A 144,179-nucleotide genomic window follows, 5' to 3' on the forward strand; every position below is an offset into this window, starting at 1 on the left:
TTTGACTCCTTTTTTACAAATGTTGCAACTTATGCAAGTGAATATGCAGAGCAGGATCAAGCTGCCCTTGTGATGGTGAAGGTGTGTATCTGACTTCTCTGTGATGTACTACTGGATTAGGAGCACTGAATTTCTGACCTGACATTGCTACAGAACCAACAAGAATCCATGATGTTTGTGGAAGCAGAGCAGAATTTGTGAGATGTTGGGACAAATTGACTTATGTAGATTTTTTTTTTTTTTTTTGAAAGACAGAGAATAATCTTGACATTTTGGCTGAGTAGTCCATTCTCCCAAGATCATGTTCTTTGGAAAGGTTCAGGACTTTCTTGCTCTTGTTCAGGTTTGGTTATCTACTGCAGCTACAAGGAACATTTGTTTCTTATGAGAAAGATATAAGAGAGATGGATAAAACTGCAGAAATATGATAAGAAATATGGTAGGGTAGTGTTAAATGGGATTGTTAAGTATTGTGAGATTGCGAGTAAATTTTTAGGTAAAACAAACTCATGTTGCTTTGGTGTGTTCGTTTATTCATAACAAAATGACAAATGAAAATAATAATTCTCTATATAGAAGACCACTCAAAATACATACATCTTTATTTAATGGTTCGATACCTTAGTTTTGTAGAGCACATTATAGATATATAAGGAAGTTCATTTCTACTTCAGTATATCTGTCCTACAGATAAATTCTGTTAACCTACATAAATAGAAATTAGATCATGATAAGATTTGTAACAACCTTGTGGTACGCTTTCAAGATAGTTAATATAAAATCTATAGAAGCACTTCTTTCTAACTGAACTTATTTTGTCTTAATATCTCCCTTGATTAATTTTGTTTGGTCTGTCTGCTGCACTTTATCTTGAATCATCTACCAACTGAATGTACAAATCAACCATCAAAAGATTTGTTAGATGTTATTTGTAATGACTACTTTAATGAAATTAGTGTGAGTTTCCATCACTGACAAATGGTAAGAGTTTTTTGTATCTGCGTGTGTAAAGTCCGGTTCCATTACTGATACTCCATTTTCAGTTTAACTTCTAATTACATCCATCACGCAGATTTTTTCAGTTCCCACCAAACTCTTCATTCAACTTGACCTCCAGAATGTCAATTTGTTAAGTCCTTTTTATTTTGAAGCACTGTAGTACCTCAACTTTTGCCCAAAACAAAAATTAGAAAAGTTGGGATACACTTTTTATAGATACTCAATTTCACTTCAGTTTCCATGCTTATAGTAAAAGATTCTTGTGTGAAGTCTGACCTTTTGTCTCTTTCAGGTTTCTATATTCTGTCTTTAATTTGGTAGCTAATTATTCCCCCAGGAAAAAAAAAAAAAAAAAAAAAAAATTTGCTGCCTTAAAATGGCAGAGCCAAACCCTGTATGGATGTTCTCATCCTGATGAGAGATTAGGCATCAGAAAGACATGAGAGACCCTACTGATTTAGTTGGTTCTGCCACCCAGCTTTTTATTGTAAAATAGTTTTTTAGATGCCACATTTAAATAGAATTTTGAGCAGCCCTTTTGTTGCTTGAACTCCTGTTGCTTTAACTTGGACTGATGAAATGGACTATAAAATCAGAAATCTACAAACATATAAAACCCTATCTTTTTCCACTGCCATGACTCATCCTTCCATCCTTCTTCCTCCCAAAACAAATTATCTTGCATTGAGAAGAACCCACCTGGTTTATAGATAGGACTGTAAGCAGATTTGAAGAGTCATTTGCATTGGCATATCCATTCCCATAATAACCTACCAGAAATACAAATTACAGAAATTTCATGAGTTTGCAGCTGGGAGACAGTCTCATGTGCAGACTGAGTCCAGGTTCAGGAGGAAATCTGAGAGTGTAGGTGGTGATAGTGACTGAGAATTAAATACTCTGCAGATATTAGCAGAAAGCATTTCATAGACATTTGGAAGTTTAGACCATCACTAGACAGCACAGTTTATTATAAACTTTGTCAGGTTAAAAAGCCCTAGTCATTTTGGAAGAGCAGATACCCTTTATGTTTTGCCCTTTATGTGTAGGGGTCAGATTTTAGCGGTTTTGTTTACCTTTATATTAATATATAATAATAATAATAATAATAATAATAATAATAATAATAATAATAATAATAATAATAATAATAATAATAATAATAATAATAATAATAATAATAAAGTGCCTAGAATGCCTTAAAGTGCATGCATGCTTCTACCCAGTGAATATAAAAGAAATCTGAAATGGAATTGGGATGTGGATATCCACACTACAGATGTCCAGAGTTATGTAGAATAATCCCAAACAAATTATATGAAAGAAATTTGAGTTGCTGTGTTTCCATTCAGTTCACACATCAGTCACACCTGCTTATTCTACAAGTTTCATTTATTTATTTATTTTAACTATGTAAATGTAATGTCAGAAACCTTTGCAAATTTGAATGCCATTTTCCTCTAGGGAAAGCTCATACATGTGTCTTTATATCAAAATTCAGAAGTTCTCTTTCCCATTTGTTCTTCTATCACATTCTTTAAAAAAAAAGATCTATTTGTCTCTTTGACAAGAACTAATTTTATGAGCATTTTTTTTGTTTTGGTTTTGTATCAAGAACTGGTTTAGATACTATCTTGCTCAAATTTATTAAAAAAAAAAAAATTATTAAAAAAGCTATACAAGTAGACATTGAATAATTTTTAATAGGCTTGCATATTAAATGCTTTTTACTGTTGTGCTTTGAGTAATTCTAAAGTAAGTTGATCAATTATTTTACAGTTCTGTGCATTTATATGCTTAAGGCACTATTTTGATAAAAAATCAATAGACTTTGTCAGAGACCATCAATGTGTGGGATGGATCTGAATTGTAAAGACATGATCTAAATTTCTTAGGCCTACTGTTAGGCCTGCAAGATTTACAGCTAATCATAATTAGTTGAAAGCAGCTTCCTTGGAGTTCATTGAGATAAGTTTTTTTTTTGTATGCATGTATACATATATATGTATTTAACAATATGAAGACAGAAACTCCCACCCATTCCACTACAAATACCTAGTTTATCTTACTGTTATGGATTTGGATTTTGGAGCAGCTGTTGACATAAGCAGAGAGTTACATTAGACACTTGGACAAAATAAATGTGAAAAAATGACTAGCAACTCCGTGAAAGACTTGTGGTTCAGGTGATATAAATGCTATATTGTACAAGAAATTCCTTGGTCATCTAAACCATCTCTATTCCATATCCACAGCAACTGTCTGAACACATTGGACACCGAGTTACGGTACTACCCCAAACTTTCCATACATTTCTATTTTATAGTCCTGAAGATGGGACATAATACTGTATTGTTTTTCTGGACACAGCTAAAAAACAAACAAACAAACAAACAGAGAAGAAGAAAAAAACTCTGAGTAGCTAGTAAAGTCCAGTCATAAAAGTATGACTGTTAAAATGGAATCGGTTAAATTAACTGAGTAGCTTCTTCTCTGTATAGGGAAAGATACCAGTGTCATACTGGCAACCTGCTGATTGAGCAAAGCAACCTGGCTCCTGGCCAGAGCACAATATACTATTTATAAGGGTAGTAATTAAAGAACGAAATGATGAATGGACTTGACAGAGTAAAGCAATCAAAATAGAGATTTAGCTTCTTATCACATTCCCTGGTAAAACAGCATTCAGAGAAACACATTCCCATCAAAGCTAAGAGCAGTAATTATTGTAAAGTAGATTTGAGGTTTAACTTACGTTTATTTAGTTTCATAAATACTGCAAGTTTGCCTTACTGAAGTTCTAAGTGAATGTAGGTGAGGGGTCAGCAACATCAATACAGGCTAGCAGTGAAGAGGAAACATTTAGCCATGGTATACAGATCCATACACAGACATTTTATACTGCCTAAGTCCTGCTTCTGAGAGGAAAAAGATGTAATGTCTACATTTAGCATTAAACTGAACATATTTACTCAGTGGCATAGAATCTTTTCTTACAGTTTGCATCTATACAGTGCTAAGTCAGAAATAAAATAAACAATCTCTAGAAGCACTGTACAATTGCCTCAAATTAAAATTTCCTTAGTTCAAGCAACACTTTAAAAAGTCCAAGGAAACCATGAATTATCAGGGAACAGAAAAGCAATTTGCCTTCTCCTGTGATAGACTAAGTTTCCACGACTACCAGTTGTACATTGCTAGGACTAATTCCTTAAAATTAACATTCTGTATAATGCACAATCCAACCATTTTTCTTCATTCAAATATTTTGTAAGCTTGATTTCACATAATGCAAAGAGTAATTCTATGTATACATAGAATCATAGAATCATAAAGTTTGGAAAAGACCTCCAAGATCATCTGGTCCAACTGTCCCCAAACCACCAATATTACTGTCCTGGTTTCAGCTAGAATGGGGTTAATTTTCCTCCTGGTAGCTAGTATGATTTTTTTCACCAGGAACTCGTTTGACAGAGCAGTCAACTGTTTCTTTAGCTTTGAGGATGCTGAAATGGTCCCTGGCTTGAAAAGAACCAGTTCCCAGCCTGTCTCTGACAATAGTTGCTTAGGGCTAAAATCTGAGTTTCCTTTCTGTTATGTGAACATCCAGAGAGACTCATCCTCCCTTCTCAGTTGACTTTGCTGCTGCCTAGTCTGAAGATTTTCAGTTCTCAGTCATGTACCCCAGACTCTCGTATTTTGAGAGGGATTGCACTCCCCTTACATAATATGGGAATCTTCTGTCTCGTGGTTGAGATAACATTAGACTCTTAACGATGAGGCCATCAGGAATATAAAAGAGTTTAGAGGGAACAAAGAAGAGTGATTCAGGAGACTCCATGCAGTCTCCAGTTTCTTGTTCTCCAGCTGGTTTCTTGTTCCCCAGCCATTAAGGCATGGAAGTTTCTGTGTGTTTGCTGTTGTTGTTATATGCAGAGTTGTTTGACCGATGAAAAGTTGTTTTGAAAAGAACTGCTGTGGGGAGAAGGGAATAAGAGGGGAGCCTGCCCTCAAGATAAAAACAAAAAACAAAAAACAAAAAACACAACGCGATGTGATGAAGTTTTATGTCATCAATAGAGAAGCAGAAAGAAGGAATGAAAAGGAACAGGCTAGCAGAACGGAGACCAGGACGGGAACAGGCACTTTGATTGCCTCATGAAGATGGGTTCGGCCAAACTCAGCAAACCGCTCAAAGAAGCTTGTACAGAAAGTCGCTGGAAACAGGCGCACCGGAGCTGCGAAGAAGCTCAAGCTGAGAGAAGTGGACCCGCGCACACAACTGCCCCTTGCTGGTAAGCAGTTGCGCATTATGGGGAATCATATGTCCTTAGGAACAAAGACTGTCCTGGTAACCTTAAAGCTTATTCTCCTCATTAACAATCGGACAGTTTATGATCCTGAAACATGGGACCAAATTGAGGTCAAGGTGTGGGACTCTGCAACTAAAAATGACAAGGTTGCAGTGGGATTGCTCGGCACCTGGCGAGCAGTCTCTGAGGCCTCAAAGAGCCCTGTGGGACCACAGTCAGAAACGTGTGGTTTACTAGCCAGTGAGGGAGCTGCGGGCTCCTTTACTGATCCGACTGCTACGCCATGGGCCCCTCTGCTGCTACAGCCATTGAAGGCTTTTGCTGTTCCACCCCCTGCTGACCTGGACGTGCCCTTTGACCCAGGCCTTACTGGCCTTGAAAAGGAGATGGATATGCTTTTCTTCGATCCATGAAGAACGGGATACGTAAGGCCTGAAGACTGAGTTGCTTGACAACTTAAAGCGAGGCATATTGTTCACACGACTAGCCCTGGAATTATGGAAAATGGAGACTGTTGTTTGTAATCAGGAAAATGGAGACTGTTAAGTCATGGAACTTAAAGGATTGTTTGTTACTTTTTCTGATTGTATAACCTAAAGGATTGTTTTTTACCTTTCATTATTGTATGTATGTATAGGCATACTCGGGTTTAGTATGTAAAAGAAATGATCTATATAGATCTATTTAGAATGTTTGATGTTCGTGTGTGCGTGTTGGTGAAACGTAGACTCCCTGCACACCCAGCACTGCTTACTTGCCTTTTATACCTTTTATAAATATTCCTTTTATAAACATTACTAAATGCAGATTGAGTTGAGACTTCATTTGTAACAATGTGGACCTAAAACAATGGGAAAGCCTTTGTATTTTATTTTAATTAAAGGAATTGGTGACATTCCATGTTCTGAGTTGCTATAGCAATACATGTTTTATAGAAAAAGGGTGGGGAAATTGGCAGAATAATATTTCGTGCCAATGTACTTGCCTACCTGGTGCTGTGTAATCACTGAAGTCAAAAGGAGCTGCGACTAGTCAGCAGTTTATAAATTATACCCTTTATCTTTTTCTCTGCTGTGGACAGTTTTTTTTTTTTTTTTTCTTTCTTTTTCTTTTTTTTTTTTTTTTTTCTTTCTTTCTTTCTATCTTCCTGAACAGCTCTCATAACGGGATTAGGTGCATCTGTTTACATGCCTGATAAATAATCAGCAGCTGCTGAGTTGAGGATACATTGATACATAAGCAAAGTTTATGTCTTTTCTCCTTCCATTTGATATTTATAATGTGAGTGGTCTGATATTACCCAATTTATCTTATGCAAGATACTTGGCACACATAAGGTTTAGCTGTAATTTACTAGGTTATAAGTATCTGTAGTCTCTGCGCTATCTGTATTTTGAAGCCATAAATTATTTGGTAGCAATTATTGCTTAAAATGCAACGAGTGCTTGTTTTCTGTGTCCTGAATTCAGAACAATTATGAAGCTGAGAACAAAAGTACTTGAGCAGTTTAGTGCTCTGTGGGCCTTTTCTCATAGGAAAATTACATTTGTGCATTTCAAACAAGTAATCACAAAAGTAAATATATATTTCATGTATAAAAGTAGTATAATTAAAGCAGCTAAAACAGACATATTTTACCTCTCTAAGCTGCCCACGGTCTCTGGTCAAGCTCATTTAAATAGATCAGAAGATTATCATTGACACCAATATGATTTGAACTGCTACCAATATTATTACAATTATTATTAGTGTTATTATTGTTATTTCTTAGCTCAAAGGAAGGTTTTCCAGTTGTTATACCAAATAAGATAGTACTGGTGAAAACTGAACCAGGCAGTAACTTGTCTGCTTAGAATAGAACCCCTGGCCTTAAAGCACACATATGTTTCTTGTAAAATGGAATAGTCATATTTTGGATGTATTTTGCTTCTCTCTTTTTTTCTGTTTTCTTTTTTTTTTTCCCCACAACCTTTTGATATTTCTCTTGAGACATACTATGATAATTCTAATACACCAGTCTTGGAAAAAGAATGTCTAAAAGAAAAAAAAAAAGTCACAAAGGAAAATATCAGATTCTGTGTATATTTGAATTGTGTGGTCACATTTCAGCTTCAAAATATCTCTCAAGAATTCAGACTGGAACCTGGACAGAAAGTGCAATAGTTTCTGATCCACATTCTTGATCTCCATCTTGCATCAGGAAAGCATAATGAATGTTGGGGTTTTACTTTGAAAGGGAATAGGACACATCAAGGGAACACACTTTGCTCCTGAAAAGTGGAGGAGCTCTTAAATCCTGCTGCATGTCATAAGTAACTCCTCGCAGCACAAAATAAACTACTCAAACATTTTACATAACAAGGAAAAAAAAAATACATTTTAGCACTTGTGTTTCTAGCCTCGTGGTTTCCAGAGAAGTATTATATGAGAAATTTGGACATTATATGAGAAATTTGGAACCAGTCATTTTCAGATTTGCTACAACACATATTATGGTCTGCCACTCCAGAAACAATTATGGATCATTAGTTTTAATATGGAAAAATGAGTTGGCATTGTGCACAAATGGCATCACCTACACAAATGGCTTTGGGGATCTGGAAATCACACTTTTTTTCCCATCTGTGCTTGCAGCACAAGCCTGGTACCCCCAAAAAATTAATTGCAAATTTGCAATTTACTTCAATGGGACTAAGATTTAATGTTTGACTTCTTGCTTTGCATTTGCTGTATTTTCTGTTGTCTTGCAGGTATGCATATACTTCAGTCCTTAATTTGTGTACTTTAGGTGTCCCGTGATACCTCACACCATTCAGAGAAATTCTTTTAAGGTGTATTTTGGAAACCATTTGGTAGCACTATTAAATACTTATTAAGTATTTAAAAAACACTATTTCCAAGTATTGGATATTCATTGCACATCTAACAGTAATATACCATTTCACAGACCTTTCTGGTGAACAGAAACCTTAGACATAATGCAAGGACACTAAGAATGAAAACTGGATAATGTTGTGCAGAGAGGGAATTCTGCACACAAAAATATTGGCTAACACTAGAGAATAAAGGTAATTTGCTACTTATGCTTCTTGTTTATAAAATTTCTGATTTTTAAAATGTGCAAAGCAATTAATGTAATTATTTTAGATTAAAATATGGTGACTGAGCCCTAGCAAAGATTGCTCAGAGGGGCTGTGGAGTATCTCTCCTTGGAGATATCCAAAAGCCATCTGGACATGGTCCTGGGCAACCTACTCTAGGTGTCCCTGCTTGAGTAGGGTGTTAGGACAAGATGACCTCCAGACATCCCCTCCAACCGCAAGCATTTTGTGACTATGTGATTTTGTGATCTAATTGGCTACAAATTATTTTCCAGAGTGTATGTTACAACTCAAAGTAAATAATAAAAAGGAGAAAAATATGATTGTCATACGAAATGCCAATGTGTAGAAAACAATATTGCAGAATTTGCAACTTACTTTGTGCCAATCAACAGCATTAATTACTTGATTCTTTTAGTAGGAAACTTCTAGTAGGTAACTAATCAAACCAGCTGGAAATATCAGAGTAATGTATGTTGAAGTAGAATTTAGAGTCTGAAATACGAGATGTGGACATACGGATCCTTGTTCCAATAGGGAACAAAAAATTATGTACAGAAAAAAGATTCCACATTCTGTACTGAGTTAAAGAGTTGGAGCCCTGCTGCTGATGAGTATTGTATGAAATACAGCCCCAATTTTGCTTCCCTACTTCAGATATAAAATTTGATATTTGTACAATAATATTTCAGATGTCGATAGCATTGTAGAATAAGATTCTCTCTTGTAATGTGTGGAGGAATGGTTAAGTGAAATAGGACATGTGGATGTTGGGCAGTTAGGAGGCAATGGGCTAGTGAAGTACCGTACTCAACTCACATGAGTCTGGGCACGTATGCAGCTGGCTGAGAGCCAATCAGGCTCAAGGACACGATGCCCTTGAGCGATTGGGAAAGTCCCTAAGGCGGGACGGTAGCTAAAAGAAGGAGGAACTAACTGAAAAGAGCGGGAAGTGTTAGCCAATCCTGAGCTTCGTTTTTGCAATATGTATGAGTTGATTATGTTCGAACTAGATAAAAGGCGACTGAGCTATCCATTAAAGTTGAAGTTCATTGTTCACTCATATTGAGCGTCAGTGTCTTCCTTCCGTCGACAACAGTAACGGCATTTGTTAGTATTCATTATTTATGGTTTGAGAAATTGAGACTATTGAGAAATATAGTCATGAATGGATGGGGTGGTCTGTGAACTTCTGAATCAACAACACAAGAAATAGGAAAGGATAATGTTAAAATAATTATGCAGGTAAATATTTTCCACAGAATTAGGGACTTTGTATAGCAAAACATCCACTTAATATTTTTTAATGATTGTCTGTGATGATGGCATACAACTTAACTAGACATTCAAGCATAATCTATTCTTTCTGTGTTGAGGGATGTCCTGATACCACCAACTTCTGTCACACAACTGGATTCACTGTGCATGTTCAGTACAATAAGTCTCGTTGTACACAAACTGAACACAGGCAGCTGGTCAAGCAGTATGTGGAAGTGTTATATTTGTTCCACATACATGTATTCCAGTGATCAAGCAGCAATTTCCCACATTAATATTTACAGCTGTTTTCTGCTCATGCCCATTTCCCACAGGCCTTAAAAATGTCTGGAAGAGCTACAAGTTTTCAGTATGCTTCCTCTCATTGTCTATTCTTCTTATGGATTTCTTTGTATGTGAAGATTCCCATGAGAAGATGGACAAGGACTTGTGAATTTTCAGGAATGAAACTGATGGAGTCCTAAAAATTGTTCCATTAGGTGAGAACCACAGAATGTGGTGGTAGAATAAATTAGAGTACACAAAGCAAAATGTAATAATGCCAAGATCTGAAACACTTGTTACCCTGAAGAAGTCATTCTTCCTTTGGTGTCCAAGTTGCAGCCATGATGAGGCTTTCTAAGAGCTGACAAAATACCAGTGGAATAATGCAGATGACTCTTCTCTAAAATAAATTTTGACAAATGCAGCTTGCTGTTTTCCTGAGGTCTTGGAAAACAACAGAGATAAGGAACAAACCAACAGAAAAAGGTTCTCCATTAAATGCACAAAAGGTAACTTGTAGACAGACATAATTTGTCTTTTAGGTGGCATTTGTAAAGGTGTAGTATGGGGGGTCACACAGCTGGGAAGTTGCACTACTGAGAAGTGTAATTGGTGGGATTTGAAGTAGCTCAGGTAGTGTGGAGATACAAAGTGGCTTTCATGATCCTACCTTTTGTTTCCAAGTGGGTCTTATATAACAGCCTTCCTGTATTTTGCAAATTTCTGCTTTTTTTTTTTTCTTTTTCTATCTCCAGGATATTATTTGCCAGTAAATGAACTGTACTTGATGTGGTTATTAGCAGGAGATTTTAAAAAGCCCTGTGGTAAAAAAAAAAAATAAAAAAATCTTGTTACTAATAATACTAATATTATTTTTATTTATAGAACACTGGCTATCCACCTCCTAATGTGCTTGGAGCATCAGTAAGGTATTCAAAGAATTCCAGGTACAGCCTGAATAAAATAGAAATAAAAAACTATTACCTTTATCACTGAAGATAGGTAAACTTCAAAACCAAGAACTCAGCTGTTCAATCATATGTTTATCTTGGATTTATTAAAATCTGCTGAGACACACAGACACACACACACACAGGAAAGTAAAAAGAAGGATGGACATATTATTTTATTGTTATTAAGTTTTCAGATACTTTCAACTCTGGTCAAGTTTGATATTATATAAAGTCACCTGTAAGTACAGGGAGAACTACCTTTCCTGGGATTTATTAGAACTTCTGATTCTGCTCCAAACCAAAGTTTTCTGTGCAGAAGCAGAAAGAAAAAATAAGAGGGGAAAAAATAATGGAAAAGAAAGAAAGAAAATAAATAAATAAATAAACCAACCTTATTGTTATAGTCTAGCCAAAGGGCTAGAGAAAGGGATGGAAAAATCAGAATCTGTATCTGTTCCAAATCTCACAGTGAAAGCTCATTTCTGGACTGGAGAGTAATAGTGTTTCAGCCACATTTAAGCCATTTCGGTGAGATATTTTTTATTAAAAGCCTCCAACGTTTTATTTTTAGCTTGTATGGCAACTGTCTAATGCTTAAGTATCAACTATCTGTATTGTTACTATCCCAGGATTCTTCCTTAAAGGAGGCTGTAGCGAGGTGGGGGTTGGTCTGTTCTCCCACGTGCCTGGTGACAGGACGAGGGGGAATGGGCTAAAGTTGCACCAGGGGAGTTTTAGGTTGGATGTTAGGAAGAACTTCTTTGCTGAAAGGGTTGTTAGGCATTGGAACGGGCTGCCCAGGGAAGTGGTGGAGTCGTGATCCCTGGAGGTCTTTAAAAGACGTTTAGATGTAGAGTTTAGGGATATGGTTTAGTGGAGGACTGTTAGCGTTAGATCAGAGGTTGGACTCGATGACCTTGAGGTCTCTTCCAACCTAGAAATTCTGTGATTCTGTGATTCCAGGGAACAGATAGTACCTATTTTCCCAGATACTTTTTCTTCTTTCTATTTTGAAAAAGAAATATTATGCATTTGCTTTTATGTCAACCTTCTAACTTTTAAACACATACTTTATTTCAATCTTCCTGTTTTTATTCAGTTTGTTCAATCATTCTTCAAATGTAATTGTGTTTGGACTTTTCCTGATTCCTACTGTAACCATGAGAAGGGAACACACATAAAATCATAGAATCCATTAGATTATTTTTGTTAATTCATTCATTCATTTATTTATTTATATTTTTTGGAAATTCAAAGTCTCAGACTAACTATAGCTTTTGAGTTAAAGTCTTAATATTTTTAGTGTCAAGAACAGTAGAATAGGAGAAATATTGCATGTGTCCCTTATGTACATATCTTGAGGGGGTGCCTTGCCTTGCCTTTCTTGCTTTTCCTTGTCTTTTCTTTCCTTTGCCTTGCCCTGACCCTTGCTTTTCCTTTATTTCCTTGTGTTGCCTTGCCTCGCCTCACCTTGCCTTGCCTCACCTTGCTGCACCTCGTCCAGCCTTGCATGCTGAAGCTGTACTGAGGGCTGTGACTTTCATAAAGATTTAGTCTATTGGTGTCTTTCCTTTTTCCTCAATAAGTTTCCCATCCCATTTTGTATATATTTTTATTACTTATTATTTATTTTTTTAATGTCAGAATGGGTTTATAGAATCTGTTAGAATTTATATAATTCATCTGCACTTCCTTATTAATGTTTCAACATCATCCTCAAATAATTTTAGCCCTCTACAAGGTTTCTGGAAAAGCAAACAGAGTCAAAGTTTAAAACTATTGCTTTTCCTCCCTGCCGAGGCCAAACATGTATACGATACATTGAATAGACCTCAGTTTGGATGTGTGACTTAATTCTCCCGTTCCCAAATCACTCAGTTGCACATGAGCTGATCATTATGATTGACATCCAGCCTAAATCAGGATAATCAGGATTACAGTCGTTGGACTATGCTTCTGAACAAATATAGAAATTCTTGCATTTCTACTACATAATGGCACATAGTCTATTTTTAACCTTGAACTAAATTTAAATAAATAAAGAAAGAAATGAAAATAAGAGAGTTCCTCTGGATCCAAGAGGTTACATTACTGATCCTGAACTTCAGTGAGTTGTTGCCAGCAACTTTTTCTGAAATGAGCATAGAACCAAAGAGCAAATAATACTGTGGAAAATCACTGGAAACACAAAACAGGGCATTCCAAGTCTCATACCATTACTTTTCGGGGATAATGAATCTCTGATAATGCAAACAAATTCTAGCTGGCAAATAATTCCCTTTCATGTTAATAATATATCAAGAAATCAGATAATGTAAACACAGAACAGTCAGCAGCATTAATCTGCAGGATGCCAGGTGTGAAATATAGGAAAAATTGCAGTCACAATACAAGTGAGCTTGGGGAAGAGTAATAAGCCACAAAAATTTCAAGTTTTTAAAAAATGTATCTGTGGGCTACTGCCATTTGCATCCTACTCAAACTGGGAATTAGATCTTGATGATGTATGGTAGCTATTAAATTGTGGATAGTAGGGCTATGCTCTGATACCTACAGAGCCACTAATTGAGTTGTTCCTATATTAATGGATAAATGTTGAATATAGCTGTGGAGACTAAAAAAAGATCTACAGTTCCCAATATGATGGGAAAAGCACAGACTCAGAGCAAATTTAGCATTCATTCACCATCTTATGGTTCCCATCCTCTGGTAACATTTCAACTACTTTTCTAAATGATGACAAATGCCTGAAGCCAAGATATCTGGAGAATGAAATTATTTTCTCAAAGTTAATTCCTCTAAAGAATCACCACCTTAAAGGTTGCTGTCAAAAGCAACTGGATTGAATTATGCTACATACTGAGGGAAAAGGAGAGAGGATTTGGGCAAGAGAAATATATGATTGATTCTAAATTTGTATTTATTTGTCTTTACAGTTAAGTACATTAGGTTTGACAATTTGCAGCAGGCAGTTTTGTGTTTTGCTAAGTAGGTCCATTTTTATAATAATTATTTTAATTATTTCTGCAGAAGTTATCACATTGTTAATAGATATGTAATTATTTTATCTGTAATTTTTTTAGGGTTCAAATTTGATGTTATAGAATTATAAAAAATGCTGCATGGAAATAACATACGAGAGGTCATCTAATTCAACATCCTGTTGAATTATGTATGGCTATGTATGAATGTAAGGCTATCTATGAGGTTTTGTCAGAGCATTGTGCAAGCAAGTCCACTCCAAAAACTGAGATTCCACAAACTCATTAGAGGCTGGAGTGTGTTTGATCACACTTATAGCAAAAATTCCCCTTCCTGGTGTCCACCTAGAATATCCCATGCTGCAACATGCAGCTGTTTCATGCTTTCACTGTTTGCCACTAAAATAGTCCTTGTGCACGAGACATAATCACTCCAGTAGTATGTCAATGACTCATGTTGAGCTTGTTGTGCACCAGGACCCTATGCCCTTTTCTATGGAGTTTCTACCTCACCAGTCAGGATCCAGTCCGTATGTCATGGGGCTGTTCCATCACATGCATTCTTTTATTACACTCCCTTTATTTAAATGTGTTTTCTGTTCTACATCAACATATTGGTGGAATTAAATATAATAGGGAACACCAGATAAACAAATCTTTCCATTCTGCAAAACGTAGTGAGTCTAGTTTGTGAATTTTACTGCATTTCAGTCAAGCAGTTCAAAACATGTAACAATTGTTTTGATTATCAATACAAGAACAATATGAAGACAATAATCCTTTACATTATTTTTGAGGGATATATTTTTTGTGCCAGATTTGTGCATATATAATATCCAGACTTTATTTTGTTTTCTTAGTTATACAGGTGTAAGTGACTGACTTCAGTGTTGTAATTCTACAAATAGAGAAATATTTTTCACAGAAGAACTGTATTGAAAAATTGAGTTGGGTCTAAAGTGATATCTCAGGAGCAGGGGTAGCATTCTTCTCACTACCTGCTGATATGTATACATGTTGATATGTTTATCACAAGAACATATATTACTGATGAGCTAATCTTAATACGAGCTTCTTTTTCCACATGCACAGTTGTTCTTCTCTAACATATTGCCCTTGTCAAGACTTCTTTCCTTGACCAATCAGTTTTGGTTCTTTCTTTTCAAGAGCAAATGAAAAATTTGTAATTTATCTGACAGAATATATATGTCTACATTTGAACAAACTTTTAGACTCACTTTATAGACAATGAAGGGCACTTTCAGGATAGGAATTATTCCATAGTAAACTAGATGCATAACTTCTGTCCTGGACAAGTTTTCTCTATTTTAATTTTAATTTTTAATTTTAATTTTTAATTTTAATTTTAATTTTTAAATAATAAATATAAAAATATAATATAAAACAATAAATATAAAAATAAAAACATTTTTATTTTATTTTATTTTATTTATTTTATTTATTTATTTATTTATTTTTAATTATTTTTTTTTTTCTCCCCCAGATAATTTAAACAGCTAGCTCAGATGATGAATTCCACAAAACTGTACCTCAAGCCTTCATGGACAGCCCTCATATATAAATAAGTAAGGCTTTTCACCTTTTCCACAAGAGATGACCAAAACTAGCATGAGGAAACAGACTCCATCTAGCTGGTGAAAAATCTGTTTTTTTTTTTTTTTTTTTTTTTTTTTTTTTTTTTTTTTTTTCCTGAAACGTTTTTATATCCTTTCCTAGAAGATCTCATTCTAAATTATGTTTCATTGCTAATCTATGTGCAGTATAAGAGTTTCTCCTTTAGGTCATGCATCTAGACCAATCAGTATTGTCCCAGTTCTTTTATCTTCTTCAAGTGTCTCTGCTTTAGCTGCTCTGTTTTCACCTATTGGAGTTAACTGGACATTGAAGATATATAAGAAGGAATAAAGGAAGTATGGTTTAAGTTGCCAATTTGTAAGTCATTATAGATAAGCAGTCTTGAGATATCATCAAAACTAATAGAGTCAATGACATACTTTAAAAAAAGGCCCTGAAAGTACTTCTGTAATCAGATAGATGAGAATGAAATAATAATTACAGGAATTTCACAGTGAATCTATTACTTCAACCAAATGCTAGCCACAGGAACAAAATGATACATGTATATAGGTCATGTCAATTTCAAAAGGAAATGCTTTATAAAAAGTGGAAAAGCATGATGGGTAACAGTATGAATTACCATGTCAGTAACCCAAATTAAATTTAGCCTAACTTACAATGTGGGATAGTGGCTGAAGGAAAAACTGTTACTTTATTTTGCCTGTCTTTTACAAGATATCTCAAACTCATAATTTCTCCCTTTCCTTGAATTCATTATTAGAGAGCTTGAGATATCTTCTGTAGTAATGAAAAGTCATAACTGAGTAAAACCATTGTATGAGACTTTCATATGAAAGACCAAAAAAAAACCAACATAGTTTTTTAACTTAAATAATCTTTAAAGCTGGCTTTGATCCTGACAACTGCTATATCCAGAGAAAAAAGGCAACCCTGGCATTTAAATAAATCATTGCCAATTTGAAACTGCTGTAAAATAACTTTAAGTGGGTTAAATAAAATTTAAGGTTTATTAAAACTAAAAGAATAGCAGGTTCCATCACATGCTCTCACTTGGCTTGACTCTGAGAGATATTTGCTTCCAAACAGAGTTCAATGGACAGGCCTTGTGTCTCACTGATCCAAATAAGGGTTAGACAATGAGGCTTTATCAATAAAATAAAAAATTCTCAGAAGGTGGATTTTGTTTTCATATTCCTCCTGTGAATGAGTTCAGTAGTCTTTAAAAGAAGAGACCACTAGGTGTAGAGCAATAGGTAAAATGTTGCAAGCCCTCACCTTAAGAATGATTTTCAGTCCTCCTTTACTTTGCAACAAAGGATTTTGCCTGCATTTTCCAACATTCATCTATATCCATATCAGCATGTGACCTTACTTTGTCCTATGAAAAATTTCCAGCCCAGCCTCCTCTGTTGCTTAGTGGTTGTTTAGCTGTAATGTTATCAAGATGCTCTCTTGTGCCATCTGCTAAGTCTGTGGACTCTTCTAACAGTTGAGTTAACTATAGTGGTTTTTTGTTTGTTTGTTTGTTTGTTTGTTTTTTCCCCAAACACATAGGCCTTTAATCACTGTTCCATAGTGATCTTGTCCTAGGTTGGTGTCAATGGTTTACCATTTTTCTGCATCCCATTTCCCCCCCAGTCATTTTTTTTTTTTTTTTCAGGTGGTGACCATGAGATGTCCATTTAATAAGAGGTTATCCTCTTATTCTGGAACAAGTTATATTTGTAGTCTGCATGGTGTGATGACAATTCCAGGTCATGATGAGTCATCTCTAGCCAGGCACAATGTGCATCATACAGACCTGGTGTCCAAATGTGGTACTGCCTGAAGTAGTCCATGGCTGTTCTTTAAGGTACTTCCCAGATTGCCTTCATGGATATACCAGAATGCAGGGAAGTCTGATGCATTGCCAAATATCATCCTGATATGGAGGTCATCCTGGGGCTTCTCATGTGACCTGAAAATGTCATTAGGCTAAACTCAACATACATTTCCTTTGTACATGAATCCCACAATCCAGAAACAGAATTACAATATTATGCATTGTCCTAGTCTTTATATGGGGGACAGTGGGAAAAAAAAAAAAAAAATGTAATAAGGTTTGAGTTTGCATTTCCAAAACAAAAAAACACTCCTAAGAGATTAGGTGTTTTCCTTTGAATTTCAGCTCTTGGTTGTATCAAATTAGGGACTCAATGCATTTTGATCATGTTTCCATAAAATAAGGAACAGGCACATTAATAGGTCTGATAAGGTATCGTTTTATACAGTTTTTCCAAGAAATATAATAACCCTTCCCCTCAATCAAATCCTTTCTGGTGATTAATCTGCATTTTTGAGTATGGACAAGTTTTATGAAAAGGAATTTAGCAAACAAAATCACATTCTGACCTGAAAATGTTGGGGTTGGTGCTGGTAAAACTGCATACATTTCTGAAAATCGACTAACCTTTAGCAGGCTAAACATGTCTGAATTAGACATAGTAAATTTAGTACAAAGACAAGAGTTCCATATTGATCTCTGTCACTAATATTTATAAAGAGTATTCTTATTAGTTAAGCTTCCTGTTAAAAACAAAACAAAACAAAACAAAAACAAGACAGCTAAAAAGACTCAGATATAGACTCAAGAATCATATAATCACTAAAGTTGGAAAAGAACTGCAAGATCATCTGGTCCAACCATACCCCTACCACCAATATTACCTACTAAACCATGTCCCACATGTATCACATCCAGCCTCTCCTTAAACACCCTCAGGAATACCACCACCATTTCCATTTCCAATACCTAACTACTCTTTCTGAGAAGAAATTTCTCCTAATTTCCAATCTAAACCTCCCCTGACACAACTTGAGGCCATTCCATTTTGTTCTAATCACTGGAATAATCACTAGAAAATAAAATCTTCCTTTCACATAAAAGAAGCAATTTTCATTCCACTCAGAAAAAAATGTTTGTTTGTTTGTTTGTTTGCTTTTAATGTTTCTTTGGGGGGAGGTGTGGAGGGGGTAAGGTGAGGGGAAGAAGCTAAAATCAAAACAATATAGTCTGAAAACCCAAAACAAAGAAACACAAAACAAATAGGCATTACAGAGTAACAAAAGAAGATTGTTGAGTACAACATTACTCAGGACAACCCAAAGAAATAAAAAAAAAATCAAATTCCTGTTTTTCAGGCTCCAAGGAAGAGGTTCAGTCTGGAACTTCTCCAGCAGTATTCATTGTCTATGTTGAAGACAGGTGTGCTATGGAAACAACTTTACTTCTTTTAGAGACCAAACATTCACTGGTCCAAACTGTATTTCACTCTACAATAAAGTGTTAAGAATGTTGTCTCAGATGTTAGGTAATTAATTATTAGTCTCTAACGCAAATCTGTTTATAAAGACACCTAAACTTGTGGTAATGTTGGTTGTTGGTAGTGGTAATGGTATTTGACTTCAAGTTATGTCACCTATCATGTCTGAGAAAACAATTCAATGCCATGTCTGAAGTCCCTTTCCGATTATTTTTAAACCATTTTTCTGCTTTTAAAATGTTTCATTTTCAACGATTTTTTTTTTCTATGAAGAAAAAATGTCCCATCATTTCCCAGTGTCCCAATCATTTCTATTTTGATGTATTTAAAATTGTTGTAAAGAAAAGCAAAGTTGGGAATTTGCTCTCGGGAATTGTTAAAATAGAAGAAAGAAAACAATCTAGGGGAACTTTTTATAAAGAATGGATATTAATTCCTTCATACATACCAGTACCAGTATTTATTCCCTGGGGAAATAAATTCTAATATCCACACAGTGGTGAAGGTATTGCTCAACACATTTGTATTTGTCACTGAGCAGATAATGTTGAAGTCATTGTTTCATGGTGCTTGGACATGTTGGATCTAAATTACCAAAAGGCTTTACATAAACAATGGATGACTTAGACAGAAAGCCTGTTACAATTTGCTGAAAAACATCCACATCTTCTGCAGTGGAAATGAAAAGTGTAAGGTGTCAATGAACTGGAAAGCACAGGATACATTTAAAGGAGACTTAATCAGTTGGGAAGCTGAATGGAAAATATGGAAGGCTTTGCTATGGAATAGCTAAAAATAGCAAAGCCTTTTGTAGTCTATAGATATTTAAGTATGCCTATGTTAGTACATCAGTATTTTTCAAGGTGTGTTTCTTTGCATCAATTTCCCAAATAGTTGCAAAGGTCCATTTCCCAAATGGATCCATTTCCCTATAGTCACACTTTTCTTCCTAATTAACTTTTTTCAATTTACATGTAGACTGATACAGCTATCCTGCTTCAGGCAAGGAGAACTCAGAACAGCCCCCTTAGCAATTCAAACAGACACCAAGTAGTTGAGCCCACATGGTTGTTTGAGTTGTGCATAGAATCAAAACACTACTTTTGTGCTTTCCAAAGGTGGAAACATTTGGCAGTACAGGTTTGCTGCTGTAAGGCACAGTTAAGGCGTGGCTGCTTTGCTCTCCTGAAATGGAAAGTCTGTTTGAAGTTCCTTCTGTAGGAAAGCATTGACCTATTCCTGCAGCTGCTTTCTAGAAACAGCATGAAAAAGACATAACTTGGATGACTTCTCTTTTTGTTAATGACATGTTAAAAATGTGAAATGTAATTATGAATGAAAAATGTGACTATCAATCATCAGCTCTTATTTTATGGATCCAAGCATGTTTTGTTCTGCATCTTTTGATGCTCTTTTACATATGTAAAATTTCTTCCCAACACTGTATGACCATAAAAAAACAGGTTTTAATTTCATAATGGAAAATTTATATTGGCTCAAGACATTGCAGAACCCAGTCTAATTAGATTATTTATTACAGGTGTTCTTGGTGAGCAGTGTTTCTCCACTTGTAAGCTATGAGTTTAAAATTAAAAAAAAAAAAAACAAAAAACAAAAAACAAAAAACAAAACAAAACAAAACAAAAACACAACATAATGTTATTAAGGAATTACAATAAAACAGCAACTTGGGAAAAATTTTAAAAAATATATCAGTAGGAGGTGTGATTATCAGATTTATTGTACTTTGCCAACATTCCTGAATGTAGTCATTCTGTGGATCTACCTGTGAGGTTGATGGAGTGCTATCTCCTGCCTTTCTCTGTTTTTATCTTTACTCCCTTTTATGCATTAATCTAGGCAATGTGTCTCCTTTTGCTTTCACCTGGAAATTATCTTGCTCTTCTCTACTAAACAAAGCTTCCTTTCCTTTCCTTTCCTTTCCTTTCCTTTCCTTTCCTTTCCTTTCCTTTCCTTTCCTTTCCTTTCCTTTCCTTTCCTTTCCTTTCCTTTCCTTTCCTTTCCTTTCCTTTCCTTTCCTTTCCTTTCCTTTCCTTTCCTTTCCTTTCCTTTCCTTTCCTTTCCTTTCCTTTCCTTTCCTTTCCTTTCCTTTCCTTTCCTTTCCTTTCCTTTCCTTTTCTATTTCATCTTATTTTATTTCATTATTTATTTATTTATTCATTTCATTTCATTTTAATTTCACATAGTGATTAGGAGACAGACCAGTTCATACACATAACAGAAAAAAACAGATAGAAATCATTACAGAACGTTTATCACTGAAGCTACAACAAGGCTGAAATTCCTGGACTGTCATTGGTCTGGGTGCTCTTGAAAGCCTTACAATGTCCATGAGAAACCAATTCAAACAATGTGAAAATTATGAACTCATTTACTCCTGACTAGCATATTAAGCTGTGTGTTTTGTAGGTTTAAGTGTGCATTTATCATCCTGTTTTTTAGAAAAATCAGAAGAAAGATTTCTTCTCATTAACTAATGAACACTGATTGAAATGTTCCCACTTAAAGAATGGTCATTTACCTTTGGCTAAACAAAAGGGGATCACAGAGATAAAGTTAAACTTTGGAACAAAATTAATGATGCTGAGCATAAGTTTTGCAGTTCTTTAATTACTGATGCCACAATACTGCTAGCCTTAAAGATTCAAGCATTTATAAACACATCTCTGTATATACAGGTACAAATCTCTCTGGGCTTTAGCAAGCTAGCTGAAATTTCTAATTTGACAAACATAAAATCAAAAAAAAAAAAAAATATTGTTTGTTTACACAGTTGTCTGAAAAAGTCACTTTTAGAATAGTGAAGATGAAAGACTTTATTTCCTTGAACAGTATGAATTTAAAGCGATGTCAGTGAAATTCCTCTCTATTTGCCGAACTCAGAAAACACATACTTTCTTTCAGTAAGCAGGTACAGCATGAGCAGAGGTGATCATCTAATAAGAATGAGAGTAAAAATCATGTTGCATCATTCAGTCGTCCTTTTGAAATTGATGGATTGATGGTCTCGTAGCACGTCTCTGGACAATTATATCCTATATTTCTGCAGTAGTAGCAATGATTTTCAGTAACATTGAACCTTTACATTTAAGCTGAATAAAACCCTGAAGAAGCAATTATTCATTTCATTGAAGAATTCCCCCACTTATTTCCAGAACTGACTGTTCTTTACCAGAGAATCTAATTGAAGAGTCCTCTAATGGGCTTTCATATTGTGTTCATTATTTTATCAACATTCCAAAAGCAGAATGTAAATGTACTGTCCTCATGTACCTCATATGTAAATATTCTGTGGATTAAGTCGCCATTAGTGAATGGCAATTCTGAATTATTTTTTTTTTTTTGGTTCTTATTGAACTTCTGCACAATTCCTCATCCATAGCTTTTAAATTTCTTTCCAAAGGTGAAACTCATCCCTCGCTTTTGCAAATGGGTATACCAGTGCACAGAAAGGAGCAATTAATCCTTAACTCTCTGTCAGTATCTACCTTCTAGATGCCAGCCATATAGCTCTTCAATAAAAGTAGAGCAACTCAACATGGAAGTTCATTTATTTTGAACTGCACACACAAAATATGGAAGTTCATCTGATGCATGTTCAAAATGGTCTACAGTATCTGCAACCCTCAGATGAAGTGTACAATTATATATGTGATAATTTGAGCAAATAATTTGGAATGTAAAGGTTAGCCTAACCATGAAATGTTTTGCTACATATTTGAGCATGGAAATAAAAATAACTTTTTTTTTTTTTTTTTTTTTTTTTTTTCTCAAGCCTCTGTGAGAAGCAGATCAATGATTGATTATAAGTATCTATATATAACAATAGCCAAACAAGTAGTGCTCACACATCTGTTTTGTGTATTTGGCATTTTTCCAATCCTTTGCTGATACATATTGCTTCTGGTATCAGTAATAGACAAGCGCAACATTCACTTTATGGTAATGTCATCAGTCAAAACATATGTCCCATTCCATATGTAACTACCTTTAAAAATCACTATTATGTTTCACACTTGATCTGGATTTATAACCTTTAATTTCCCTTTATGGCTCAGGACACTATTAATTTATACAGCTCTTTGTTACTGTATTTCCATTAATTTGTGGAATTGTACTTTTATAAGTGTCTTGAAATTGCTTGTTTAATGGAAAATGTAACTCCTGAAATAAGAGTTTGCATAAATTTCTTTAAGAGTAGATGGTTAACATTTTATTATTTTTTCCCAATTGCATAAACATGTGAGTTAATTTTCTGGCCCAAGATCTTGGTAATATCTACTAGGCTCTACAACAACAAAAAAGTAAAATACTGCTAAAACTACTGACTGCTTTCAAAGTTGCATTTATTTCATATATAAAGTTGACAAAATATGAACTTGTTATGGTAGGAACTAAGCAGAATCTGCAGGGCTTTTCTTAATTTCAGATGTTTCAAGTCCTTAAGTCTCTATTATCTTTTAAGAATGCTATTCTCATTTATCACAATCACAGAATTTCTAGGTTGGAAGAGACCTCAAGATCATCGAGTCCAACCTGTGACCTAACGCTAGCAGTCCCCACTAAACCATATCCCTAAGCTCTACATCTAAACGTCTTTTGAAGACTTCCAGGGATGGGGACTCCACCACTTCCCTGGGCAGCCTGTTCCAATGCCTCACAACCCTTTCAGTAAAGAAGTTCTTCCTAACATCTAACCTAAAACTCCCCTGGCTCAACTTAAGCCCATTCTCCCTCGTCCTGTCACCAGGCACGTGGGAGAACAGACCAACCCCCACCTCGCTACAGCCTCCCTTGAGGTACCCATAGAGAGCGATAAGGTCGCCCCTGAGCCTCCTCTTCTCCAGCCTGAACAAGCCCAGCTCCCTCAGCCGCTCCTCGTAGGACTTGTTCTCCAGGCCCCTCACCAGCTTTGTCGCCCTTCTCTGCACCCGCTCAAGCACCTCCATGTCCTTCTTGTAGCGAGGGGCCCAAAACTGAACACAGTACTCGAGGTGCGGCCTTACCAGAGCTGAGTACAGGGGGACGATCACCTCCCTAGCCCTGCTGGTCACACTGTTTCTGATACAAGCCAGGATGCTGTTGGCCTTCTTGGCCACCTGAGCACACTGCTGGCTCATATTCAGCCGACTATCCACCATCACTCCCAGGTCCTTCTCTGCCTGGCAGCTCTCCAACCATTCCTCTCCCAGCCTGTAGCTCTGCTTGGGGTTATTTAGGGACAGCACAGGCATGTTCAATCAGAGAAAAAATGTCTAAATGTTTTTACTAATAAGTTCTATACTACACAAGGCCTAAGATTTGAAACCCTGAGTTGAAAGTCTGAGAAAGGGGAAAGGAGGAAAAAAAGTCACTAAAATAGCTAAAAGAAATATTTTGTAAAGGGAAATAATAAGGTGAATGTGTTGAAAGACAGTTAGTAAATCTAACTGGAGCTACTGGGAAGATACATGGTTTATGTTGAGGTATTATGCAGATTTGGATTTCTACTCTTCTAGAGGGTATCATTTATACTGTGGAAAGTGAGTGTTAAAGATACCGAAAATGTTCAAAATCTGATTTGATTGCTCTGTTCTAACTTTGAGAGGCAGTTAATGACTGCTGATAGTGAAAGGCAATGAAACAGTTAGATACTTATATTTAAATAATTCATTTACATCCTGAAAAATAATTTTTCATCAACTTTACAAGCAGCATCTTAATCACTTGTTTTAACTTTTGTACACTACATTTTTCATTTTCCATTTTAACACAAAAAGAAAGTTGAGAGACAGTTTGATTTTGATCTGCACATTGCAAAATAATTAATAGTAGCTGACATATGTATTGGGAAGTTTGTGTGGAGAGGGAGTGGGGTGGGAGAAGGAAAAAAAACAGTTTTACAAGGAGAAGAGGAATGGAAATAATTTTTTTATTTTTTATTTTTTCCTGTGAAAAAAGATTCTTATTTTTTTTTTATGCTTCATGACAGAAGAAGAATTAATCATTCAAAACCTATAGGCTATGCTATTTCATTACTTTAGAAATATCTAGCCACACTGAAATTAAAATATTAATAAAATAACTGGACTTTAATGAGTTTTCAATAGTATTACAAATAGCAATAACTAAGGAGATATGTGCATTATACGATTTGGGAATATTGCTTATAGGACTTTTTTCCAAATTCTTGACGCTCTCATCTGAAAAAACAATAATGTATAACAGCAAATGGGGATTCCCTTTGCCTGTGTGCACCAGAAACACACTTGGGACATGTGAGGAAAGTCAGGAGTATGGATGAACCATGCTATCCTTCAACCAGCCTAGTGGCCCTTCAGAGACTGCTAAAACTTGTGAGCACTGGGAAAGAAGCAGTTCTGTGTGCAAGGCTACACACATATGCAGGGAATAGGGACTGGAAAAGGGGACATAAATGTGGTTTAGAGATAGGCTGAGGCTGGCTCACACAATACTGTTATGAGTGTATGATGATTCTTTCTTATGCTGATTTTGTCCCTCCAGATTTCACTTTTTTTTTTTTTTTTTTTAATTAATTAATTAATCTATTTATCTATTTATTTATTTATTTAAGGACTGAATTCACCAGGCAGGCAAGTACTTAAAGTTCTGATTTATGTATTCCATTTCTGATTTATGTGTTGAGATGCCTAAGCATTTGATACTTCTGATCATTTGTATCCTGACAGCAGCCACAAATCAACCAATGAGTGATGACTTTGACTGTAAGTTCGCTAATGGTAACAGCTCCAAAAAGAACTTTTGAAACATATTGCTAGTCTCCTTGTTCTTGAACTGCTGCTTGTTACACTTTTATATTCCATGATGCCTTAAGAATTATTATTATATTTTAGTCAATTTCAGTAACGGATTGATTGGGTAAAACATAGTATTCTAGAAGGTGGAAAATTGTTGCAGTTGGGTTAACTATTCTTCATGTGCAATTGAATGGATTAATTAAATATTTTTTACCTCTTCTCTTTCTTTTGAGGTGTACAGAAGTACATTGAGAATCTCTCATTTTTGTTATTCAGGAGGATAACTGGATTAAGCATCTAGAAAGAAGTAGAAAGGATTCTATAAGTAAAAACAAAAAAAAATTTTCTTGAATCATACTAAATATGAGGTAATGTATGTGCAAAGTTGACTTAATTCAACAAATTAGTAAACATTTTCTTCTGACAGCAAATCTGACTAAACCTCAAAGAAATTGCAGACAGTTGTTATCTCTCAAGATTGGTGTCTCTTAATACAGTGTTGGAGTTAGACCTTAGAAAATACCTCTAGGAAGGGAATGGCTGACAGATTTATTTATTTATTTATTTATTTATTTATCTATTTATTTATTTATTTGTTTTACTTTTTCTTGAGTAGTTCCTACTTTTATTTTGAATCATTTCCATATGAAGCAGATATATTGTAGAGGAATGACAAAGCAGCATGTGACAAAGGAAGACATGGAATAGTCGAGTGTCAGCAAAGCCAGAAATACAATGCTGCAAATGACCTGAAGGACAGGTGAACAAAGAAAATTTTGCAAGCTGATATCAGCAATAGAACGAGCTAAAGAGTTTAATCAGTATTATAGATGCGCGGTGGTAATAAGTTTAACAACATGGTACCCTGTTACTGTCAGAAGCAAATGTAAACTAGAAAGTCAGTAGAGAAACAATACTTTGCTGAATATTACTGATGCAGAAATGACAGATGGATCTCCTACGGGGGACAATTGGAGCCTGTCTTACCACTGATGTGCAGAAGCATAAGTGTTTAATCCATTGCTGCATCTAGCATGGCATCCAGCTGGGTATGGTTCATGTCTGGCCATGCTGAACCCAGGCAGAGAATCTCTGCCTGCAGCCACCAGTGATGACACAGGACAGATGCTGCTTCTGGTGGTGGATAGTGTTTCTGGTGCCAAGCACTTTAATTAAGATGCTTACTGGAATTGTTTCATATGGGCTTATTGGAAAGTTGAAAAGTGTCTAATAGGTTAAGCAGCGCAATCCAATGTTTACAGTACATACAGATCTTGATCCCATTTTATGGGACACACATCTTACTTGCTGTGTGACTTTCATCATAAAGCCCTCTGTGCCTAAATTTCATCTTATGTAAAACAATGATAATCACTGTCTTTCATATATTAGAAAAAAACAACTTTATTTTGTCTAGAAAATATTGCCATTTAGTTGTTTGAAGATACTGACTCCACCAAAAAGCTACTGTCTGTCTCTTTTGACCTTGAGATTCAGGGTTGCAGGCAGACCATCAGCTACCACACTCCATAAACATATAATTGTGGGTGGTTTTGTTTCATGGAAATGTTTTTCTAACAAAATGTGATACAATTGCAAGTTATTTAGGTAATGAAGATGACTAAGGTCAGAGCCAAAGAGAAGTAGAAGAAAGAAAAAGCTGCATTGTAAAAGTGGATGCTTCTATTAAGCAGTTTAGACAAATATTTTTGAAAGACTGTTTTGGCTTGAGAAACGAGTTCAGATGTCATAGAGTCATAGAATATTTGAGTTGGAGGGACCTACAAGGATTGCCGAATCCAAATCCTGGGTCCCCAAAGGACCACCCAAAAAATCAGACCACGTGGCTGAGAGCATCGCCCAAATACTTCTTGAACTCTGGCAGGCTTGATGCTGTGACCACTTCCCTGTGGATCTTGTTCCAGTACCTAGCCACATTCTCATTGAAGAAACTTTTCCTGATATCCAGTCTGAACCTTCCCTATTGCAGCTTCAAGACTTTCCTTCTCTGTAATGGATTTTAGAATTGTATTATTTAGCTCTAGTGAATAGAATTTAATGGTTAGATTTTAACTTCGGAAAGCAGCTGTTTCCTTCTAAACAAATGTGTCAAGTTTGCTTAGTAACTTATGGTTTTAGAAAAGCTGATATCTACTACAAAATTAAAACAATACAAAATGAACAAACAAACAAACAACACAATAAAATACAAACAAACAAACAAACAGAAAAAGACACCTCCTGATTCCCCTTTTCCTGATATCTTTCTAGGATGTAATCACATTTCAGTGTGCAAGGACACAAGACTTCTGATTAACAGTGCTATAACTTTTGCAGCTTGTATCACAGAACTGCCCCAAATATATGTAATAGTTTTTGCCTTGTCAACATACACTCTACTCAGGGCATGGGTATTTTTTATACTCTGTGGGTATTTATTATATTCTTCATAGAAGACTTGTATTCTGATACCTCAGTTATTGTTAATATATATTATTACATTCAGTAAAAATTATTAAGCTGAATAAAGTTGTGGTGTTGTTTTTCTGACAACACTAAATTCTTATTACTTGGGAATAGGAAGTAGAAATGATAGGATACACTGCTAAATTCTAGTAAATTAATCTGGATTGTTAATACTACTAAGAAAGGATCAAAACTAGTACCTTGTATCATCACTGTCATCAATAGCTTTTTATGGGGCTGTGTATGGCAGATCTGTTTTTCCACAGAAAAAATACCAAAGATAAAAGGATAAACAGTACAGGCTAAAGGACTTTATTGTGTAACCTTATGAAATCTTCTTTAAAATGCAGTAAGAGCACTTAGCTCATGCACAATCTTTCCACAAATTAATCCCTATGAATGTAGTTTAGGATATTTAGTGTAGAGGTGTTTTGGGGTGTGTTCAACACCTACATAGATACAACTAAAGTTAAAAACAAATGTAATTCATTCTCTTATTTAATCCCCTAGTTTTCAGTATGTTTAACTGTAACCATAAGTGGACCTTACGATTCATGTCACTTTATTTACATTGTTTGAAATGATTTACTTGTGATAGCATCCCTTAATATTACTACTTCTGATTTTGTTATAATTAAAAAATATATATTGTTAAGAATAATGGGTTCAACATTCAGTGATGAACAGTTCTTTGCCCTTTGAACAGTTCTAAGCCACTCTGTTTTTCGTTTTTAATCTTATCTAATTTATATAGTTGTGGTTAAAGTTTTGAGTCTCTTGGGAAAACAACTGATAATGACCAAGACAGATGCATTTGGATATTTTATTTCCAAAGTTCTGTCACATTTGATTATATGTTTATCTTGTTGATATTTTCTGAATTAGAGATGAGCTTGAATGATGAGCATGATCACTCTGAAATATTAGGATGTTTGGGATTTGGCCATATATCTGTCCAGCACTTAATGCCAGGGGTAAGGCTGGTTTTAATTTGCTGTACTGAAATTTCATAAAATTTTCCTCCTTTGTCTCTCTAGAATCTGCTGAACATCAGTTGAACAACAGAAAGGAGCCAAGTAAAAGAAAGCCATCCAGGCCCAAGGAAGTTTTCCTGCTCACTTCAAATTTAAGTGACTCAAGCTGAGTTTTAATTTACATGTTAGATTTAATACCACATTCATTGTATATTAATTAAATAGCAATGAATCATCCACCAGTCCATTTAATGAGGTGTAACAACAGATGCATATAAAATATACAGGTACTATTATTACATGGTCCTTAAACTTCAGTAAATCTGCTTGAATAATTATTAGTGCTTCAGCAATATATGGTAGGTAATGTATCTCTGCATCTCAATTCGTTGATGCAGTTGATAAAAATTGGTACCACCTCTCTAGAGCATGTTTTTCTGACCATCTATATAATCACAGAGATCACAAGGTTTGTCCCTCCTATTTTAAAATGTTTTAAACTGTGTCAAAACTTAATAATAAATGAAAAGGGTATGAATCAAAAGCTAAAAGCAGATATATTTAACTTGTTTAGAGTTCACATCAAAAGACTGAGTAACTGGTGTAATTTTTGTGCGTATTGATTATGTCATGACTTATCGTTACAGGCAGATGAATAGCAATAGTAAGTGCTGTAACACTATAAATTAGTCAGTCTGGAGGTGTCATGGATTGAGAATAACACTACAAATATTGGATGAGACTGGCTTGTATTATTTCTTGAATAGAGGTACCAATAAAATGATTTTTCTCTTCCTTTAATTTCTAGCAAGTGAGGTCTGAGCAGACAACTGACACAGAGAAAGTGACATCTTGATTGATGGCTATTTCTCACTTCATCAGGACCAGTGGCTGTCTCATGGCCATACTGTAAATACTTTTTTTTTTTTTTCTTCTGCCAGGTGAAGATTGTATTTAAAAACCCAATATTTTATCAGATATTTGTGGCTGGACCTTGGGGGCTTTCACCTATACACCACTTAAAAACTACCATTGTAGTTATAAGACTGCTTTATGTAAACCCCAATCCAATAACAATTTTCCTTTTTTTTTTTTTTTTTTTTTTTTCAGGTTTTCTTATAGCAGCACCAGCTCACTTGAGTCACTTTCAGCCAAGCAACAATGTGCTGCCTCAAGAGTTAATTCTGAGTCAGGGCTCAGACACACGCATGATCTGATTATGAGCAACTGACTTATTTACTCTGAAGGCTTTAAAAAAAGTATGAAGACTTTTCCACACCAATAGGTGGGAGGTCTGTAGAGAAAAATAGGATGAAATAGGCTGAAGGTGTTACCCTGCTGTTTCTGGTGTAATATAACGGTTAGACAATCTAAAGTTATAAATATTTGGGCATTTCAAAACTTTAGCTTATTCTTTTATTTAAGGAGCTGGGAAATGTTGTCTTCTTGACTGATGAAAACAATTCAAGTTTTCTTTCATGAGTTTAGGTATCTTTTTTGTTTGTTTTATTTTTTCTTTTTCATGTTCTTTTCAAATTGAATTTACTCATTGTTTCTAGAACTTGTGATCTTCATTTTCCAGAACATTACTTACCAGCAATGGGAAGGAAGAATTAATTTCCTTATATATGTCCTCACTGTGTGAAAGATCCCAAATTAAAACAAACAAACAAACAAATCCACCATCTTTATTTAGCTTAAAACACTTACTTAAAACACTTTAAAACAGTATTAATACTGTTGTTTGATTCATCTCTGTAGAGGATACTTTATTTCATTTTTTTTTTTCTTCTCAATTCACTGTTGAAAAATTGGGAGGGGGAAAGGAAAAGGGTTGAGGAAGTTTAGAGTGGTACCAGAAATACATCAGTCACTTATAGCTTAGCTTCTAAACACTTAATTATTTGTTAATTTGTCTTCATGCTCATAGTCATATACCAGAATGTAATTTTGTTTTGTAGGGCAATTAATATTAACATACTTAACAATTAACATAGTTAGTCAATTAACATAGTTAATTGAGCTATATTACTGTAACAAACAGAAAAAAAAAAAAAAAAAGTCAATTGACTTTCATGGAGTGACACCGATCATATATTAATGCAAGTCTAGGGACTTATCATTTGCAAGATGATGAAGATTTTCAAGACTATCTGCTGACTTGTTATATTTCAGTATAAGCTATGACAAAAGAACTGGCTGCACAAGCTTGTCTTATCTCTGACAGTAGCTAGTGCCACATATACAGAGAAAGAAGCAAACTGCAGAAAATCTAGTTATCTAAATCTAAATCTAATAACTAAATAATCTAAATAACTAAATCTAATAATCTAAATAACTAAAAAAGTTATTATTACAGGTTAGAATGTAATTTCTCCTCTGTCTCAGCTATATGATCAGTTTTTATGCCTGGATCTATGTCTAGGTTCATATGTTATAGATTTTTATCTGCAGTAGTCTAACAGTTTGCATTCATACAATTTTTCACATAAATATTCCTTGTCCTTCTTCTTTTGCACAAAGTAGGAACAATTTCTGAGTATTTGATTGAAGCACAAAAATCCCAGGTAATTTGGAGACAAGAAGATATTTTAATTAGAACTGGCTGACCTTCTCTCAGTCTTTGTGTCCCATCAGGAATGACCTTTCAATTTAAAACTTTTGGTTGGCCTTTTCAATTTGGAAAACCATTACACATGATCTGCTCTCTTTCAGCTTCACAGACAAACATTACCTATATAAATTGTCTGACGGAAGCTGGTATTTTGTCACTTTCTGACAGGCATGGGCTTGCTAACCATGGCATCACCTGTCATAACAAATGGGCTAGCTGACACAAAATGACAGTCCCAAAACTGTGTTTCAGTATGATAATACTCCAAACTCTCCTCACAGCTGTATCCAAAAATTTGATAGTCACTATCACTAGGCACACTGAAACTGTTGAGGTTGATGAACCTTGAATTTGAACTCATCTGTATGCCTAATTCTGTTGTTGCTTGTTTTATACATTAATGATATATATTTGGGAACAAGTAAGGTCTGAGTACAGTACTTAGCATGATGGGTCTTGTGCTCCTGAGGCACAGTCCCTGCCTCTATAAGGCAGTTACAGAATCACAGAATCACAGAATGGTTGAGGTTGGAAGGGACCTCCAGAGATCATCCAGTCCAACCCCCCTGCTCACACACTTTAAACAGTGCGTGACTGAAAACAGCCTTCACTTCTTATTTCAACTCATTTCACACTAGCTACAAAGAAAAAGAATAAATTTCAGGTAATTTTTTCACATTCAGTTAAATATTTTTGACTTAGCTGATTTAGATGAAACTGAAATTGCACTTGCACTTTAACGAAGAATTTGACATACAGTTAGTTCAATTTTTTCTCTCTCTCTCTTCCTCTCCTTTTTTTTTTTTTTTCTAGTAGATCATAATATTCTAGAAGTTTTTAAATTAATATTATTTTTATTATCAAATTATTGTTGTTTTCTTATTTGTTTTTGGTTGATTTTTTTTTCTTTTTCCAATTTTGGCTGCTTAGTCCATATGTACGTGTGGATACTTATGTAGGTATTTAATAGTGTGAGAAAGCATATGTGTGAGAGTTGTGATCTGAGTACAGAAACTTCCTTAGTTTATTATTATTATTATTATTATTATTATTTGTTTGCTTGTGTTTTTTTTTTTTTGCTTGTTTGTTTGTTTTGTTTTGTTTTTTGTTTCTTTTTCTGCAGGTGTTGATTTGTTTTCAAGTACAGGTAAATGAACGCAGCTTTGTGCACATGCATGTGGAAGTCAGAGAAAAAGTTGAAAAATACTTTTGCTTTCTTTGTGCTTTGTGATAATGTTTTTGCAGCTAGAAGTTGCTGTGTAGGCACTGAATGAAATAAAATAAGAACTACAAGATAGAAAATAAAAGAGAAACAGAGTGGGGAAAAAGCAACAGAGAGAAGATTACATAGAGAAATTTGTAAAATGGATGAAGTGATTGAGGCAGAGAACATAATTCCAGATGTCAGTAGCAGTAACGGAGAAGGTTCTTGCAAATTATGGCAATCAAATCATGTGAAAGTGATGGAAGTCAGAAATGCAGTAGGGAAGAGCATATCACAGTTAATTTTCAAAATTACCACCGCTGCAGTCTCTTACTTTAGTGGTTTCTTCTATGCAAGAACTGCATTACTGATGAGGGCCTTTCTGGGTGCAGTATCTGTAACATAGCAAATAGCTATGATACCACTGTAGTGATTAAGCATCAAGACTTTTTGGGTGTTTGGATCTTAGGGTCTCTGTGCCTTAGTTCCATTCTATAAAATTAATTTATTTTTTTTTTATTATTATTATTTAAATAAACTCCAGAAATAAATACATCCCTGAAATAAAAAACAATAATAATAATAATAAAAATCCTTCTTTCTTTGAAGCACTCAGAAAGTGATTAAAAAAGAAAAAGGCTTTTCTGTTGGATTTTGGGTAGTATGAAAGGATAAAAATGTCAAGAAAGGCAGACAAATAAGAATCACAGAATCACAGAAAGAAGATATCTTATCGTTAAATTATCACCAAAACACTTATGTAACAGCTTGTATAAAAGTTTCAGCTGGTGAAACTTTTTCACCATTTCCACTGGAAGAAGCTAAACAGACTAATAGGAATATTTAGAGATTCTCTGGAACGTCAGTAGGGAATATCTAAATTAACAAAGCAGTTGGTCTCTGAGACTCTGATTGGAGAGGTGTGCCTGAATCACTGTGGTACCCACTGCATTCATTCTCTATTTAAGAAGACTTCAACTTCCAGGTCTTGAAATTGTCAGCCTTTGCCAAGTAAATGAACTGAATAAGATCAAGGACACACACTTATAAATGCTCTCATATATGCTCTCATATATATATATATAAATGCTCTCATATATATATATGCACACATATAAATGCTCTCACATATGTAAGTGCTCTCTCTCAGCATTCTGGGACCTAGTGTGATTTACTTTGAGAGGAAAGACTAGACAAATGTATACTGATTTCTGACAATGTTGTTCTGTTAGTTTTAAATGAAACTTGTGACATTAAAAATAACAGCACTAAGCATGGCAAAAACTTATTGTGGTGCTAATAACTTTTCAAAGAATTAAGTTTATAGTCTTTCAAACAGCCTTTTACTAAGGCAGATGAACACCAGTCTCATTACATATCAGATAAGACCGTTATAAATCAAAAAAGCAAAATCCCATAGAGAGAGGAATCTGGAAAGATTTCTGTACAGTTCTCTTTTCAATGTATATTACCATATTAGATGGAGTTGTATCAGGTAGCTTTCTGGATCAGTAATGAGCAGGTGAGCTCATTACTCATGAATTACTGATAGATTCAGACCGTTCATGGATAATGAAAATTACCTGCTCTTCTTGAAACTCTACTTAATCTAAATCAGACATTTACTGCTGGATCAAAAAGGAATGATGTAAATATACTGAGTTTTGATGTAAATTTTACTTTGAAAATGAGTTGGTAAAAAAAAAAAAAAAAGTGGAAAATGTATTATGTAGAAAAAATTGGGATATCTGGTGTGAGAATGGACCATATTTTTTGTTGTTTGTGTGCATTTTACAAAACCTCCAGAGAATCTTGGGTACTAGAATGTTTCTCAGGGTTGAAGACGTCTGTCATTTATATACTGAAGTTTAGGGAATGAAGAATGGACACAATGGACTTTATGAGTGAAGGATACTGAAGTCAGAAAAGCTATAATTGCTATCAGTGACTCATGCTTGAGATCTGTAATTCTTAGAGTGTGGGTGGGAGCAATAGAGGGCAGTTAACTTGACTCTGCAAACATCTGGATAAAGCAAGGATTTCAGAAGTGAAGCTTTGCCCAGTGGGTGCATGTATATATTTACTCCACTATGATTTCATACCCCTTTGTTAATTAGCTGAAAAATATTATACTGCTTGGAAAAGAGTTGTATTCTTATCCCTATCCTGCTATTTCAAAGTATTTTTCAACCTGTGTGTTCTTACTGGATTGGACTTTAAGATCCTAATGAAATATGGGAAATTACAATAATTTTCTCTTCCCCTTTATTTTACTACCTGTGTTTTGAGTTCAGCATTTATTTAACCATGTTTGTGTCTGCTTACCTAAGTCCTTAGTTTATTTTTCCTGTTACTGATCAAAAGCTGTTGCTTATGTCACCAAATTCTCTCTCACACAGGCAACCAGGGTGAGCTTTGTCACCAGAGAATGTGTATACAGATATTTAACAAAATAGGACAGATATTTTTATGGCCACTAAAATATCAATAAGATATGAGGGGATGAGTATTTTCTAGTTTGTCTGGAACTGAATCTTTCTGATTTTAACACAACAACCATATACAGATGTGGGCAGCTTGCTGCAACTTCTGTTTGCAGTGTGTAGCCTACAAAAGACCTTTCTGTACTGTTAAATGAATTTCCTGAAGCTGGAAGATCTGGTCAGAAAAGTGCATACTATAACTAAATCTCTAATTACATTTGATAGAAGGCTGCAGAAGGAGCAATAAGCGCAGTGTGCTCACAAACCTAATCGCTTTCCAACTATGTATGTCTTTACTGTGCTTTTTTGTAAAACTGTGTAGTGACTCCTTCTTTGAACTCTGAGTATAGATGTTTGATAAATACAATAGTCATCAAGGAGTGGATTTAGAGAGGTTGAAATCACCCTGTATGTCATGCCACAATACTGTCTCCTACCCTTTTATTGTAGATGTAGGAACCGTAGAATCATAGCACAGTTTAGGTTGGAAGGGACCGTAAAGATCATCTAATTCCACCCACTCCCACCATGGACTGTGTATCTACACATGGAATGTGTATCTACACATTCTACTAGACCAGGTTGCTCAAAGCCTTGATGATCTTGATGGGCTAAAATGCAAATCAATTTTGCTTCTGTCAATTGATTATTCAATCAGCCTTCAGTCACTTTAAATAAAAGAAATTCAATATTAGCAGGTGGAAGACAATAATTTTACTGGACACTGGGTAACATAACTAACATCTAAACTGCATAAAAATGGGATTCATTGGAAACTAAACTTCACTACAGTATATCTAGAATTGTTTCTCTACGTTTCCAAGGTGATTTTTTAATTTACAAATATTTCTTAGGTATCAACAGCACAGACAGTGCATAATTATCCTATAGCTTACTGGGAACTAGATACTGAATAAGAATACTTAAAAATGTTAATGTAAATATAGATATATAGATATAAAGAATCACAGAGTTTCCACAAAATAAAATAAACAAATGATATAAGTAAAAAAAAAAAACAAAAAAAAACACAAAAACGGTTTAGATTCCCAAATAAGATCAGTCATGGGTGTATACAATTACTGTTAATATTATCTTCACTTGATGACATCACTTCATTTATAATTACAACCAGGGTAAACTGAAAAAGCAGGATAATGAACTCTCAGACATAACTGGACAAGCAGAAGGGTAGAGTTCCTCACTGTACTAATCCAAATTGTTCATTTCTGGGTCTATACCTCCTTTTCACTTGAATTCAGAACTTCCTTAGCATAGTTCATTTTGGCTTTGGTGTCTCATTTTTTATGACCAATTGATCTCTGGCGGACGAAATCCCTTTTCATCTGTGAGCTGTTTTCGCCCATTTGATCGGTGTAATTGTCAGCCTCACCAAGGTCAAGGGCCTACTGCTAGATAAAATCAGCATTTATATAGAATCCTTGGGAGGTCAGCTATCTTCATCTCTCAACAAAGGGGAAATAAGTCACAGAGTTTATTTATAGTCCTTTTTTTCTTTGCTTTTGTTAAACAGTAAATGGGCCAGATTCTTAAAAAGATTTGGTAATGAAAGAGAAGAACAGATGTCAAATACACAGCATTTTAAGAGTCTGCAGATCTGCTATGTTGTTTCAGATTGTTATAAAGATAGGAACTGCTCATAGCAAGATTAAACCAGCCCTTTTCTATTCTGTTCTGAGGTATTTGTGTTTTTGTCTTTTAATTTTTATTTTTGTATCTGAGAGCTTGTAGTATCTAAAAGGTGTATAAGTCATGATAAACTAATCTGTACATGGAAATAAGTTTTTGCTTTGGATTTAGCCTGGTATTACTTCATTTTAAGCTTCCTAAGTGAAGAGTACTGTATAACTATAATTTTTTGTTATTTCACTCAAGAACACCTCTTGTTTTTCTAGCATATCTATTCACCTTTACTACACAGAGGCAAGAACAATTTAATTAACTTTGCTTCATCCTTGGCATATGACTATCTAGTTTTATCCTTTAGATAAAGAGACAAACCTACAATTGGAAAGTTGTGGGAAGCTGACAGCAAAGTGATGACTGATGTGTTCTTAGGAAAGTTCCTCAAATGTGGGGCATATTGCTGGTTGGGCATACGTTTAATTTTTTTGGCATAATTCCTGTGATCTGCAGCACTGAACTTCTCCAGTGCATTTAGAGAGCAATTTATCACATTTCTTCCAGAGTAGGATACACATTACAGAAGGAAAGGATATTTTCTCTCTGAGAATTATTTGTATTCTACTTTATAGAGACCCATCAATGAAACTTTTGAGCATCTGTGTTACAAGTAGTTCTTTAATACTTTCCTAGACAGACAGCAGAATGAGCAGAGACATGATGTTAAAATTAAATAATATATTTCTTAGTTCTGAACAGAAAAACACCCCTTAAGAGCAGAGATTGTATTTTTAAGGGTGTAAATGTGATATCAATGTTTTATTTTACCTAATGTTGTCTTTTAAAGATATTTTAAAGATTACATTAACTTTGCTGGTAAATCTCCGTATGTGCAGACGTGTAGTGTTTGACTTTTATTTTCATTATAGCCTTGAACTGAACGTTCACATGGAGACAAGTAGCTAGATGAACCTTAACCCCTTTTTGATCTATCTTATTTTTTTTTCTCAAAATAGATCTCCCCCTCTTATGGGGAATGATAACGTACCTTCTCTTACCTCTTTTGCCTACATTCAGTAGGTCTTTGCCTATATTAAAATAAATATTTTTAAATGTAGTCTCTTTAAGCATTTTTTGATAAATTTAGGATTACATAAAACACAAAAATTTTTCTGCACTTTAAAATTGTGTTTATTATATTGATCAGAAAAAAAATAGTTAAAAGCATGGTTTGCAAATACAGGCAAAGCACTGAGGTGCATATAATGTATCTCACTGCAACTAGTCTTTAGACATTTTAAGTCTACTCATACATTGTATCACTCATGATCATACTTACAGCATGTTTTATCAGTCATGTCTTAACATATAACACTAAAGTTATTACCTTTTAAAAACTGCTTATCAGCAAAGGACATTTATTGGAGGCATATCTTTGCTGGTAAAAGTATTGCAGAGACTTCTTCAGGCTTCAGATTAACCCATTATCCACATTAAAAAAGCAAATTAGGTACTGAGTACTGTAGATAAAACACGTTACATTCTGAAGAAGGAATTTGGCAAGGGAAATCTTTCAGTCTGGACAGATTCTTGAGCAGTGGAAGAATTGACAGGTGTAATGTAAAACATGAAACTGAAACTGTTTTTGAAGTACCCATTGGTGGCTTCTCAGATGTTGTTATTTATTTATTTTTTCAGCATCTCTGCCCAGTAAATTTCATTTACTACCTCTCTCATTTCACATCTCCCTAATGATATCTGCCCACTATTGATAATTAATCCAGATAATGACACTCCTGGATATGATGCCACATCTCTGGACACTGAAGTGTGTCCAACATGCCATTAAGATCCCATTAAAGCTTTATTCACCAGTCCCAAATTAAAAATAAACACTGATGGTACATATGAGGGAAAACTGATTGCATTAACCTTGTAATGCACCTTCCAAAACTGTAGCAGGAAGGACTTTCATGTGGCAAACTGAGATGGTACTTTATTTTTATTTTTTGTTCTAGGGTTAACAAGAGTTCTTTTTCAGGTATCACACTTTGAGTCTGCCATTTTTAATCTGCTACCCAACAAAAGCAGAACATACAACATCAGGGTCAGTTCCTGTGGTATTTGATACATAGTCCTCTGTGGGTAACACTCACAAGAGTGAAGAACGCTAGTCCCTTCTTTCTGGTCAGAGGTAGGAGAAATTGGTCAGATATTAGAATAAGTTTTAGTTTATTTTAGGTGGAATAACAGCAGGCAGATAAAGAGAATCATCTAGGCCATGACTTGGTATGTCACTCTGATCTAGATATACCTGTCATGAAATTTCCCTTTTGCTTCTTCCTTGTTATAAGATTTAATACCACCTGTTTCAGCTCAGCAAGTAAAGGCATTTAGCCAGAGCTCTACCTCTTCTATCACTTACTACACTTGTTTCTGATGTTCGCAGATCTGGACTGAGATTTGGAATGCTCCAGGGCTGTGAAACTAGAAGACAGTAAGGAAGATGGATGGAGAAAATATTAATTAATCCATTTTGTCTTTTTGTGTGAATGTATAAACTGAACAAATATGTAGCCTGTTGATTTTCCATATTGTATGTTTTAACATATATATACATATTAAGTAAAATAGAGGAAAATCTGATTATTATTGACAGGTGGATATGGAATTAATTTTTTCTTAGAAACATTTATGACTGTAGCAGTATTACAGATAAATGTCTTCTTAGCTGCCTGTCTGTATCACAACACATTCAGTGAGTACACATTGTAATTTTAAACAACTTCTAAGGGAGCAGGTCCTTACTGTACAAGTATCCTTGTTAGTTTAAAAAAGTGAATAGGTATAAGTCAGTTCTGAAACTCTGACCCATGGTCAGGTTCATTTAATATTTATTTAATCTATATAAAATAATGACACATTTATATAAGTTTATAGCAATGTCATGTGTGACATCAAAAGTCCCCTTAAAAAGCACAGGAGTCTGTGCAAATGGATCTTGCTTATCAGAGTTGAAAGTAGATGGCCATTAAAAAGCTCAAATTAAATACAAATCACCATTAGAATGATACAGTAATCAGAATGCACTATATTAAAATAAGATGTTCTATTATATAGTGTAATTAATTCTAAATTTTCAAAATTTATGAGAGTTTTCTAAACTCTCATAAATAATAACAAATTAGTCTAATTAATAATCCTTGTAGATAACATAAGGAATATGATTTTACTTTTTAAAAAAGTGAACAATTTAGAAATACATCATTAATACGATTTTTATTCCTATGAGTTCATCTGTTTTCATGAATATATTGAGGTGAAATTGTAAAATCTCCAAGTGCATTCTAAACACTAATTCATGTTTTATTTTTTTCCTTAATTACCCAAATGATAATAATAAATATTATTAATATTAAATATAATATATAAATATATAAAATAATTAAAATATAAGATTTCTCAATAAATTCATCTGATATATCCTCTGAATAATTCATATTTATTCTTAGACTCTATTATGTCACTTCTGAATGGCAGACGATATTTTTTAGTGATTCACTGATCTCTAGTTGTGCAAATTACAGCACTGTAAGGATCTGAGTAAAAGTCCTTGAGTACCTATTAAAAAAAATTACATTTCAGGATGTCCAAAATACTGGGTTGAGGAATATTTTCTTACATGAAGAATGTTTATCATATACATTGCAATGTACATTGAAATGTATTTAATTTTGTCATAGTGCATTATTCTTTAAAATAAACTGCAGACTCTAAACTATGAAATATAGTATAATTATAATATAATACAAGGGGTAAATGACAAACCACATCAACTGCTTATTATATGGAAAATGTGAACCTATATATTATTCTTTTATTTCACAATTTATTGATTGTATTTTCTGTTTATTTATTTATTTATTTATGGAAAAGTATACCTATTCAGAGGCCAAAATAATATTGGATACTGGACAGAAAATAATTTTATGAGTAAAGTTATTTCTCTTAGTTTATCTGAAGACATAAGAAATCAGACTAGTGCCTGTACCTTTCTGTACCCTATATAGCAACTTGTAGCACTATTTCTTCCTTAAATGCTAAATAAAATACTAAATAAAGAGCCTTGAATCTATTAAAGCTTTATTAGTCAAAGTATGCCACTAAGGCAATACATTTCTACTCTTTCTAAATCTGGAGATTCTGAAGTTCAAATCCAAAGCTCTTCTATTTTTCAGTTCAAGAAAAAATTAATGACAAGGGGTTTTTTTGTTTATGTTTTTGTTTGTTTGTTTGTTTGTTTTGGTATGATTCTTAAAGATAACATCAATCAAGTAAAAATAATTCTACCAAGGCATGTCCCTCCAAGACTAAGCTGCAGCTGAATATATTTCTAAATTTGAATATAGGTTTTGGATGCAATCTCCTTAGACCCTCTTAATTTTTATTAAGAAAACAAAAAAAAACAAGTGTTGTTTAGAAATAAGGCCCTAATACTGTTGAAGAAAAAAGAGGACTATTATGAACATCTCTGGGGTTTGTAAGAACTGTAATAACAAGGTAATAGGTATGATTTTCCATTCTTTATAGTCATTGTGTAGTGTGACTTTATGGTCATGCACAGACAGATTTATAATTTTTATATATTTATTCATTTCTTATCTTTTCTAAAAAACACAGTCATCTTAGCCAATATTTCAATGTCTTGGTAATTGCTTCTTGACCTATGCTCATAATTCTTTCATTAAAATGACAGTATTTAATGTTTATACAGAAGTATTTATGGTGGAAACTTAGGGTGTGGGGGTGAATCTTGTATCAAACAAATATGTTAAAGTCATTAGTCTTTGACATAAAACAAAACAAACCAACCAAACAAAAAACAACAAGAACAACAACAACAAAACACAACTTTACAGAGAACCAACCTGATCATTGCCTCTTAGGGATGACCCAAAAATAAATGATAAATTTTAGTTGCAGTCTTGAATAATATTTAGTGAACAAATACGAAAAGAAGTTGCAGGTAATTTTCTTAAGGATGAGATTGTATTGTTAAGAAGAAAGTGCACATACTGATAGAATGTTTCTTCAAGTATGAAATGACAATACTGAAGGAAGAAGTAAAACAAGGATAATTTATCTTGTCACTAGGATCAATTTCATGGGAAGATCTCACCCTTATACACAGCTGTGAATCACAAGAAAATGAGAATATGGTAATAATTTTCTAAATTCATATTTCCTCAAAACACTGTATTTTAATTGAAGGGGAAAAAATCCTACTTCAAGCCTATGAACCAATTCATATGGCTACAAGAAACTATGGATTGTCTATAAATATTTGTATATGTAAGTTTCTATATCTTAAGTAGTTAACTTGGAGGAAATCAGCCTTGTGCCACAGACTTTGTAATCTACAAATTGATTTAGATCTATGCTGTTAAACTTTGGGTAGTGTTTGTTATTGTACAGTGAAAATAATTATATATTGTTATATTATTACATAATATAAGCTAGTTTCTTCACTTTCTCAATGAAGAAACACCTGTGTTTGTTCTAAGCATGTTGCAATTACCTTCAAAATTATGAATGTGAATATCAAGCTACAAGGGACAAGTCTTTTCAAGGCTGTGTTCTTCCTTATCTGCTGGAGTTTTCTGTGATGCATCACAGGGTCTTGGTATCCTACTTATTCAGATGAGGTACACAATAAAGCAAGCTTTTGCATCTCTAAGCTGTATACTTTGGCTTTCTTACTGGGATAGCAAGCCCTGACACTTCTGTATCAGGTCTTATCCTGCCAGGAGAAACCCACATAAGTGATCTTTGATTATAGGTAGCTTAGGTAGCTTAGCTGAAATCATCTATTTGCTCCGTGTGGTGCAGATTGCTCCATTTAAGAGGCAGTACACACTGTAACTGCTGGAGAAAGTGGTGGTCAAGAAGCATCAGCTAATTTATAACTAATATGTAACTTTGAATTTAGAAGCTTTGAATCAGGTGAGTGGAAACCTTATAGCAAGTTTACTTAATTTTCGTTTTACTTTGTGGAGGCCTTTGTATATCTTCGAAACAAAAATAAATAAATAATTTTTTAAAAATCTGCTAGTCTTTCCACACAAGACAATGTGAAAAACAAACAAACAACAACAACAAAAACACAAACCAAAGTGAAAAATAGACTGCCACTCTGCATTATTGTAACTTTGTAGATGAATAAGAACAAATCAGACAAGATAGCAAAACAAAACAAAACAAAACAAAATAAATACCAAAACAAAACAAAACAAACAAACAACAACAACAAAAAAACTGACTTCCACCACCAGCAAAAGCCAACTTATAAAGGAAATTGATTGGAATTAAATTAGCTGAAGTTCTTATAACATTCTTATTAGCTGAGATATTTATTTCTCCTACTTCAGAAGTCTAATCAGGAATGATGAACTCATAAGTGTCCCTATAAGAATGTTGGATGTAATTGGAAAGAGAGGAAAAATATCCTATAACCTTCTGTAATTGAGACCATACAAACAAAACAAAACAAAACAACAACAACAAAAAACAAACAAACAAACAAAAAAAACAACCAAACAAAAAACAATTCTTTTATTTTATTCCCATACTATTTGTGCCAATTAATACGTATGCAAAAGCTGAGTGAAATTTTTAGATGAAACGTTTAATTTTCTGCTCTAAATGCTAGACGGTCCAATTTAAAGTGAATCCTAATAATTATACCTCCATAATTCACCTTAGAACCTCCCATATTCTCCTGATGAACCATCGTACCAATATGACTTGTTGTACAAAATTTAGTAAGAAGGCAAAAAATGTTCATCTTTAATTCATATTCCTAATTGAAGCATGGAGATGGGTAAAATAAATATTTAAGAATACAATAATTGCTCATATTTCATGTTTCTTGGATTCTTTTTTTCACAGGCTAGTGATTACAGCAAAATATTACTGAAAAATAACCACTCAGGTGTTTACATTAAGTATTTTTATTTTATTTTATTTTATTTTATTTTATTTTATTTTATTTTATTTTATTTTATTTTATTTTATTTTATTTTATTTTTCATTTTTCCTACATTTTGTTTCCATTAACTTGCTAGACTGTAAGCTGGTAGGAAATGTTTCCAGAAATATCTTAAGTAGAAGTGAATATTGAAGAAAAAGAGTACTGTAATTCTAGAAACCGTGACTGTATCTGCATGCTAATCCAAATTACCCAATGGTGAAAGATATGTTGACCAAGAAATACATGGTAATGAATTTCAGATAAACCATTTATATTTATCAGAAGCCGCAATTAAATATTTAAGGAAATCAAATTCTTAGGGAAACATCTCAAACATCATGAAGCAATCTGTGACATTAATAGGTTGCTATAAAATATGCAAATGAAGCTTGAGAAAATTTTTGTGATGGGGCTGATACAACTGGAGCACTTTTGTGTGTGTGTGTGAGAGTTTTCACAGCATATGAGTGGAGATCCAAAGATTCAAGCCTAAAAAGCCTTCTTTGAATTAAGCCTAATTCAGAAGGGTAAAATAAAAGGTACAACAACAGGCAATAAGTAGCCAGTGCATTGAAGTGTAGCAAGGTGTTTTACTTCACCCTTGCTTCTGGTACAAGGAATTGCTGCAACTAATGTCTTTGTTTACCCCTTCTGCTCTATTCAGTTATTCATGTCCCAGCCAAAGAATTTATTTCTGCCAGTTTTTGTAGTTTCAGCTTTTAGCAAATGTCTACCCCAGGCAAACAGCTTTAAAAGTAAAAACAAAATTACCCTTTCCATTTTGTTTAAAGAAATATCTACTATGTTACATGTATGACTTTATATACAAGAACAGAGATTTAAAGTAGAAAGAGATGATTCTAAATAAAACATGAAACAGTAGTGCATCTGTGCTTGTTTACTTACAGTTACATATTTCAGGTGGTGGAAAAACTGCCTGTGAGAACAAAACCAAAGTCAAGTATGGAGCACAAGCTTCTCCATCTGGAGAGAAACGAATTCTTTTAAAAAAGATCAAGAACAAAGTGACAAAGACACTTAAAGATGCATCTGTTGGGACTGACAGCAGAAGAGGGCCAACAGATGAAAGAAAAGCCAAAGAATAAAGGTGTACTTCAGATAAACTTTTGGAAACGATGGAGGAAAAATATATATGAAAACGATTATGAAAAGTCCTCTAAAAATTATCTTGCTATTGGTTGCAGAGACAGCAGTACAGTGGGTTAAGGAGGTTAATCTGTACTGGCAAAAACTCTGAAAAGTAGCAGAAAGCCACCCAGGCACTTTCCTTGTTCACAGATCAACAAAGGTTATCCCAGGAAAACAGCATTACACATGGGTGTGATACACAGATCTGGGCCTCAGGTAATGGGAGGTGATCTCCTAGGCTGAGGAGTGCCACGTAAGCCTAGCTGGAGCAGTTTTGACCATCCTGCTGAACCTGCCATTGACAGGCAAAAACTGTCACCCCTGGGGTGGTGGCTGTGCAAGTCTAAGAGATAGCTGATTACAGTGGTTGAACAAGAGCTCAGGGATAAACAACTGGTTATCTGCTGTGGTTGTTCAGGGATTCTGCATAAATTGCTTTCTGCTGCTGTTGTGTTTAGAAGTTTAAAGATAGCATTGATTCTAGAACAATCTGTTTAATTTGCCCATAAATTGATAGGTAACAGGAAAAATAAAAGATTCTGAAAAGCACCAAAAATTGGGTTGTAACCAACATCTAATCAATTGTTTACAGCCCATTTTGTTTTTCCCTCTCTAGAGGAGTAGAATGGAAATAAAAATATATATTTTTTTTTTTTTTCAGAATAAATTTGCATGAACATGTAAAGACCTGTTTATTCTTGTGAGTGAAAATCAATATGAAGAGAACATCAATTCATGATTTTTCCTTGCATGAACCCCCTTCAAGGCTCTGTAAATTTTGTTTATTTATTTATTTATTTATTTTCCTTCAGAGAAGGAAGCTTGTGCCCTAAAGAAACTTTTATTATTGTTTTAATACTGAACCAAATAATGTTCCTGGAATAGAATGTAAAGTAACGGATTAAATTGAATGAAAAGTGCAGAAAATCTGTCTTGAGATTTCATCAAATAAATAGGTGTCAAGACTTCCCTGATGGCAAATTAGAATGGTGGACCATAAGACCATTTTTTCTGCTGAATTGCTTTTGTGTTGCGATAAGATTTTCTGACCTTATCAAAAATCTTGTCCTCTCTGGAGCTGCTAGGACACCTCACACTTGATTAATGAGGAAATTTTGGGGTGAAATTATATCTATTTTATAATTTCATTCTAAAAGATTAAGGAGTATCTGAGTGAGACTATATCTGTGTTGAAACTTCAGTAATACTGGGAAACTTGAAAAAATGTGAGATTTGTTTTTCAGTCCTTGTCACTGAGCTCCTGTTACCAGGGTCTTGAGGGTACCACCAGGACCGAGTGCTCCTGCCTGACCCTCTGGGACTCTCCAAATGCAACCCAAGGCCCAAGACCCCATGTCAGCCCCCGGGGCCATAAGCCCAGGCCCCATCGTGGCCATGGCAAGGCTAGTGTCCAGCTCCCCACCGCCCTGCCCTTCTTGGCCATGGGTCTTGCTGAGCTGGGCCCACCCTTGAGCCCCAGCATTGGCACAAGGAGGTGCCTGGCAGCTGCTTCAGTGTCTCTGGCTGCCCTGTTCGTGGCTGTGATGGTTGAACAGGGACAGGATGACTTCTGTAAAAAGCATCGAGTTGCCAAACTTTGAGTGGATCACTGAAACTATAAAAAGCTTCATGTAATTATTTACTGTATTTTTTCAATGAATTCCCAGTGACTGAATCAATTTTGAAACAAACAAACAAACAAATAAACACCCTCTCACACCTCAAAGTTCTGAATTTTCTTTCATATGAACTTCAAATCCAAAACCGTAGGTAAGATACTGAAATTCAATAGGAAGTTTATTTCTTCTAGTTATTTTTCACCATAGGTTAATAAAAATGCCATGGAATAGTCAAATTGGTCTGAGATCTGCCACATTACTCAAATAAGCAGAAAATTTTAGAAATTGTTTTTGTTCTTAATTCACAGAAACTTTAAGTTCATAGTTATGCATATCAAACCTGTTTCACATGTTTTTCAATTCAGGTAAAATGTGGCCACATAAAACACAAAAACCTGCATTTTATTATTTTAATTTTTGGCAAAAAGCAAACTAACTAAACATAGGTTCTGCTGCATAGATGAAGATATTAAGACTAGGTCAGCTAAGCAAAAAACATTGGAAAAATCTCTGGTAAATTGAACACCTTTTAATGTCTGACATATGAGTAGGGTAAGGAAACTTATTTAACATGTTATATGCTACTTTGCAATCTGTTAAATAACTAATATTGCAGGCATTGATAGCCTAAGTATTAGTTACTCACAGTGGCCAGTGTTAACTGTTTTACCAGTTAAGTGAACTCTCTCTCAGTTGTTTTTTTTTTTTTTTTTTTTTTTTTTTTTTTTGTAATTGTAGAGTTGTCTGCAGTTAAATTAATACAAAAAATAAAAATTAAATTAAAAAAAAATAAGAGAGAGACAGAGAGAAAACCCTACTTTCATAACACTGGGAGGAAGATTTTTATTTATTTATTTATTTATTTATTTATTTATTTATTTATTTATTTTCTGCATGCAGTCCAACACAGGACATAAGAGCTTAAGAAAAGAGTAACTGGTCAAGTTTGAAAACTTGAATTTATACAGGTTTTCCTCGTATTCGAAAGTAACTCAAATGTGTTTACAGAGAAAAAAAACAAACAAATACATTGTCTCTCTGTGTGGTGACTATAATAAGCAAAGTAAACAGCTAAAAGAGTATATTGATAAATAAGTAATTATAGCTCATTTTTGCTGCAGACATTAAGTTCTTTTTGTACAATATAGAAGGAGTACTGATCAAGATGATAATATTGGAAAATAGATCTCTCTAAGAATATTCTTGGGGATGTTTAACATCTTTCTGTAAAATATAAATAACAGAGAAGCGTTTTTTAGTCTTAAAACATCTGTCAGAAAGGATATAACATTGCAGTAATGTTATAAACGTATGTACTATATGTAGTAATGTACATATAGTTGAATGGGATACCTTTCCTAAGCAGGAACATGCAGAGCTAAATTCTCAGATTCTTCGAATAATGTCTTGGAAAGGGAGATAAGCCCATGATTTCCACTTTATAAAATTGTGTTATTTTCACCAAGTGATAAAAAAAAAAAAAAAAAAAAGAAAAAAAAAAAAGAAAAGTATGGGCATCTCTTTACAGATGGCCGAGTCATAATGAACCCCCTGGGGGTCTGGGCAAGTTTATCTTTATTAGATAAACTGATACTTTATGAAGTAAATCAAATTTATAAAGGATTCCTTATATGAGGAATACTATATACTATATAGTTATATACTATATAGTATACTATAACATACTATAAATACTATATAGTTATATATTATAACAAAGGATGTCAGACTGTGATTTTTGTATTCTCATATCTGTGTGCTATGCCGATGAACAGTATGAGTGACAGTTGGAGTACTGGACCAGATGGAGAATGAAATATCATTAGTCTAATCAATACTGCATACTGGAGAGATCCCTTGAGATGGTTGGTGGCCAAGCTAGACCCCCATATCTGTCAGGGATACATATTTGTTGTAGTTTGAAGGAATCCAGTAGTGATTTGTCACTCACAGATTATTGCTGCTCAAGTGAACAGTGCAACAGGGAACACAAATGGACAATGTAGACTTGTAGACTTCGATGAAAATGTATCTTTGTACTGGGAAGCAAAAAAGCTATTATTGCATGTAGGATATATGATTTACTGCTGGAATTTTTTCAGTCCTCTGTTGTGGTGCAGGACACCATACTGTGAACGAGGAGAGAATTGTGAGCAAAAACGTGGAAGAATTAGAAGTTTAGAAAGTATGCACTACACAGAAAAATGCAGTATCTGGACTTATTTGACCTGAGAATAGAAGACTCAGAAAAAACAGAAAAAATTATGGAATTACAAAGGATGAATGCAAAAGAGAAAAATAAATAATTAATTTTTTTTTTTTTTTTTTTTTTTTTTTTATGCTAAGAATCTTGGAGATCAGAGAGGGATGGTATAAATTTTGAAACAGTTAAACATGTAGAAGTCATGGAACCTCCCTTGGAGACTTTTATAAAATGCTTGGACAAATGTGTTTGGGATACAGCTGAGAGCTGAGAGTCTTGACTTTCTTAATACAAACATAACATAATATTATGGGTTAAAAAAATAAACACCAACAAACACCCAAGGAACTACTAAAAACCTACACAACTGTTTTTTATTTGTTTGTTTCTTACGGTGAGTAAAATTAAATCTAAATTTAGCAAATTTTTCCTCCAATTTAGTAGTATTTGCACAGTACGTTGTACTCAAATTGCCCATGATTGTGAGTTTCAAATGTACTGATCTCCTGGCAGTGTATTTATTGTATGTCACTTGTGCAAGCAGATGCTAGCTTTTTATCCAGTGTCAAGCCTATTTAGCCTTATTATGGATAACTTTTTTTTTTTTTTTTTTCTGAGAACTTTTCCTTTAACACACAATAACTTTAGGGACAAATAGACAGAGCACTGTATTAATATCTTCATATCTTCCTTTCTTCCTTCATCATATTAAATCTTTTTTTATTTTTTTATTGTTAGTACTATGGGTAGGAATTATGCAATTACACTATGTATCTATGAAACTTTAGGCAACTAATCCAATATAGAAATGTAGTTGTCATAGGTTAGAATAATGCTGCCTCCATTTTAACCTAAATTTCTAACTTTTTGTTGCTACCATCAGTTAACTTAAGATTTTGATTCCTGTTGATACAAATAGTGAAGGCTGAAACTAAAAAGATATTAGACTTCATTGCATTGTCATTTGCAAAACAAACTTCTATAGAAATTTCTTGTCAGCAGAGCAAAACTCTTTTCTCCATTGAGTGGAGGAAACATTTAGGTTTAATTTTAGTACTAATGTGCTTACAAAATGCACATTATGTTAGTTGTTTCAGAAATGATGTAGAGGAAAAGAGGAAAAGCTAGGATTAAAAAAACAAACAAACAAACAAAAAAAACAAACAAACAGAAACACACAGTTTCTTATTATTTTCTCAGGATCTGTCTTGTGCTATCTCAGGTAGGAGGTTTTCAGGTTTCTCTACTACATCTCTTAATCTGTCAGCTTCAGCTGTGTTTCTGTAGAGGTGAATGATAACCATGAGGTGATCTTTAACTTTCTGGAGACCCTGAGGAACTTGGACCAGCTGTCTCTGTCATATAATCTATGAAATATTCTGTGTTTTGCTCATGTGTGAAAAAAGCTCATAAAAATAATAATTAAAAAAAAAAAAAAAAGAAAAGAAAAAAAAAAAGAAGAAGAAACTGTTGCTCTTTTTTAGGGTCTAGTAAATTATACAGTGTTCCAGTGTAATCTTGACCTGTCAGGGACATTCTGTTAGGACTGTCTGATACCTCTATGTACTAATAAACGTGTAATTGTCAAGTACTTAGAATGACAGAATAGAATAAAGAAGATCTCAAACTCAATTAAATCCTTTTCTGAATGACCCACAAACTCTTTTGTTTTGCCATCATCCTTGCAAAACTGGAATAATTAGTTGTCAGTGGCGGTGTACAGGACTTTGGCAAATGAAATATCTTACATGAGAAGGTGAGTTCTGCAGGTTAAGAGAAATTGGAACTGGAGTTTGACACAGAAAAAAATAAAATAAAATAAAAAATTGAAATACATAGTAATCAAAGACTATGTGACAATTTCCTGTCTTTCCTGCTCCAGCACAAATCAAGAGCAATTTCACAGAAATGGACTAACTGGTGTTTGTTTGTTTGTTTGTACAAACCCATATGGCTCCTCCTGATGTTTGTGAGGACTTCTTACTGTAAACACAGCAAGCAGCCCCTCTTGCAGAATATTAATCCATTTATGGTTAGCTTTTCTCCTTACTGTTTTAGAATCAAGTACCAGCACTTAGAAGATATAAGAAAAATCTAATGCCTGTACCATATATCTTTTTTTTTTTTTTTTTTTTTTTAATTGTATGACCTGTTGTACACTGTATCTAGATTTCTCACATTTTTAATCTTTCTGTTAGCTTTTGTTAAGGGTGATCTCACCAGGAACATGTTTTGCAGCATAAGCCCAACTGAGCATTTCAGGAATCTTTGATCTATTCCAAGATTGGTATTTATTCAACAAGATAAAAATGAAATACTTGCCTAGGGTCAATCTCATACCAAGCCCTTTTTATTTTGGTTAGCAAACCTAGAATCAATCACTACAGTAAAACCTTCAGTTTACATTTTCCTTCTCTGTGTTGTTCCATTTACTACTGACTTGACTGCACATTTGCTACAGATCAACATTTAGGGACAAAGAGACAGAGCACTGAGCCATGGGCAAAGTATATCATGTTTGTTCTATTTCTTTTTTTCCCCCCCTTTCTTATAGTTGTTCATGTTGCCTCAGTGATGCAAACACTCTTTTCATTCTCTCTTATATCTCTTATATATTGGCACATAGGGATGGCTACCTTCTAATTTCTGAGTAGAGACAATTTAGGGTGAAATTTGTCAAAGTGGGGAAGAATTGAAAAAATCTGTATGGGATTAACAAATTTCCCTAGAAGCATTGCATGCTTCATAATGATCATTGCATGCTGCAATCATAGTTTGCCAAGAGTTTATTTCAGGGGGGTGGGGGGGTGGGGAGGGAGTGGGAGGAAGGAAGAAGAAGAAGAAGAAGAAGAAGAAGAAGGAGAAGAAGGAGAAGAAGGAGAAGAAGGAGAAGAAGAAGAAGAAGAAGAAGAAGAAGAAGAAGAAGAAGAAGAAGAAGAAGAAGAAGAAGAAGAAGAAGAAGAAGAAGAAGAAGAAGAAGAAGAAGAAGAAGAAGAAGAAGAAGAAGAAGAAGAAGAAGAAGAAGAAGAAGGAGGAGGAGGAGGAGGAGGAGGAGGAGGTATCATAGAGTAAAACTAACATTTCAGTGGGAAACACAGTGATACCAAAAGCAACTTCTATTATTAATGTCATTATCATTGTTATTATGCCAACATCTTACATTCACAGGAGGATTGTATATGTAAGGATTGTATATGTAAGGATTTCAAGGAAAGGTTGGACCTGGTGCTTAGGGCACTGGCTTAGTGGGTAACATAGGCAGTAGGATGATGGTTGGACAAGATGATCTTGAAGGTCTTTTCCAACCTTATTGATCGATTCTATGATTCTGTGATTTCAAGAACAATGACAGATCATAAGGTTATGGCCTTAAAATTTCTCACACATAAAGTCTGTAGATCTGTATTATCATAAAATGCTTTGGGTTGGAAAGTAACTTAAAGATTAATTACTGTTATGGTCCTTGAATAACCCCAGCTGAAATCAAGCAGGCAAAGAAAATAGGGAATAGGGAATAGGGAAAGAATTCATTCAGTAGAGGGAAATCAGTGCTCCAGCATATGGAAGATTTGACTTACCCACAGAAAGTATTTATCTTTTTTAAATGGCTAGCCAGAAATACACTTTAGGTAAAAGTTAAAGTTGAGAGTTTGAATTAAAACCAAAAAGTTTCCCTAAGACTGGTTGAATACTATTGATTTTTTAATTCAAAGGAAAAACAAAACAAAGAAAGCAAAACAAAACAAAAGTATCTATTTGTCTCAGTTTGGAATGGATGGGAAAGAAACCTTAACATTTTGAAGAGTAGTAGCCAAAAATGCATAAAAAAAAATGAAGGAGGGGTGTGGGGGAGGAGAGAAAGAGAGGAAGACGTTGTATACAAAAAGAGTAACACAAATCCATAAGCATTTTGTGAGTGCTTAGTTGTGAACACATTCATAATCAATCATATAAGGCCTCAAAAAAATAAAGGATGCTTTGAAGAAATATGTGTATTGATTTCACAGTATCAAACTATGAAAATTTATACTTTAGTCAGTTTAGAGAACTTTTCATCATATTTCCTATTTGTGCTGATTTTCTACTTCAGTGATACTTTTCTACTTCATTCTCTCTACTTTAAAGGAATTTAGGAGATCTACAAGGTGTAGATAGTCTGATTTTGGAAGACTGAAGTTTTGTAATTATCCAGGAAAAAAAGATCAAGACTGGATTCTCCTCAGTGATGGAGCAATGTACTGACTGCCCTTTCAAACTGAGAAGTAAAATTACTGCTCATTATGAGAACAGTAGCTAGATCCTGCATCAGTGACAATCTTTCTGCTACTTCTTGTATTACAGGAGATGAAACCACATAAATGGGATATGACACTAAGCATCCCCTCACACAAGGAGGAGTGGCTTTATGATTATGCCCATTTTCTGACCACAGTACCTCTCCATTCCTAACCCACTTTTCTGAAATGAGAGAAGCAAAATTAAAAATGACACTGAGAAGTGTGGGGCACATGACTGTTGGCAATCTAGTGTTGGCAATCTAGTGTGATTAGGGTCTCTATTTTTGAGCATAAGGTTACAAGTAGAAAGACAATGGGATTTTCAAACACAAGAAGTTCTTCACCTTGTCTGTAAATCTGAGGAAGTCATTCTATTATAGTCAAGACGAAACTACATCAAAGAATATTGTTCACAGGTAAGGCTTTTATAAATATGTGTGTCCATAAAAGAAATAGCCTTGTCTGTCCTGTATTGGCTTGATGACAATTTTGTGCTATGAAAATGTGTGAGAATTTTATGAGTGAAAGCCATAGGCTAGGCAGCGAAGTTGGCTTTGTTGTTGTTATTGTTGGTGTGTGTGAGTGTATTCTGGCTTCTTGCTAGAGTTGTTCCAGAGCAATAAAAGGGAAATTTGATCAATACCTTTGCTATTTTCTATGGCCTACTAATATCTGTGTGACACCAAATTTTAAAATATCAAATTAAAAATTAATTGTTACTACTTCCTGCTATGATTATTTTGTATCTATTGATGCAGAGGGCCCAGAATAGATTCCCAAAGTTAGGAATTACTGCATCAGAATCTTGACAGGTAAGACTGGTGAGGTATTACCGCACTAGAGGTGTGGCTTTATAAGAAAGATGGAGATAAATCCAGGGACATCTGGATCACTGAATTACATGGAAATGTATGAACAAAATCAGTTGTTAAAATTTGTGCAGAAGTTGTCATTAATAAGGCCTATTGTACAAATATAGAACTAAGATCATGAGCATTACACGGACTCACACAGTACTCCAAGGATTTAGCTTGGGAATATTAAAATGGGATAGCATTTTTTCCTCACCTTTGCTTGTGGAAAAACTCCATATCATGCTGGACACAAACCAGGCATAAACTGACATGAAGAGATCCTTCAGTAGCTGTACTTTCTCTAACACTATGAACATCGTAGGTTCTTTCACATTTACGCAATGCAGTTACTGTTATATCATCATCTTTCTTTCCCTCTACTATTCAAATCTTGCATCTTTCCAGGATCTTAGTGTTCTGCAAGTGTTTTTTGTACAGATGAAAGTACATCTCCTATATTCACTCATGTTCATTTTAGAGTTGCATGGGAGAATAACATAACTGCTCAAGAACCTGGCTGTCTTACTTATCCAAGTGTTAGCTGCAATCCCTCACCTGAAAAACTAATGACAGATCTGACAGTGTTTATTGTATAGCTTTGGCTTTGAAAGCAAAATCTACAAAATTCTGACAAGGTGAGTGGCTGTAATTTCACCCCATAACAAGTTTCTTAAGGGTATCTTATTGATACATACATATGGATATCTTATAGAACATAATAAATTCTAAAAATGTTATATTTTGAAGCACTTTGTAGAGAACAGGTGATAATGTGAGACCATCAGACCTCTCAAATGCAAATAGATTGTCTGTAAGCTAACACACAAAAGGTAATAACCACATATTTTGCAGGTAGAGGTACAAATGTATTTCTAAAGTATTGCTTACTGTAACATGTCGGATTTGTTTGTTTGTTTCTTTGTTTGTTTCACTGGAACAGATTGTCTTTTCTTTTGTTAAAACTAATAGGAGTATTTTCTCCATGTTAATTTATTTGATGCCAGGGGAAACTGCTACTTAATTTAGTTCTACTATATGTAATATGCCCCTAATTTTATTTATAAATCCACAAATGGTAGGCCAGAAATTTAGGGTCTCTTACAGGTAAGCAGTTAAAAAGTAAGTGCTTTGTTTACATCCACAGCCTCTCAAATGTTTGTTTCTAAAATGGTTTATAATTAACTGTCACTTTGGTATGTAAATTTTATGCCCACTTGAACTCTATTCTGCATGTCCCTGATTTTTTTCTGTGCTGATCTTTTCTATCTGCAGGAGGTACCTGACTTAAAAGTAAGTATATGAAGATTAATGACTTAATCCTGAAGACTTTTCTTTGCCCTCATACATTAAAGAATTTAAGTACACTCTTATTTATGCATGATATACTTCAGCTGGGTTTGAAGGAATGATGTTTTTGGGACTGGATTATTCTAATGTTATTTATTTTGTTTTGAAAAGACATGTCATGCAGTTCTGTCAGCAACACAAAACAAAAACTGATGTTTCCCAGATTTGCCAGAAGGGACTGAGAGAAACAAGAATTTGGTCATGTATTGCTAACAAACTGTCTCTAATATTTCTGTCAGAATTAAATGCAGAAAACCATCAAATTATATTAACATAATTTATAGAGTGAAGAATTTTCAGGAAAAAAAAAAAAAAGTGTCATGTGTTCATGTATGCACTAGAGGGCAATGCAACTATTACAATTTTGACAGGTGATATGGTGATATTCCAACATTTCTTTCTCTCTGTCCTCCTCTGGAAGGTTTTGGTAAATTTACCTGAGTGGGATTGTTTTAGAAGTACTTGGAATGCATGTATTTGTTAGTAGATATGAATTGGTGGCAGCTCTTATCTTGCTTCATGGAGTGTATTGTGTAATTAATTTTTCAGAAGAAAAAAGAGCATGGACTAACCTCTTTCATTTACTTCAACACCTTAGGGGGAAAGGAGAAAGAATTCAGAATCATTGTGAATAAGCTTGTAGGTATACTAGTTTACATTTAAATGAAAATACCTAGAATATGAGAATTAAAGATTCTTTCAAATTGTTGTAGACATCTAGCCTGAAATATCAAGCTGAGGTTACTAAGCTAATGTTAACTAAGGTAAATGGGTTGACAGGCCAATTTCTAGATGTTATTCACTTTTACAGTGCTCTCAGCATTTTGGTGCTTTGAGTCCACAGCACAACTACTAATACCTAAGCTAGTTACTGTTTGCACATGAGATCCTGAGGATGTACATGACTGAAGGGCGACAAGGTTCCTTGTGACTTTGAGCGATCTTCTAGGAAGATCAAGAGAACATGGAGAAGCATCAGAACTTGACTTTTCTCCACCCGGCCACTCTGCTTCCCACCCCCGGAAATCCACTTGTAAAGCTTAAAAGAATAAATTTATAAACATAAGTCACCAGAAATAAAAACATCCTTTCGTTATGTTTCCTACAGTGACAAGAGATATATATTCTAGATTGCAGACAAAGCTGCCTTGGAGATAAATAGTCTGATTTCAGCATCTCAGCAGTAGATAATAGATTCCCCTCAGAACCACATAATTAAAAAATGACGTTTCTGCTACAGTGTGCCAGCTCGGCACTGCCATTGCCCTAGGATTCTGGGGACAGAAAAACCCTGCAGGGCACAGCAAAATAAATCTTACATTATTCAGGGTGACAAAGTAAGGCCGTGTGAACAAAGATAAAGATTCTTTGGAGGAGTGTGATTCTTTGGGGGAACACAAAGGATGTTCCTCTTTCTTCTTCTATTTTGAAAGGGAAAAGACTGAGGAAACCTGTTTACTATAAAAAGTACACTGAATGAGAGCAAACAGATGTAGAGTGACAGTAGGAATTAAGACCTTAATTTCCATAACAGTTAGAGATAAAGGATCTGGCATAAATCAGAAGCACTCCTAAGTGAAGGACTTATTTTGATGGGGTTTTCCCCATATCACAATATTTTGTTCATGTACAGCGACCTCCTTTTCTGCCTTTTATTGAGCTTGTACTATATCTTGAGCTTTTATTGCTCAAGAAAGCAATAATTTTATTGTAGTTAAACTTACTTGCTTTTAACATTCATAATAAGAAAAATTCACCATGCATATGATCCATTGTGGTATATTAGTATTTCCAAACTGTAACTGGCCAAGCAGAGTGGAAGTTCTAGGCTTTGGGGCTGTATGGTAATAGGCTTTCTCAGATTCACGCTGCTTGCATGGGTTTCAGGAGTTAAAAATCTAGGAGCTGTGATTCTAACTTAGACAAGATGCTTAATCAGAAGGTGCCCATGGATGTTAAAAAGCTTACTGTATAGCAAGGTATACCCAATGAGTGGTCTGAGAGAGTGAATGCCACCCTGGGTGTACAGTGGGCTGGGGCTATAATTAGACTTGGGACCCTGAAGTTTCAAACTGAAGTCATAAGGCAAAACTCTCTTTGGCTAAAGCGTTTTGCTTGAGTAAGTTTGGAACAAAACAAATAAACAACAAGTCTAGGAGCTCCTTGTACACTCTAAAGTTTTCTAGCAAAGCCAGTTCTGCACCACTTGCATGGCATTAAATATGAAAATAAGCAAAGAACAAGGAAATATCTTCTGTGATTTTGTCACTGCTATTTCAAATGCTGGTAACATTTGGCATTCACTACTAAGCATATTGCTAGCATGAGCTGCTAAACTGTCATTGGTGTTATTATTGTTATTACTGACATCTGTCTAGAGCTTCTCATCTTGAGAAATTATACTAGGTAGATCTCTATAGCCTTACAAAAGGACAGACTGTGCTGTCCTATCTGCATGTGATGAACACTTGTGAGAATCCAATGGGGACTCCTTCTTGAGTGAAAGCACTGGAGCAGTGACAACTACAATGTAACCGGTCTATAGTGTACAGACTGTGAGCAACAGTCCATTTCCCTATGAAATATATCATTTGCTGGGCCTGAAATAAGCCATTACCAAGGCAAATAATAAAATGTTCCAGATTTTTAGGGCTGTTCTAAGTGAGTAGCCGTTTTAAACAGGTTAAATGTTAAGCCCATTGTTCAGAGCAAGGTATGGAGATTTGCATTATCCACTGGGAAATCAAATGAGTAATTTTAACTAAGCAGAAATTTTTTACTCCAAGTTGAGTAGAGACCAGGTTCTCTATTATTATGATATTTAGAAATTGGAATTTTGAGTGATAGAACACAAAGATGTCCTCCTAACAATGAAGGGAAAACTGCAGGTCTAACCATGACCATGATACATTCAGTGACAGGAATACTACTAAACCATTGCCCTGAAAGGCAGTTGCTGATGCTGAGGTAGCCAAGTGTATATATTTACACACACACATACATACATACATATGTATAAATATATATATAAACCTTGTCTGTGTAGGTAACATTGAACTTTAGGCCTTCCAGTCTTCTGTGACTCAATATTACTTGAGTCTGATGAGTTCTGTAACTGTTAAGAGAGAGAAGTATTAAATGGGAGAAGGAAAGGGAGAGGACTAAGGACAAATGTGAGCTGGTAAAATGTTTTGTCTAGGCCAGAAATGAATATAAATATTATTATTGTTGTTATTATTGTTATTATTGTTATTAATAATAATAACAACAATGAAATATTAATAATAGATGAGAAAATACAACTGTTGAGAAACAAAAAATTAGTGTGTGCTTAAAAGCTGTGGAGGTAGACAAAAAAGTGTTCCTGCACCTTGAAGCAGGGTGAAATTTAAGGTAGAGAACAGATCTGGACATTTTACAATGAAACAAGGCAAACTCACAAACACTGTGACTGAAGAAAACAAAGGGAGATAGTGAAAAGAAGACTGTAAGGAAGTCTGATAAATACTAGAACTACTTTTTTCCAGCTCTAGCATAGATAATAGAACTGTTCTGGGGTCTTAAGGAGCAGGAGACTGGTGAAAAAGACAAAGGAAAAAAAAAAAGAGGTGAAAAGAAAAAGAAAGGAAGGTTTCTAAAAGGCCAGAAGCTTTAATTAGTAATAGAAAATCTTAAGAGTTAACCGAGGAAACTCTTTACTCCCACACCTGCCACTTGTGATTTCTAACAGAGATAAGGGGAAAAAATATATATTTGCATATGAGGAAAAAAAGATGTGCTGGAACTGATCAGGAATGTGCCAGAAGAAGAAAGCTAATCAATTACAATTAATGACAGGGAGATAAAAGCTTTAAAGCCATGTGGGAGGTCTCTCAGGGTTGAAAGCATCAGAAAATAAGAACTTCCATCTAGATAGTAATGAAAGAAAACTTGCTGTCAACCTATAGGCTGCATCAGGATAAATCATAAATACTGAGAAGAGCTTAGAAAAGTCTGTTGCAGATCAGCTGACCTGTTGATTAGCATATCTTAGAGGTATGACACACCCAAAAAAGCATTTGTGTGCCCTGCTGCTACTCCTGTACTCACAGATGGATGACCAAACACAATTTAAAAAAGAATAATTCACCTCTTTTTTGTAGTTCTGCAAGCCCCCAATCTCCCACCCTTGTTTCTTTTCTCACAGAACAAATCCTCTGTCAAAAAGTCTCTGTAATATGAAGATGTAGTCTCTATTGTGATGTATGATGAAGTCTCTGGAATAGCTTAGCTTTGTCTGGTATTTTTGAAGGTTGAAATCCAGATGAAACTAATAGCTGTGACCAATGTAGCAGGTATTCTTTAAGAATACCCCCAATTTAAATAAAGCTATGATAGGACAGAGGATGGGGAAGCTAGTTCAGCAACATTTTAAGTCATAACAAATGAAATATAAAGCTTTTTCTGAAAAGTTACTTCAGAGTTACAACTTCTGTCAGATAACTCTTTTCAGTTCTGAAAACAAATGATTAGATTTAAAGTACAAGATATACAAGAGCTTTACTGTAAAGTAAATGCAAGGACCTCATCTTTGTGCATAGTCATTTTAGTTAGTCAAAGCAGTAATTCATGTATTTTAGGTATACAAATATACAGCTAATAAGCATGACCTATTACTGGATGCACTGAAACTCATAATGGCAGCCTTGATCTATTTGAATTCACTTGTGCTACTGGACAACAGCACCTCAAACTTCCTAACATTTCTGGGCACATTTTGAAGTACGCATCTCTTTCAGTTGCATTAACACTTAAAATCTTAAAAATGGGAGAATGTTGCTTCTGAAATCTGAAACTGTTTTGGTGCTGATCACTTTTGGATTTGTCTTTGCATAGCTGCTATGCATTTCTGACTTTTTTTTGGTATAAAACAATACGTTATCTACAGCTCTCAGCTAAGAGGCATTCACCAATTACTGATTTCTATCGTCTACTCTGTAGTAAGGCAAATCAGTAAGATTACCAGCTATCAATAAATAACAGTCCCATTTATAAATAGAAGTGACCATTACTACCATCTTTCAGTGTGAGTAGAAGAAATCATTTGTATATTGCCTTAGCAACAATTTGTTTTGAGATTGAAAGTAGTTTGAGCAATATTCCTTGAAGTAAATCACAGAAATATGAGAATACACTCTGAAATAGCAGCCACTTATTCTTAAGTTGCCTTTCTTTCACAGCAGACTACTAACAATGATGCTCACTCAGACCTCCCTCTGTCTCATTTATATGGACAGCTTTCCTCCAACAACAACCAAATTAAAAGGTTCTACCATATTATGCCTGCTCTACACATGGGTGAACCTTGCTAAAAAACCTTCACCTGTCCTTTCAGAGTACTGCACAGGACCATGTTTCCTGTTTCTTAGACTTTCTGTCAAGGGAAAAGACCTAATCACAGTCCATAGACATGGCTCAGCTCAATTCTATCAGTGTTAACACCCTACACTTTTAGATGAGAAACTACCTAGTAACTGCAGATGTTCTGCCAAGGGCACATGCATAAACATGTGCTTGATGGCATAAACAGTTGATCAGCAGCAAGCAACAGTAAGTGTGAAACTTATAAAAGCTGTATCACAAAGCATATGAATTGAGCTGGAAAAAGAAACAGAGAAGAACAAAGTACAACAGCATGTAGCTGAAGGAGAGATAAAACAATTCTTCCCACCTGAATGGTCTCAGCAGAGAAAAAGAATGTTGGGCAAAGGGAAGAAAAAAAGCTGATAGAAGGATGGATAGTGAACTGAATAGTAAAAACTATACAATAAATACTGGTAAAATAGGAGAAGAATGAGAAAAAAAGTGACAAATTTGAATGCTGAGAAAGAAGCCAGTGAAGTCATCTAAATTTTGCTCATAACATGCAATACGATATAAACAGAATATAAACAGAATCTGCTCTGTTATTTTTTTTTGTATCCTATAGTTTGAGACCATAATGCTTAACTCTATCATGTACCATGAAATGGCTAAAAAAAAAAAGATTTTTTTTTTTACTAATTTCTAGGAGTTGTTCTGACTGCCATCAGTATGCCACATATCCACAACACAGATCATCCTATGATTAATTAAAATTACAGGGTAATTTGATTCTCAAAATACACCTTGTAAATCCCTGTCCTATGTACCCTCTGTATTTCCCATAGCAGTGTGAACTCCAGTGTAGATGGCAATTAATCTATCAAATATTTGCTTTTGCTGGATCATAATTTCCCAGAATTTTCTGTCTTGGAGGCAATAGAAATTATTACTGAGTATCATCATATGTTAAGCTGATATAAACCAGGGAATAGAATACAAAGACAAGATAGCAGGGCCAGGCACTGACCTCTAGACAAAGCTTTATTTACTTATTTTTAATTTAAATTGTAAAAAAGCAAGTTCAGCTGCAACAAGAAAAGAAAAATACCTGCAGCCCTATGGCTAATTGCTAGTTGTAAAGTACAGTCTGCATCCCTCACTTTACTGAGAGGCACTTCAAATTTATTACTTGCTGTGTTGCTTTAGGGGCAGATTTGTGAAAGGGGGGTGAGAGCTTGAAATAATTCACTTAATGGGCCCTCAGTCATTTAACCAGCTAGTTGAAATGGAAGCAGTGCTCTGATTAAACAGGAGCTGCTGATAAAATGAGTGACTTCCATGAAAACCAAATGGAAATGGCTTTAGGGGAAGGGGAGGTGTGAGAGTGAAGAAGAAAGATGAAGGTAGGAGGGAAAATCACTGCAATGTAGGCTAGAAAAGATGACAGATGGGTATATCATGGCCTGCAAAGGTGGTAGGACTTGTGGAGAAGACTGTGAAGCAGTATTATGTGACTAACAAGACTACAACTATTCAGGTATTTATTCATTGAATGACATACGCAAATAATGTTATGGATAATTCCCCCAAGAGATGGCAGGTCTTCTGTATCAATAATAATACATACTATCATTATCTTACACTTTTTCTTTTGATAGACTAGGAAGATCCCTTTCTCGCATGTTTGAAATATTTGTACCTACATGAAAAAAAACAAAAAAAAAAAAAAACAAATAAACAAAAAACTTGAATGACAGGAAAACACTGCTTTGTCCTGTTTTCCAGATTCCAGATTAATCTTTTTCCCCTTTTCTGCTTTGTATGGTCTAACTCAATAAGAAGTTAGGGTAAGGACACCTCAGTGAATCTCCAGTGGGTGACTCAGAGTCTCTGCTTGCTGCTGCACAGCACGGCACAGCTCTTCAACATCACCTCCAACAAAAAATGTAGGGATGACATCTTCCCGCAACAGGAGCCTGCCTGACCACCTGGAGCATCACTGCTGAAGTTACTGGGTTTAGGACTGACAGTCAAACACTTTGGGTTTGACACCCCAATGATAATAATACTTAAACCTCTCACCCCCCGCTCCTCACCTCTTCCTTGCTTCCTCCCTCTCTTTCTCTCTTTCTCTCTTCTTTCTGCATACATATAAACACATATATATGTGCACATTTATGTCTTTCAACACACACATATATATACGTTCCATGTGTGTTATGTTTAATTAAATAATTTAATCTGTGTCTCCTATGTGGTTATTTTAAAATTAAATGGAACAGAGTATAGGCATGCTTTCTCTCTTCTCTTTTATGCCTTTTGGTTCTCTATTATTTATTTCATTGAATTTACACAATTAAATTAGTCATGAACACACTAATACTGATTAAGTAATATATCAGTACTATGTTTTGCCTTATAGGCTAAAAGAGAGGTACATTTGAAAGAGAGGTACATTTGCTACTGCTTATTTTTTTTTTTTTTTTTTTTTTTTACTTATCTTTAAGAAAAGACTTGCTCTCCATTCTGAGTCTTAGTATGTTGTAAGAGCCTAAAAGAATGTAGCAGAAGATGGACCTGGCAAGTGTTGTTTCCTAAAATGACATTTTGTATGCAGTGAACATGGTTACATTTTTTAAGAAATGTCATTTAGACCTTGAGCTTTCAGCATCATTTTATTTATTGTTTCTATGTGTAATTATATACAGCATGGAAATTAACAAAAAAAAAAAAAAAAAAAAAAAGTTGAATTCAGTGAGAGGATTTTTCATTGTTGGTTGTTTAGTTTGTCTGTTTGTTTAGGTTCTGTCACACTAGAAGCAAGTTAAATTCATCTGTGTTTTTAGGTCTCATGTTCCAACCCCTCTGTTAATTGCATTCTCAATGGGGGGGGTGAAAGAGTTTCTCACATTCTCTTAAACACTTCTGTCCTTCATCCACAACCCAGCTGCATTTAGACTCAGCTAAATTTAGTAAGCAACTGGGTTTTTAGTTTTCTTCTTCACCTATTTTTACTGCAGTAAATGATTTGGCAGTTTCAGGACTTCCTTTCTTCAGGCACCTGGATGCTAATTCAAATGCAGTGACTGTGTTTGAATGGATCAGATAGGGCTTTTAAGAGCTTGATAAGGTTGTCATTCTTCATGCAAATGAGAATTTCTCTATTACTGACATGCTACTTTTTGTCTATATTTGCAGAGAAAATGCTAGGATTTTGAACACATGACTAGGTTACAAATGAGGAGTGAACCCAACAAAAGAAAAGAAGAGACTCAGAGACAAAATAGCTTAGCAGTATAGCAACTTTATTTTTACTATCTGCAAGGATATCTGTTAGCTAGGGGTGATATGTTGTTATGGTTATCTTTTGACACATCACTCCAAAGGCAAGATGGGAATCTTACTTATATACATGAAAATGGGGAGCAAATTCATTGGTCTTGTTAGTTGCTCACACTGGTGTGAAATCTTTCAAAATGAGAATAGATGGTTTAGGCAACTCTTCTCTTTCTGCTGTAGCCCAATAGACTTTGCTGGTGACTCGTGGCTTACTGAGAAATGAGTAAGAGTAGGAACAGGCTCTGGATTTATTCAACAGATTTAGAGGTATAGATTTTCTGAGGAGAAACTGGCATTCACAAAGCTGATCCTTTGCTTGAACTTGATGAATAATTGTTGCTGGTTGTCTCTCAGACTTCAGATAAGTGTGAGGAAGTACTGACATAGCAAATGAATTGCAAACTTCAATGCAAAGAAAACTGTAACCATCAATTCTCTGCATTCAGAGGCACTGAGACTTACAGGGGTTAAGTTGCGAAGCTGGTCAAGCCACCCAGTCTTTAAGTGACCCTTGCCAAGTATCTCTATTTTACATAATAAGTAAAACATAAAATATACTTTAAAAATTGTACCTCACTCTAATTATTTTTCTGTGAAAACATTGACATAACATACAAAATACTAAGCAATGAATGAAATATATTTTTATATAAGTGATTGTTGAGAAGAGTTGTACTTGCCATATACTAAAAATGGAATTCCTCTAAATTTAAGGACATATAAGTCCTTGTGCCCAAATGCAATCTAAATGTCCCTTTATGTATCAGTTCTCCTTGATAGATTCTTAAAGGTTAGAGTTGCAGGTTGGGTGATGGCTAACTTAATTACAAAAGGGAACAAGTGAAGAAAAGTGATCAGGATCTGTTGGCATATGCCAGCAGTGTTGTGTGAACCTTGTGCAAGTAGTTTGAAATAGAAGCTCAATGAGATTGACCCTATTCATTACAACAGATCTGGAAGATGGTTCCAGGCTGTTGTCACTACTGAGTCGCAGCTACTGCTGCTGCTGCTCCACTATCACTGGTGGTATCAGAATAAACTAATTTTGGGCCGTGATCAGTGAAAAGATACATCAATGTTAATGAAGATGGGGAAAAAATATATATATATACCTTCTCTCTCAAAATATTATGATTTCAAAAGATATAAGACAGATATAGAACATATGACGGTGTCTTACAGATTTTCTCATATAAATATATATATATTTTTTTTCTCAGGAGTGACTGTTCTAATGTACTGCCTAGGAAGAATGATGTTCCCAGCATTTTGTTTTTGTTTTAAGCTGTTGGGAACCCTCGTTTGTTGATTAGGATTACAAAGATTGGTATTGCATCTAAAGGCCAGTAACATGACAGTGACAATTAAGTCATACTTCTGAGACAGTTTTAGATTTCTGAAGTGAATGAAGATAATTGTATGTTCTTGTTCTTTATTATTTCAAAATAATGTTTATTTATGTTGCAGTTGTAGGAGGAGTCCACTGAGGGCCCAGTGTGCCACAGGTATGATTTCTGTCCTAGAGTATTGCATCTTAAATGGTCAACACACATGCACGTACAGACATACCCTTAAAATCCCAGAAACAGCCAAATGAGCCTTAGAGTATTTCAGGAATAGAGTCAGAGAAATGTAGGGATTTTGCAAACTTTCCTTGAAAAACTGCAGGGTAATTTTCAGCTGAACTGTTTATGCTGCTTTATGGGAGATAATACTTCCTGACCTCTGCTAACAGTCATTGAACCTGTGGAGCACAAAAATAGACATTGTCATTTCTGTCTTCCTTAGTATAAATACAGAGTCTCTTCGTTATAAATGTCTCTTCCAGTTTGAAATGAAGCTATCTCTCTGCCCTGGTAAAGAACCAATCAATTTACTGAAATACAGCATTCTGACATGAAAATCTTCCCTGATGAGAGGATTTCATAGTGGGCCATTGAGATAATAGAGGAGAGGAAAGGATAATCTATTCTTTAGGACAACAAAATCATTTCAGTTTATGTTTTAATTTCAAGTAATTTCATAACCATATGAAGTGCTGTTATTTCTCAAATTCCTTTCATCTAGTGCACTGATTACATTTTGTCTGGCATAGAGTGTCTCCTGTTAAATTTCTTACTCTTCAATTGATACAACACATCTCGTCTCCCTCTTTTTACCTCGTCTCTCTGTTGCGATTGGTTCACACAATCATAACAAAAAAGTAATCAACACACACTGAAGAGAGTGCAAGTACATCAAGGAAGGTATATAGAAGCACTGAATCAGGAGATGACAGTGGATGAAAACATAAGAACCACACATCAAATGTTGAAAACTGCAGGGATGGAAACACTTATGTAATTAACCTTCCATACTGTGTGTGATCCTAAGCTCTACAGCTTTGGTGTGTTCCTGTTCCATAGTTAGGGTGGGAAGGAGGAAGATTGTTCTTTTTGAAAATTTTAAATAAAAATAATAATTAAACTGTACTTTTTTTTTTTTTTTCTTTTTCCATTGTGAATTAAATGAGCAAATATTGGCTTATCATCTGCTTTCACACATACATATTTTCACACCTTTTTTTCTCTCTCTTCTTAAAAGGCATTAAAAGTCTTTTGGAGTGCAGAGATTGAGAGCTTAATTACAGTGCTCTTAAAATGCTTTGAGATCCTAAAGTGAACAATGTTATTGTACCACAGATTTTTTTTTTTTTTTTTCCCTCTAGTGCTCACTGCTTTACAAAGTCTATTTTGTATTTATTACTTCATTTCACCACCTGCCTGAAAGGGGGATGGGCTTCTTATCTTAGTAGCTCCTAAAACAGAATGTAATCTGCTACAAATGATTAACACTAGAGATAGCTTTGTAAAATGCAGTCAGAATAAGAGCACTATTCTTTGATCTTGAATAATTTCACATTGTATTTAAGATTTACAGTATGAAATTCTGGAGCTTCTGGAATGTAGATAATCTGAAATATTGCTAGTGAGCTGTTGAAATATCTCACAGATGAGAGATATTGGCTTTGATCAAAACATTGGCTCTATGTGATTGGAACTGATAGTTACATCACAGTCCTAGCCTAGAAAACTATGAGAGATAGTGCATCTTAATGTGATCCTTCACCCCTGAGATGAATATCTGAAGTATATGAATAAGGGTAAGGGAGGCCAGCATTATCATCTAGCAGCAAGTTTAGCTTCTCTTCACAAAAACAAAAGTACTCGGCTTTGTTGATCTATTGGCTGTTAAAATAATTTTTGCCACTGAGAAAACTGATGGTTCAGAGCTCAGACACGAAGTTTCAGGGCAAGTCAAATAAATATTTTTCTGAAATTAAGGTGATCTTTATTTACTTATTTATTTTTTTATTTATTAAAAGGACTATAACCAAACCCAAAGCTTATAGAATTACTGCTGTCTCCTGTCAAAACAGGTAGATCATTTTTCTAAAGTACATCAGAACTGTATATCCAAACAACTCCACTTCAAATACATATATAGTCCTTTGAATATTATAGAAGAGTACTTTCTTTCCTCTACAATGTGAAGGATATTTCACTAGCTAGTCATGACTTGAGAGATGCAGAGATCTTGTGATAAGTTTCCATTTCCAGTAGGATGGCATCGTATACATTGGACAATTTTTCAGTTGCTGTAGATTGTTACAGAAAAATGTATGAGTTTTTCCGGTTAAAGAAAACTGTGTTTAAACTCTCTTGTTTAAACTCCCATCCTGTTCACTGTAAGGAATCTGTTACATATCCATACCAATGTGTTGCAATACCATCCTTCAGATGGGACAGGGAGAGAATAAAATAACTTCTACATGGTCTTACATCAGTTCACAGCTAGTGGAAAATGTGCCTTCATCATTAGCAGTTTGTTATAATTTGCAGTAAACCCGTATGTCACCAAGCTTGAGCTGTATGCAGGCAGCTCCTGCAACATTTTTCTTTCTTTACATGTCTCTATTCTATCTTGCTAAATCATTGCTGACTTCTTGACAGTCCCTCATCACATGAGAGCGTAACAGTAACAGCCACTCAGTCCAGAAGTGATTAGAGTTGTTGCTTTGATTCGTCAACTATAGTCATTCTTACAGGTTTCAACAGTCTGTAAATCACACAGGTGAAACCTACAGGTGGCTAGAATATGAGTAATAGTTTGGGATGTGTATAAACAAAGCAATGATCACAGGAAAGCATATCCGTCTGTATGAAGAAGATGAGGGAACCCAGCAAAGGAGGATAATTTGGTTTATATGTGTTTGCATACATACAGACATACCCAGCAGCACAATCTTCTGTACTGAACATCTAAATCAATGATCAGTTTTCAGTCACAGAACATAATCAGAATGACCATGGGATTGACAGAATGAGTCTTCCTGTTCTTTTTCTACACTTTTATTTTATTTTCTTCTCCACTCCCCAAAGAAAATGTGCACTTTAGCAGAATCCTACAGTGAAAGAAGGTTTATTGAGAAAGAAAAAGAGAACCACTGTGCTGTCTAGCTTGCAGACCTTACTCCAAACTGTTGCAATGAAGAATTAGGGTGTGATATGGTCAGTGACACATGCTTAAGACAGGGAACAGTGTTCATCTGCACAGCAATTACAGTGTGCACAGTGTGACTTATCTTGACCTGAGCTTAACAAACCTATAGAATGATTTGTAGTTGATAGTAAAGTTCCCCAGAAAGCATCTTAACTATAAAATGTAAGATTCAAATCAACATATAGACATTCATAAGAAATTACATTTTTTCATGGGCTGGTAAAAAGCTCTTTTTTCACATTTTCTAATATTCTATTGCAGTATTTGAACCTTTTCATGTATGATATTTTAATGGATGATGTTTGTCCTTTGGTTTTTAGAAATAGAAAGTCCTTATGTGAGCAGATTCAGATCCTACCAAAACCAAACCAAACTGGTTTTGTTTATAACAATAAATTAATTTGGCCCTGTGGTTTCTCAGCATCCTTTTTCTGTTTTGCTCTTTCAGATGAGAGTTGTGTTTCTGACCTCTATAAACAGAACCAGAACCTCATCCTACACCTGTTCTTAATCAAACTGTTTCAGTGAGAAAACTTGAACCTGGGCTGCTTCTGAGCCCTTGGTCTTGTGCCTCTTAGCCCTTGTAGAAAGATTGGCTGACTGAAAGAAAACAAGTTGCCTATATAATGCATATGTAGTGCTAGCATATAAAGCAACAGCTATTTTGGGATACTAGCAGAAGTTGCCTTGAAGAGATGAGTCCAGCACATTGGACTTCCTACAACAGTACCACAGAAAGCTTTCATCTGATGTCAGAGCTCACATTCTTCCCCTTGGCTTTCTCTGTGAATCATATCACAGAATCACAGAATTGTCTAGGTTGGAAGAGACCTCAAGATCATTGAGTCCAACCTCTGACCTAACACAAGTCCTCCACTAAACCTTATCACTAAGCTCTACATCTAAACGTCTTTTAAAGACTTCCAGGGATGGTGACTTCACCACTTCCCTGGGCAGCCCATTCCAATGCCTCACAACCCTCTCAGTAAAGAAGTTCTTCCTAATATCCAACCTAAAACTCCCCTGTTGCAACTTTAGCCCGTTCCCCCTCATCCTGTCACCAGGCACCTGGGAGAATAGACCAACCCCCACCTCTCTACAGCCTCCTTTAACGTACTTATAGAGAGCGATAAGGTCACCCTGAGCCTCCTCTTCTCCAGGCTGAACAAACCCAGCTCCCTCAGCTGCTCTTTGTAAGACTTGTTCTCCAGAACCTTCACCAGCATCGTCGCCCTTCTCTGGACTTGCTTGAGCACCTTGATGTAGCGAGGGGCCCAAAACTAAACACAGTACTTGAGGTGCGGCCTCACCAGAGCAGAGTACAGGGGCATAATCACTTCCCTAGACCTGCTGGCCTTACTGCTTCTTATACAAGCCAAGATGCTGTTGGCCTTCTTAGCCACCTGAGCACACTGCTGGCTCATATTCAGCTGACTATCAACCAATATTCCCAGGTCCTTCTGTGCCAGGCAGCTTTCCAACCACTCATCTCCCAGCCTGTAGCTCTGCTTGGGGTTATTGTGCCCCAGGTGCAGGACCCGGCACTTGGCCTTGTTGGACATCATACAGTTGACCTCAGCCCACCGGTCCAACCTATCCAGATCCAGATCATATTATACTAATCCCAACTGCACTCTTAAGGAGTAGCAATTCAGGATCATTATCAAGTATTATATTTAAAAGACCAAGAAGATATAATCCAATGGTGTCCAAAATGTATGTAACATACATATTGCATTTATGTTAAAAATAATGGGTGTTGTATGTCTGGCTGTCTCTGAACCTTCGCACTATCACTTCTTTTTGTGTATTTTGAAGGAGAAAAGTGTAAATACTAACTCATTAAATAATGCAAAACTGATTAGGATATACAACTGGGGGCACACTGGGACACAGTCTAAGAAATTATCCTTATAAATACAGAGTTATTACAAAGTGATTTGAAATCAGTGGGATTTATTTATTTAGCAAGCAGAGAAGTCTTTGATGTCTAGTTTACAAAATAGGCATTCTATTAGTTGGGAACCTGTTCTAATTTACTGTTGTCAAAATCATAGACAACAGTTTGATCTGCTTTAAATGAGATACAGACGGTTGCAGAATTGAGTTTGAATTTATTGTTAGCTGCTGTTTGCCCATTTCACTCACTGATACATTTGTCTTGCTTCAGTTACTACTCAACAGGCCTTGATCTGTCTGCTGTGTGTTTTGCCACTGTCAAGAAATCCATGGCAAAACAGCAACTGATATATAATATTGGGAGTTGTTTTCTATGAATGTAACTTAACCTAAAAGCTAATTTGGAAACCACTGGTTTTAAAATTACCTGCTTACTATGTTATGTTTGTTTGGTTGTTGTTGTTGTTTTTACACTGAATAATTTTATACCAGTTGGTAGAGAAGATATTCTCTCAGGTTTAATAATTATATATTGTATTTACATCTATTTGCTTGTGAAAGATTTCAAAGCAGTTCAGAATAATTTCTGTCAACAGCAAAGGTCTTTAGCAAGTAAGAACAAGAGTAGCAGAAAATATATTTTGTAACAATAGTGGAAAATTAAGGGTTGTATAACTTCTCAAGCTGCAATTTGATTAGGGCATAAAAAAAAATGCTGTGACCCTTATGCACACAGACAGAAAGAGAATATATTTAGTTTCAGTGGCAAATTACCATTGAAGTCTTCAGTGTACCTTAAAAAAGTTTTTTTGGTATATGTTGATGCTCTTAAAAATAGATCAAATGTTTTTAAAAACGTAAAACAATTTAACTTCGAAGGTGGTATGCTTTATGTTATGTTTTTGTCTTCTGAAAAGTCACTAGTATTCAAATTCATTTAAATTACCTATATAGCATTCATTAGAATAACATTGCTAAACCAAACAGTGAGTTTGTGTTCACAAAGGTCAGAGGCAGATGCTCATAACTGACCAAATACAAAGTGTAATTGTTCTTGTTTTTATAAATTTTGCATACTTGCAAGGCAGTGATCAATTAAATCTATATAATGACAATAATCTACAGAAATTACAGATCTCATTTGAAATAAATATCTACCCATACTTATTTCACGGAGAAATGAAAGATACAGACATGAAAACATAATTTATGAGAACTTACATGCATTGTTCCCTCTAGAGCATATGTATAGTCTTAATTTACAGAGAATTACCAAATATCACTTCTTTTTGATAGTACAATATTAAACCTGTCTTGTTCCTTTTCTATTGACTGTCATTTTCCTCACATTGAATCACAGAATAATTTAGGCTGGAAAAGACTTTTAAGATCATCAGGTTCAACTGTCTATCTAACAATACAAGTCCACTGCTAAATGCTAAGAACCTCTCTTAAATACCTCCTGGGATGGTAGTTCCACCACGTCCCTGAGCATGCTGTTAACCACACCCTGAGCACCTGTTTCATGACGAAATTCTTTCTGAAATCCAATCTAAACCTCCCCTCATGCAACTTGAGGTTGTTGCCTTGAATCCTGTCACTTGTCAACACAGAAAAGAGATCAACACCCTCCTTGCTGCAACCTCTTTTCAGGTAGTTGTAGAGAGTGATGAGGTCTCCCCTCAGCCTCCATTTCTCTAGACTAAACAGCCTCAGTTCCTTCAGCCTCATCATACGTCTTGTTTTCCAGACTCTTCATCAGCTTAGTTTATCTTTTGTGGATACACTTGAGCAACTCAACATCCTTTTTTTTTAGAGACAGGCCAAAGCCTGAACACAGTACTCAAAGTGTAGACTCATCCATGCTAAGTACAGAGGCAAAATCACTTCCCTAGTCCTGCTGGCCACACTACTTCTGATACAACTGAGGATCCCATTGATCTTCTTGACCACCTGGGCACACTGTTCTTGTTCAGATGGCTGTTGACCAGCACCCCCAGATCTTTTTCTGCTGGGCAGCTTTCTAGACACTCTTCTGCAAGCCTAGACTGCCGCATGCAGTTATGACCCAAGTGCAGGACCCAGCATTTAGCCATGTCATGTGACTGGATATGACCGATTGATCTAGCCTATCCAGATCTGTCTGCAAAACTTTCTTATCCTCAAGCAGGTCAACACTCCCACCCAAACTGCTGTCATCTGCAAACTTACTGAGAGTGCACTTGATCTCCTCATCAATACCACTGATAAAGATATTAAACAAAACTGGCTTCATTGTTGAGAACCTGGGGAACACCACTTTTGACTAGTTGCCAACCAGCTTTAACTCCATTCAAAATGACTCTTTGGGCCCAGCCATCCAGTTCTTTTAACTCAGTCAAAATTCTGTCAAAGCTGTTGAGCAGACAGTTTCTTCAGGAGAAGATTGTGGGATAAATCAAATGCCTTGTTAAAGCCCAAGTCCAAGAACAAGTAAACAACATCCACAGACTCTCCTTCATTCACTAAATAGGTAAATAGGGTTGTCTTACCCTATCACTCTTACTCAACCACGTATCCCAGTACCACTTACTCTTTCCCAAAATATCAAACATGGAAAATTCAAATGGATTATTTATTTATTTATTTTTCAGATTAAATAAAATAATAAATGCTCTATAGAAATAACAAACTGAAAGTCTTCATGGGAAAAACTAACTGCCAGTCTCTCAGCAGCATTTCACATGTGTCCCAGCAGGACAAGTGGAATTTTTAATAATACTATTAGCCAACCTTACTGGCTGGGGAGAGGATTAAGTGTCTTTTTTCAAGTATAGATGCAGTTACAAGGACCATCCTAAAGCCAAAGAGAAACCATAATAGACTATAAGGCTCTGAAGTCTAATGAGGACAATACAGAATTATATTTTTGAATGCATAATAAGAACTACCACCAAGCCCAAAGTGACTACCCTGTACAGTGGAAAGTGGCCTTTCCCTTCCATTAAGTCAATAACACCAAAGGTTTCAGTCAGAAGCTCATCTGACAGTGTTTTATTCTGAAGAACATGTGATGTGATTTGTTTTAATATCTCATATGACATTTACATCCCACTGATTCTAACCAGGAATATCTATATAATATATATTCTATATAATGTATATTATAATGTAATATCTGCCTTGAGCAGATATTATTTTAGTTTTTATGGGCTGGGTCAGGGCAGGGAGCCTGGACACTCTTAAAGCATATATTACCAACAGGTTAATCATGCCAACCTCTGCACTGGGTATGCAATACCCACATCAGGGACTATATATATTATTGCAACATCAATTTTGTTTATGACTGAAACCTGTTTCTCAGATTTATGTTTTAAATTACCCCAGTGTTTAAACCCATGCCCTCTCCCCAACTCTGGGGTCAGGAAGGAAGTACAGCAGATATGAGTGCTGCCTTTAAAAAAACAACTTTATGTTAAAAGGTATATGAAAGGAGTAAGAATGAGAACAGCACTTTTGTATCTTTGTTATTAGACGCATTTGATTAAATGAGATCTTAAAAAGAGCCAGACATTTACCAGACATTTTTAAGATTTCTGATGCTAGGGTTTCTGCTGTTTCTGCTTCATCCTAGCCCATCATCATCTAAAATGTAGTCTGACATGCTCAACAGCTTATGTGTTAGCTGTTCAGTTATCCAAATGCAGGATCTACCAGTCACAGGTAATACACTGAAGTGGACAGAAATATATAAGTCCGGTTTGTTCATATTTCTGTGCCCAGTCCCAACTGGGCATTACTCATTATTGTGATCCAGTGATGAAAATGATCGTTTCTGATTTACATTGGAGTGTATACATGGAAAATAAAGCTCTATTGATTCAGTTTATTGGAATTTGTTTAGTGGGAAAATATTTTGTATTTAAGTATGTGAAAGAATGAGTGACTTTGTCTCTTTTAAAGAAAAGTTGATAATAAATTTGAACACACAATCTTTAGTGCTGTCATTTAAAATTCTTGTGTCCAACTCCCAGCTCAGTTCCCAGCATATCTCTGAAGACTTCTGTTTAGTAAATATTAGAAATGTATGGATTCTTGACTTTGTGTTGATAGCTGTGTATGGCAAAAGACAGTGGGACTACTCAAAGCTTTGCAAGTGGCCTTTATAACTTTGTGGCCTTTTTTTTTTTTTTTTTTTTTTTTTTTTTTTTTTTTATAAAAAGAGCTTTTTTTTAATATTTTTTTTTATGTGGCCTTTTATAACAAGTGGCCTTTTTAACTTTGCAAGTTGCCTGTACGTGAGCTTATATCTTGGCAGTGTTTACAGACTCAGATTTACTTACTTGCAAGTACCATGACTGAGCAGATTCCTCAAGAAAATCTTCCCCAAGGCAAACAAATTAGTTGTAAATAGTTCTATATAAGGTCTAAATTTACTTGTTCTTACAATAATGGTATTTCTAAATAAAAATATACTATCTAAAAATGATTTATGAGATGATTTGAGTTGTTTTCTCCTCCAACTGTTCCTTATTCTGCAGTAATATAAATGTATTCTCACAATTGTGTAACTATAGTTAGTCACATTCACAAATTGAATAGCCAAATACATTGACAAGTAAAATAACCACAAAATTTAGAAACTAGTCTGAGGTCACTTTAGAAATGTTCACATGGATCAGTGTCTCTTCAGGAAAGAAAGAAAACTACCCATTAATGGATGAAGTAATTCCAGGTACATTTCACTACAGTGGGCTTTCAATAAGGAGTCTAAGAGGGATTGGAATGCTGAAACTATGTGACTGAAAACTAAAGTGAAAATTAGAAACTATTAAAAATTTCTCCAGTTCAATTTTCTTCTGCATTCTATGCAGTGGAAATGCAGCAATGACTGTGTTCTACTGTGCTCTTTTTCCTCAAAAGTGATTGGAGCAGAAATTAAATCAATGAAAACATTTGGAAATTAAAGCAGTTCAGCTCTGTTTTTTATCCATTAGATCTTTGTTATAAAACTGTAAGTTTTCATGGTGAAGGGTCTACAGGGCAAGACATATGAGGAGCAGCTGAGGTCACTTGGTTTGTTCAGCTTGGAGAAGAGAAGACTGAGGGGAGACCTAATCACAGTCTACAGCTTCTTCAAGAGAAGAAGCAGAGTGGCAGATGTTGATCTCTTCTCTCTGGTGACCAGAGGAGATGGCTTGAAGCTGCAACAGAGGTGGTTCAGGCTGGATATCAGGAAAAGGTTCTTCACCAAGAAGATGGTCGGGCACTGGAACAGGGAAGTGGTCACATCACCGAGCCTGTCTGAATTCAATAAGAGTTTGGACAATGATTTCAGACACATAATCTGATTTTTGGGTGGTTCTTCGGGGACACAAGAGTTAAATTTGATGAGCCTTGTGGGTCCCTTCCAACTTGGGAATATTCTATGATTCTATGATAAAAATCCCAATATAAGCAATCCTATAACTTAAGCAATAAAAGCTACAAATAAGACAAGGCAGAATCTATGGAAACACATTTTAAAATTGGCCTCAAGAAACCAAACATTGTGGCTGTAAGAAACACTTGGAATAAGCTCCTAAAAATAACTTTGAAGTCATATTTAAGTATTTGAAAGATAAAGCATGCAATTAGTGTAGCTATAAGTAGCTGTATTATGTGGATGAAAATGGAAGTAAAATAAATGAATCTAAAGGCTTGCATGAATACACTCTTTAAATAGATCTACAGAAGAATCTGTGGAACTTTGCTTTGTGAAGGTAATTGTGAGGCTTGAATACACAAACTTACATTCAATGTGGACAGTAGTTTGACTGCATGCAGCCAAGCAAATCTGGTACAGTACTGCCTGTACAAATTTGATAATTTATGTCTCTTAAAAATAATTTATTTTGCATATGGGTTCCTTCTCCCTATCCTTTTAGAGACCCAATGATGCTTACTCTATTGTAACATTAGTTAACATTGTAATGTTAGTCAGTTAGTTTGTATTCACATTGAACACCAGAGTATGGACCAAAACAAGAAATCCAAAGGAGATGTATATGTGTAATGGTGAGGATGATATAGCCAGTAACTAAAAGGCCATCTTCAGGGCACTACAATTGCTGTTTAGACTCTATAGAATATACCGAGTAGGTATAGATTGACAATAATGTGTCAAGATACCTACCACAGGTGTAAAAACTCACATTCCAACATATAAATTTATGTGCTTTAGTCTCAAAATGAATTCAATCACAGAAGACTAAACTACAGCAGATGTGGACTGAGATGACCCAGATTACTTAGTGGAAGTCTCAAAGAGAATAACCATTTTATTCACATGGTAAGAGGAAGATGAGTTTGTCTTGCAAACCCCTCCTGACAAGTCATTTCTCAGTTGTTTTATCAGATCCCTATAGTTTATTAAAGTTAATGAATGAAAGACCTTCTGTCATTTCCCAGGAGTTGATTGGGTAATTGATTTTACAGATGAATTTCAAGATCTGGACATGAAGGTGTCTTGAGTGGACATATTGCACAGAGGGACCTAATATAACATTTTTGAATCAAGGATGTTCCTAAGGGATCAGACCAATCATTTTTTTGGACTGCCTTTTTAAGTATAACATAATTTTTTGTAATCACTGTTTTTAATCATTGTTGGATTTAATAAGAGAGGCAATGTCCCTTCTGTAAATATTTCAATGAGGCTGCATATCGTATGAATTTAATTTATTACAGCTATTTCTGTGCAGAAGCAGAATGTTGGTCTTAGACTGTGTGCCAAAGTACATCCCAGATATCCATCCATCAAAGGAAATAGTTGACCTGGTATAACCTTTTTCTTTGTTTTTCAGTAGGGGACCTAGAACCCAGAGCTAATCTGTTGCAGACCAAATTCAAAATCTGACACTTCTATTTATTTACAAGCAAATACTACCTGAGAGAAATTGAAGACACCCAATTCAAATTTGGAAAATTTAATTGACTTAGTTAGGCATCTGGTCTGACTGGAATTTTGGAATCTGCAAATTCTGCTGTAGTTAAATGTATTTATCAATAGTCCTGTTGCTTTAATCATCAATGCTGTCAGTTCATAGGGAGTAACATGATCTCAGATTCATCAGGAGACAGACTAAACGGGAAATATTTGTATGACTTTAAAAGTTCTTTGGAAGAAAATATATATACATCTTACATCCCTGTTGTCTTGACTGATTTCTCCATCTTCTGAAACACCATAAAAGTGCTGGTTCCTTTGTTGTTCATGAATAAAACACTCTATCTTGGGAGGGGCTGAAACCTACAATTAGGAATGGAGTCTGTAGTTCATTGCTATTCAAAGTGCAAATCTCCTCACCTCTCTTAGTCATGCAGGAAATGACATTTTGGCTGTTTCTTTTTAGCTGAGCTTTTGTTGACTCCTGACAGAGGAAGAATAAAGAAAACAAAGATGTTCTCTCAGCTTTCAAAAACCTCTGACTTCTCCTGAGGCTCAAGTTTGTGAGCAAACCTTACCATGAACTGAGTTTAACGGATGTGCTTAAAACATTTCCCCCTCTATATTATAAAACATGTTAACCTTCTGCTTCTGAAGGAAGTAATTGAGGATGTTAGTGAGCAACTGTCTTTGCTCAAATTCACCTGACTTTTGAGTTACATTACAGTCTGCTTTTCCTATATTTGAGACCCCACACATATCTGTCAGTGCTCAATATAATACTTCTGGCTGTTCCCTCTATCCCTCTAGAGCTCTGCCAACACAGCAAGTCTGTATCAACAGCTCCAATGATTCCCTATCCGTCCAAACTGAATTCCCAGCCACATCACCTGTGAAGAACTGTCTGTCTCCTGCTCTGTCTGTAGATGCTCTGATGTACATGTAGGTACCTGTCTGTTGGAGAGTAGAATAAGTCATTTATCTATCAAGCAAGAGGAGAGAAGCAAGAGGAATGGGAAGTATGCTTCTTACTGAGCAAACTGCCATTGGAATATCATGGCACTTTCACACCTGTAGATTCAGTGAAGTTAATTCAAGGAAAAAATGAAAATTTCAATGAATTTTTAAAATTCTAGACTTAAGCCCAAGTTTTAAGGAAAACAAAAAACAAACAAACAAACAAACAAACAAAAATTTATTGAATCAAAATGTCTCTGGAAATGAAGTAAATGTTACACTTTCTGAACCTCTGCATTAATGTGACAGCACAGTGTTGGAAAAAGCTAACAAGAAAAAATGTTTGTTTGCTTTTTTTTTTTCCTTGATAAAGTCATATGATCTCAGCACTAAATTTTCCTTTTGCAAATATAGTATTTGAGTTCAAAAATTCTATTAATCAAATTGTTTGTTATTTTATATTCATTATGAGAAATGAGGTTTAAAAAGACCAATAACTTGGCCTGATGGGTGAATGAGTATATAATCAGTTAGGACCAGAAAATATTCACAAGACTGAAAAGATCTGTTGTTATTCCATAAGTTCCTGACTTTATATTCTTGTCTTGATAGTGCTAATCCCTGTTTAGTCAATGCTACAATCAGGATGCTCAATAAAAGTGTAGTTCAAAAGATCATTCAGCTTATTTTTGGATCAGAGACCTTGATATGTTTTTAGATAGTATGAAATATGAACTCTTAGTTGAGTTAGTATGGTGAGTTTTTAATTAGTATTTAAGCATGGTTAGTTATTTGAAGCTCAAAGTTGTAAAGGTTTTGAACTTTCTATATAACAGTACTGCTTTCTTGAGTCTAAGACAGAAAATAGTGAAATCCACTGAGACTGTGCAACATAGGAAAATAAGATTTGAGGTAGAAGCAGAGGGACTGATTTTAGGTTCCTTTTACACGTTCATGGGTTGTTTTGAGCATAATCTGTGCCTAAAGGCTATTTTCTGTCTCTTCTCAGTAAAATCAGATACAGCTCCCTTAAAGGCTTTCAATATTTTATGTTTGTTTCTGACATTTAAATGCCCCTATTTGGTTTGCCATATATTTCTTTCTCATTTGAAATCCACAAAAGAAAAAAAAAAAATGAAAAAGCCACACAGCCATGGTTTGCAAGCACAACTGCACGTTTCTGAAAAAGATGAACAAAGATGAACATAACATAATCATCCCATATAACTTCTTGTTAATGGTAATTAAAGTGGTGAAGTCAACATACACCAGAAACAGACACATAAGTCTGTGTTAGAAGCCCAGAACATATTTGGGGACCATTTGACATTTCAACAAAAGGCATCTTGAGAGCTAATTATATCTTAAATGTCTAAGAAATAAAATTACTGAAAAGAAGCAGTTTACTCTAAATATACTTCAAGGTAGTGGAAAATAAAACAGTATATGAAAACCTGGAGTTGTTACCCCAGTACTGTTACTGTTGGCATTTATCACCTTAAATTAACAAGGAATGCATATATTTCAAAATTGAGACACATTTAAAATATAAAGATTACAGTACTTGAGTTCCTTTTTTTTTTTTAACCTTCAGATTTCTCAATTGTGAGTGTGTACTTGAGTTACACATTCAATCTTCTTCTTTTTTCACATAAAAATAAATAAAATGTTTTTAATTTAAATGTTGCAACAAACATCTTCTAGCATATTCATCCAGTGTAGAAAATCCACTGGAAGCTAGTGTGTTGGTACTCTAAATTCCTGTGTCTCAGATGACATCAGTAGGATGGGTTATTCTGAAAATCAGTTTGTAAATCCTGAAGAAAAGACCTCAGTCCTAAAGCAAAGCCCTAGACAAGTTTTCCTCTTTCTTTGGATTAGTATTGAAGAGATTACTGTACAGTTTTTATAGTCCAAAAACCTAGACACTTCTAGGCCTTTATTTAGTCCCAGATTGTATCATCATGTATAAACCAATCACATGGTACCTGTCATATTAAAAATTGCATGCAGTTAATGAATCTATAATGATATGGACTTCATAAATGCTATTGGTGTTTCATTCAATGAAGTAATGTAATGAAAACTTCCAAATTTCTGGTTTCTAAAGTGGAAGCCAGGATAATTAATGAAGTGTAGTTTGGGGGTCAGATCTTCCTAATCAATAACATTAGCTGGATTCAATTTTTCATCCTGCTCACTCACCCAGCCCATATACAAATTGAATTGATAGAGAAAAATTGTGGTGATTAAACAAAATTCTCTCTGCATGTGAAATACATAATGAATCAGCACCCTGGTGGCTGTTGTAACCATTGCTTTAAGTCTTTATTAAATAAAATTTCAGAGATGGTTTAAATAATGAGAATTCTTAATGACTGATTGAGAAACCATCCTGCACGTAACTAATTTTAGATAGCTTGAACTGAGGATCAGAAGAAAGAAAATAAGAATGAACTACACTGAAAATATTTGAGTTTCTGAGAGCATGGGAGGAGTGTGTGATCCTTCACAGTGAAAAAAGGTTATGGATTTCCAAGTGATAATTTTTAGTACAACTACGTGAAGAACTTTCTGATAAATACATTTTTAAAGGAGTTGCTCTTGTGCCATGTGGATCTATGTTGAAAGCTGAAAACAAAAACAAAAATAAAAAAACATAAACGTATCAGGAAGATATAGAAGATACACCGTTTAATGATATTATTTGGCCTTCCTTCAGGAAAAAAAAAAAAAAAAAGTGTTTTCTACTTCTTTCTGCATTTATTTATTTTCTAATTTATTTATTTATTTTACTTTCTGAGGAAAACTTTTTTTTTTGTTCATTGTAACCATAATCATGAAAAGAGAGGTGTTCTAAGATTCACTTGTTTCTTTCCTTGCACTTGGCAGACTTGAGTATTGTGTTTCATCTCCAACAATATCCAACTAGAATATTCTGTCAGGTGTAACTGGGTACAAGTATGACGGTGACAATATAAGGGTGGAAGTGTTTAGTGGTTCTCTCATCATGTAATATGAACTGTGTACTCCATCATGACTAGTTTCCTCATTTTGAGCCTTTCTAATACTCTTTCCTCCATAAAGATCCCACAAGACATCAGTGTCTTCCAGACACATGCAAACATGTTGTTCCTTAATTTGAGGAGTTTACTGTCTACATAGATGGACAGTATGTGAAAGACTCATCTGGTAAGTTCCTGCTTATCTAGAGCATTTTTATGCATTTTAGCATTTAATCAGTTTGTTCTGATTATGAAAATTCCAGACCCTTGTTTTAAAATTTTTACCATGTAAAAACTTTGGATTTTATCACATCTTCAGTAGCCACAAATAATGAGAGACAAACCAAGAAGAAAAATGAAATTAGATCATGTGAAGTAGAAGGCACATTTGAACCCTGGCTGTGAGGAACAGAGACATAATTTAGAAGATGGAGAAAACGTGAAAGAGAACAGAAGTGTTGGAGAGAAAATCAAGAGTGGCTGTGAAGGCAGAAAAGGAAGAGGTCTACTGATAAAAAGCTGATTTTGAATAAGGAGGAGTATATATCAGAGAACTAATTAAAATGACAGGAATAATTATGTAAATGAAGTAACATTATATGTTACATAATGCCAGTTAGGTTACCGCATCATTTGTATCATCAAGTCCCTGAAGTCACTAACACAGATGACATGCCAAATTTTTCAAAAGTTCTAGAATGCTCCCAGGTCCAGTGGAGCTTAAGATTTTATTGCAAACATTTAAACAGCTCTGATTACAGATAATTGAAGCTGGTTTTTTGATTACAGATAATCAAAGTAATCATGTTAGAATGACATTTCTCAGAACAGGCATTGTCTGATCTGGTTTTCTGTGCTTTTTTTTTTTTTTTTTTTTTTTTTTTTTTTTTTTTAAAAGCAGAGAATGACATTTATTCTTCAATAACAAAACCTTCCATTTTAAAACGTTACTGGCCTGACCACTTATGAATAAAAATAATCTCAACAGAAATGATTGCAAGACTGTATATAGAGCATTGAAAAACACAATTAATGACTTTTTCATTCATATAGTATAAAATTTCCACTGATATAGAGTTTTGATTGTATTCAGTATAATGGGACCTGATTTTAATTGAATTCTGGGCAATATCAAAACATAAAGAGAAAAAATGATTTCTGTACTGTGCAGCCTTTCTGGCTGCACACAGACCTCTTAAGTCAGACCTCTGCAACAGGCATTGTGAAATCATGACCAAAAACATTTCTTTCTGGTATTTTATTTCCTACTTTTAAAATCTGGGAGTGAAGAACATTTCTCCTTAAAGAAGTTAAGGATAAAAAGATCACAGAATCACAGAATCACAGAACAGAAGGGGCTGGAAGGGATCGCAAAAGATCATTAGGTCCGACCCCCTGCCAAAGCAGGTTCCTCAGAGCAGGCTGCCCAGGTAGGCATCCAGACAGGCCTTGAATATCTCCAGAGAAGGAGACTCCACAACCTCCCTAGGCAGCCTGTTCCAATGCTCCGTCACCCTCACCGTGAAGAAGTTCTTTCGCATGTCAGTATGGAACTTCCTGTGCTCTAACTTGCAGCCATTGCCCCTTGTCCTATCCCCACAAACCACTGAAAAGATTTTGGCAACATCCTTCTGTCCCCCACCCCTCAGATATTGACAAACATTGATGAGATACCCTCTCAGCCTTCTCTTCTCCAGGCTGAACAGACCCAGTTCTCTCAGCCTTTCTTCATAGGGAAGATGCTCCAGGCCCCATATCATCTTTGTGGCCCTCCGCTGGACTCTTTCCAGGAGATACCTGTCTTTCTTGTACGGGGGAGCCTAGAACTGGACACAGTACTCCAGATGAGGCCTGACCAGGGCAGAGGGGGAGGATCACCTCCCTTGACCTGATGGCCACGTTCCTTTTAATGCACGCCAGGATCCCATTGGCCCTCTTTGCCACCAGGGCACACTGCTGGCTCATGGTCAACCTGTCGTCCACCAGGACCCCCAGGTCCTTTTCGTCAGAGCTCCTCTCCAGCAGGTCGTCCCCCAGCCTGTACTGATACTTGTGGTTGTTCCTTCCCAGGTGCAGGACTCTACATTTGCTCTTATTAAAAACCTCATTTGGTTTCTTCCTACCTATCTCTCCAGCCTGTCCAGGTCTGGCTGAATGGCAGCACAGCCTTCTGGAGTGTCAGCCACTCCTCCCAGCTTTGTGTCATTGGTGTACTTGCTGAGGGCACACACTATTCCCTCATCAAGGTTGTTGATGAAGATGTTGAACAAGATCAGACCCAGCACTGACCCCTGGGGAACACCGCTAGTCACAGGCCTCCAGCCAGACTCTGCTCCACCGATCACCACCCTTTGATGGCCAGCTTGGCCAGTCAGCCAGTTCTCAACCCACATTGCCGTCCACTCCTCTATCCTACACTTTCTCAGCTTTGCTAGTAGGATATCATGGGAGACAGTATCGAAAGCCTTGCTAAAGTAGATGACATCCACTGCTCAGTGAGGTTGGTCGAGCACGACTTCCCCTTGGTGAATCCACAATGACTACTCCTCATAACCTTCTTCTCTTCCAATTGCTTGGAGATGCCATCCAGAACCAGCTGCTCCAATACCTTTCCAGGGACAGAGGTGAGACTGACTGGCCTGTAGTTTCCCGGATCGTCCTTCCTGCCCTTCTTGAAGACTGGAGTGACATTGGCTATCCTCCAGTCTTAAGGCACCTCACCTGTTCTCCAGGACCTTTCAAAGATGATAGAGAGCGGTTCAGTGATTACATCTGCCAGCTCCCTTAGCACACGTGGATGCACCCCATCGGGACCCATGGATTTGCGTGCATTGAGCCCACTCAGATGCTCCCGAACCACTCCCACGTCCACTGGGGGGAGCCCTCCATTTCCCAGACTCTTTGTCCTATTGCCAGGGGATAGAAAGATAGACATTCATGAGATTCATGGACTGTGTGGGTGTCTCTATGTGGTTTTAGGGCAGGACTGAAGTTGCTATGAAGCCTATATTCATAGGTCTCAGCAACCATTGAGCTGTGTTCTGCTTGGCACAAACACATATACCTACAGATATACCTCTGTATCTAAGCCAGACATATGACAGAACATATGACATTCTTAATTCCATCCCTAAGCAGTCTTTAAAGCTCAAGTATGTAGAAAAGAGCCTAAAAGTGCTAATTCTATGAATCTCATGAAACAAAATAATTTCAGTAAATCAAGTTTTAGGTACACATGCACTATTTATGACAAAATTATGAGACCTGGTTGCTCTTAAATATAAAGTAAGCATTTTATTTTATTTTTTTCTTTGAGAAGAAGCTAGAAAAGTTTGTAATGCACAAAGTTATATTTTGATGTGGTAAAATAGATATTGACATTTTAAAATTAATTCTCTAAATAATTGTGACTTCTAACTGCTTTGTTCTAGTAAAAAATAATATATATATATATATATATATATATATATATTTGAAACTTACCTGTCTATTAATTTTCTTGATTTTGAGGAATTGCAGACTTTTAATGAAAAACATGACTGTGTTGAAAAATTCCTCCTTACTGGAACTTTTCAGCATGCTTACCACTTACAACACACTATTTCTCAGAAGACTACCATGTACTGAACATCAGAAGTTGGTGTTGGTATACCTAGAAGAAAGCTTAGATGCACCAAATATTTTCATTTGGTTGTATGTTTTTGTTTTGCAGTTGTTGTGTCATCCTGAGATCTGAAGAATGATGTTAGAATTGAGAAGACTAATCCTTCCTGATAATTTATTTTCTGTAAACAGCAATGAACTACACACAATATAAATGTCTTGGGTCACATTTTCTCTCATTAGTGTGATCTTGTGACATGTTGGCTAGCTTTGAGAGATAATTCCTACAAAATTCAAAAGCTGGACATGTGGAAAAGTCCCAATTTTATCTAAATTGGGAAGTTTTCTTCAATTAACTTTATGTACTCCATGTTTCTACCACTAGTTATTACTTGTTCTTTTTTTATTTATGTTGCTAGAAAATCTGACTTTTAAGAAGTCCTTTAAGAGGACTTTTTGGAAAGACATGTATTTTGTTTGTCTGCAGTTTGCATTATGTAAAAAAAAAATAAAAAATCAATGATTTAACATAGCATTTTTTAAATTTCTTTCCAATATGATGGTGTTTATGCAGAACTTGGTGTGCCACTTCAAAAAGGTTTCCTATGCTATATTATGGTAAAAATCTGTTCTTCCTCCTGTACTACCAAGACTAAAAGGAATAAACACAGAACATACGATACATAACTAAACATACCTAACAAAATCAATAAAAGCATAACATTTTGAACCTGCATGGAGAAGTGGCACATGCTTCTGCACTGAGCTTGCACAAAAATGACATGCTCAAACTTTCCTAACTAAAAAAAGTAAGAACAATAAAGAATAGGTATTGGATTCTAAATGCAGACAATACCTTGTTAACCTGAATTGACACATTGTTAAAGTTTGAAGTGAAATAAGGAAAGCACATTTCCTAGAATTCCATAAATAAATTAAAAGTGAGGAATCAGTATATCTTGAAAGTTATTTCATTAATAAGTTTTACTAGAAAAAATGGGGTATATTATTTTAAATGTTGGGATTTTTAGCTGTAGTTAGGTAACATGAAATGAAAGAAACTAGGTAAAAAGCAAATGTGGCCATCAAACCTCTAGTAATGGACTTAACTGATAAAGAAATGATTAAGCTAATGTGTCTCTAGAATCATTGGAGATTTATAAGGATGAAACAAAAATGGACTAAATTTAATATAATTTTTAATAATATAATTTGTAGATATAAGAACAGTAGGAGATAAACATCTTAAATACATTCATTCTCCTAAATTCATGCAATAGAATATTTTTGCCTTACATAAGATAACTCAATCTAGTTTTAAAGTCTCCATATATACATGTATATATATATATACACACACACAGACACGTACATTTGAAGGTAATGTTGACTCTGTCAGGAAATACTGTGAGCAGGTGAAGTTTCCATTAAGTTTGAATGGAAACAAATATATATTCTACTGTGCATCAATGATGGAGTATATGACTGATTATTTTCTTTGTTTGTAATATATATTTACAATTTCAAACCTTTGAAAGAAAGCAGTGCATAAACACATCTGAATAGTATACCATGTGGACTCAAAACATTACATTATAATCAAAATGTGTGTATATCAGTAATGGCATACATGTAATTGAGGAAAGGAAATAGACTAGATAACACATTAAACTTCCTCCTAGATCTAGTTTGTTATAAAATGAATGCAAATTGAGATATGAGAAGAATTGTTATATATCCAATAACAGATTTGATTTAGTTTCAAACCTTTGATCAATGAAGGTTGACTATCACAGCAAAATCTTAGCTCCAGTATTGACAGTGGCCAAACTACTGTCAAGATTTTTTCTTGTGTGCTTGATTATTTTTTTAATTACTGTTTCTGATAAAATGAAGTGATTTTTGTTGATGTTTTTGATTATGTGTGTGCAGGTGACTATGAAGTAATCAGTTAGAATCTACAAATGGCTCTTTGATGCAAGAAAACAATCAAAAGAGAAAATACTCAGGTGAAGTGTTTGGAAATTTCATGAAATCACCCATGTTATTAAAGATCTAATTTGATCCAATGACAAGTTTAAAGTTCAAGAGATATTTGCAGAGCAGATTTTTCTCTTGCTCTTGTTTCGTGATGTTTTTTAAACTATGCACAGGAGAAAGAGCTGGTACTATCCTACTTTAGTAAATCATAAAATTTCATTAAATGGCCATAATAATGTACAATATTTAATCACATTATGGAACATTTTTGTACGTAAGTGTGGGCACATACTTTCAAACCACCCATTGTAGAAACTATGTGTCTTGCGTAAACAAAAATATTTTTTTGAAATTTCAACTGGTGGTGTTCATTAAAAAAAGTGAAAACACATATATTATTGATTTTATAAAAGTGGAAAAAAAAAAAAAGCAGAAAATAATATATTAGTAGAAACAGTTGAAACAACTGTTCTAGGTAACACTAAGTAATATCAATGACAGTGTTATTCAAGCCCAGTATGTGCGAAACAATATGAAGCCTTCTTATGGAAGAATTAGTTGATTGTTAAAACAGAAAAATTAGATATGTTCCTGAGACTATTTTCTTGTCCTATTTCTGCCACTGATGTATTCTGTAGCCCTGGCCAAACTTCTCAAACTTTTTGTCTTAGTTTTATTTATTTCTCTCCCTCTCTCTCTCCCTGTGTTTGTGTGTGTGAAGTGGGTGCTGTTGTATCTCTTTGTCAGAGACAGTTTGAAAAGGTGATTTATAGTCATGTTTGCAGTGTTTTCTTTTGTTTTTATGTTCCTTGTTTTTATGACCTGAAGAATTGAGTCTGTCTTGATTGGGATTTCAGTTTAAATCCATAGCAGAAAGTAATTTTCAATGTGGAGTTCTTTTCAAGTAATTCTCATAGTGAAGCATGTGGCTGGGATTTGAAATGTTAAATGTTAAAAATGTTAAATAGCTGTAAAGCTTTTGAGGATCTCTTGAAGAAAGACCAATTGCACTGTTATTTCCCAGAAGCTCATCTTGTGCTACAAGGAACAAAAAGTGAAGGTGTCAGTGCAGAATGCTATACTGATATCCCAAATATAAGTATTGTTGAAATAGATATTCCATAGCCTTATGGCAGGTCTTAGGCTGACAAAGACTAACTCTTACCATAAATAAATAAATTAAATAAATAAATAAATAAATATACTCCCTCATTGCTCACCTGAGTGATACATAAACTTTTAAACCTCTAGTTTTCAGTTTTGGAGACTCTGGCTTATACGTAATATTTGTAAGGGGTATTTTTAGCTCATTAAAAGGAAACTGCTCTAGTTATGAGACTTTTTATACAAAATGAGTACATAATGAATGGAACAAGGATGTTTTCACTATATTGCCAATACACATAGCCTAGTAGGGTCTTTCTTGCATTATGCAAATACATGTAGAAGCTAACAAGACATAACAGCCTAACATTAGTGCTATAAAAGAGAGTATCAGCATTCAAGATGAGAGGAACAATCTGATAAAATATTGTATTCTACTCTGAAAGGAACAGCAATGATTTGTTCCATTGGGGAAAAACAAACAAACAAACAAACAAACAAAAAAACAGGTGTATAAAGCACTGACTTGAGGTATCAAATGTGTTATGGGTTATTATCATTTGCTATACTTGCATATAACTAGGTCCTCTACCAGAGATTTCCAGTGTTATTGCCTTTAATCTTCACAGTTGTCTTGATCCCCTACAACAGTAACTCATGTTGCAACAATAAGAGTCTGTAATCAGATTTCTTGATCTTATTTCTCCCTAGCAAGCATAAGCTGTATTTTCAGATTTTCTGCTACCAACAATGTAGCTGGAAAATGACAGAATCAAGCAGCTGCAGCTGACTTTGACTGCTTTGACTGTTCATCTCACAACTGATCTTATGGACTTGCAAAAATTTACTCTTTTCCCTCTTCTTACCTTTTTTTTTTTTTTTTTTTTTTTTTTTTTTTTCCCAATACTCAGTGCTTTCACTCAGCTTTGGGAATAACCTTAACAGAATTAAATTTAAGTGCAGGAAAAAAACAAACAAACAAACAAACAGACAAAAAAGTTACTAGTTTGAATAGTTTTACAGATAGAAGAAGGGAATAAAAGCAACATTTTTAATTTCAGTCATTTCCGTACAACTACCAGACAAAGGAGTCGTGATTCATTTCGTAGTGAATACATGTAACCAACAGATCTTTTTCACTTTTTCTTCTTTTATTTGATACTTCTAACCTCTGTCTTAGGTTGTGGCTTTCTTGGGACAAGACCTACATCATATAATGGGTAGAACAGTACATAACAAAAGTGTCCCAGACTTGTGCTTTAGTAATGTAGATAATTATTAAGCCAGTCGGCTCCATAATATAATTGTTCATGTAAAAAAAAAAAATAAAAAATGCAGTGACTTTTGACTTTACCAAATTGATATTTCATGATAATGAGAATGCAAACTAGAGAGCAATTCAAAAGGAACGCGAGTGTTGAGAGGGTTAAAAAGGATGTGCTCCCATTCAGCTCTTGTCAGGTGTTAGAGGAGGAAGAGTAAACAACCTTTGTAAATGCAGCTTGTAATGTAGATAAATAATGGATGCAGCTAGTGGCCTGAATGCATTTAGAGAATCCCAGCTGCTCCACTCAGTGTTTAATAGGCTGGAGGTGCAATTTCTTGTTACATAAATATTCGATATATTCCTACAGCCCTGCCACATAGGTGTAAACAACAATCATCATAAAGAGGAGCATAAATGTTTATTATAGGCTTCATTTTAGCAAACAGATGCTCAGTGAAAAGACTGAAAGTTAAGGTAAAAAAGATGACTCTGGAAAACTTATCAATCACAAAATAATGCTATGAAAGCAGCTTCATCTATACAGGGAACCTATCTGCAGGAGATTTGTGCTGGTTATTAAAAGAATGAGCTAGTTAGTAGTACACTTACATCAATGCAAATATCTTTTGGTTGATGGGGAAAGCTGAAGCCTGGGATGATATTACTTGGATTCTTCTTACCTTATAGGTAAGCTTTTTCTGGAAATCTTTCAAAACTCTCCTGTGTGTTGTCTAAGGATAAGGATATTTTCATTAATCAATTATTTAGTATAGTGCCAAATTTGCCTTGAGATCTGCATATCATAGCAATGGTGAAGTGTGCACTTATTTATTTATTTTTTCTTGCTCAGCAGTTCTCGATCCAGTTTAACAGAGAAGAGAAAGAGCTAGAGCTTAGATGCGTACTGTTGTCTTTGATATCTGTACAAGGATGTACAAGGAAGGTTATAATTAATTTTATTAGAAGTAGAGATGGGCAAGTGTGACCTATGCTAACTAAAGTGTTTTATCTTTCTTATTTATTAAGAATGGAACTCACATTAAAAATGAATGCTTTTTTTTTTTTTTTTTTTTAAAGTAAAAAGTTGATGCTCATATCTTAAAAAATAAATAAATGGTGTCTACTCTACAAAGCAAATTTCTGTGTCATTTGCTTCTAAACATCCATTGCTCAATTTATCTTTGGGAGCTTAACACTCTGTTCCTGTTAAGTTTTATCAACATCTTGCCTAAATAATGTTAAGACTTTTTATACATATAAACTTCTCAATCAAAAAGTAATTCCTCACTTCCACATGGAGAGCTGCAACAGGATTGTAATGTGCAGAGGTGATGAATGAGAGTGTAAAAAGAATGGATTGATTTTTATGGTTGACATGTTTACAATTACCATATATTTGATTATTTTTGTTGCCACTAGCATTAGTATTATTTCATACATAGAAACATAAAATCTTTGGGTCCTGCATCTTTTCAATAAACATGCCCATCCCACAATCAAGGCTTCAGTCATGTCCCACTTTCTTGCTATACCACATATCTTTCCTTTCCTTTTCCTTTCCTTTTCCTTTCCTTTTCCTTTCCTTTTCCTTTCCTTTTCCTTTCCTTTTACTTTCCTTTTACTTTTCCTTTCCTTCTAGTAACACTCCATTTTTCTCAGGGGATAATATCAAGAATTCTATATGTGTGTTTCTGGAAGAGTCAGAATTTTGGGATCAAAACCTATAAAACAGTTTACAGCCAATTTGTTTTAAATGGGCATTCTGAATTCTCAACAATTGTTGCCAACAAACAATGTTACAGCATTATGTGTATCAGAGCAACAGTAAACTAGACAACAGACAAAGAAAATAGTCATTTCAAGGGGCAATCTTAAATTAGGTTTTTCTTAGCATGCATAGTTATGATAATCTTCCTTAGAATATCACATATTTAGACAGAAGAGTCTAAGACAATGGTGCCATGGTTGAAATTTGAACTTCACGATTTCAAAATTCAGAAGAATTCAGTATATGACTTTTGTTGAACTTGACACAGCCAAGCCAAGGCTTCTGTTGCTCTCATCTGTTAAGAGAAGGCACATGGCCTATGTTTGAGTGTCCATGAAATCAGCCTGTACAACAGCACTACAATTTTATTTTGGAGTCAGGTTTATTCAAAATCCAATTACCTTAAAATATGTACATAAAGTTTTGTTGTTGTTGTTATTATTATTATCTTTGTAGCACCCTTATGATTCTGTAGAATACAAAAGGCTTCTCAGAAAAAAAGTGTTTTTTTTTTTTGTTTTTTTTTTTTTTGTTTTAAACAACATACCTTTGTAATTATTTTATCCTAAAATTTGAAAAAAAAAAAAAAAAAAGAAAAACCTCTGCCCATCTCTCAACCCAAAGAGACTAATACCGTAGGTATGATTCAGCAGTTTCTTCTGTATTATGTTATGCTTTTTAATAGAACCTGTACATCTTTGTGTTGCATGAAATAGATTAGTGTGTTGGCTGAGCTTTTGCAAGAGGAATAAATTTCCAAGCATGAGATCAGCTTCAATACAGAGAACTACTACAACCAGTAACATTTTAGTTGGTATAACATTATGCAATATATATATATCTATAATAAATCATACATATTATAATTGTCTCCTCATATCATCTGCAGCTAATGTTAATAGCTAATCAATTACCCTGGATATCATTCTCTTATTTCAAGTCTCTGTGATAACAGAAAAAGTAATCCTGAGGAACCCATAACACCTTGATACAAATCTTCACTATTTGAGCCCAGGAAATGTATTGATGCTCCTATATTTTCACGTGTTTTAGCACGTAGCGTTTGTAGCAGGCGTTTCCTAATCAATTCCTATAAACTCTCAGATTTTCACAGCTAACATTTTCGTTTTGTTTTGTTTTCCAGTTGACTTAATGGTAACTGTTCATTCTGTACAACAACATTGTCAGTCTGAGATATGATGCATTAAAGCTAATGGATTTTAAAAGCATTAAGAGTGAACACAGTCGAATAACAGCCAAGCAATTTAGTGTTGAGTGGATACTTAATTTCACTGCAAAGTGAGGGGTGCTATGCCGAATGCCACTGGGAGATTTCAATGTCAAAAATAGATGAATGGGAAAGCTGAATATGAATGAATCAGTAATTTTTCATGGAGAGGAACTTTTTGTCCATGTCTCAAGTATTTTGATAAATACATTCCTTTTCCCTTGTTATTTAAAATGCAGGTACAGTTAATAAGAATGTATTGTTATAAATATAATGGTTTTATATGTAGATTTTCAGAGTAATTTTTTAAAAGTAATGTGGTTTTAAGTCTCCAAGTATATAATGAAGGATATAATGAATGAGAAGAGAATAGGTTGTCCTTCATATAACCACAAACAATTTAAACAGAAACAGTTATAATTCAGCTTGTAGTATGGGATATAAGGCAGTACTAGCAGTGTTTCTGTTCTCAGAAGAAGAAGACATTTCTAGGTTTAGATTAAACTACCTCTCACTTTACACCCTATCACCCCGTGAGCTTGCTTCATGAGAGATTTCCAAAAAATAGAGAAAAAAAAAAAAAAGATTACAGAAGAGATTACACATTTGATGTGAGAATTTACTATAGTGCTGGTATCCACAGTTGTACACTACAGTGCAGGCACAGTTATTCTGCTTGTGTGGCTGTCCATTTGGTGCCAGGAACTGTGGAGAATCCATCAGTGCTCTTCTTTAGCCCCGTATCCCTCAATCTGGGGACTACTGGGATAAAGCCTAAGCAGGCAAGTGAATATGGAAGAGGAGGAATAGAGGAGGAAGAGGAACCATCTGAACAGATCAGGAAGCAGGAGAAAGTTCTGAAGTTGCTGCTTGTCTCTGCTGCCCTTTGTTCTCAGTCTTGCACAGACAAGTCCCCACCCTTAAGTTGAGCTGGAGAAACAGTGGTGACCAGACCACAGCGGAAGGTTGGAAAGCTGAGTGAGCTTGAGGCTTCAGAGCAGAGCTGTGAGCTGGTGACAAACAACTCATCATCAGGTGTTGTAGGCCAGCTATTCTGCACCACACACATAACCTTAGACATCTCTGTCAATATGGATCACTATGGATTTTTTAGTGTCAATATGGATTTATTTTTGTTTTGTATGTTTCTGGATGACCAAATACCAGATAAAGACAGAAGAACCGCTTCTATGTATGAAAATGCTTTCATAATACTTCCAAGTCATCATTTTCCTTTGTATCAACAGAAAATCTCCTCCATCAAAGAAAACTTGACATCAGGGCAACTTAAAAACAGTGACTTGACTGAATGCTTGTAGCACTGTTCCTCTTTCTCAATTTGGTTATTAGCCTCACTTGGGTCAGTTTTCCTGAGGAATAGTCTGGGAATTGACCTGAAATGTCCCAACCTGAAGGGAGCTGAAGTTGACATGCTCCTAAATTATTTTATGTAGAAATCTCAAAATAATTGCCTTAGAAATGTCAAGACCAACTTAAAACTTAACTCTGTTTTTGCATTTATGTCCTTCATAATATACAGTCTTGTTTATGACCTAAGGTAAATATGATAAAAAAAAATGGTAATTTTCTCTAGACCTTTGTCCTGGAAGCTGTATCTAGATCCTCTACTCAATCTACCTCCAAAATAAGTTTCAGCAACAAAAATATAATATTATTTTTCCTCTGAACCTCTCTTCTTATCAGAAAAGATATATGCCTTTAAAAACAAGCAACAAAACAAAACAAAAAAAAAAACACAAAACAAACAAACAAAAAAAACCCGCTCTTTTTATCATTATCAGAAAACTGTCAAAGATCATGGTTTCATGGGTGTATTTTTTCTTCTAATGACACATCAGTATAACAGAATGCATATGTATATGTATCATGGCATAGCTAATTCCATATTTCTGTCTTTTGGCTTATAAGTTTAGTCAATAAAATATCAAGCATTATCCTGTTTGTTTTTTTTTTTTTGTTGTTGTTGTTGTTTTTTTGTTTTTGTTTTTGTTTTCTCTTGTTTTTCACTACCAAAAGGAAAAGGGGGAGGGGGAAGTTAAGATAATGATACCAAGCAGAATATACTGCATTATAAAGATCCCAACTTCCTGCTACTGCTCAAAACAAACAAACAAACAAAAAACAAACAAAAAAACAACAACCTAACATCTTCCCCTCCCCCCCCCCCCCTTTATTATTCCATGGCTTCAGAAGTGTGCATAACAAACTATTACTGCCATTGCTTCCATTGCACCTGCCCAGTTTTCCTTTACCCGCTTTTTTGTTTTCTGCCCGTGGTATTCACTCAGTCGTACAAGTTGACAGCAATGCCTGAAGTAACCTCATTACCAATTAGAGCAACTTCTAAAGCATACCATAATCAGGAATAGGAAGTATACTGTATGGCACTTAATAGATCTACTAAATCTAAAGGGATTCTTCTGCAAAGTATAGCCTTTCTAATGTAAAAATAAATAAATAAATAAATAAATAAAATCTATCATTACAGATGAAAGGCCAATGTAAAAACCCTGGTGGTTGGACTTGATGTATAGTTTTCTTTCCACAAATTCAGCTGCAATTAAATGTTTCTTTGAAGCTCTTCATATCAACATATTGAATAGGTATGATATATTATGGAGTCAGAGATTTAAATGTAAAGGCAAAGACAAAAATTACATAGAATTCCTAATTAATTATTATCTGATTATGTAAGAGAAATTAAGTTAGTGGGACAATAGGCCTTTTCAAGCTTTGCTACTAATATATTGTCAGAAGAGTAATTTTGACAAATTGATGTTTCATCAAAAATGATGAAATGTTTTCCTGTAGCTTCAACTTTTTTTTTTTTTTTTTGTTAAAATATTTGTAACAAAAATGGGCTTTTAACTGAAACAACTACAACAAACAAACAAGCAAACAAACAAACCAAAAACAGCCCCGAAAAATTATCCATGTTAGGAAATAGCAAATTACTTTTTTTCTATAAAAGAGCATGGTCAAAACTTCACAGAATCACAGAATCACAGAATTGTCTAGGTTGGAAGAGACCTCAAGATCATCGAGTCCAACCTCTGACCTAACACTAACAAGTCCTCCACTATACCATATCACTAAGTTCAACATCTAAACGTCTTTTAAAAATCTCCAGGGATGGTGACTCCACCACTTCCCTGGACAGCCCATTCCAATGCCTCACAATGCTCTCAGTAAAAAAGTTCTTCCTAATATCCAACCTAAAACTCCCCTGTTGCAACTTTAGCCCATTCCCCCTCGTCCTGTCACCAGTCACCTGGGAGAATAGACCAACCCCCACCTCGCTACAGCCTCCTTTAAGGTACTAAAATTTGTACAGGAAGTACAGGAAAGAGACACTTGGAGAATTTTTTTTTATTATTTTTTTTTATTGTTTCCAATTCATTGTTCTTTTCACTGTGAAATAAAATCAGTGTGTTGGAGACTGTATTATTAGTACTGTAGGTACTGAATTATAGCATTTAAAAAAACTTACTGGAGTAACCAGATGAGAAAATGAATACACAATTTTGACATATCCATGAGTTTGATATTACATTGTTTTTTCATCCTTAAAATATTTACAGTCTAATTGACCACATCAGAATTGGAGGGATTTGAAAGAGAAAGAAATATGCTGGGTTAAAGCATGTGTTCCAAGTTTAATAGAAAGAATGGTAGAAAGCTTGGATATAGGAATAAGAGAAGGAGGTGGGAATGACTTTAGCAAAAAGCTTTCTGCTAGTCAGACTAGATTCCTGTTATATGTCAAGTACACTCCACTCACAAACACACTCAGTCCTCTGCTTACACTTTCCTTGGCATGAAGTACAATGGGTCTAAATGGAAATTTGTAGCTATTTTGGTTTAGGCCTGCTTTATTCCTTTCAACCTCACTGCATTTTTAAGTACTGTTTAGTCAGACTCAGTACTGTGGCATGGAAAGATCAACCCAACACAGTATTTTTAATATAAACCCTCAAACTTTTAAACCTCAGAACTGGGTACCATGCTTAGGCTGATCTTTTGCAATTCCAGAATAGCTTCTAACCAAATGCCACCCAAATGTATTACATAAGTTCCTATAGAAATTTCTTCAATTCCCATTGAGAAAGATCATGTATGCTTCAAATATTGCATACATGCAATCTGAAAATATTTAAACATAAAATTTTAACTCCATTACTTACTTATGATACATTTCATACTGTACATTTTATTGAAAGGTGTCCTTTTAAAATTCATAATATCAGTAAGCAATAAACCTCATCCAGAAGACTGTCAGGGAAATTCAGTGAATCAACATTTTCTTAAGAATTTTGCAATCAGTTTCCTCAAAAAATCTTATGGCAAACATTTAGCAAAATACAAAGAACCCACCTGTAGATAACTATGCTATCAAAAATAGAGAAAAAATAATAGTTAAAGTCAATGCTTACTTAACAAGACTATTGCCATTTCAGACACGCCTACAGATGATTAAATAAGGTGGAAAAACGAGAACCAAACTAACGTATTTTTTTCTTCAACACCATTTTTATTAGTGTTGCATTTGCAGGTATATTGACAAAATTTGTCTTTCTCTGTTTTCTCCAAGTTAATGTTATTCTATACAACTGTTTCTGCTTTCATATGACCCAGGATTCTATCCTTGAAAAAGCCTGTTCTAACAAACAGTGCTAATAGTTTCTTGACATCAATCAATTAAACAAATAAACACACAGAACATAAAACCAAAGCCAGCAAAAAAAGCACTCCAACCCAACAATGATTACTCTTTTTTCTCATTGGCAATTACACATTAGATTAAAAATAATGCATGGATTTACCTCCCCTCCCCTCCCTCCCCTCCCTTCTCTTTATCTTTCTATTAAGAAATATTTCTTTCCTCTAAGATTGAGTTTAGATTTGTCATCAAATTTTATGCTCCTCCAGCTTCTTTTTGTATACCTCTGGTATACCACACCTTTAATTTTTTCCTTTTTTTTTTTTTTTTCATTTTATGTGAAGTGTTTGTCTGTGTCTGTCAAGCAATCAGCCTCTGCAACTTTGTTTCCTTACTGTCATAGTTAACTGAAAAATACTGGAGAAAAACTATCCCACAACAGTTTCAGAATCAGCTGTTGCCAAAATTGAGAGTCCATGTTGTCTTCCTTCTCCTGGACGTTCCAGAGAAATTTCAGAAAAAAAAACAAAAACAAAAACAAAAACAAGAGAATGTGTTAAATCATTTAGGAATGCTGATTGTGCATTTTTTTCATTAAATAAACAACAAATATAATATTTAACCAAAGGAATTCAGCCTGTTTTTGTATTTAAAACAACCAATAAATCAATAAAATGAAACAAATGAACAAAAAAAAGAACATCAACAAAACAAAATCCCAACAAAACTAAATAAAAAGTCTACCTTACTTATTTACTATTTATGTTTTGTTTTGTTTTTATTTATTTATTTTTTTGACAACCTTAGCTGTAAGGTTGTTTATGTTGTCTTGGGGTTATTTAAGATTATGATAATGTATAATTGCATATTCTTAATTCTAAATATATTTGGTAAGCTATAAGCTTGACAAATTTACATTGTGTATACATTGTGTATATCCATGTTTTTGCATAAATATTCCTAGATAATATATATTGTATAGCTTGCATACAAAACTAATGAGGACAGATCTACATGAGCCTTGGAGAAAGGATTGACCTAGAAGAATAAGTTTCTCAGTAGAAAACAGTAGAAACCTGTTCTGCCTGAATTTCTCTGAGATAATTCTTCCCCTCTTCTCTCTTAAAATTACTCTGGTGCTACCTATCTTAAATTGTCAATAGAAACACTTCAGTTGATATTCTTGTGTTTTGGAATCTGTCTAATTACTAAATTTATCATATGAAAAATTAGGTAATTAGAGTTAGTAGCTTGAAAAAGGTGTTGTAAATCTTAATGTTCATAAAGCATGATGGGGTTGTTATGTAAGAGAAACTCCCTCAGAGAAAAGTGATTTTTTTTTTTTTCTTAATTTTATTTTGATTCCAATCAAAAAGGAGCCATTTTGGTGAATGACTCAATAACTCTTCTATTTAAAAAGTTATATTCCTTTTCGATCTCACTTGGTAGAGTTTCAAATGATAACAGGAACATTCCAGGCAACAAATGGAATCAGAGTTTGAATTTTATATTTTGCATTTCAGATTCAAGATGCCCTGCAACCCATAGTAAGAATGTTCCTATCTTGCATGAATTTGTAGCTCCAGAGTTAGAAAATAGCTGTTCTTTTTATTTATTTATTTTTAGGAAAATTTAATGAAATTTCATCATTTAGATTAGACAGACTCGTTATGAAACAGTGCAGTAGAGTGGTCAATGTGCTTGGCAAATTCCAGCATAAAGTCAGACTGTATTGCACTCATCTGCTCCATACATTCTGAGCTCCCTTCTCCTGGGAGCTCTCCTTTAGGGGAGGTGCACAAGACATCACTACTTATTTGCGTTTTGTCTCTTTAATCAAGTTTCTTTGGCAGCAGGAAATTATGTTCCTAAAGTAGCCTGGTCACATTCAAAGGATTCATATAAAACCCAGAAAGAATCTTGAACAGTTTCCACTCTATATTGGGCAGCTTGTTGCTTCTCTTTATCCATACAGTCATTCGTATAACTTTGCAGCTGTTGCACTTTGTGAATATCTTCCGTATGTCTAAACTTTCACTTCAGGCTTATTTTGCACAGAAGTTTTTTTCTCCTCGGGTCTTTTTATATATAAGGAAAGAACAAGATAAATCTAATGCTAGTGTTTTCTAGCCTTCTGCTGGAAAATAAATAAATAAATAAATCAGCTGCTCTCTTTTAGAAACACGACTTAAGAATACAAGTAGATATTAGACCAAAATTTGAAGGTTGTCTGGATACTCTTGAGAGTATTATTTGGCAGATCATAAGTTATTTTCAATATCTTCAATAAATCAGATAATTATTATCTAGTGGAAATAGATTATTCCAGTTCAAGGAGAGGCACTTAATGGCAGATTACAATTCACAATAATATAGACATTTAATGGAAATGAGAGAGCAACTTGTGTTGGAAATGAAGTTATCAGTAGAGATATGGGATGGAAATGAATTAAAACTAAAAAAGGTTTCTTCTAACTTTTATGGCTTCTAAACACACGTAGGAATGACATCAGTACCTGAATACTTTTTTGTTTTTCATTATAACATTATAGAATATAAATTATTGGCTTTCTGAGCAACACAATTGTTCTCAGCCTTCTTATGCGAGTAAAATTTCACATTTACTTTTCTAATGGAATTCATATTATGTTTGACCCCATTGCCTTTTTTTAAAGTCTGATGATATGATCATCATGTGATTAAGGTATGATTCTTAAATGAAGGAGAGAGAGTACTTCTTGATCTGCTTAAAAATAAAATCAGTTATAAAATCAGCCTGTCACATAATGACAGAATTGACCAAAAAGCTATGCTTATGTTTTGCTGATTACTCTTCATAGTAATTACTTTTTCCCTCCGTGGCACATTTTGTTCATCACCATTTCGAAGAATGATGAAAAGCACATAAAAGAGGAAGTTTTAGCAAAGTCTCATGTGATCTGGAGATTACTGACTTCTCTGTAGGTACTACCCAGCTCATGAGTAAAATGAGTTTGTATTCACCTGTTTCACCCCATGTGATTTCCTCTTTCTTCAAATATTGACCTTCTTGTCCTCCTCTCAGCAGCAGTCCACATTAAAGTATTTACTTGTCCCTCATACCATACCACATGTTTAAGGTATTCTCTCAGCCAAAGGACCTACTGTACCTCTTTATGTTAAAATCCATATTTGGATTTAAAAATTCCACAAATTGAGATGGTTAAGTTCACATTTTGTGCTTAAATCCAAAGTGAAAGTTATCAAAAAGTATAGTAATATTTTTGTTGCTGAGGAAAACAAAAACATTTTCAAATAAATCTGTGGAAATTTAATACCTATTTTTTGTTAAGTATGATAAATGAACTTATGCATAAGTTTGTATTGCTTTTAAATACACAAAATGGTGCTACACCTTTGTTACTTTCATATTTTGAGTCAATAAATTTCATTACGAAGTCAAGATAGAAATTACAGAAAAAGTTATAAAAAGTAAAAGAGATTGTAACTGGAGATTTATAGAACAATACATTTTCTCCTTTTTTATTTTTATTTTTATTTTTATTTTTTTAAAGAATAGTTTTATCACCAAGGACAACATTTTTATGTGATCAGAAACTGAGCTTTTTTATAGGTCAAGAATTCTTTTTAATGTCTATTATTTAGGCATGTCACATTTTGTTTTTAATCTGAAACTTTTCCAAATGAGGAGTAAAGTAATAATAATAATAATAACAACAATAATAATCAAATAATCTAATTATCTAATATTAAAACAATCTATTATATAACAATCATTTTTAGTCATATTGAAAATATATTATATATGAGAAATCTAATTATAAGACATCCTCTTTTGATATCTGGATAGTAACGACGGTAATCCTTTTACATATTTTTATGAGACTAATATTTTTACATATTTTTGTGAGACTGGTGCTTATTTCACCTAGAAAACATTTTATAATAAATTATAAAGAAAAAATCAGAATCACAGAGTAATTTGACTTGACCTCACAAGGTTAGGATGTTCAACAGTACATACTTGTCTTTACTGATTGCTTGGACTGTTTTCTGTTTTATGTAAAATAATTTGACCCCCACTGAGAAATCAGCTACTGATAAACACAGAAACCACATTTATTCAAATTCACCATCTTACATATGAAAAATAAAATAAAATAAAATAAAATAAAATAAAATAAAATAAAATAAAATAAAATAAAATAAAATAAAATAAAAATGGAGCAACACTTCCTGTTAATTGATTTTTGCTAATGACAACCATTTAAATGCTATTTATTTTTCATTTTTTTAAAAATAGAAAATAACAACATGAAATCTAATTTTTAAGCAATAAGGTTTGAAAACACCTTTCCCTGTTTGTTCTATTTTGAATCAACAAAAGATTCTATTAATGGTTATCTTCAGTTTGCTTTTTTTTTTTTCTTTTCTCAAGCAACAAGATATTGATTTTAGTTTCTTTTCTAGACTTCCTTGTCCTAATACAAATAAGAAAAAATAAAATATAATCAAGTTCAATGTTATGAATGTTATGGATAATAGGTTATATGGATATGAATAATAGGTTATGGATAATACTGTGAGATTGGAAGAGCTTAGGAAACATGAGCAAAATACCATACACACTTGCGTTTTATAAATATGTACAATGTTTAACCTTTAAATATGTGTTATCATATATATATAACATATATAATATATAGTATATATGTATAATATATAATATGTATAATATAATATATAGCGTATAACATATAATATATAATAAATATATAATATATAATAATATTATATTATTATTATATTATAATAATATTATATAATACATACTATATACTATATACTATATAAATTATATATGCTATCTGTGTATATATATTATATATACATATATATTTGAATATGTGTTATCAATAAGAAGTCTTCTTTCAAGCTGATAATACATAAAGCAGTATTTTTAGGAACAAAATTTAGCCACGGTTTTGTTGATAAACACTAAAAATTAACATACTTACCTGAATCAATTTTTTGGAGATTCTATAAAGACAGTGAGGAAGACATCATGATTTGTTCAAATGATTTAGAAAGAAATGTTTTTTGAAAGACATGCAAGAAGTCTCTGGGTTTTTGGTGGGATTACAATTAAATGTGTTTATATCTCTATACTTCCTCCCAAGTAGGAGGAAGCCCAGCTTCAGCCTTTGGTTTTTCTGCTGCATAAGTAAATATCAATCATAATAAAATGCTAGCCAAAACAATTTTTGTGTCTAAGAATGAGGCTGAATTTCTGCAGCCAAAGGTCTCTGGACTCAATCCAGTCCAGGACTAAGAAGAAAAATAAATGTTGTTTCCTGAAGGAAAGTAGCTCTTTCTGACTAGGTTTCAGCAATGCTCCTCATCAGACAATAAGATTACGGCTAGGGCAGGTTAGCTTCATAAAAGAATATCTCAAAGATTCCTTCAGATATAAAGCAAATTTGAAACCATTTTTCTCTGAGACAAGCCTGACAAATATTTCTGTATACAAATCTGTGTTTGTACAGCTGTATTATATGGGATGACTAGAAGAAAGTCTGCACGTGTCTGAGTTTGAATTTTGCAGATGCTTCTAATGTTAAGGAAGAGCCAATTGCTAGTTCCCTCCAATGTAAACTTCTGGAGAGTTTAAATCTGTTCCTAAAACATGCTCATTGGTACATACATGTATGTAGATTGGTCCTAGTCACTGAGCTGATACCAGAAGCTACAGCCGTTAGTATGACTACTAGATTCTTCTGAACTAGAGTTTTCCTCCAGCCAAGGCACTTACAGACTACAAACGGTGACTGTGAAACATAGCCATAATATGATGTTATGGATGTTACAGTTGTTCTTCACTTAACACCTTTATTTAACACAGCACACATTAGTCTATTAGGTCCCATTTCTGGTAGTTCATCTTGATTCTCTTTGGATGCCAAAATGTCTTCATCCTTTTTAAGCACCCTACCTGATATGGTATTACTTCCTTTCTTTGTCGGGTGAGCTACTCCTCTCTGAACATGTGTGCTCTTTTATATCTTGGTTACCTTTGTGTTGTACTTACACAATCTTCCTCTTTTTACATGATGGATGCTTGTATCTCTTCCTCTGACTCCCATCTGCCACAGCTTCTTCAAGGCATGCATGAGCCCCTGAGCCAATCATTATTAATGATTGGAACTAGATAGGAAAAACAACAACAAAAACAAAGTATATTGTCTATTAGCTAAAAATCAGTGGAACAACTTAGTGAATTTTAGTGAATGGGTTAGAGATGGTTTTCCACTATAGTGTAACTAAGACAGGCCCCTTTGGATAAGAAATAAGTAAGTCTTAGTTATTCCAAACAAGTATTATTTTTTTTTTTTTCCAGAGTATTTCTTCAGGCACTCAAACAGAATTAGATTTAACAAATCAGAAGGGGATATTCTGGCAATGACGTTTTGCCCTGCAAATAAGCTGCCAGAAGGTGAGGAAAAGCAAAGCATAGAGTAAGATATCCTGCTGATAGTCTTAAGAAGAGCTGCTCTGTTTCCCTTTTTCCCCTAATCCCAAATCCTCAAGCACATGTCATCCATCCTCCTGAAAAAACAAGACCCTGAAATCCTTCCCAACATTTCTATTTCAGCAGGGGAGTGTTTGATCAGCCGTGCCCACCACTGGCTCTGTCTGTAGAACTACTTTCTCCCTGGGCCAGAGGCTGTTCTCGTTATGTCAAACTCATCAATCATAAGATGAGTCTTAATGCAAAAATAACAGTGTCAGTGAACAGGGAATGCTCTAAGGTCCATTAGTGCCTTGCTGATCAAAGGTGAAAGGGTATCTGAAAATAAGCAAACACTCTCTCTAAAAGGAAATTGTTTCCCTAGGATAATTTTATGGCTGAGAAGAGATATTGAACACTTCCAAAAATCCCCTTCTGCCACAGGCCTGAAGTGTGAACCTATCCTTTCACTCTTGAGATAAAATATCAAAGGAGCAAAGAAATAATAGAGATTATAATCACAAAATTTAACAAGAAACATTTATCTGCATCTTATTTTGAAATGAAAATTTCCCTCCAAATGTGCTTCACTTAGGAGAGACTAATCTCTTTGTATCAGCAGAGAATTAAGACTCCTGCATTTACATACAGAAACTGAAAATACATAATTAGTGATTCCTCAAATTAGGATAAATCCTTTTCTCATAGGGAACAACTAAAACATTGCTTAATAAAGAGCAAACAAATTAGGTACTCTGATTTTTATTTTTATTTTTATTTTTTTCTCATGGAGGCATCTGGTTCAACTAAGAAGTGAAAAGCTTAAAACATAAAACGTGTGTTATTATTTTGCAGTATTAAACTTCAACCTTGCTGAAATATATATATAATATAATTATATAATAATTTCATAAATGAGTCTATAAGGAGTTCTGAGATTTTAGAGAATTTGTTATTTATGTGGATTTATAGCTTTTTAATTTTTCTGTCTGTTTTGGATTGAACTTAGAGACATTATAGAACAAAGCCTACACTTGACTCTTAGACTTAGTTTCCGGGATATACTACAGTGATTACCAATTCCCATCAATCTCCTAGGCTATTTGGATGATCCTGTGGTATTTGGAGTGCTTATGTGATCTGTGATCATGCACAACACAACTAAGAGCAGAGATCCAATATTTAAATAAGGTTAATGCTGATGCTTTGATGTTCATTTTCCTGCATTTGTCTCAGCATTAAGGATTAATAAAATCTTTAAGTGATTCAGGAAGCATGGACTGCAGAAACTATTTTATCATGTTATAATTAGCATATACATGTATTTCAAACACCTTTCTGAATGCACATTTCCTGAAAGGAAGATGAGTGCTGTTAGTGCTAAGTGCACTCAGATGAATATAACAACTATAAACTTGAGGAAATAATAGTTCTTATTAAAGACAGTCTTAGTGCAGCCAGCTCCAGTGTATACTTCCCACTCACACTCACAGGTCCACCTGTTGTCCAAGCTTTACTGGTACAGAATATTTTACTCCAAGGTTGTTCTGAATAGAGGATCCTATGCAGTTCTGTCTTTGATTGCAACCCCATTAAATGGTCCTAGAATCTGAGATTTAGTTTCCTGTCAACATATTTTCAAGGATGAAATTTTGCAGATACAAAGTATTCCACGAAGAGAAAGCTTTAAGAAATGCATGCACATTTGCAAAATAAGAGATAAAATTCAAAATTCTAAATGATGTGAGAATTGCAAATCCTCAAATAGTGGTGAAATATACAGAGATGGTTGAGGTGGTGGATGAAAATTTGAATGCCATTGAGGGTTTTTTATTAAAAAAATGTGAACCAAACAAAATAAAAATAAGTAAACTTACATTCCTATTCTAAACAAATCAGAAACAAATTATTCAGAGCTTCAATGACATTTATTTTAAAAAGATGCCTCTGTATTGCAATAAACCCTGAATTCTAATTATTATGTGTTTTTGTTAGTTTGATTGTTTGTTTATTTTTCTGAATGTCATAGTGGTTTCTATGGTCTATGGTTCCTATTCTTTACCATTTCCTACAAGTCATGGTATGCTCTGTGTCTGTACTGGGGATGCTCTGCCTTGTGTTCCAGTCACTAAAGATAAACTCAGGAATATCCAGCACAAGTGGAGGTGTAACAGGAATTTTGTTCTAAGAAAGGAATGTGTGTGTGTGCATTATGAAGAATGCACACACAGGATCTCAAGCATAGATTGCTTGAGATCAGAAAGGAGCTCTGGAGATTACCTACTCTAACCCTTTACTCAGAGGGATCATCTAGATCAGGTTGCTCAGGGCCACATCCAATAGGGTTTTGCTTATCTACAAGGATGGAAACTATAGCCTCTCTTGGTAGTCTGTTCCAGTGTTTGAGCACGCTCCTGTTGAAACAAAAGTATTTTCATGTCTAAATGGAATTTTGTGTATTTCAGGCTGTGGCTGTTGTCCTTTTGTTGTTTTTTTTTTTTTTTTTTTCTGGGCACCACTGAAAAGTCTGAGCATGTCTTTCTTAATGCCATCCATCAGTTATTTGTAGTGATAAGATCCACCATGAGTCATTTCTCCTCCCAGCTAAACAATACCAGCTCTCCCAGCCTTTCCTCATAAGAGAGATAATTCAATCCCCTAACCATCTTCAAGACCCTTTAATGGATTAACTCCAACTCTTTCTTGTACTGGGAAGTCTTAAGATGGACAAATAACTCCAGGTATTCACAGCTCATTAGTACTGATTAGAGAGGAACTATGACTTCCCTCAAATGGTCTACAACTTCCTCACAAGAGGGAGTGAAGGGAAAAATTCTGATCTTTACTCCTTAGTGACCAGCAATAGGACACAGGGATACAGCTTGAAGCTGTGTCATAGGAAGTTCACATTGTATATTAGGAAAATGTTCTTCACTGAGAGGGTGGTTGGTACTGGAACAGGCTTCCCAGGACAGTGATAGTGGCACCAAGCCTGATGGAGTTCAAGAAGTATTTGGACGATGCTCTCAGACACATGGTTTACTTTTAAGGTTGTTCTTTGGTGGAACCAGAAGTTAGACTTCTATGCTTCTAAACTGCTGTTGATGCTTTTCTTAAAACACACCAGGATGCATTTAGCCTTTACTGCTGTAAAGGCATATTGTTGGCTCACGGTCAGCTTGTCCATTAGGAAGACTGAGTCTTTCTCAATCAAGCTGTTTCTCAATCAGTCAGCTTCCAGACTGTACTGGTGGCTGGAGTTACTCTTCACCAGGTGTGGACCTTGGCCTTTCCCATTGTCAAATTTCATGAGATTCTTGCCAGCACTTTCCTCTGGCCTGTCTGGGTCCCCTTGAATAGCAGAACAATTGTATAATCTATCAGCTACTTCTTTCAGTTTTATATCACCTGTGAATTTGTTGAGGGTTCACTCTGTCCCATTATCGAGATCACTACAAAAGATGTTGAAAAGTATTTTCCCCATTATCATCCCCTAGGGTACTTCACTTATGACTGAAGTCCAGCTGGTATTACTGTTACTGGTCACAAGACATTAAGCCTGGAAGCTTAAAGTGACTGGAAGTTTTTTGTCTACCTCAGTACTCATTTACTGAGTACCTATTTCATCAGTTTGTCTATGAGAAACAAGAGAGCATATTTTTTCTCTTCAAAGATCAGCTTGGTAGAGTTCTGTGGGAAAAGGCCCACAAGGGGCACAAGAAATCCAGTTAATATTCAAGGATCGCCTCCTTTAAACTCAAAAGTAGTCCATTCTTAAGTACAGTAATAAGATCTTTACACTTTCAGCTACAGTGGTGAGTCTGAGGTAGTATTGTTATGGATTTAAAATAGATTTTCACTGGTGAGACCCAGCAGGTATGCCTTAAAGATTTTGTTTAATCATGAGATGAATAAATGATAAAATGGAACAAGAGGCTCTTGGTTAGCAAGAGGGGGTATCTCAAGCTTCATATGTGTCTTGTCAACTGTGAAGCTACTCAAATTATCTGTTTTCTTAAGTAAAATACCTCTCATTTTCCTGTTAAAGTGGGACCTTTGCTTTTATTAAATGAAGTGAAATGAAAATCAAACTCAAGGAGTAATTTATCATGGATTTGGGATGGATTAGAAAAGGCAGGGCACAGTACTTGAGTGAAGATGACTGCAGGCTGGGAGTTTTTTTCTTCCCTCTTTAATTTCCTGGTTTGGATTTGGTACCAAAAAGACAGTTCATATTTTCTGATTTGATGACATAAGCACATACTTAATGTACACGTAAACACATACAGTGAGTTGCCTGCTTAGAAACAAAAACAATAAACACCTCTTTTCCCTTTTCCTCTGAATTCTTTAAGAGTTGAGTCTGGGAGCTTCTGTTGCTTTCATTATGAAAAAATGCTAGAACATCTTTTCAATTATTTCCCAGTATCACCAAGGGCACTTTTTAACCTCCAAGAGATATACTGTTTAATGTTGACTAGGTGATATTGGAATAATGTCCTTTGTTTGCAAACCTGGAACAAGCTGCTTTCACATACCTTGCTCTTGTGGCAGAAATAGTGGAACTCTATCTCATGGAAAGAGAGATACAGAAAGCAAAAGTGTAATGCTTGTTAGAATTTCTTCAATCTTGTCTTTGTGAGAGTAATGATAGCACTCTGTGTGAACATATAGCTCAATCGACAAATTTCCTCAGAACATTTGTTGGTAAAAAAGAAGTTTTTGCCTTAATTTACAATTACAAAAGAGATCTAGGAGAAGTGAAAGCATTTAGCTTAAGACGTGCATTAAACCCCAAAGCATTTTTCCTCACATGATTTGTTATATATATATATATATATCTCCTTTTCTGTCAAATCTTTTCTGGGGAAGGGGTTGATTTACACAGTGTTTTCACTTCTAAAAATTGGAAGCAATCAAAAATTGACAAAACATATTGCTTTTATTTTTTAAATGAAGTATATTAATTGATTCAACATGACTTTTTTTCAAAATATCAACTAATTTAAAAAAATAAATAAGAATAACTTTTAATGACACAAATTGATTCTTTCTCTAAATTTTGGATAATAAAAATTTTAAGATTTTTGACCTCTACACCAGAGTAGTGTTAGCATAATTATTTATCAGAGTCAGGAAATTCTCTTTTGGAGTGAGATTTATTATTACTGTCTATTGAGATCTATTGAGATCTATTATTACTGTGAGATTTATTATTACTATTACTATCATTTTGTACAGCTGTGGCAATTTCAGCCAACTCCAGTCCTGGTTGAGAAGACACAAAGTTTTAAGAGCTACAAAAATGAAATGAAATAAAAACAGAAACAAAATTAATTTATAATATCTTTTAATTTTATACTATATATTAAGCAAGCAAGAAAAATATCTATAAAAAAATCATAAGATAAATATATCTTACCAGTTTCAGAAGTTTAAAATGTATTTCATTAAACATGTTCAGTACAGAGCCTTGAGCCATCTGTATTCAGCTTCATTACCTAAACTATTATGGCACAGTTTCTTCATTGTCTCTGGCTTTGTTTCCGAGTTGTAACTTAAATACACTATCATATAACTTAGTTATCCTTTCACTAACCAAAAAAAGTAACAAAATTAGACTGACAATGAGCAGAGCTATCAAGTCATTGTATCTGTAATGAGCTGAAAATGTATTTTGAATTGTAAATATGGCTTTATTAACATTATTTTAGTCATGAAGCACTGTTAATATATTTAGTACTTTAGCCCTTGATTTAAAGTGTACAAAATAAAAAAAGTCTGTGCCACATAGGGCATGCAGTCTAATTTTAGACTCTTTAAAACTGTTGCAGGAATTTTCCTCGAAGAAAAAGGATCCATTTTCTTTTACACTTTAAGACATTGAGTCCACTAATGTTCTTTTTTCTCCTTTTCGCTTAAATGTTATGACTAGCTGAGGAATTAGCATTAGAAATTGCTGTGAATCTAGCTATGCTGTTTCATCACTAAGAGGAAAATAATAACCCATAATCTTGAAGCTGTCTGTTCAAATGAATCACTTAATTCCTTTTTCTTTTGTAGAGATTTTTATTCATTTTTATCTAAGCATATTTATAACTCTCACATCAAACCTGATTCTAAAAACACTTTTACATGTGATAAGCAATTAATAACAATTTTCTTGTCATTGTTTCTGTCCTCAACATAGTCTTTTTCTTCCCCTTTTTTTGACCATTTTGCTGAAGCCATATTGATATCTATGGTTCACTCTTCCTCAGAATATCCAGAACATTTTTTTCTTCCCCCAGATCCATTCTCACAACTAATTCTTTTATCTTGTAGTCATTTTTCTTCAGAATGTGAAGGGATGCTGCTGTCAGATCATCTTCCTTTTTGATTGTTCAGATCATATCACTGTCCTTATTAGATTTCTTTACTAATTTTGTATCTCTACCACATTAAATTCTAGCTCCGATGCATGCGATATGCAGCTAACATTACCCATCACCCTTTGTTCCAGTCTCCATCCCATTTTTTTGTAGCTTCCCCACAGCATTCATAAGTGGTGCTTGGTTCATAATCCACTTATGCAAAGATCTCTGTGGACCACCTATGTTTTATGTTTCTGAGACCTTTGATTAATCTTATGTTTCTTTAAAATAGTGAAGTCCTTCTAAAAGACCCACCTCTCCAGTGTGGACTAAAAGCTGTAAAACACTATCACAGAATCACAGAATTGTCTAGGTTGGAAGAGACCTCAAGATCATCGAGTCCAACCTCTGACCTAACACTAACAAGTCCTCCACTAAACCATATCACTAAGTTCACCTCCAGGGATGGTGACTCCACCACTTCCCTGGGCAGCCCATTCCAATGCCTAACAAAGTTCTTCCTAATATCCAACCTAAAACACCCCGGCACAACTTTAGCGCATTCCTTCTTGTCCTGTCACCAGGCACGTGGGAGAATAGACCAACCACCTTGCTACAGCCTCCTTTAATGTACTTAAAGAGAGGGATAGGGTCGCCCCTGAGCTTCCTCTTCTCCTCTTCTCTATAATTATGTTGTTATAAAAAACACAGTCACACTTTACTTGTTCTGTTCCTGAAACTTTACCTCCATATGGAAACAAATGGAAAAAAATCCTCAGTGTACTTGAGAATTAGTAACAATACTCATGAATTGACATGGTTGGTTTCAGATGGTGAAAGAATTTGAGGTTTGCTGACAATACAGAATCCAGTGTGGGTTCAGTGAGGAGATAAAAAACCTCACTTCTCTGTGTTGATAAACAAAATACCTGTAATTCAGGTTACACTGCTGTGGTTTTGTGACTCCCTCCTCTCTTTTGAGGGTAACAACTTCAATCACTAGGAATACTCCTCACCAAAGTAAGCTGACATTTGCTTGATACAGATTTTAAAGTTGTAAACAGAAATAAATGGGATTTTTACAAGCAGATGTCCTGGCATGGTTTTTAAGAGTGATTATCCTGTTGCTTATGTATTTCTTGTTTCCTTATATTTGGGGTAATTGTGTGTATTTATCTTTTGGAGAAGATGAATTGTTTCCATTAATTTATGAGAACTATACCTGTGATATTAACACAAAATGGAAAAGATTTAAAAAAAAAAAAAAATTGCAAACACAATTGCAAAGACATATTCTAACTTTCCAGGAGAAAATATCTAAAGTTCATTTCTCAAGCAGTTTGTGGTTTCACAGGGCAAAGAAAAGAATAAGGAGAAATGACTTGGAGAAAAATATGCAGGGAAAGAAAAATGTTCATGTTCAGGAACAGAAGACAAAAATAGATGGACTCTGTAATGAAACAGGCTATATTATTTATTCTTTCTTTTTTTTTTTTCTTTTTTTTTTTTCTTTTTTTTTTCATCAAACTAATTGCAGAAGTTTGCTATTTTCGCTGTCTTAAGTCTTACTGCCTTTGTCTTTGTTGTCTTGGTCTACCAATAAATTAAACTATTCTAACAGGAATAGGAAACTTTTGTCACTGTAACTGTCTGGCTTGGCATCATGTGTAATGTAGTCTGTTCTTGGGAAGGTTTTTAAGCTCTAAAGAGTTTGGAGGTGTCTGAACTTCTACATACTTTTGTGAGATAGCTTCTAAACCGGTTCTTGCATTCCCCTAACAATTAGTATTTCCTTAATTCAGCAGATTTCCTTGAAAAACAGCTATAAATACCATGCAGCTTTGTTTCTGTCTTTGTAAAGTTGTGAGAGTACATTTTGCTTCTGAACATCTTCTTAAGGGACTAATATTAATATTTGATAATGCAAAATATATTAAAGAAAAGTTTTGTGTGTCTAGATGTAAAAAAATAAGTCAGAATGACTAAGTACGGAACTCAAGTTTCAACATCTCCTAATGTATTACTTTCAGAACAATTCACCCCACTCTGTTCCCATCATAAAGAGAGTAATAAAAAGAAAATATATAAATCATTTATCCTTCAAGATTTTCAGATGTAAATCTTGAAACATCTGTTCATTTATGGTTTGAGTTGCAGTTGCAAAGCAAAATTTGTTCATGAAACTTCCACTGTTTTGCTTTTTATTCTTATGTGCACAAGTATGTATGTATATCTAAAAATATATTTTTGCGGTAAGCTATTCTTCCATAAGGAAACCTTCAAAGATCCTTTGTACTGAATATTTAAAGCACAAAACAAGAGAAAAAGATATCTCAATACAGAAACTAGTCCTCCTTAGCAAGCACAATGAGTCAATTTATTTGAACTTAATTGAACTTAACAGTGCATACATCCTTCTTGTGTTGAAAATTTACAATATTTTTGTCAAGAAAATTACATTCCAAAAACTAAAGAGCATATTCAAGAACAATGGCTATTGAAGAAATATTGCTAAAAGAAGTTTGTGAAGAAAGGAATAACATCTCAAAAAAAAAAAAAAAATCTAAAGTACTTGCATTCTATTAGCAAACAATAGCATACCACATTGTGAGCAGCACAACTTGCATTTTAAATACTCTCACTTTTGAAATATTTGGGAAAATTTTTACAATTGGAACTGTTATTTTGTACATCCTTTAAATAATGAAAGATGGATAACAAAAATGTATCAAATTATTTTTTCTTTGTTTTGTAACTGCTTTAACTTTCTCTCTGCCTAATTGGGGAAACAAACAAACAAACAAACAAAACACCTAAATCTAAAATCAAAATCTCTAGTACAATCATGAAACAGTGATGCTAAAGAACAGAGAAAAATCATCACTGAGTTTTTCAACCTTAACTAAATATTTCATTTTGATTCCTATCCTGACACAAAGAACAGCTGAAAAGGATAAACCTTTAAAAAGATATTTCTTTGAGAAGTCTATATTTTCTAGTAAGAAAGAAAATGGGAAAACTTCTGAGGACTTATACTGATTTTTGAGTCTCCAGATGGAAACTCCTCCAGTTTACCAATATTTATTAAAAATTATGTACTTTGCTCATTTTAGTTCCACTTCTCTTAACTTTCCTCATTTCCAATGATGTAATGTAGTCTGTTGTATAAATTGTAAAAATTAATCATTCTTTGATTTTTACTTGTAGCCAAAGATGATAATGCAGTGGTAGGAATATGTAAATTGAGATCTTGGCCCTTCAAGTGAGGCAGAATATATGCTTACACATGAATGAATATATCATTGCAAAATTCTTAGTGTCACTGATGATGCCTCTGCTGTACATCATTCTATTCTCATATCTTTATAACAGTAAGCACAGATATTTTATACGTTTAGAATCATGTATAAATATATACCTTTATCCTGTTGAGATTCCACTGGCTTTGTTATTGCCTCATAAACTGGAAAAAATCCATTCTTTCTTGTACCTATAATATTTCTTATTGTAAAGACCCTTGTGCACACATAACTTTGCTCATTGTTTCTCTGATTTATGTGGCAACTGTTGAACAGAAAGCAAATAATTGGCTGAAATATTTCACCTTCTTTGTGAGGATGTGTCAGGATATGTACTGATTTCTTCATTTAGATAGGATATTATGATTTTTGTGGTGGATTACATTGGACACAGTGCTAAAGACAATGTATTATAATTATTACAAAATTTTAGATGAGGAAAGAAATGTATACCTTCTGTCGATTGAATAAGTGTCCTTGATTTATGGAGATGTTTGACTTTCATCTTTATACTTGGAGCCGGAGTTCAATTTTGTCTTTGATAGAACACCCTGCTATATGCTGCACTGCATATACCATTAGATCATTAATTTAATATGCACAAAATTCTTGCTGGCAGATATTGATTTTAAAAAAATATCATAGCAGCATATTCCAACAGATCTTTTCATGCTGATAGTAATCTGATAGAACTAGACTTCCACTGCATACTAAAGTTTCACATTGGAGATAGTTGGGAAGTTGAGGTAAAAATGAAAGTGAGGTGTTTTAACCAAGAATCAAAATTTATGTTTATTTATATTACAATAATAAACAATAATTATATATATAAATGTCAAAATAGAACCAGAGATTTGCTTAAACCTTGTGCACCTGAACAAATTTCCTTGCATTCTATATCATGCACATGCCTAGGAGTTTTATATTCACAGAACATGTTAATTTTTTGACAGCATATGCTCAATCTGATACAATGATTTAACTGTAATTCACCAATGCTACTCCAGCACTAACTCATACACAGAACGTCCAACTGAATTAAGTAATGGGTGTATCTTAAGTATATATACTTTAGTGTCCATCTGGGACTTGTGTGTGGTTAATAACATGGCTTTTGTATGATTATATATCTTCTAAACATTATATCCTTGAAGTGTTGCACACTAAACTACGAGCTTTTGTTTATCTCCAAACAATGACTTGACTTTTACACGACCTTCTGAAGTGTCTGCTAATTCAACTGTAGTCATTCACGGGTCATATTCTGGATTATAAAAATAATCTATATTTTGCTATCACAAATCAAAACACACAGCAAACTACATACACTGTTATTAATATTCACAAGCTTCCGTTAACAGAATTTAAGAATACTTTCATATCATTTTATCCCTCTTCTGGAAATCTTTTGATAAGTCTCTGTATATTCTCAAATTTATCCTTCCTTTTTGTACATACGGTCACTTTATATGCCTACTCCTTTAAGTCACGTCTCTGATAAAATATCACCCACCCATGTTCTAGTATGCTACTTGTTACTATGAATAAAAATCCAAGTCAATTATGTAAATATGAAGCATATAATTAGTAACAACCAATGTATTTGGATTATGTGTTTTCTTCCGCTTTCAGATAACATGTAGTATGTCAGCCAGTGCTGAGGAGGCATATAAGATTTAAGAGCAGAAGAGGAAATGAAGTCATGAATGTGTTCTGTCATCTTAGAGGTGCAATTTAAGCAGGCACTCATTTCTGAGAAGAAATAAAAATGGGTACAAAGATTGATTCTTTTTATTTCTAATATTTGAATCTCATCTCTCTTCTCCTAGACTTAACCACAGTGGCAACACTATCTTTTTCATTTGGTAACTTCCTTAAGAGCTACAGAATAATCTTCAAAGAAGCTTGTAGATATTTATATAGCAAATGTCATTTTCACAGCTTTTTGATGGAAAAGGAATAATGAAAGATAAAAACTCAGAAATGAGATCCATAATCTATTCTTGCTCTTATTCTTAATAATAATAACAGTAACAGTAACAGTAACAGTAACAGTAATAACAAATTTGGAGGCATTACATCTTTGGGTATTTTGAAGCCTGTGTACTTTTTTCTAGACTGAATTTAATTTATTATTATTATTTTATTTTTTTTTTAGTTTCTGGCAAAATGATATACTGTTTGATCAAGCCCTTTTCTTTCCACTAAGCATATGCCGGTTTGCTGCAAAGAAAATAATTTCTAGATATCTGTATAATCCTTTTTAACATAATCTAAACAAGAGGAAGTTTCACCAACCCTTGTAGGAGTTACTGTAACAGTTATTCAGTAGTCCCTAACTAAAGAATATTTTCTGACATTCCTTTTCATGATGCTGTTGACCGTGCAGATGAATGCACGATCAATGACGTGCCAAGCTATGTCAAACAGTGTATCTTTCTTCAATGAGTTCATAATTTTGTCAACCTTGTCGATGATCAAGACCAGATTAATATTTAATGCATCAGTAAAGTTCCTGACAATGCTTATATATCCAATCTTTTGTCAACAAGCATTCAAATATATAGCCCCAATTTGTCAACAAGAATTCAAGTACGCCATAACTTAACTCCTATTGTTTTCTGATAAAAATCATAGGAAATAAAGTCAACTACATTGTCAAAATTAATAAAGCCCATTCTTATAAGGTAGATCAGTCAGGCCTCTATACACACTTCAATTGCACAGTCTGCTAAAGGATATATGTTTAATCTTAATACAGTTATCACTAACTGTATTAGTGATAGATCACTCATAGTGAGTTGGAGATTAAACGCATATACATCAAAAAAATAAGAATTGTTTTAGTTTTGAAAAATATATAATTTCCTTCATTTGTCTAACTCATTCTTAAGTAGTTCACAGGAGAAGTTTTTTGAACTTTTTTTTTTTTTTTTTTTTTTTTTTTTTTTTTTTTTATGCTTGTATATTTGTCATCAGTTGAAATGAAGAGCCAGGACTTTTTTTTTTTTTTTTTCTTTTTTCAGAATACTCTACCTAGTAAATACTTATATAGTCATATTATTTGCATTTTGAATCTTTTGAGACCAAAGAAATTAAATGGACTGTGTAACAAAAAGTTATAAAAGGTATCAATGTGGTGACAGTGGAAGTATTATGTTACTAGCATGGCCCATTCTGCCTTACCACATCTGTATGCATTTTGAGCATTTGCACTTTCATAACAGCAGAAGATATTTTGACAATTAGGGTAAGTACATTGCAAAGGGAAATATGGTAGTAAGTCATCAATTGAGTCTTTAAATAAAACATGTCATTTCTAATGTGGTCTTAATGCTGTTCAGCCTTCCATTAGCAGAGACCTCTGCATAGCCATAGGCAAGCATCAAATATACAGTAGTTTATAACATAGTAGTACATACAGTGGTAAAGCAAAAACATAATTATGCAATAAGAAAGGACACAAAATGATATTTGCCTTTAGGCAAAATCTTTGCTTCTATAAGCAAATTAAAGTGCACCCTTTACTTCAATGATTTATGAACTTATTTGCATTTTTTTTTCTCTTCTTACCTTGCCTTTCTTATATGATTTAGAATCAGATACAAGTTTGTCTAGTGTATGTAGTCAGGAATTCGAATAAAGGGCCTTTGTATATGCAGAAGAATTAATGATATTTGCAGTCAAAGAACTGTTTCTTCTTTTCCAAAGAACAAACTGATACATTGAATACACTGGGGGAAGACAAATCCTGTATATTATTTAAGCAAGAATTCTACCACTAATGGCCTATATAAGCTCCATGCAGTAAAAGCGTTGCAACATTTAAATACCTTCTCTTACATTCAAGAAAGCCAGTTAAATGGGTATTACTGTTTTTGTTTTCTGACCAGACTGATGAAAACTGTTTAGAGATTTCCATTTGTTGTTGTTGTTTGCTTGTTTTTAAATAGTTTCTGGAGTAATTATTTGTTCATTTCTAAATAAAGGCATCTTTATTTATTCTTCAGTTCCCACTTCCTCTCTGTAATGCCAAAATTTGGCATAGCTGTTAATAGTGAAAGGTGGTCACATAGTGCCTTGTAAATGGTCCTCAGACATGAATAGGCAGTGCAAAAAGGAAGATGGTTTAGTTTGCTGCCAATTAAATCTCAGGAATACTTGCTGAAATTGCAGTCATTGTGAGGTAAAAGAGAACTAACTTGCTTGCATCAAGCAAGCCTAGGCCAGTGAACCACCAAATATCTACATTACAGCAGCAACTACATTGTCAAAACTTGAGCTTGGCAATCATGATGTTAAAGCTTCAATAATTCAATATGCTTTTGAGTTACTCAGTTATAAAGCATGAGGTTTAAAAACCTTAAAGAACTTGCATGAAAAGTTCTGTATTCATAGTTAACCAATCCATCTTCTTACTTATATTTAATGCATTGTGAAATTTAATTACTTTTATTCTAGAAATACACTTGGCCCAATATATACCTGGTTTTAAAAAATTATAAATTATTTTTTGTTATTAAATCAAAAGCTTTTTTCATTCTTTGAATTTAGGATCCACTGACTGTCTTTTGAATTAAGTTTGTTGTGACTCTCCTGAATTATTAGTGTCTTTTCTTCATCAAATATAAATTATTTATTGAATCATGAGACAGACCTTCTCTGCAAGGGCTGATTGTGGTCTTTTTTTTTTTTTTCCTGAAAGCTTCCTCTATGGACAAACTATAAAAATACTTAAATCAGCTTCTTCTACAGTAAAACTTTAATGGAGAATTTATAACAGGTCATCTTGTAGAGACATTATGCTATCACTGAGAAACAGGAAATAGCTAATTTGTTTGGAAATGTTCTTAGGAAGGGATAACTTTTTTTTTTTTTTTTTTTTTTTTTTTTTTTTTTTTTTTCCATATACCTACTAAAACTGCACCAGGAAAAAAAAAAAAATGGAGCAAGGTCTTTATCTGAATAATTTAATTACTATAATGAGGCATCACTAAATAATGAGAAGATTAAGTTTTACTTGTGCTCAAAATGAGTTTTGCCCAATGTACCTCCAAGACCCATATGCTGAAGAATTGAACTTCAGCATATATTTTGTAAAATTTAATCTTCCATGGTTAGAGATAAAAGAAAAGAAGGTTGCAGCTGTTAGGAAGAAAGGATGCACTGACAAATACATTAAAGCTGACTTTTCTGAGATGAGTGAGAATGTATGATGAGTGCTTTTTGATATAGTTGTGGTTATGCTAGTAGTCAATGACTTTTAAGCCCATATCCTGTTCTGTAACACTCCTTAAACTCATATTTCTTGTGTGGTCGATCTCATCTTTTTGATCATATGCTTTTCTTGGGACAGTAGTAGAACTCTTTACATAGAGATTACTATGAGATTGCTAAAGAGTCAAGATGAACATAATTTCATGTTTAATTCCCTGCCTACAGCTCCAGTGATCTAATCTGAATGGCCAGCAAAGATTCAGGATGAATGTGCATGAGATGCTTCAGATTTAAGTGGTAAAAACTATTTCTGGACTATTAGGACTATTATTAGGAAAACTAATTTCTCAAGCTGGAGACTGAATAATTTGGGAACAAAATGTACTTGGCAGAAGGTACTTGTGTGCTGGTAGATTCTGAACCTTTATAGCAGAAAATGTGCCATAGAAAAAGATGTTTTAAAGACTTTTGTGTTCCTTTATTTACGTAATTGAAACAGGAAGAGCTTCTGATTTGAAATTGCCCTGTGGGTCATGGCTGAGCAATTCAGCCCAGCCTCAAAAGGAATGCAGGTTTGTACCTTAGAAATAAAACCTTGCATTTCCAGAGAACTGTTCCATCAAGTACACTGTAAAAGTAATTGAAGAACAAAAAAAAGAAAACTGTGCTTTTTTTTTTTTAATATATAAGAAATATTTTATTTGAAAAATAAAATTCATGCTGCAAACATCATGTAAATATTTGTTTTATGAGGTTATAGGTATGAACAGGGAATGCTTACTAGTTTTAAAGGAACTGAGAATGAATTGAGATATTGAATCCTTCTCCTGTAAAGACATCTTTTCTTGTATTTCTGGGTAATGTTCACCTGATATCAGCATTTCAATGCCTTGTTCTCTTTACTTCTCTAGTGCAATCTTGTTCAGCAAAATTCACGGAATTATTCTGTAATTACCTTTTCATTTACATATTTCATTTATTTATATATAAAATCATAGTTTCTGTATAAACATATATTATGGATTTAAAACCTGTAAATAATGAATATGAATTATGTTTCTACCTGCATGAGGTTTAGGCCCCTCCATAGCAATCTTCACCATAAATTGTATTATTCCCAGCTAAGAACGTTCAGGTCCTGTGGACCAAATAAATTATCTAAATCCATGTGTATTATGGAATTTTCCTAGCACCAAAGTCTTTTAAGAAAATTATGATCTGAATTAATTAATCATTGTGTTTAAATGTTTATTTTTGTTTGTTTTTGTTGCTTTGCTTTGTTTTGTTTTAATAAAGACATGTAAGTAAGATAAAAGAGTGGGATGAAATTTCATATTTTTCTAATAATTAAGATTTAAACTTGGATCTACATGATCAAACAGCCTTTAGTGTCAATTGCATACTTTGTTACTGTTCATATTAAGCCTGGACGGAGCAGGGAATGATTTTTCTTATATATTTTTTTTTTCCTATAAGATTTTTACTATAAGGCATTTGTGTCTCTTTGCAACAGTCATAAAATACTGTAATAAACAGAAACATCATAAAACATTCATTAAAGAAAAAGTTTTCTAAAGCCAACAAAAGAATAGATTTCCCAGGGCTGTTAATGATACAGAGGTGGATAATCTCTCAGATATGATGGCCTTCAAATTTTCTGTCTTTATAATATTGTTTCATTAATATTCTTATTTATATATATATATATTATATCTATATATAAAAAACCTATCTATCTATCTATCTATATCTCTATCTATATCTATCTATATATATATAGATATAAAAAAAACATATAAAAGGAAATTTGATGTCATGATAATTCATGATTATGGGGAAGAGAGACTCAAACTAATTTGGAACTAATTTGTAGTAATTTGAAGTTATTTAAAATAACTTTAAAAAGGTGTTTTTACAAAACCTTCTCATACCTGAAGAGGGTTTTCATTATAAGTGAATAGTTTCCTCTGTAAAATGGCATATGCATTTTCTGGGGAGTCTCTGAAAACAAACAGACAAAAAAACATTATACTGTTAACATAATTAATAATAAAATAATAAAATAATAAAACATTATTCTGTTTCTCAGGTTTAAGCTTTATACTGTTTATTTTATCTCCACTGCTGAAAAATTACATGCAAGGCCGGACACCAAGTCTTAGGTTTTATAAATTTAATCTATTTCTTCTGATGTCATAGTCAAAATTTTCCATTTACAACACTGGAACAGGCTATTTGGAACTTCTAGCCTAAGCCTTAAGCTTTATTCATATATATTTTTTTCATTTTCTTATCTCTTTTTCATTTCTCTCTCTCTCCTAGGGAAAAAGAAAAACAACAACAACCAACTTAAACACTAGAGAATAGAAAAAGATCATGGTAAAACAGAGTGATCAAGGAAGAGAAATTTAGTCTTTGATTAAAACATGGAAAATAGTATCAATTTTTAACACCAAGAAGTGTAAAGTGAGTCATGTACTGACTGTTAAAAACATATTATTGTATTTCTCTTGTTACCCCAAATACTTGCTGTCTTATGTGCATTCAAAGGAATTATAAGATTATATTCATCTTTTTATATTATTATTCTTGAGACCCTTCTTTTCTTGAAAAGTCTCCCTCTATTTCTATATGGAACTGCACAGCAGTTGATAAAATTAAATCTCTAGACTGGCGTGGTAAGGGATGATCAGCAAAGGGACCTGGACTCAGTTCTGAAGCATCTCCAGTATGAAGAGGACTAGAGTTGAAAGCAACAATAACTCTTTTCTCAAATTGTTTGCAAAGAGGATTTATTGCTGTGTTATGCGAATAATTCAGTTTTGGCAGAAATAGTACAACTATGTTGACAGTTTTCAGGTTTGTTCATGTGGGTAAGCTACTATTTTTCTAAGTAATTTTGGCCACTGCTGACCTATTCAACCCCTGTACTCATGTACGAGTTGATCTTTCATCATGAGTGTATGCCTTTTTCAGTGCATTTGAGTTGTTCTCATTGTATTGCTGGTTGTTTTCTGTTGTCATAGTTCCCTTGTTCCATTAATGTGAATGTCGTATTTTTATTGAATGACCTTTGCTTAATCTATTCATATATCTCCAGCGAAATTTAATAGAATCTGTGAATATTTTTTCTGTTTGAAAGATAGACTAGAAATGTGTGCCGAGTATAGAGTTGTCTCAATTTTTATTTTTTTTTTTTCTTAAAGAACTCTACAAATACTGCTGCTGTAAATGTAGAGTTCAGAATAAAATATATGAAGTAGCAACATAGTTTGTTTTTTCCTAAAAGAACATACTTCAATGAAAAGATGTATATTAAAAAATTATGTATTACAGCAAGTTCCAAACAAATGTCAGTATCTGAAACTGAAACTGACATGAAATACCTATACCCATGGCTCTCTTCTGTGTATGCAGACAGTTATAGCCTTTATTTTTTATTTGTCCATTTGGGTCACTGAAATGATTTGCATTACTTGGAATCTACATTTTATGGTCTTGCTAGATGTAAGAGAATTCACAATTCCAGGGTTAAGATCAAGGCTTGAAAGAATTGGAAATGAACTGCTTCTGGAGGCATGTCGTTTCCGGAGATTAGGAAAATAGGAGTGGAGCAGATAGTAGATGTATATGAACTTTATCACAGTAGAATAACTTTCCTTCATGAAGGTTACTTTACTTCTGCCTTATATTTACTATCTCAGGACTAAATTCTGGGTCATGAGAGCACAGATTATTAAGAAATTTTTCATGTATATGTATTTGAGAATTGTTCAGATGAAAAGCCCCACTTTTCTACTAATTTAGTGAACAAGACTGAAAATGGTTGGTGGCCCTCATTCATACCCTTGTAAAGCATACCCTATCCACAAAATTCTGCAGGTTCACAAGCTGAGATGCAATTTAAAATAGACACCAAAGAACTAGTTCAACAACAAGAATGTCATAACTAGAAATTTTCTCTAATTGCACATTGGTCATTATTGCACATTTGTATCATATTTAGAACTGTGCTAGATTGTTCTTTATATACACCTTCACCCTTTGAGAAATTGAGTTAAAAGATTAAATCTGATGAGGAATGTAACACCACTTCACACCAGAAATAACTCTAGCCCTGAATGGAGCATACTATGCTCATTTATCTGAAACAAACAAAACCCCCAAACATTCCTGAAACTTCAAAGTGAACAATTATGCAAATTTCCTCCTAGCACCTATCAAATAGTAATTGGATTACGGGCAGAACTGTGAGAATACTTTTTGTTTGTTTATTTTTCTATGAATATTCTCATTATCCCTAGCAATATCTAATTTTTATTCAAATATTTGGTTGCAGTATTGTCGGTAGCTTAATCTCAGTTCCAAAGATCAAACATACAGTATTTAAAGAAAATCCTTTCTGACCTTTTGAATTCATTCAATGTTCCTTATGAACATGAGTTGACAGAAAGCATATATGTGCCCTAAATTTTTATTTTCTATTCATTCACATTACAGAGACAAATCTGGCAAAATTTAATAAAAATTAGTTTTTAAGGCATCCACTTAGAAACCAGACAAAATAATTATAAATTGTACTCATCTGCAGAAAAGGAGAGGAACTTTCCAGTGGTAGTAAGATACCTGGATTTAAACAAATAGTAATAATGTAAAAAAGGAATTCAGGACTTTCCCATCAAACTAAAACAAAAACAAGTGACTAGAAAGCACACTGGATTTGATCCAAATGCTCATTTGCAATCTTGATGTCTTTGTTCAGACATCGGTTCTGTTGAGTATTTACATTGCAGAATGTAAACTAATTTATGGCATTTACATCATTACTTAACATGCTGTTAATCATCTTCCATGCTGTGAAATACTCTGAAGTGCTATAAAATACAGCCTTTCTCTGGTTTGGAATAGTCTTGATTCATTGCTTATAATTTTCCTTTAGGAAGGAATTGAAATGGATATGTTCAAGATGCTGTCTATACATCTAATGGGACTCTAACAAGACGAATAACACAAACATACTGTACACATATGCTTGACATATTTTCTGTATTTGACTTCCTGTTAGAGCCATTGTTTCCCCTTAGTAAGATAACTGCTGTAACAAACGGAGGGACAAAACTTTATTCCTACTGGTTACAATCGTGTTGAATATCATCACAAAGATAACATGGAATTCACTGATAGACACTGAAAAGCATGCTGCACCACATTTTGTCAGAGATTAGCCAATTGAAAATCCTCTCTCACTGTATTGTGTTACAAATATTGGGTTATGTTCTGTGGCAAGACGTGAGGTGACATGGTCCAAGACATATGAGGAGCAGCTGAAGTTGCTTGGTTTCTTCAGCCTGGAGAAGACTGACAGGTGACCTCATCACAGTCTACAATTTCCTTACAAGGGGGAGCAGATAGGCAGGTGTTGATCTCTTCTCTTTGGTGACTACTGATAGGACCCAAGGGAATGGCTTGAAACTGCCACTGGGGTGGTTCAGGCTGGATATCAGAAAAAGGCTCTTCACTGAGAGGATGGTTGGGCACTGGAATAGGTTCCCCAGGGAAGTGGTTATGTCATTGAGCCTGCCAGAGTTCAAGCAGTGTTCAAGTAGTGTTTGGACAACACTTTCAGAAAAATGGTTTGATTTTTTGGGTGGTCCTTTGGGGATGCAGGAGTTGGACTCAATGATCCTTGTGGGTCCCTTCCATTTCAAATATTCTATGATTACTGTATTTAAAGACATGTCTTTGCATGTTTATATATGTATGTTTAGTATGTATGTACTCATCTGATCTACCTTACACTGATGTCTGCTTTCACTGTATTTGTTCACAACCTTCCTAATTATCAGCCACATATGTTTTCAGCATTAAAAAATGTGATTGCATTAAAATTGTAGATAGCGACAAAGCCATTTCTAGAAAGGTGAAACATTTTGAGATCCCGTCACACAAACTATAATATTTGGCCTTCAGGATTAAATGAAGAAAAAGTTAAAAAAACAGTACAGAAAGATGCAACAAGCTCTGCTATCACAGGAAAACATGGAAAGTAAGCCATGTAATGTTGTTTGTTTGAAATATAGCTCACAGTATTTATGTATCAATAAGTATTGCTTTTTTTTTTTTTTTTTTTTTTTTTTTTTTACTATTATTGGTGTTGTTGCTAATGCCCCATGAGAATCCCCAGCAGAGAGGTTCAGTTCAATTAACTGCTCAGGACCATGCTATTGTGTGGCCATGGTCTGTGAGAACAAATGAAAAAGAAAATAGGAGCTTTGTATCTCTGTGCCAAATTTCAGTCTGCAGTGAATTTGTATAGCAGAATTTTAAAATCTGTTTATAAAAGAAATGCAGAGAAAGAGTTAAACATTAGTTCTTGTAATGCTATAGCTAACAGATCATAGAATCATAGAATCATGATCATAGAATCATAGAATGGTTTGGGTTGGAAGCTTAAAGGTCATCTAATTCCAACCCACCTGACATGGGCAGGGACAACGCCCACTAGACCAGATTGCTCAAAGCCCCATCCAGCCTGACCTTGAACCAGGGACCCACAACTTCTCTGGGAAACCTGTTCTAGTGCCTAACCATCCTCTGAGTAAGGAATTTCTTACCTATATCTAATCTAAATATACCCTCTTCTAGATTAAAGACAGTACTACTTGTCATAGCACTCCACTCCCTCCCCAGGTTCCCTCTCCAGCTTTCCTGTAGGGCCCCTTTAGGCACTGAAAGGGTGCTATAGGGTCTTCCTGGAGCCTTCTCTTCTCCAGGCTGAACAACCCCAACTACCTCAGCCTCTATGAAGTTAGGAGAGGTGTTCCAGCACTCTGATCATCCTTGTGTCCCTCCTCTGGATTCATACCAGTACATCAATGTTCTTCTTGTGCTGGGGACCCTAGAGCTGAACATAGTACTCAAGGAAGGATCTCACAACAGCAGAGTAGAAATAGAGAATCACTTCTCTTGACCATGCTTCTGATGCAGAACACACACTCTACTGGCTCACTTTGAGCTTCTCATCAACCAACGCCCATGCCTTTCTTCTCCAGGCTGCTCCTAATACATCCTCCACCCAGACTGTATTTGTGCTTGGGATTGCCCTGACCCAGGGGCAGGACCTTGCACTTGGCCTTGATAAACTTAATGAGATGCTATTTCACCTTGGGAGGAATTAATTATAAGCATTTGACCATCATCAAGCCCTTCATATGTATGTTTTTCACCAGATTTTGAGGTATACTGTAGCTGAATGGTAGAAGGCAATGGAGATTCTGTAAAGGGAAAACTGGTTTAGAACCTTGCAACAAACTCCCCCTCTAGCCCTCTTCCTAGAAGTGTTCTGCCCTCCTGTGGCTTTTTGCTTCAGAAAATCTTTTTACTTTATGTCTATGCTAGCCTTTGCTGCAAAACAACAAAAATAATAACTAATCTGCTGGGGGAAAGAAAAGAAAAGAAAGGAAAAGAGAAGAGAAGAGAAGAGAAGAGAAGAGAAGAGAAGAGAAGAGAAGAGAAGAGAAGAGAAGAGAAGAGAAGAGAAGAGAAGAGAAGAGAAGAGAAGAGAAGAGAAGAGAAGAGAAGAGAAGAGAAGAGAAGAGAAGAGAAGAGAAGAGAAGAGAAGAGAAGAGAAGAGAAGAGAAGAGAAGAGAAGAGAAGAGAAGAGAGAAGAAAAGAAAGGAAAGGAAAGGAAAGGAAAGGAAAGGAAAGGAAAGGAAAGGAAAGGAAAGGAAAGGAAAGGAAAGGAAAGGAAAGGAAAGGAAAGGAAAGGAAAGGAAAGGAAAGGAAAGGAAAGGAAAGGAAAGGAAAAAGAAAAGAAAAAAAGTTGTATGAGGCCATGGACACAACCATGCAAAAAATAACAGTAACGCAGTTAACTTTGTGTCCATTATATGTTATGGGATAGGAGGGAGGAGAAAAGGAACTGGGAAAAAATAAATAAAAGCACTGTAAAGATTCCCAATAACTTTCCTCTTACTATATGGTAAACCCACTCTATTTATGCTTTTATCATAAGATGTACATTCAGGTTTTATAAATATAGTGAATAAAGTAGTTCCTTTACTACTTACACCTTGTTGCTTACAAATAGCTACAGGCCCATGCACTTTGTCTGAACAAAACATAAATCTGGAAAATAAAAAAATAAAAATCTGTAAGGAATTAGTTTAGCAGCATGCTTCTTGTGCCAGTGTCTGGATTACCACCACATTTGGTTCAAAGGTTTGTTTACAGCAAACGTGAAAGGAATATATATATATATATTTTTTGTCCTGACTCTGCATGGTTTGTGTTATCATTCCAGAGCATTGTATTATAGTACATAATGCATATATCATGCCTTTCATAAAACACATCCAGAATTATGACATTCCTTTGGACTTACTACTGGATTTATTTCACAGATGCTTACATTTTATTACACCCCTTTTATAAGGCCTTGTATAACACACACAGGCTTTAACAATGTTCTGTTACCTTTTTGTACAAATTCCTAAAGAGTTTGCAAACCCCATCTTTTCTTTTCACTTCAGTTTCTTTGCTCCTCTAGGCACCACACAAGGTAAAAATCACTAAAAGTTCCACTTGTGAGCCTCACTTATGATTTTTATTTCTGATGCTAAAAAGGAATTCTGTCTGTAATGATCTAAAATAGAACCTGAGCAGTTCTGAAGTTGTAGTTAAGCAAACTCATTATTGTTGTTATTATTATTATTATTATTATTATTATTATTATTATTATTATTAATCTTAGAGACTCTACAGGAATCTTTAAAATATTTAAAACAGTTAGTCTTTTCCTTATTATCAGGTTATGAAAATATTTAAAAGTAAAAATAAAATAATTTTATTTTATTTGTTTTCTTATAGGCAAACCCAGAAGATCATTGTCTGTCTCCTTGATCCACATTGATCTATACACCTAGGATCACTTAAGGCAGATACTTGTCAATATGCAATTGAAACTATGAAGAAAATTCTTCAAATTCCCTGCTGTGGTGGTTCCCTGGACAGCTGAGCTCTGCCACAACTGCTCTCTCACCTCCCCACCTGAATGTAAAAAGGTGAGAAAATATAATGAAAAGGGCTAAAGGGTTTAGATAAAGGACAAGGCACTCAATCAATGATTATCATCATGGGCAAAAGAGAGTAAGCATACGGACGTTAAAGTAATTTATTACCTATTACTGACAAGCTAGAGCACTGAGAAACTAAAAGCAAACTAAAAACACCCTCCCTCCATCCACCCTTTTCCACCTCCTCCCCCTGAGTGGTGCAGAGGAACAGGGAATAGGGGCTGTGGTCAGTCCCTAACACTTCATCTCTGCTCCTCCTTCATGGTCACTCTCTGCCCTTACTCCATATGGGGTCCCTCTCAAAGGATGCTGTCCTTCCTGAACTGATCCTGTGGGGACTTCCCACAGGCAGCAGCTCTTCAAGAACTGCTCCAACATGACTCCGTACCATGGGGTCCATCCATCAGGAGCTCCAGCACGTGTCCCCCACATGTGGGTGGCAGGTCCCCCCAGCTCCCCTGCTCCCGCATGGGCTCCTCCGCATGGTCTGCAGCTCCAGCCCAGGGCCTGCTCCTGCAAGGGCTCTCCATGGGCCACAGCCTCCTACAGGCCACATCCACCTGCTGCACCAGGGGCTCCTCCACGGGCTACAGCATGGAGATCTGCTCCATGTGGGACCCATGGGCTGCAGTGGGACAGCCTGCTCCACTAGGGGCCTCTCCACAGGCCACAAGGGAACCTCTGCTCTGACACCTGGAGTACCTCCTTCCCCTCCTGCGCTGACCTGGGGGGTCTGCAGGGCTGCTTCTTGCTGCTTCTCACTCTCCCAATTGCTGGGGTGCAGCAGTTTATTTCCCTTTCTTAAATCTGCTGTCACAGAGGCGCAAAAAACCTGCATGTTGGCTCAGCCCTGGGCAGCGGTAGTTCCCTTTGGAACCAGCTGACACTGTCCCTTATCTAACATAGGGAAGCTTCTGGACTCTTCTAACAGAAGCCACCCTTGTAGCCCCCTGCTACCAAAACCTTGCCATGTAAACCCAATATGCCTTGTTAGCCCATTTCCATATTTATTTGTCCTTTTAAGTAATTTGTTGTCGTTTTGTAAAAGAAAAAAAATAATTATCCTACCTCATAGGGAAGAGAGTATAGTAATATATATATGTATTATAACATATACACCAACATGTAGGCAAGCAAAACTGAAGTATAATCAAACATTTGTCTAACCGTTATGGAAAAGCTGCAAGAGAAGAATATTCCACTGGCAACTCTGCATGTTCTTGGTGTCTTGGAGTAGACTGAAATAAAAGACTTCTTTTCCATAGCCTCACCAACCTATTTGCTCAGAGACTCCTATGTACTGGGTTTCAGTGCAGGCATGAGGTTTTGTCTTTGTGTACATTTTTCTCTTCCAAAAAGTAATAACATGGATGGTGGGAATATCTAGCCTGGCATTTTGAAAAGCCATACATATTACCATTGTCTGTTCTTTTACCCTACTTACTGTTTGTGTATACTGATCCATTAAAGATTTGCAATTCCAATAAGGTTATTCCTGTTTGGAGATATTTTCTTCATGTCTTTCTTGATCCATGAGTTCTTCTCTAGACTCATTTCATTATTCATAATCTTTTTCGCAATTTAAGCAAATTAATTAGAAAATAAAGCAAAGGTCTTGGAAATACCATTGAGTAGTTCTCGTCAGCAAATAAACCTCACAATTATCTCATCAGATTCTCTTTGTACTTCAGGAATGCACCATTCTTATGACTCTGTCACTGTAGGCACTACTTCTTGCAAGTTACTCAGATGTTGTGTAGCTGATTCCTAAATTCAGTAATAAAAATACCTATGGGATACTATATTTTGCTGTAGAAAAGTTGCACTGTGTGTGCATAGCACATCGTTGCCTTGTTCAGGTACATAGCTGTGTATGTGGCTTGTTGCCATTTGGAGTTCAGCTAGTCTACAGAGTTAGTAGCTGCAGTTATGAAGCCATATTTATAGTTTTTCTTTTCTTTATTGAGATGACTGCATTTGTTATTTTCCTCCTTGACACAACTGTCTCATTTCTGTTAATAAAACTTGCTGTGTTCTCCCTTTTAAAAATTACTCAGTTGCAGAAGGAAGCACAATGTTAGAGACAGACAAATATGTCATGAATTCAAGGTATAATGAAATGACTTAAAGATGGTAGTCTCTAAAAAAGTGTTAAGAAGAGAACTCCAAATTAATATACTTCTCAGTTTCTGAGATGTAGACCTGAGTTTTACCAAAAGCTTATACTAGTTTTCAAAAGGCCTACCTGAATAAACATCTGTTGATATTTATTATCTACTCCCTAATTAGTAATACTTAGTAGGACAATACTGAATTAATCAGGACAATAATAAATCTGTCCATAGTCGCCGAAACGCATGCTGAAAATTCATTACTTACAAAAAACTGATGTGCACTATATGTTAAATATGTAAGACTAATGTTAGAGTATTGCTATCAAAGAGAACGGGTTTACACCTTAATTTGGCAAATTATGAAGAACACACCTGGAGCTCATTGGATTCTCTCAGTAATGCTGAGGAAGTAGAAAGCAAGTAGTTAAATTTCAGTATTTCTTGTTCAATGTAGCCTTTCACACAGTGAAACATTTCCCTCCCTTCTTTTCAATAGATTTCTTTCCAAAGTCAGCTGCATGTCAAAAGCATTCACATATCTTTGGTCATTGAAACATTCTAGGTAATAAATTAGGCTATGAGTTTTTTATAGTTTCATGGCTGCAATAAAAAATGTTGCAGAAAATGACAAAGATATGTGGGAAACAGGCTGCAAAGAGTAGTGGGTATTTCTTTAAATTTCAGTCCCTCCAATGAGAAGGATTGCTTGATTGAAAAACTGTGTATTTCCAAATACTTCAACAGGAATTTTCTCACTCTTAAGCTCTGTTTCAGCAATTTACTGATGTAGTTCTTAGAGAGAGGAATCCACAAAGGTTTTGAAAGGTATTTACTAAATATTCCCCTACAACAACAATGATTTATGGCTTGTTCACACATCATTTTTCAGAGGCAGCTGTATCAGCCGAAGACTTTAGCATCTCACCCACTGCCAGCTGCTTGTTACTGCCTCCTGCCAGAGGTTACTGTGCCCTCAGATCTGTCTGGGCTCTGCTGTTCTTGTCTTTCCCCACCCCACTGCAGTCAGAATAAGACAACAAGACAGCAGCAGTCCACTATTTAAGCGGTCTATTGTAGCCCAAATGGCAGGCTTTTAGTGCTGAAAACATTGTGCAGGGGGACTTGAAGGAAATCACTGGCCTTAAACTATGAGGGGTAAACTATGCACAGTTCTAATCAGTTGTGATGGGCAAATGAAACTGCTTCATGTAAGACCTTAGGGTAAGACCTTTGAGACTGATTTTCTATAATCATGTCATTAAGTGATGCAATAAAACAGCAAAGGCTGTGAGAGCTGGTTTGATAAATACCACGTATAACGGAATATTGCTGATGACTGAAGGAAAAAAATATATATATATATCATTGCACTAAATGAATTGTGGCTATTGTTCTGCCTGAGAATAACCTGAAAATAAAGCAGTGTTATCTACAGTTATCTACAGATATTTGCAATATCTGCAAAATATTGTGTACATATTTCAAACTTTGCTGTTGAAAGTAGTAAACAAAAAGGTATTTGCATGGCTTGTTTGCATAGTGGGTTTATGTGGCAAGGTTTTGGTAGGAGGGGGGCATAGGGGTGGCTTCTGTGAGAAGAATCTAGAAGCTGCTCCATGTTAGGTAAGGGCCCTGCTGGAATATTGGAGTAAAACCACCACATGTATATGTTGCTTACAGACAAAGTGTCTAAATATTCTTCCTCCCTGTTCTGATAATTTGAGTGCTAGAACTAATGGTAGGAGTCCATTGCCAACCACTGAGGCAAATACAGAATTTATCTATCAAATTACTCTAAATTCAATACTTTGGGGTTTGTATTTGTCATCAAGTCTTTGTATTTGTCAACAAGTCTTTGTTCTTTTCAAATTTCAATCTGTAAATATATTTTCCCTAAAATTTATATTAATCTACATTGCAAATTATTCCCAATTCTCTCAGAGGATGTTGTCTAGAGGAATACTTTAGTGCCAGTGCTTTAGTGAAGGGATTATTTTTTGGACTGTGTTTGTACAGTACCAAGGAAGTCTGTCAAAGGTTTAGTGTAACTGCAATACTTAAAATCAATGTGATGCTACTCATTTTATTTTAAAATGTTACATGATTATGCAATTCTATTTCTAGGCAATGTATGACACTTTAATTCAGATGTGCGAAAAAGTGCCTTTATGTTTGTGTAGAGAGGGTTCTCAGTGCAGGGGTATTGTGGGAGTCTTTCCAGAAGGACCATGAGAGCAAACTGAGGTAACAAATATTATGGATTCAAAAGCCTGTAGTAAAGACCACAGCAAGATTCCTCCAGCTAGATTTATTCTACAGATTAGTGCCAGTAAAGCTATTACAGAGATATTGAATTGACAGAATTTCACTAGGCAATTGGGTGAATTATGTAAATGAGCGTCTAATTAACCATAGGACATAACTAGGTCTGGGAACACAAAAAGCTGCAGATCTGGAATGAAGTCTTATATAGCAGTTTAAAGGCTGAATCTGGCCAAAACATGAAGCTCCAAGGTACAAAGGAGAGTTAGTTCCTGGTCAGATTTCCACATGGAATTCTATTTAATCCAGTCAGACATAAAACCTTGGAAATAAAAGTGATATAACAGCGTAAATAAGGAAAGAATGCCATTCAAGCAACAACAACAACAAAAAAAAGTAATTTCCATACAACTTCAAAAGACAGCATCTGTGTCAAAACCTGTCATGGGGAATATTTATAGAGTTGCTTAAAAATATTTCTACATAATATCTGCACAATAAATAAATAAATAAATCATATTATTTTTAGATTGTTACTGATGAAAGACATACCACTATTTATAGGATTTTATCTAAATTCCTGATGTTCTTCCATTCATTCTTGTGCCTCTGGTATTTCTGTTTATTCCCACTGTCTCTAGTACTGTGAGCTTTCAAGATTCTGGCCTCCTGTCTTTCACTATAAAAGAGATTTTTGATCTACTTATAAATATCACCTTTGTTTTCCTTTCACATCCAGCCTGAAGTTCTACATTTTCAGGCTGCCTCTCTTACGTCTCTTTCCATGTCATTCAACTCCAGAGTAGTTACTTCCTCTAGAGTTTGGGGTAGGGACTTCAGTCAATATATTGTAGAGAATTGATTGTACTGCTGTGGATGTATTGATTTCAGTTGAACTACAGAGATTTATGCTAATTCAGGGAGTAGGCATTGTGTATCTGTGATAGCCTGGGTATATTATGGTAAATTTATACACAATAAAGAATGGATCTTGCAGTGGGAACTATTACTCCAATCCTGTTTTGAAATCTGTAAATCTTTGTGGGATCACTTTACTTTCATGATCCCACAAGTACTTGAAATTTCATGTCTGTTTATAACATTACAGCATTCATAAAATATACATTTTTAAAATACACACTACGTCCTATATTAAATTCTAAGGATTTTTTTTTCTTTCTTTCTAATAGAACGTACTGGCTTTTCAGAGGAAAAAAGATAACTTTCCATCCTATGTACATCTCTTCATATCCCTAGCCAATGATCTGCCATTGTTATTTATAATCTAAATTAAAAATTACCATAAAGTGTAACTGCCTAATCCTAGTCATGGTTTTTAACTGACATTCTTTTGGCAGTTAAAACTGGTATTCTTTTATCACCAAGTCACAGTCTTGACTGAAAGATAGACTGAATCATCTCATACCTACTCAGCAGAAAGAGATATTTCATTTATCCAATGATTGAAGAGATTCATAAACACTTAATTTGCTGACATTTGCACAAAATACTCTTAACAGGTCTTTGCTTTTTTTTTTTTTTTTTTTTTTTTTTTTTTTTTTTAATAAAATTTACATGGTACAGGAATAAATCCTTTTCTCAATTGCCATGCTCTTTCACAGATGTAAAACCAGCTATTACAATATATGATTTTTTTTTTCTTCAAACTAGAAAGATAAATTCACAGCATCTATCAGTCTTGGGCTGTGACATTTCTGTTGCACAATGACAGTATTCAAGGAAGAGTATAGCATAGTGTTTTAAAGCTTGCTGCTCATCCCACTTGTAGTTTATACAGCTGCAGATTACAGATATTTGAAGAAATGTACACATTGGCCAAGAGGAAAGCAAGATGTAGACAGCTAGTAAAGCAAAAAACAAAGCCCCTGTCAGATTCCCTGCAAACAGGAGCATGGTGACACTACAGAATGCTACACTGACATCACTGAAAGAAAAAAGATTCAAGCCCAGCTTCTGAACCATGCTTGGGAAGATCGAAGGGGGAAGCACTGTAAATGGACCAATGTCTGTAGAGTAAGAGATGATGTTGAGAGGTATGGTCTCTTTTGGGAGACAAGGAAATTGCAGAGAAAGTACGTCAGGAAAAAAAACTAAAATGGTAAGAATAGGCCTATATATAGAAGCAGATGTTGAATGTCAGCGTATGACACAAATGACAGAGTATGTTTATATATATAATACTTCATGGTTGGGTTTTGAGATAATAAGAACACTCCATGGAAAATTCTCCCTCTTCTGGCAGGTCCTCTTAGCTGGGTTTGTTAGATTTTAAATATGAAGAACACGAATAGTGTCAAACATTAAAAAATGAACAAACAAACAAAAAAACACCTTTGATGTCAAGTTTTTAATATCAAAAGTAGTTGTGATGTAGAATTTCTTTGTACAGGTGGAGGAAGTCCAATATTTCAAATAAATCAAGTGCTCATCTCCAGTTTACTAGTGGGTAACTACTACTAGTAACTGCTTATCAGACACCTAGTAGGTTGGGCATCTGTGCATCTAAAAGAGTATCTGATAAGTATGAAAATTAGCATTTAGGAGAGATTTTCTTACTAGGCTGCAGGATCTGTAACTTCAAGTCATCTTCCTAAGCATTCTAATGGAGAAATCTAACATTATGAAGAAAACATGAAAACAGGCAGCTTTTCTATAGCACAATAAAACCTCACTGAGAATTAAAGTACAGGATCTTACATATTTTGTGAGTGACACAAGCTTTTCACCATGTGCACCAGTAAGCTGAAAACTTTCCTTTCACAGCAGTTTTCCTTTCATTTAAAATATTTTGGGAAAAGAAATAATCCTTGAATTAGAAGAAAAACTCTCCTGAAAAATTCTGTGACAGAATGGACAGAATGGGAAGGTTACTATGGCTGTACATATCAAAGAAAGAGCCAAAAGAGCCAATGACAATATTAGTTTTATGGCTTTTGTGCTTTTTATACTTTTTTTTTTTTTTTTTTTTTTTTTTTTGTGTGTGTGTGTGTGCTCTTGATTCTTTATTTTACAAATTAATGTAGTCATCTACACATCCACACAAAGTCATATGTCACTATTTTCTCACATATTCATTTAAATAGGATCCAGTCAGAAATTTCTAAAGGTGTAGATGTTGTCTCATATTTCTCTGCTGGTAGGTGTATGTATATAAACTCTCTGGTTTAGTAAGTAAAAGTGTCAAAATAGAAAACTCAGAACAGAGACATCAACTTTGCTGTTGGTCTCTGTTTATAAAAACACTGCTACAACAAATGCCTTATAATCCAATGAATTCAATGTATCACAGGGGTGTGTATACAAGAGTCACTCTTTCATTTTAAAATTATCTCACCTTTCTGAATGCAAATAATAGTAATACACACACACACAACAAAACAAAACACAACCAACCAACCAAAAAAAAACACTTCAGGGTAGGAATTATCTTTTTTTTTATTTCATAATATTTGACTACCATGTAATCCTCATAGATATACAGAAACCAAGTTAAATTTGGGGAGGAGAAAAACTCTTTTCTGATTGTTTCTCTAACTCAGTAAGTAGAAATCTATTCATCTACCATTAAATTATCATTACAATGAAGTTCTAATTTTAGTAATACATTTAAATGAATTTTCAAAGCAGTCAGAGACATAGTAGCTAATAAAGTATGGGTATATAAATGACAAGTCACCAGTAATTTCACAAGCATTTCCTGTTGCATTACTATCTATATGCATAGATATGTGTGAGAAACCAAAGACAATATCTGGCTTATATATAAATGAACTCATAAATGTTCAAAGGATCCATGATCATTGTCAAGTGGCTTCACCTACTCAACGTCTCTGTATCTGAGTTGAGAGGGAAAGATGAGGGCAGGAACTGAGTACAGAAGACTTTAAGATGCATCATAGGAAATTAGGTGATCTGGAATCAACATTGGCTGTATATCTAAAAAATAAAGGTTGATGTATCGTATGATTGTAATTTAACTTGGCATGGTTATAAATGAGAGATGCCCAGACTTGTCTTGCTTTGCAAATCCTGAATTCTTCAACAGCTTTTCAAGTCAGGTTTCTTATTTTTGACATTCTGCACAGGGACAGAGGTGTTACCAGAAATTTAGAACTCAGGGGATCCCCATTGACACACGTTGCCCTTCTTTGGAAAGGTAGTTCAGAATATATATTTTTATTGCTGATCTTTGTAGAGTTGCTCTTAAGTTTTAAATGAATCCTGAAAGATCAAAAGGGACTGTGTCACAACAGAAACATTTATCTGGTTTTAGATCAGAACTAATACTTCAGGATATTCTAAATGTAAGCATGTAGAAACATCCACCTTCTTTCAAGATTAGATAGAGGTTCAGCAAATGTATTAACCTCACGGACTTTCTTGGCAAACAGAGAGGGATGGATTTAGAAAGTTATGGTTCAGAATTGAACATTTTATATGGCTGAGAGCTGACCCAGTAAGCAGTGCAGCAAGCTAATCTTGTCTTTTTGCCCAACCTGTCTCCACCTTTGCTCTTCAGATATTTCCTTGGTACCTTTTCTTCTGTTACTGGGCTGTCTAGAGAAAAGAAATGGAAGAGGCATGTGGAAGGGGTCACCCTGGGATTATGCTTGAAATGTACATTTGAAAGGAGGCACTTTGTGTCAGAAGAGGTACTGTAGCTTGCAGGCAACCCACACTGGATCATAGAAGCATAGAATGGCCTGGGTTGAAAATGACCTTAAAGATCATCTAGTTTCAACTCCCCTGCTCTGGGCAGCGTTGCCAACCACTAGAACAGGTTCTCATGGGCCCACTTCTCCAGCCTGTCCAGGGCCCTCTGGATGTCATCCTTCCCTCTATTGTATTGACTGCACCACTCAGCTTGGTGTCATCTGCAAACTTGATGAGGGTGCACTCGATTCCGTCATCTACGTCACTGATAAAGATGTTGAAGAGCACTGGATGGACCCAAGGCTGACCCCTGAGGGACAGCACTTCTGACTGGCCTCCACCCAGACATAGAACCATTGACCACAACCCTTTGGCTGCGACCAGCCAACCAATTCTTTATCCACCTAACAATCCATCCTTCAAATCCATACCTCTCCAATTTAGAGAGAAGAATGTGGTGAGGGACCACATCAAAGGCTTTGCTCAAGTCCAGGTAGATGGTATCCATCACCCTTCCTTTGTCCACCAATGCCTTCACTCCATCACAGAAGGCTACCAGACTGTCTAGGCAAGTTCTGCCTTTGGTGAAGCCATGCTGGCTGTCTTGGATCACCTCGTTATCTCATGCATGCCTTAACGTATCTTCCAGGAGGATCTGCTTCATGATCTTCCCAGGCACAGAGGTGAGGTTCACCGGCCTGTCGTTCCCCAGGTCTTCCTTTCTCACTTTCTTAAACATGGAAGTAATATTTCCCTTTTTCCAGTCACCAGGGACTTTACATGACAGCCATGATTTTTCAAATATGATGGAAAGCGGCTTGGCAACCGCAACAGCCATCTCTCTCAGCACCCTGAGATGTACACCATCTGGCCCCACATACTTATACACATCCAATTTCATTAGGCGGTCCTGGACCTGTTCCACTGTCACAGTGGGACTGAATCCACTCCTCTTACCCTCTCCATGAGGTTCAGGGTCCTGACAGACATAGGGAACTCTACCACCAGGGAAGACTGAGGCAAAGCACTTATTGAGTACCTCAGCTTTTTCCATGTCTGAGGAGGCCAGTTCTCCTATCTCATTTATCAGAGGGGGAACACTCTCCTTGGCTTGTCTCCTCCTGCCTATGTATCTGTAGAACCCTTTCTTGTTATTTTTTGCATCCCTTGCCAAGTTCAGCTCCATCTGTGCCTTGGCTTTCCTGATACCATCTCTACACATCCAGATGACAATCCTGTATTCCTTACAGACTACACAACCTTGCTTCCACTTCCTGTACATTTCCCTCTTTTCCCTCAGTTTAAGCTGCAGGTCCTCGCTTAGCCATGCCAGCTGCCCGCTGACTCTGCTCTATTTTTTCTGCTGGGGGATAGAGAGCTCTTATGCTCTCAGAAGGGTGTCCTTAAAGAGCTGCCAGCTCTATTACATTGCTATGCCCTTAAGACAGTTTCCCAGGGGATTCCAGCCAGTAATCCCTTGAGCAGCAGGAAGTTTGCTCTCCTGAAGTTCAGGGTCCTGACTCTGCTTTTTGCCAGACTCACACTTCTCATGATCACAAGCTCCACCAGGGCATGGTCGCTACAGCCCATGCAGCCTCCAATCTTAACCTCTCTAATGGTCTCTTCCACATTGGTGAGCACCAAGTCTAGTAAGGCTTCACCTTGGGTTGGTCTGTCTATTAACCCTTGACCAGTCTCCCCAAGGCTCTGAAGTCCTTCTTCATAGTCCTCAGAGGAGTTCTTCCTATTTCATCACTGCCTACCTGCAACAAAAAAAGAGGATAATAATCTGAGGGCCATACTAGCAAAGGAAGTTTCTTCCTTACATCTTTAACCCGGGCCCTGGGGAGGCAGCAGACTTCCCTGTGTATCAGGTCTGGTCTGCATATTGGGCGTTCCGCTCCCTCAGCAGTGAGTCACCAATGACAATGACCTGTCTTTTATTCTTTACTGAGAAAGTTTTAAGGCAGTGGGTAGTCTGATTAGACTTTGGTGATACCTCCAAGTAGGAAGAACCATCACCCTCACCACTTGTCCTTGCAAAGCAGTATACCTGTTCTGCAGGGGCAGCTGGGGAGGTAGGGGAATCATTCGGCAGGTGCACCCGCTACACCTGTAACGCTGAGCAGGGACCTTTTGCCATTGCCCCCTGCCCCCCAGATCATCGCCATTGTTGTTAGGGGGAGGAGAAAATAGGGCGTTCACTGTAGCAGGAACTCTGCCTGCCTACTGGTCCCCTCCTATTACATGCTCACAAGGTGGCAGGGGCTGATGTGTTTCTCTTGCAGCCTCTGCTGGCTGCCTAAGCCTGAGGCCTGACAAGCACCACCAATCTATCTCCCTCTCACTCTCCCTAATGCTCCTCAGCCTCTCCACTGCTTCCTTCAGGTCAGCCACAAGGCTGAATAAATCATTCACCCGGCCGCATCAGACGCAGGTGTTTTCGCTGTCACCCTGTACTGCAAAGGCCAGGCTATAGCATTTGCTGCAACTAGAGACCTGTGCACTTGCATGTTTGTGTGGGGCCTCTGTGTGGGTCTCCACACTTTTCTTGACAACAGCCTTCCGCTGGGGTGCAACCATGGCAAGCCAGCAGCAGGCTGGCTAGTACTCTCTACAGTAGCTTCTTCACTAAAATTTTAAGTTGTGGGAAGGAAAGGGACAGGAGAGACAGGAGGAGAAAGGGGCGTATGAAAGGAAGGAGAGGATCCTACCCCCACTCCTTTGTGCCCCGGTTGAACTGCCTTGCACAAACTGCCCTCACTATCTGCCAAGCCAGTCCTGTTCGTAGCGCTCCCTAGGGGCTGCTTTTAGACAGTCAAGGGGTGGCTGCCTCGGCGAGTGACTAGAAAATGGTGGCGACACCCGATTTAAATGGCCCATCACTGGCCTTGCTGGCTCCGCCTATGGCTTGTCAGGGCTGCTGGGTCCTGGCAGCTCCGTCTGAGTGGCCTCGATCCGGGATACTACTGATGGACTGGGGCCATACCAGGGCAGGGACAAAGGGACTGCAGCCCATGAATAACCCATAGTGAAGCACAGAAAATAAGTAAGATTCAAGAAACAGAGAAAAAAATAAAAAAAAATTAAAAAAAAAGAAAAATTTTCAGTAAAAAGCAAGGAGCAGCAGAAAGAAACAATTGTGCGCTGACCACAATGTCCTGCACTGCCTGCTGCCTCACCAAAGGGCTAGGCCTAAGCTGAGTGTAATGTGCTGAAAAAGCGAGCAGAGTTGAGGCTAGGAAAAGGGCAACAACATATACTGGATTGAAGATAAACCTGGCAAAGGGGGAGTAAATGTTTTTCTCTAGCTGTTTTATTGTTTGTCTACTTTGGTTTTGGTACCTGAATCCATAAATAAAATTTAAAAAAAACAAAAACAACAACAACAAAAAAACATTAGTTATAAATAAATAAAGCGAACTTCCTGGAATCAAAACTTTTGCCCCTGGTGACTGATACACTCATTCATCATGTTATTTGAACCAAAATATTTTTTATCTGAGGGTTGGATGAAATTCATATTGTACTCAAACTGATCTACTTATTCTTGGACCTGTGCAAAGGCCACTTTTTGTTTTGAACTTTTTTGTACGACTATTAGTTGGTCCCTCATGTAATTTCACTTGCCATGTTCAGTTTATTTCCACTCACTGCCACCAATAACTTAATATACTGCTGAGTGTCTTGTTCAACTTACGCAAGTGAATATATGTGGGACATACAGATGTCCTTCACTATGATGGGCCTCTTAAACAACCTCCGAAGAGACGATGAATGTTTGAGAGAGAATGAGACTATGAGGCCAGTAAAATCAATGAACTCTTTATTTTATTTAATTTCCAAGATGACCACCATCTGTTACTCCAAATGAAAAGCCAATACATACACACAGAAACACAACAGAATTTCCATGGGAACTGCAGTGAAGTACATGATGGCAGAACTTTATGTAAGTACAAAATATGGAGAATTCATAAATAAATAAATAAATAAATAAAGGTTGTCTTTTGTACAACCAGGAACTAAAATATTTTCTTAGATATACCTTGATCTCCAAATCAGTTTTACACAGCAGGTAGTTTTTAGAATTCATAATACTGGATACTTGCCTAGAGAGGGTTATATATTCATACATAAGAAACACAGGCACTGCAAAAATACAATTAGGGTGAAAATCTATATCGACCTTTACAGTAAATCTTACACAGTACTGATGTAATCCTATCCCAAATAAATATTGTAAACTGCAGCAGATATATTACTTATCCCCTCTTCAATAGCTAGAACTTAAATGAGATGAATACTTACCTCATACATAGTTAGATGAAGGAGGTAGAAATCCTTGAAACCTGCTGAACTCTTGACCTCTGAAATTCTTATTTGTTTTCTTGGATGGTCATTTTTTGCAGTGTTGTAATTCATATAAATGATGAATGCAGCTAATCTATACATAGAGCTGTTTTGATATCAAACTCCAAAGCCAGTAAAAAAATAAATGGCAGAGAAGATATGTCACATCTGTCATTGCTTTCAATATTACAGAAAATAGAAGAAAAATACTGACACTTTCTAAAAAATCTCTGAAGATCCCTCTTTATTATGAAAGTAAACATTGGGAAAATAAGTGTTCCTTACAAGGAAAATCAAAATGGTCTTAGAAGTAGAGGGAAAAAAACCACCACAACCCTGGATATCTCAGGGGAATTATTTCCAACTGTAGAATCTTCCCACATCCCCTGTCCTCTCTCTCTTAAAGCAAGAAGTAACATACTTAAAAAACAAACAAACAAACAAACAAACAAATGAACATTGAACTTCAGGGAACTGTTTCAGGAAATATACTTGCATACATTGCAGATACTTGTCTCAGCCCAGTGGTTGTATCTTTGTTTTCTTGTGATTAAGAAAATTTCCACACTGAGACTTAGTGCAGTTTAGCTTAAAAGCTTTCTTTCTTTTTTATTTGTTTGTTTGTTTGTTTGTTTTCAGTCCTCCTATATAATAATTAAAACTGACCTTTAGAAAGGGAACATAAATACTCTCTTTTTTTGTCATTTTTGAAGTTTGTATTCAACACTTGTATATAATTTAATGGGCATTTTAAAAATGAATACTGCTAAGGTGTATTTTGTACTAGAAAAATTTCTTTCACATACTACAAATTAGTTAACTAAAAACAAGTATCATTGTTTTAATTTCCTGGATACAGTTGTAAGAACCCTTCAATATTTACTAGCTGAAAGTACTTCATAATATTCCATGTGTGACTCTTCCCTTCCGTGTGTTCTCATAGCAAGAAATAGAATGCTTACTGTACTACCTGATAGGTGTCTTCTAGACTAACGTAAAACTTGAAATGTCAAACTGCAAGTAGACAGAATCTAGTGAGTAAAGTGAAGTAAATGTATTATGGATAATGTCACTGACAAAACTGGTTTTGATGCTGACAAGAAGCTGCAGAAGGTTTACTGAAGCAGATTCCTGTTTCCAAAAATTTGTATTCAATGCTCTTGACAAAGAATAGGTCATTATTCATGGTGAAAATATAAACGCTAGTAGTAGGTTAACAATATTATGAAAGGTTCTATCTTGATGGCACATGAAGGTAAAGGCAGAAAATATTGTTTCCAAGTTATCCATTCTCTTCTTAGGACAATAAAAACAACATAGTTCCCATCGTAACCTTTTCGTACCAGAAACTTCCTCTAAGAAAAGCAGGGTAGCATCTACCAATGCTCTAGAAGAGCAATGCTCTTCAAGAGTAACTGAATTCATCTACCTGGACTCATGCAAACTATTTGACGTCCAGCACAATATCCTTGTTTCTAAATTGGAGAGACATGGATTTGACAGATGGACAAAGAAAAATGAACTGCCCAGTGTAGGAGAAAATCAGGGTTGAGACCAGCTAAGAAACCTAAAGGAGCACAAGTCCATGGGGCCTGATGAGATACATTTGCGGGTCCTGAGAGAACAGCAGATGTAGTTGATAAGTCACTATCCACCGTTTTGAGATGTCGTGGCAGTCTGGTGAAATTCCCACTGACTGGAAGAGGGGAAACATAACCCCCATTTTTAAAAAGAGAAAAAAGAAAGACTTGGGGAACTGCAGGTCTGTCTGTCTCACCTCTGCACCTGGCAAGATCATGGAGCAGTTTCTCCTGGAAGCTATGCTAAGGCAAATGGAAAATTACCACTTGGGTGGGTAAGGAATTGGCTGGATGGTCACACTCAAAGGGTTGTGGTCATCAGCTCAATGTCCAGGTGAACAGTGATGAGTGCTGTTCTTCAGGGGTCGGTATTGGGACTGGCACTGTTTAAAATCTTTGTCCTTGACATGGACAGTGGGTCTGATTGCAGCCTTTACAGGTTTGCCAATGACACCAAGCTGTGTGGTGCAGTCAACATGCTGGAGGGAAGGGATGGCAGCCAGAGGGACCTTGACAGGCATGAAAGGTGGACCTGTGGAAAACCTCATGAAGTTCAACAAGGCCAAGTGCAAGGTCCTTTGTCTGGGTCAGGACAACCCCAAGCACAAATACAGGCTGGGCAGTGAATGGATTGAGAGCAGCCCTGAGGAGGGCTTAGGCTGATGAGAAGCTCAAGATGAGCCGATAGTGTGTGCTTGCAGCCCAGAAAGTCAACCACATCCTGGGCTGCATCAAAAGAAGTGTGGTCAGTAGGTCAAGAGAGGTCATTCTCCATCTTTATTCTGCTCTCCTGAGACCCCACCTGGAGTACTGTGTTTGCCTCTGCAGCCACCAGAACAAGAAGTATGTGGATGTACTCGTGTGAGTCCAGAGGAGGGCCACGAAGATGGTCAGAGTACTGGAACACCTCTCCTATCTTCACAGAGGCTGAGGGAGTTGTAGTTGTTCAGCCTGGAGAAGAGAAGGCTCCAGAGAGACCCTATAGAGGCCTTCCAGTACCGAAAGGTGGCCTGCAAGAAAGCAGGAGAGGGACACTTTGTGTCATGAGTTACATTACTCCTTACAAGGAGTAATGGTTTTAAACTGAAAGAGGGTATATTTAGATTAGATATTTGGAAGAAATTCTTTTCTTGGTGAGGCACTGGACCAGGTTGCTCAGAGAAGCTGTGGATGCCCCATCCCTGCAAGTGTTTAAGGCAAGGTTGGAGCAACCTGGTCTAGTGGGAGGTGTCCCGGCCTGTGTCAGGTGGGTTGGAATTAGATGATCTTTAAGGGCTCTTCCAATTCAAACTCTTCTATGATTCTATGAAGAGTTGCTAGCTGTTTGATTCAGAGACACTGTCTAAAGAAAGAAATGTTTTACCTCGTTTTTCAGCGTGGTGATTGCAAAATATATTAAATATATTGAGAAAGTCAAAATTAGTTGAAAGCTTATTATGAATATTATCAACAACGTATGTATTGATGTACTAAAGGAGGTAAGGAAGCCAGTGAATAGGGAATGGAGCAGGACCGATTACATTCAGGAGTTCATGATATGTGTGCAAGTCTTTGCTATTTAGCTCTTTGTTTAATCAATGTAAAGTAATCCAATGGTTTCTTACGGCTTTTCCTCTTCCCTATAACATCACAAATGAAGACTAATCAAGCATACTGATATACTTGCCTCTCATGTGCTTATTATAT

This window comes from Aythya fuligula, chromosome 5 (genome assembly GCF_009819795.1).
Source record: "Aythya fuligula isolate bAytFul2 chromosome 5, bAytFul2.pri, whole genome shotgun sequence".
NCBI lineage: Eukaryota > Metazoa > Chordata > Aves > Anseriformes > Anatidae > Aythya > Aythya fuligula.